Source organism: Mesoplodon bidens (genome assembly GCF_964165515.1).
Source record: "Mesoplodon bidens genome assembly, chromosome: 13".
Classification (NCBI taxonomy): Eukaryota; Metazoa; Chordata; class Mammalia; order Artiodactyla; family Ziphiidae; genus Mesoplodon; species Mesoplodon bidens.
Window position 1 is genome coordinate 1,158,539 of NC_138169.1, and position 139,546 is coordinate 1,298,084.

Consider the following 139,546-nt stretch of genomic DNA (forward strand, 5'->3'; position numbering starts at 1 on the left):
AAAACCAGGTAGTAATGCTGAAGAGACTGGTTACCCCCTAAAATCAGAAACGGTCAGTGCCCCTGCCTGGCCAGGGGCAGGCTCGCCAGGACCTCCTTGGGGGACAGATGTGGTCACAGATGAACGCAACATCCTCAGAAAGATGTCGGCAAGGTTGCCAGGCAACGCGTTAAACAGCCACGGAGACACAGGAAACTAAACCTCAACTTCCTCCTCAGAACTCAGAGAAGCAGAATAAAATCTGGTCACCAAAGAGCTGTTGAGGGACTTCCCTGGTGGCGCAGTGGTTAAGAATCCGCCTGTCAATGCAGGGGACACGGGTTCGAGCCCTTGTCCGGGAAGATCCCACATGCCGCAGAGCAACTGAGCCCACGAGCCACAACTACTGAAGCCCGGGCGCCTAGAGCCCGTGCTCCCCAACAAGAGAAGCCACCACAATGAGAAGCCTGCGCACCGCAACAAAGACCCAACGCAGCCAAAAAAAAAAGACCTGTTGGGTTAAAGCGGTCAAGTGTGCAACTTACAAAACCATTTTAAAATTGAGTGCCTGGCTCAAGGCAGCGATGGTCATGCAGGAGAGCATGGGGTTTGCTTGGTCAGACTTGGCCATTTCACAAGAACTTGAGTGCGTAAGCACAAAGGCGGTTCAGCGTCAGGACAGCTGTTTGTGCGATGTGTGACGTTATCCGACTCAAGGAGAAAACCCACACGGCCAGCTAATAGATACTGAACACCTGTGTCTGATTTAAAAATTAAAAAGTGAGCTAACGAAGAAGAAAACCTGGTGACTGAACATCAAACTACCCACTATATACGTACAGCACGTAAGTGCCAGCCCCTGGGCGGCACGAGGGGACAGCGAGAAGATGCTGGAGGACAGCCAGACTGTTCATGCCTGAAGACGACCTCCCAGTCTACCTGGAAAGTAAGAGAACCAACAGAAAGGCCATTGGAACTGGTAGGAGGTTTGGTTAGCACCTCGGTCGGGAGAGGTCCGGTTGTGTTGCCTTGATGAACAGCCCCCCGTCTCAGGGCTCTGCTCTGTGCTTTCCCACCACGAGCCCCACAGAGCAGCCCCCTTGGGAACAGTCCTGGTTGCTGAGGCCCTGGGGGACGCCACACCAGCGATCGAGCGCCCCTGCTCAGAAGCAGCTTATGCCCTTCCACTGGTGACGATGACCAGGGCGAGTCCCACAGCTCCGTCCACCCACGGGGGCCAGTGGTACGGCCCTCCTGTGCACTTGGAGGCTGGGGGGTGCTCGGCAAGCAGCACTGATGCCACAGGAAGGGAGAGAGACCCACGGCAGACACGCGAACCAGGAGCTACTCGGCACTGTCGTAATGACCAGTGCGACACGCAGCTTTACCGAAAGCATGAAACACCTAGGAGTACACACGAGAAGCTGCGAGACAGCTGAAGAGAATTAAAACCTTTACCAAGAGACAGAAAAGGAAACTTAAATACATTAGTGAAAGTCCTGGATGGATCAGGAAGGATCAACATTGTAAAAGCGTCAATTCCTCCCAAATCTGTCTATAAATCCAATGCTATCCCAATATAAAAGTGACAGGAGGGCTTCCCTGGTGGCGCAGTGGTTGAGAGTCCGCCTGCCGATGCAGGGGACACGGGTTCGTGCCCCGGTCTGGGAAGATCCCACATGCCGCAGAGCGGCTAGGCCCGTGAGCCATGGCCGCTGAGCCTGCGTGTCCGGAGCCTGTGCTCCGCAAGGGGGGAGGCCACAACAGTGAGAGGCCCGCCTACCGCAAAAAAAAAAAAAAAAAAAAGTGACAGGAAAAAACTAACAAAATTTGACAAGCTAACCCTAAAGTTCACATAGAGAAACTGTCTGCAAGAACAGCAGCACACTTTGTGCTCACAGCCTCCCCCAAGGCTTCCCACCTCCTTCCTGGGTCAGGAGGGCGTCCTCCTGGGCCCCTCTCTTTCTCTTTCACTTGGTTTACACCCTTGTTTTACTGGAATATTTCTTCCCAGTGGCTTGCAAAGAAGAGATGCAGGGAATGAATGAATGTCTGAATCCTTGCGTGTCTGATATGTCTTTTTCTTGACTGGTATTTGGCCAGGATGTTTTAAAATCGCTCCTTTAAAATGTCCCACTGCACTTAGCTTTCTCCCCCCCGCTCCCCCGCCCCAATTCTATTAGTTGGATGATGGACATCCTGGAAAGGCCGTCTAAGTCGTTCACCTTTTCTCACATTTTCAACTCACTGTCTTTTTGTTTTATCTTCTAGGGGATTTTATAAACTATAAATTCTATCTTTTAACCCTTTTATTTAAAAATTTTGACAATCATTTAACTTCACAGATGCTTCATAGGGGGTGGCACTCCAGCGTGGACTGTGGGTCCCTGGAGGTTGGTGCTGCCTTACAGACAACGGTCCCTATGGGCCACTTTCATAGACTACGGCCGTTGCTGGGTGATGTACCAGCCCGGAGGGCGCTCCCCAGTGGGCAAATTCCATTACTGATTTTGCTCCATCAAAAATCATGCCCTTCTGGGTGACACTCCACTAGAGAACACGATCCCTTGAAAAGGATGTCCCTTAGGCATGGCCTGCCCCAGAGCAGATACCAGCACTACCGTGCAGGTGACATGCCTCTAGGGGCCCTCGTCTGGGAAAAGGCAAGCAGCACAGGCCTACTCCCCTGGTCCCTATGGTTCAGTGCAACTGTGTCCTTTAGCTTTAACTCAAATGTTTTATTCCTTCACGTGACATCCCTGGACTCCCAAGTGATCTCGGTCAAGGGCAGACCCTGAATTGCACTCACCCTGCAACTACACCAGTGGGTGGGGTCCCAGAGCCCTGGGTGCCGGCCGGCTGGGCCCCTGCTTCTCACTGCCTGCTCCGCAGGGACCCTGCAGTGGGGTGGGGTGCAGCCCAGGCCACTGGGTGGAGCGGCCCAGGGTGGGCGTGGCCATGAGCCTCCCCAGTCCATCACAGAACTCGGTGAAGCTCTGCTGTGTAGGCTACAACTGAGACGAGGCAAAACCAAGATGTGCAAGAGGAAGGCACTGCGGCCCGGTGGGGCTGGTCCCCGGGAACCAAACCCCTTTGGAGAAGCCCCTGGCTGGTGCTCCAGGGCGCAATGGTGACCAGGAGCTTCTCCCTGGGGATAAAGGGCACCCCCAACTCTCCGTGGGGACCGTCATGGGCTCAGACGCCCTGCTTAGGCCCTGGCTGCTCACCCAAGGAGGCCAAACCACTTGGGGTACAGTGCCGGGGCCCCATTTCTAAACCACGGCCAGGGCAGGAGTAAGGGCCCAGTGCTCAAGTACCTGTGGTCCCTACAGGGCAGGCGCCCCCTTGCGCCTCTCCTCCAGCGGGTGGAGGCAGCCAGCTGTGCCCCTGCTCTCCTCCTTCCTGAGCTCTCCCCTCTCTGACAGCCACCACCTGCTCTGCTGGGGCAGCGGGGGGCAAGGCCCGCCCCGCCCAGGACGTGCACCCCGACAGCCAGTGCACAGAGAAGACCAACCCAGCGGACAAGTTCCATACAGGGGTGGTGTGGCAGATGACAAGGGTGGGGACCACGTGACCAAAGCAGAGTTGAAGGCCAAGCTGGAGGTGCCAGGCAAAGGTCAGAGGGAAGAGCCTGAACGGCCTGGGGGAGCGGAGCGAGGCGAGGCCGACCGACTTCGAGGACGGCGCTCCGCAGCCCTGGTGGTGGAAGCAAGGGTGCGGGAAGGAACTGAGGGTGGGTGTGCGACCCCCAGCTGTCACAAAGCCCCACAAAACACTCAACCACCTGTCCATCCAAAATCAAGGCTGTATTTACCTTCACTGGTTGATGTGAGAACAGAATGTTTAAAATAACCGGAGTCTACAGTGGAAACACAGGGTCGAAGGTACAGAACGGAATAAAGCAAACAGCTACAGACGGCCGAACCACGGCGCCCACGCCGAGGACACAGGTGTGGACGCCAGGGAACAAGGGACGCCGACGACAGGGCATGGTGACAGTCACGGGGTTATGAAAGTAAGACTGAAACCAAACGGAAATCATGCCAAGGCCTTGGCCGGTGGGAAAACATGAGACAACCGTCTGCTGCTGTCCTCCGTGAGAAGAGACCGCAGTTCTTTCTTTTGTGCCTTTAGCCTTTTCCCCTCCCAAACCCTACTCGTCTGCGGTGGATCCCGCGGGCACTGCACAGTCAGCACAAGGTGCGCACACGTCCCAGGGCCGCTCCGTGGTCCCCCCCGCGGCCCGGCCGCCCTGAGCGCTTGCATAGTTGAAGGACGGTGCTGCAGTTAAACGTCCAAAGGCATTTCCAACTGACAGCGGGTGGGTTTTTGTGACCATGTTAAACAGATAACCAGAGGAGTTTCTAGAAACCGTTTTTATAAAGTCTACCTATAGGTTAAGAATTTAATAACATCATATGTTTATATTAACAGGCTATTTACACTGTTTGTGTTTTTTTTAAAAAAACAAACCGAAAAAGAAACCCTTCTACACTTCTGCATAATAAGGCAAATAAAGTTTTGTACATTATTAATTATCTTAATATATATCTGTAACTCCGGTTCCAAGTACCAAGGGAGGGCCAGGGCCGGGCCTGAGTGGGGACCTCACAGTGCGCTGGACAAAATGACCGTTTTCTTCTCCATAAATAAGACAAAAAAACCCCCTGGGGCTCTGAGGCCATTAAATCGCAGAAGCAAACTAAAAGTTAAAAAGCAAAAGTCTTTTTTGTTTCATTTAAATGTCTAAAGAGCATAAAGTTGAAAAAAATACAAATCTATTAAAAACGCTTCTCACCTGTGGGAAAAAAGGTACAAACTTGAATTTTTTTTTCCAGTAGCCTCATCTCAAGCTCGGAAAACAAAAGATCACCCCCAGAAAAGCTGTGTATGACACCCCCAACTCCGCAGGCTGCGAGTGGAAGAGCGAGCATCGCCCCAGGGCCGATGGAACTGTGCTTAAGTTCTAGAAACAGACGCTTAGGTTAGTCGACAGCAGTGCGTGCGTTCGTGGAGGGGCCTCCGCACACGCGGCGGCCGCGGCCCCGCGGCCACTACCGCGCCTCCACCTCCTGGGGGTTGCGCGACGGGGAGTAGTCGCGGGCCTCGCCGGGCGCGCGGGCCCCGAGCGGCGTAGTCCTGCTCCGCGGCGGCCCCGGGGGCGTGGGGGGCCCAGCCGCGGCCACCAGCGGGGGCGGCGCGCCGAGCGAGGCGGCGGCGGCCGGCGGGGTCCGCGCCAAGAGCCCGTTGTGCAGCGCGGCGGCGGCGGGCGTGAGGCGCGGGAAGTGCAGGGCGCCCAGCGCGGGCAGCAGCGCCGCGCCGTCCAGGTGCGCGGCCCGGGCGCGCTCCAGCTCGTCACGGCGCGCTTCCCGCAAGCGCTCGGGGCTGTAGTCGTGCGGCTCGCGGTCGCGGTAGGGTCGCTCGGGAGGCTCGAGGAGGGCGGCAGGGCCCGGGGCGAGCGGGGCGCGGCGGGCTGGCTCCGGGCCGCGGTAGGCCTCCCGCGGCGGCTCCCAGACGAAAGCTGGGCGCTCGCGGCCCGCGGGGCCCGGGCCGGGCTGTGGGGGCGCGTCGCCGTCCTCCCCGCGCTCCTCCTTGACCTTCACGTCGCTCTGGGGCCGCTCGGCCACCGCCTCGAGCGGCTTCGCCGGCTCACGGCCCAGGAGGCCTGCCAGGCGCAGGCCGTCCCCCAGGGCCGCCTTGCTGGGCTTGGCGCTGTCCTCCCGGGCCGGGGAGTGGCTCTCCTTGACGCGAGGCTCAGCCTCGCGCTCGGCAGGAACCCCGGGCCGGCCCGGCTCGCCCTGGCCGCGGAGCAGGAGGCCACTGCCCGGGTGGCCCACGGCGGCCACGGGCGAGGTCCGGCTCAGCAGGCGCGTCTTCTCCAGGAGGTCCCTGGGAGCAACAAGACAGCCCCCCTCAGCCTGGCGGGACACCCTGCAGCGAGCTCCCCTGACACCAAGCTCCCACCTCAACGCCGCGAGGCCACTACCCACCGTAGTGACCTCAAGGTCCTTGCGTGCGCGTGTGTGGGGTCCGCTTAGCACCCCAGTCTCCCGTGGAATCACTGCTAGTGGCACCCCGTCAACACGTGGTGACCACAACCCACATCCCCACGAGGGTTACCCCACACGTCTCCCCTCCACAAGCACCATGGAGACCGACTTTGCAGCAGAACCGCAGAGTGCTCCACGGGGAGCCAGGCCGCTGAGCCCCTGAGCCAGGACAAGTCCTTCAGTGAAGAGCTTAGGGCAGTTCCACCCAGGCCCCAGACCCGCTGCACGGACAGGGGCCTGCGAACCCTTCCTCACGCGCAGTGTGGCCTGTGGCTGCGGTCACCACAGTTCCACCCGCCCCATCGCAGTCTGGTTCTCATCCGAGGCGCCACCCTGTACTTTTTAAAGTCCTTTGCCCCTGAGCTGGGAGCACGGTGGGCATGGCCCCCACCTTGATGAGGCGCTGGGAGGGCAGCTGGGCTTGAGTGGCCCAGCTCCGAAGCTCCCTTTTCCCCTGGGAGTCCCCAGGTCCCACAGCCCCTGACCAACCCTCAGTGCTGCACCTGGCCCCCATCACTCTACTTGAGCCCCACCCGCTCGACCCTGAGGCCCCCACGGGGGACCTGCAATTCCCCGGGCTCCTGACCCGCCGTGGTGACAGCGCTGGCTGGGCAGGCCCTGGGCTGCTCCCTGGCACCCTCCCTGGGTCCTGTGACACACGTTCCCACCGTCTCCCAGGCTGATTCTAGGTCGTCTCCTCTCTCCTTGCTGTCTCAAGCTCCAACCTGTGCACCCAGTGCCTGGCACGCAGCACTGCCCGTGAGTGAAATGCCCCACGTTCAGGGTGGGGGGACAGGACCTGCGTGGAAGGGCCGGACCGGGAGCCCCCTGCTCCCGTCCACGTGGCGGGCCGCAACTCCTCAAGAACACTCAAGTCCCAGCCTCTGCCGCCGACGTGAGAACGTGCTACCACCTTCCCTGCCCTGGCCTAGCTCCGCAGCCCATGGGGCTGGGGGCGGGGGGGGCACGCCCAAGCTCAGCCCCCATCCACCTGCTCACAGGTGTACCTCCCAGACTCGGTCCCCCTGGTGGCTCAGTAGCCCCCTGCAGCGTGCAACGGCATTCTCTGCCCTGCTGATCTGAGCTCCCTCGAGGCCCCGCTGTGGTCTACAAGCCCACGGTCCCCGCCAGGGCCTCGGAGGGAGTGAACCCCCGCCCTGGATGGCGTCTGGCCAGACCCTGCGCCCGCAAGGATCCTCTGTGCGGGCAGAATGGAGGGTGCTTGGCTGTGGGGTCCCCTTCCCCGGGGTCCCCTTCCCCTAGTCTTTCCTGGCCCTGCGGGTATAGACTTCACACCCTCCCAACCAAGGAGTCTGAAGGCAGAGCTCAGCGTGCCCCGCGGGCGGGTACCCGGGGCTCAGCGGAGCTGCCTAGGGGGTGCGGGGGCGGAAAGCCGGCAGGATGGGAGAGCGGAGGGTCCTCACTCACCGTTCCTCCCTGCTCTTGTCCAGTTCTCGGTCGTGGTTGGTCAGGGCTGAGACCCGCTCGACGTCTACAGGCTTAGGCCACGGGGGTGGCGTGGGGAACGAGGGCGGCGCCCGGTGCAGCCGGTTCCAGGGCTCGCGGGGGCTGGGCAGGCCGTGCAGCGTGGGGCCCTCCTTGGGGGCAAAGAGGCCGCCACCGGGAGCTGGGGGATGGGTGGCGGTGGGAGCGTGAGGCCGGGTTGCGAGGGAGGCGCACACACGCACACGGAGAGTCCCGACCTCAGACCCGCACGTTCCCCAAGGAGGCGGCGAAGAGGGTCCGTGCGCCCGGCGTCAGGGCGGCCCCGACCCGCGCAGGCGTGGGCGGAGGACGCATGCGCAAAGTGAGGGTGAGGGCGCGTGCGCGGAGGACGCATGCGCGAACTGAGGGCGCATGCGCGGGGAGAGACGGGGCGCGGTCACTCACTCAGCGCGTGGCTGCCCAAGCCTCCGAAGGCGTTGCTGCCCAGGCTCCCCAGGCCCCCGAAGGTGCTTGATCTGCTGAAAGGGTCTGTGGGGGCAACGAGGACTCAGGGGTCTCCACGTGCGCACCAGACCCTCCCCCCACCCCGCGGCTCCCGAACCTGGCAGGTGCCACCTCTGCAATCGGAGGGCTACCCGGGTTCTTGGGGTCATCTCCCCACCCACCTGCATCCCCCCAGCCCTGAGGCCAGCACAGGCCAGCCAGACCGCATGGACCTCAAGGGGCACCTACCCATCAAGTGACCAGTGGGCAGGAAGCTGCCAGGATGGGCTGAGGGTCCGAACGGGTTGGTGGTGGGATGGGCAGCACCTGGGAAAGGGGGGACAGGTTGATGGAGGCCGTAGCGCACCTGGGGCCGCGGCGCTCCTTCCAAGGGTGGGCGCGCCCTTCGCGGCTGCTCCTCCCACTGCAAGCACGTGACCAGGTAGGAGGTGGGCCTTCCTCTCCCTGGAGCCTGGGGGACCCCGAGGGGGTGGAGCAGGGAGGCAGGTGCTGACAGCAGTGGAGCCCCCAGAGGAAAGAGGGCAGAGACAAGGCCTGCGATCGAGCCTTCAGGGGGCTCTCCCGAAGCCAGCGGCCCTGGAGTTTCCGACCAGAGCTACCGTCCCGGTCACCTAACAGTGGGTGCGGCCTGGGTGCTGACGGGCACTGGCCCGAGTCACGGCTGCCAGAGGCCGCAGCTCCTCCTGCAGCGTCCCCCTGGCTGCAGGCCACAGCCCACAAACGTCACGGTGGCAACAGCCCCGGCTCCCCCGACGCCCCCCAGGACCGAACCTGGAGGACAGCCGGTGGACCCAGTCTGGAGACGGAGCTGTTGAGTCAGGGGCCAACTCTGCTGCTCAGGGTGCCCCACCCCATAGCCTAGAAGTGAGCGCCGGGCGAGACCAGTGACGTGGGCGCCCCCTCGTGTCCCTCCACCTGTGGGGACCCCAACAGTGGCGTGCTGTGTGCGTCAGAGGTGGGCTCCTCCACCCAGACACAGGCAGGTTCCAGTCCCCAGAGAGCTCCCAGCTAGAAACTTGACCTCGCCTCCAAGTGACCTTAAGTCAAAGTTAGGAAGACAGCTGGCCCCAGGGCTAAAGAGGATGGTGTATCGACGGGGCCATGGGTGGGTGTGGAGCACAGAGGGGTCCAGGCCACAGCCTGTGGGCTCTGGCCCAGCTGGGAGGCCCTCTGCTTTCTGAGGGGCCCTGACGCCTGGCTGAGGTCTGGAGGCCATCAGGGCGGTGGAGTTGGGGCTGGGAAGAGGCGCCATGCTCACCAAGCCAGCCAGCGTGACCCCATCCACACCCGTCATGCCAGTGTGCCAACGGGCTGCCCGCAGGGACCACGTGTCCATGTGCAAGGGGCAGTGGGTGGGTGTGAGCGTACATGAGCTTGGAGGAAGGCGCGGGGGGGGTGGTGGTCCGAGGAACAGTCAGGGAGGGCTCTCTGAGGAGGTGACGTCCTTTGAGGGCCTGACAGCTGGGAGGAAGCAGCAGCAGCCCCAGAGCGAGGGCTCAAGGCCGCTGACCTCGGAAAGGCCTGCTGCACGGCTGCCCTCGGCCAGCGCCTGGGAACTCAGGTTCCAGCAGGTTTCTCGCCTCCCTCTGATAGGAAGGCCTCACGGACGCTCAGGTTGCTTGCGCAAACAAGGTGGTCTGTGCTGAGCACCTGCTTTCCTTCTGGGAGTCCGGGTTTGGTCCATGCAGGCAGAGCTGCCTACGTGAACGGCCCCCAGCAAGAACCCTGGGCGCTGGGTCTCCGCGAGCTTCCCTGGGAGACAGCGCCTCGCCCTGCTGTCATGGCTCCTCGGGGGAATGAAGTGCATCCTGGGGCCCTCGGGGCAGGGCTCAGGAGGCCCCGCCCATTTCCACCCTCCCGCTCTTCCTTGCCGACTGCTCTGTGTCCCTCGGCTGCAATGCATACGGCCACGGCTGGAGCGTGACTTGTGCTGAGTCCTGGGAGCACTGCGAGCCTGGGGGTAGTCCCAGGGACCCCGACACAGCAAGGCCGTGGCGCGGCTGCTGGCGGGGGCAAGCACACGGGTTCCGGGAGCTGTTTCCCGCCTTTCGGAGAAAAGCCAGACCCTTCCTGGGAAGGACATCGGAAGGACGCCCCAGAGAGGAGGGCGTACTGGACAGAGTCCATGCGGGGCTCAGGTCAGGGGCCGGGGGTGGGGGGGGAGTCTCCGCAGGGGGAGACGCTCGAGGAGGGCAGGGCTGCCAGACTCCACCAGCTACGGCCGGAGAAACAAGAACGCTGCCCGAGCAGCCGGAGCCCTCTGGCACCCGCACCAGCCAGAGGGAAAAGGCGAGAACGCCTCCGCCCCGCTGCCCCCTGGCCTGCATGGTGGCCGAGCCCCCAGCGCCCACGGGCCAGGCCGCCTTACCTGAGCTGGAGAGGAGGGGCCGGGCCAGGTCCTGCGGGTAGTGGAATCCGGCGAACACACCCGGGGCGGGGGGTCTGCTGAACAAGTCCAGCTTGGCGCCCGCGTCCAGTTTGTGAGGGCCCAGCTGCACCTGCAGGACAGTGTGTGCACAGGGGCTGCCAGTGAGCTGGCAGCGAGGTGGGGCGTCACCTGCTCCGCTGGCCTTGCCCAGCGAGCGGAGAGACAGGTGAGATGGATCCTGACGTCTCGGCAGAGGCAGGATAACTGAACGCCACGTGTGACTGGCACATGACAGTCCCGATTGAGGTGTTTCACTCCTTTTCATGCGCTGTTCGAAAGCTGGTGTGTTTTACACTTAAAACACATCTCAATTTAGATGCTACATTTTCACTGGAAATAGTCTGTCTGTTTAGATTTTGTAAAATCGAGCTGGAGAAGTACATTCCCATACCCAAGTCGTTCCAGTTTTCCGATGACTAAATTTAGCTTCAGTATTAAGATTCAAATTTATGAGAGCTAAACAAAACTAAGAAGCCGGTCCCTGGGTCACAAGGGCCGCAGGAGGCATGGGGCTAGGTGAGTTCTACCTGCCGAGATGGTAGCGACAGAGCGGGTGCTTGGGCCCTAGCTGGGGACCCTGCCCCACCTCCTTCACTGTGCCTTCTAGGTGGCCCTGTCTGAGCAGCTGCATGTTGAAACGCACAATAATCTGTCGTAAATCCCTTTCTGTGACTGGTCTTTTGTAGCATATTTAGGACGTGATGAGTTAAAAATATTGTGCATGGGGTAACGTGTCATCTGAGACGGCAGACGAGACCATGGAGACCCTTCTGCAATACGAGGGCCCCCGTCCCAGCACCCTCAGTGCCCCGGCCCATTGCCCCAGCCGTGGGTCCCCAGGTCTCCCACTTCCCTGCGTCACTCGGCCAGGGCGCCTGGCACCACCTGCCAGGAGGGGGACGGCCTCGAGCTGGGTTCCTGTTCACCACCTGTCCGCCCCCCCAAGGAACACGCAGGCTCCATGAGCACTTTTGGTCGTCTTTGCCCCTGGCTAAAAACCCAGGCACGCAGCAGGCCCAAGTGCTAATAGACACCTGGGGGGAAGAAGGGGGCAGGGCCGAAGGCCCACTGGGAGGACTCGACTGAGGGTGGGGAGGCCTGCAGAGTCAGCTCCTCCCAAACCCCTGCCTGCGTCACCCTGGGTGACCAGGTGGGAAGTGGCCTTGAGTTCCCCACACACTGCTGTCCTGTCCCCTCCCCACCTCCAACCCCTCACAGCCCGGCACAGCGCCTGGGCAAGGGGCACCCTCTGAACCGCAGGCCTGGCCGGCAGGATGAGCAGTCAGGCTCACCTTTATCTTCTGCTGATGGTGGTAGATCTGCCAGGCGATCTGCACGTGCACAGCACACCACTTCCCGGGCTTCTGCGACAGGGCGGGCGACGGGCTCAGCTTTGAGGCCAGGACCTCCTCACTCCCCCCACCAACTCCAGATTCCTGCTGTCACGGCGCACCCCCTGTGGCCACTCAAGAGGCACCCAGAGTCCTCCCTGGCCGTGGACCTTCCCTGAGGTCCCGCCAGGCCCCTTCCTCCCAAGGTGAGGCAAGCAGGCATACACACACTCACCCTGACTGCTGTCCGGTATGGGTCTGACACCTGCCATCGACAGAGGAAGAAGCATTAGACCTGGGCTCTGCAAGCAGCCCAGCCCCGGGGGGTCGGGGGAGAGGACCATGTGGCCTCCACGAGGAGCCACGCTGGCTGGAATGCCCACCAGAGAAGGAGGGAGGCACGGGCACCGCTGCCACCTACCCCGGGGGCTCTCTGTATGAGGGCGTGAACAGCACTGGCCTGGCCTGTTAGCTCAAGTGGGTTTGAAGTCTGAGGGGGAGAGACGGACAGGGCACGAGACGACTTTGCAGGTCCCATGCCCAGGCGGCACGAGACCCCCCAGGCGCCACCCAGGGGCGGCCTGGCCTCCCACCATATCCTGTCCGGAGGTTTCTGAAAAGGCTCTTGATCGACGTGCCTGGGCCAGGGTCTTCCCCAAGGGCCAAGGCAGCCCTGCTTCAGGGAAGGTGAGCAGAGCAAGGCCAGTCCCTGGTCCTGGGGCCTCAGGGGGCGCTTCCTGCCTGGGCCTCCTGCAGCGAGGATGACCATGTGCTGCCGCCATCCAGACCCCAACCCCGAGCGCTGCCAGCGGGAGAGGTGAGAACGAGCGAAGCCAGGCTCTCCCGGCCCCATGGGGCACAGAGGGCCCCACCAAGGGTCAGGATATTCTGCACTGAGGTGAAGACCCCTTGGGGGCCACCCGGGAGCACGACACACACAACCACGTGTGAGGCGGCTGGAGCTGCCCCAGGACGGGAAGGGCTGGCTGGGGGGGGGGGCGGTCCAGCAGACCCCACCCACAGTGCCCACCCCCCTCCTGGGAGCAGCTGGTACCTTGGGCTGAAAAGCACCCTGCAGGGATCCAAAGGGACCTGGGTGTGGGAGCAGGGCGGGCAGTCCTGGGACGGCTGGAGGGAAGGGCGGGAAAAACTGCAAGAGAAGGCGGGGGGGGGGCAGGGGGGGCGTTCCAGGGGCCTCGCAGGAAGCCTGGACGCCCAGGGCAGGGACGCTGGGCCCAGCCCTCCGGTCCCCGCCCCATCACCCCTGCACTGGGTGGGAGGCTACACGGACATGGCACAGCCCTGCCACCCTCCACACCCCTCACCCTGCCTGGAAAGCCCAGAGCGCGCAGGGACACTCACGTTGGAATGTCGGAAGTAGGGACTGTCCAGCTTGGGCGTGTACTTGTCAAACTGGAAGGGAAGGAGGCAGAGAGTGAGGCCTCCGGCCACGCTGACGCCCTCTGCTGGCCAAACACCCACCCACGCCCTCGGGCCAGGCAGTGGCCAGAACGAGGCTGGTGGCCTCCAGCCAGCTGTCCCCTAGGCTCCCCGAGGGTGCTACCCCCTGGCCTTCCCTGTTCTAGTGGTCCCAGCACGGGAGGCGCCGACTCGCCCATCTGGTGTCTGTGGCCATGACTGGGGCGGGGGGAGGGCATGGAGCCCAAGGCTGGTGCTTAGGCTGCAGGACACACCTAGGCCACTGGCAGACTAGTCAGTGACAAAGCAAAGCTGGGTGGGAGCAGAGGGAACTCTGCCCACAGCAGCTGGCTCAGGGCATGAGACCTCAAGGACAAGGAACATGAGAAGAGTCCTGGCTCCCGTGGCCCCTCAGTCCTGTGAGGCCTCCGGACCTGCCGCCCTGCTGCCAGCGGACACTGAGGACCCCACGTGGGTGGAACTGGCCCCACGGCCGTGTGGACACGCGGTGCTCCTCAAGCCCGAAACAACGGCTCAGGATGGGGAACCTCATGGCATGACCCGGGGCGGGGGCGGGGGGACGAGAGAAGGAGCTGGACGGACCGCCGGACGGAAGGGGATGGTGTCAGCCTGCATGCGTGCAGAGAGCGTCTGCGTGTGCCTGCTGCGTGTCCCGCGCCCGGGCCGCCCCCGCCCGCCCGCCCGCCGGCACGCAGCCTACGCACCGGCGGGGGTGCGGCGGGCGGCAGGAGCGGCGTCGGGGGCGGCCCGGCAGGGAAGGGGGCGAATGTGTGTTGGTGCTGGTGTGTGTGCTGGTGTGTGTGTTGGTGCTGGTGGAACTCCGCCCGCAGCAGAGCTCCCGGGCCCAGGGGGGCGCTCTGGACCAGAAAACGCGCGTTCAGCTCTTGCCTGAGCAGCTCGTGATCTACAAGAGAAAAAGAGAGAGACAGAGAGGCACGTCGGCCGCGGGCTCCCGGCGGGGCGAGGCGGATAGTCACCTGCTGGCACTCCCGGTTTCGGCAGGCCAAGCCGTGGTGGCCGCTCGCTACGTGCGGGCCCCAGGGTGGAGATAAGAGAGGTGCCTGTGACCAAGTACCAATCAGAATCCCCGAATGAGGCTGGCAATACATGATTGGCTGGCTGAATGAGATCAACAGGCTGGCATCTAAAGGCAAGAGAGAACACCATGAGCCACCCTGGGCGCCCCCGGAGACAGCCCTGAAGGGGAGCCCTGCCCGTCCCAGCACCCCCAGACCAGGGTCCTGGTCCCATCCTGGGGCGCTGAGCTGCCCCCAACCCAAGGTAGGCTGATGAGATTTAGAAAAAAATTGGAGACCCACAGAGAAATCCTTAGTGACCTAAGATTTGGCCGTGAGGGGGCCCCTGCTGGAATCAGGCAGGGAGGGAGAGGCCAGGCTGGGCCAGGCCAGCTGCTGTTCACCTGGGGCCCCTCTCCTCCACAATTCAACCCTCCTCCCCTCCCCCGCCCCCCCAGCAGCCCAGGGACGGTGGATGGGAAGAGCCACGGCAGGCCTGGGAGCCCTCACTGCCATGACCACGGAGCAGCTCCAGGTTTCGCCCACTCCCCGCCTCAGACTGCCCGACCAGGCCTGGCAAGGGCTCAGAATGGAGCAAGGGATGTCTGTGTCCGCGTACGCGTGTGTGAGCACCTGTATCTCTGTGTGTGTGTGCGTGTGCACACAACCGAGGCCCGGGCAGGAAGCTTTCTCTGCCCTGGGCAAGGTGGCCTGCTAGCGCTATGGGCTGCTGGGGGACTGCCATCCAGCTGGGTGGGGTCTGGAGAGCCAGATGATCACTAAGGATAGACGTCCAGGGCTGGCCCCCTCCCCAGGGGCCGCGTCCCTCCCCGCGGGGGTTAGGATCCCAGGGTGCAGGGGAACAGTGACCCTGCTGCCCCACCTACGGCGCGCGGACCTACCGGCGGGGTGTCCTGGGATGACCAGGCTGTTGGCCGGCAGCGCCGGGGGCGGGGGCAGTGTCGGGGGCGCGGCGAACATGGCCGCCGCGTGGTGCTGGTGCTGGGCCTGCGAGCGGAGCGCCAAGTGTGAGGTAGAGAGGTGGGGGCCCGGCCCGTGAGGCGACAGGGACGCGTGCTTCGCGAGCCCCAGGCTGGCGCCGCTGCTGGCGCTGCTGCTCCTGCTGCGGGGAGGGGCGCTCAGTGCCCGGCCGGCGGCTGCGCGGCCCCGCCCCGCGCCCACCTGAGGCTTGCAGGCCCCGCCCCGCGCCCACCTGAGGCTGTGCAGGCCGTTGTGCGCTGCCGCGCCGGGGCCCGGGAAGGCGCCCGGGGGGAGAGGCACGTGCGTCGAGAGGGAAGCCCGGGTCTGCAGGGGCGCGGGCGGCGGCTGCGGCGTGAGGCGGGGCAGGGCCGGGGCTTCCTTCTTGACGGGTGGGCTGGACGGGGCGCCGGGCGCGGGGCCGGCGGAGGGCAGGACCGGCGCGGGGCTGCGCACAGGGGGCAGGAAGGGCGGCTCGGTGCTCAGCTCGCGGCTGCGCTCCAGGCCCGAGACTTTGGGCGCCGCCCCGGCCTTGGCCTCAGACTTCTCGCCCAGCGTGGGTCCTGCGGAGAGAGGGGCCGGAGTGAGCCCGGGTCCCGGCTCACTGAATGCTGTCCAGGGCTGTTTCTGACGGGGAGACACGCGGCGCGGAGCTCCCGCCCAGAACACCTCGGTATCCCGCCCCCCAGGCTGCCTGCGCCGAGGGCCGACCCGCAGGGAGTGTCCTGCACCTCCTGCCCACGGAGATCCCAGCGCAGGGGCTGTCCCGGCCCCATTTTACAGAGGGAGACGGAGGTGCACGAGGCAGCCGGGCCAGGCGGGGCTCTGGGCTCCCAGCTCATTCCGCTGCCCCTCCTTCCTCTGGCAGGAACTTCACCTGTGCTAATGGCTGCTCCTTCGGGTCCCACCCGGGTGACCCCTGACCTAAGCCCTCTGTGGGCCCTTGCCCTGGGGGAGACTCCCGGATGGCCAGCCTTGCCTGGTCTGTCGGGAGGAAGCGGCTGCGGGCCAACACTGCCCCCACTTCGCCGCCCAGAGCCTCCGCTCCCCTCCGAGCTGCGGGCCTGCCCTTGGGCCGTGAGCTCCAGCCAGCCGCCGGCTCACTTCAGACCCTCCTTTTGAAACTGCTACAAGGGAGGCCTCAGGTCACAGCCCCAGCAGCCAGGCGGAGGGCAGCACCACCCATGCGAGCTGCTTTGCCCGCAGGGGCAGCATCCCAGTCCCCAGGAGTGGAAATTCAGGTCGCTGGGCTGTGGGCTGACCCCGCGGCTGCCACGCTCGCTGAGTGAAGAACTGGCCACAGCCTGTCCTGCGGCTGCAGGGCAGTGTGACCCAGGCTGGTAGAGAGGTGAGAGGTCTGGACCCTCTGGGAAGTCTGCTTCCCTAGGGCAACACCTCCCTCTGCCTTGGGTCTGTTTGCTTAGGGACGCACCTACAGAGGAGGCCGTTGCCACCACTCCTGCAACGAGGACAGGAACAGAGGGCCGCTGGCTTCAGCCCACTTGCTGCTCACAGCTGCCCAGGGACGCTAGCCCTCTCTCCCCTCCTGTCTCTCTCACATCTCCACACGAGGCCCTCACAAAGCAAGAGCAGCCATCAGAATGGAAAGAGGCAGGCATGGACCATGCAGACCTGGACGTGACCCCACGTGTGCCACCAGTGCCCCAGCCCTTCTGGAGACGCCTGGAACCTTCTAGAGCCTCCTGCCACTGGAAAAGCATGAGCACTGCTACTCATCACCCCCCACCCACCGCCACTAGGCACCTCTCTGGGCACCTCAAAGCCCAGAGCTCCCTGAACTCGGCTGAACCATAACCTCCAAACCCGTGACCGTGACCTTATCTGGAGAAAGGGCCTCTGTGGCCGTGATCAAGCCGAGAATCTCAAGGTGAGATCAGCCTGGACTCGGGTGGGCCCCAAATCCAGTGACGGCGTCCTTGTAAGGGACAGAGAGGAAGAGACCTCGTGAAGACGGAGGCAGAGATGGGAAGGATGCAGCCAGAAGCCCAGGGATGCCCAGGTTTGCAGGCAATACCAGGAGCTGGAAGAGGCAGGAGGGACCCCTCCCCTGGAGCCTCCGGAGGGAGCACAACCCTGCGCACACTTGACTCCAGATTTCTGATCTCCAGAACCATGAGCGGGTGAACGTCTGGTGTTTCAAGCTGTGCGGTTTGTGGTCATTTGTTGAAACTGATACGCCCTACATTAATTCCGTCTGAAATGCCAGCTGAGTGTGCCTGGCTCCCCGGAGCCTCTGGTGGGCCGCCTTACCCAGACTCCCCAGCAGGCTGCAATCTGCTCGGCTGCAATGCTCCGACTTGAGGAAGGGGCTTCTCGAGTTCAAGGCACGTAGAGGCCGTGCCTGGCTACCAGGCCAGCAGGACCCACGGGGCTGCGGGTGCCCGAAGGCCTGTCCTGTGTGGTCATATCCTGAGGGAGCCCTCCGAGCAAAAGGGCCCCTTCCCTGCGCTGGGTCCAGTGAAACCCCCTTCCCGGCCACAGCCCACAGCCGACAGGCTGGGTCACAAAGGCCTATCCTGGCCTTGATGGAACCGTGGCCAGGCATCCACCCTCCAGAGCAGTGCCGGCCAGAAGAGCTTTGTGGGACAGTGAAATGCTGGGTATGTGTGCCATGCCACTCAGGGGTCACTGGCCAGGGCCTGGGTGTGCTGGCGGGGCCGCATCCCGAGCCAGGAGCTGCTGGCCACCCTAGAGCACCTGAGCCCGGGAGCCCAGGGAAGTGCGTTCCTCATGGTCCTGAGTGGTGCAGGGATCCCACTTTGGGAACCGCCGCTCCAGCACTGCCCAGCTCTGGCCGAGACACGGGCCCCGTTCCCAGCTTCCCTTGTTTCCTTGTGGTTTTCCCAGGGGGTTGGCGGGGGGGCGGGCTGCATCCCTCAGTAAATGACAGCACCCAACTCCTGCCTGAGGCTCTGCACCTGAAACCCAAGACAGAGCCTAACTTGGGGGCCGCCACGGACTTCAGGAATGTGTCCTGTCCCTTCCTAGAGGCCAGGAGCCCAGGGACACACTTACCTTTATCGGCTGCCGGGGCAAAGAGCTTCTCGGAGCCCACAGACGCCTGGAAGAAAGAGAGGAGGGTCAGGGGCCAGAGAGACCTACAGGGCTGGGGTGAACCTGGCCCTCAGCCCCTGCCCCCGGCACCCAGGAAACAGGTCTGCACACACAAGGGCCGCCCAGCCTGGCAGAACACATCCTTCTGTGCCCACAGCCCGCATGGAGGATGGTGACCACGCCCAGGCCCAGCTGCAAGTACTCGGACACAGGTCATTCGGCCTGTGATCAGGGAACCAAGGACGCCCCACTCAGCAGGGGTGCAGGGGCTCAGCGTGGCCCTGCTGGGTGGGGAGCTAGGACTTGGTAATTGGGGCGCCAGGAACCTGAGGGCTCCGCTGGGCCTGGCACTGGAGGTGGCAGGGTGGGGGGAGCAGAGTTGGGATGCCCCCGGCCCCCAGCCCCAGGCTGCAGGACATCACCTGCCACGCCCCAGACATGCTGAGTCACAGGTCTGGGGACCCCGGCCACCATGATGCACAGAGTGTCCAGGGTGGAGTGGGGTCAACCCACTGCAGGAGGGAACGTGGCAGTTTCTGATGGGCCCCTGGGCCGCTCAGCCTCTCCCCTCCTGGGGAGACGCCGCCGTGTGTGCAGGGCCTTGGTGAGGACAGTCAGGATGAGGATGTGGCCCACCCACTGGTTCACAGCCGCAAGCCCGTAAGGCTGTTCTCAGCAGACCTTGTCTCCCTAGCTGGTGTTGTTTTAAAACAGTTCCGCTGAGATGCGACTCACATACCATACAACACGCCCACCGCTGTGAGGAACCATCACCTCAACCTGTTTTAGAACATTTTCAGCACCCCAAAAAGAAACCACATGCCCTTCAGCTATCACCCCCGTCCTCGCATCTCCCCCCACCCTGGGCACCATTACTCTGCTTCCAGTGTCTCCCGATGCCCCCATCGTGGACTTCCTCGGGGAGAAAGCAGACAGTGGTTGCTGTTGGCGTGGGGTGACTGAGTACCAAAGGGCATGAGGCCTCCCCCCAGGACGGCCACGATCAAGAAAGACAGAAAACAGCCGGGGCTGGCGAGGACAGTGTGGAGAAACTGGAACCCTTGTGCATTGCTGGTAGGAATGGAAAACGGTGCAGCCGCTGTGGAAAACGGTACGGAGGTTCCTCAAAAAATCTTATCACAGAACTACCGTATGATGCGGCAATCCCACTGGTGAGCGTGTGTCCAGAGGACTGAAAGCAGAAACTCACACGTGTATCTGTCCACCCACGATCACAGCAGCATTGTTCACAATAGCCAAAACGTGGGAGCAGGGACCTCCCTGGTGGTCCAGTGGCTAAGACTCCGCGCTGCCAATGCAGAGGGCCTGGGTTCGACCCCTGGTCAGGGAACTAGATCCCACATGCCAGCAACTAAGAACCCGCCCGCCGCAACTAAAAAGATCCCACACGTGGCAACGAAGATCCCAAGTGCCGCAACTAAGACCCGGCGCGGGTCAAATAAATAAATATTTAAAAAACCCCCAAAAACAAAAAAAAAACAACAAACGTGGAAGCAACCCAAGTGTCCATAAACAGATGGCTGGATAAATAAAATGTGGTGTATACACACAATGAAATATTATTCAGCCTTAAAAAGGGAGGAAACTTCGACACAGGCTGCAACGTGGATGACCTTGAGGACACTATGCTCAGTGAAGTAAGCCAGTCACAAAAAGACAAATCCTGTGTGATTCCACTATATGAAGTCCCTAGAGCAGGCAAATCCATGGAGACAGAAAGCAGGCTGGTGGGTGCCGGGGGAGTGGAGGGGGCATTAGTGTTTAATGGGGACAGTTTCAGTCTGGGAAGATGAAGAAATTCTGGAGCTGGATGGTGGTGGTGGTTGCACAACGATATGAATGTGTTTAATGCCCCGAGCTGTACACTTCAAACGGTCAAGATGGTCGTTTTGTTATGTGTATCTCACCGTGATAAATAAAAAACTTAAAGAAAAAAGCATGAAAGAGCTCTGGGGTGAGGAAAACATTCTCTGTCGGACTCTGGTGGGGGGTATGTAGTGGTATGTATTTGTCGAAACACACCAAACTGTATACTCAAAACAGGCGCATTTTGTTGCATGTAAATTGTGGTGCAAGAAAGTCAATCACGAGAAGGGGACTGAGGCGAGAACAGACTGACAGGTGAACAGAACAGGAACAAGAGTCCCAGACAGTGACGCACACGGGACGCCCGGCACAGGCCGGGCCCGGGCCTGTGGGAAAGGGCAGGAGCTGCGCGCGGACCGAGGCTCCCCGGGCCCGCGTCGCTCCAGGCCTGCTGACGGCAACGTGCAGAGCGAACCGTGAACAGACCGCTGTGCCCCTGACACTCGTGCTGGGCTGGAGCCTCCTGCCTAGCCACGCCCCGAAACCCCGCACTGGGAAGAAAACAGGTGGCAAACGCAGCCCGAAAACACAGGCCCACGCTCCCCGGGCTGGACTCGGACCCGCACCAGAGGGGAGTCTGCTAACGCGCGGGAGTCCCCAGCGGAGGGTCCCCCCGCCCAGGGGAGCAGGGAGCTGAGGCCGGGAGTGCCCTCTGCGGGGAGGCTGTGGCTTGACCTCTTCCTAAGGATGTTCCCGAGGCATCCTGCGTGGTGAGCAGCCTGGATCGTGGCCTCGCCCGAGGAGACCCCGGGCGGGGGGCGGGGATGGGGGGGTGAGGGGTCCACCTGAGCTGGGGGTCCGCGGGGTCAGGACGGCAGAGTCAGCAGCGCCGGCCCGCCCACCGCTCAGGGCCAGGATGGGGACACTTCACGCCTGCTCACCCTGCACCAGGCAGGGCCCCAGCTCTTCTGGGAGCTCCGGCCAGGGGCCCCCAGAGCCCTGTATCCTCCCGCAGAGGCCCATGAGTCACCGGTCCTCCCACCCAAAGACCCCCAGGCCTAACAGGACTGGACCCTGGCCATGACCCCAGGAGGGGGTCCTGCTGACACTCCCACTTGAGGCCACACAGCCCGAGTGACAGCTGCTTAATTACCAGCTGGTCTCGTTAACACTCTCACAAATTAATTCTCCATACAGCAGCCAAGAGTCTCTTTAAAAACCAAACCAGAACAAGTCACCCTGGACTGAAAACACTCCAGTGCCTTCCCACTGCCCCAAACTACAGTGTGAGCTTCTCCCCCAGCCCCCACAAGGGTGTGGCCGGCCGGCCTGTCTGGGCCCTTGACCCAGTGGCTTCGGCCAAGTCCCCACAGGCCTTCCCAGACCCCGTCAGTCTGCGGGTGCCCCGCCCCCACTGGCGCACGTTGAAATCCTCTTCGCCTGCTGCCCTGCACCAGCGGGAGAAGGGCATGACTGGGCAGGGTTGGCGCCTCCCGACATGAGATGGGCCAGAGCAGGGGCAGCCACTCTGGTCTCCGGAGGCCGCCCCCTTAAGGTCTCCATTACCTGAGGCACCGACAGCCCCTCTGGGCCTGGGGGTGGTGCTGACCGTGCCAGCAGCCCACCCCAGTGCCTTATCGCGTGCCATCAGCAGGTGCAATGAATGAGCTCAGCCTGCAAGCTGTCATTAGCTCCCAGGGGTGTGGTCGCTGGGCCACTGGGAGGGGGAGGGGGCTACTCCATGGCAGGTCGGCCTCGAGCACCTGCCTCAGCTGCACCGTGTGTGCCAGCCCTCACCGGAGCCCTCCTCTGATACAGCAGGGCACCCCGACCCACCAAGGCTGGTGTCGCAAAGGAACGTGGTAGAGGCGTCACTGTGAGAAAGTGCGTTTGCTCCTGTGGGGCAGGGCTGCTCTCGGTCCGAGACTGGGGGCGGGGGGAAGAGCAGTCAAGTCCAATTAAAGCTGCAGGCGCCCCTGCCCTGCCCGGGAGGCCCAGCCAGGCCCAGCCAGGCCCGTTCTGCTTCACTTCAAGGCCCCAGGCTGGAGCACCGGACCCCAGAGCCAGGAGGTGGCGCCCCAGACACTGGGAAAGTGAAAGGCGAGCAGAGCAGGGAGTGGAGGGGGGCGAGGAGCAGCGACGGGGAGCGTCTTCCCTGGCCCTGCCGAGCCCCGGGATGCCGCCCGGGCAAAGGAGGGAGGCAGGTGGGAAGGGCACTGTCCCCGTCCGTCCGGTCCTCACAGCCACACTGCCCAAGTTAAAGTTTGCTCAGGGAAGCTGAGGGATCCAAGTCCCCACAGGGGTCGTGGGCAGGGACCTGGCAGGCTTCCACCGCACGGCAAGGGCCGGGACACCGGGCCAGGCACAGCCAGGCCCACTGGACAAGGCTCTCAACCAACACCCACAGGCACCCTTAGCTCCCAGGTCCCCCGGGGCCGTGGCTCAGGTTCCAGCCCTTCCCAGCACAGGCACAAAGCCACCCCTGCTGGGACTTGGCCCAGGTCGAGGTCCCTCGGTTCTTTCCCTTCCAGGACAAGGGGTCCGGAGCCGGCCAGCAGACCCAAGGCGGGTGGGCAGCCCTAGCGCAACCACCAGATCTGTGCTAATAACTTCCCGAGGATTATCCACTGGGACTTGACCCAGGCAGCGCCGGCACCCTCCAATCCTGGCACTGAACCAGTGTGGGTGGGAAACGAAAGGGTCACTTCAGGCCAAAGTCCAGGTTGGAGGTCCCCGGGCTGCAAGTTCAGGGTCCCCGTGGAAGGGGCCCGCTCCGTACGGAGAATGTCAGGGTCAGCACTCTTTCCCCGGAGATACGCAATCCCGGCTGCGGGCGGAGGTCAAGGCGCGCTTTGTTTGCGAGGACCCAACCTACGGGGCAGCCTCGGCCCAGACACGCGGCACAGACTCCGCCGGCCGCGCCCCGCCCCAGACAAAGAGCTCCAACTCCGGGCAGGTGAGCGCGGCGGCGGCCGGGAACCCGGGCGGCCGAGCCCGCGCCAGGGCGCAGACAAAGGCGCGCGTCCCCCAGCGCCCTGCCCCGCCTCCGCCGCGGGCCCCCCAGCGCCCTGGCCGAGGCCCAGGACTCTCTGCGGGTCTGCCGCCACGTGCGCCCCAGGGGCGCAGGCGGAGGTACGTGGGGTCTCCGCGCGCCCGGCTCCCGTGAGAGACGGAGTGAGCAGAGCGCCGGGGGCCTCTCCCGCTCCCCGTTCCTCTAGAGGGGGCGGCTGCTCTCTCAACCCCGGCCCCCAAAGTCCCGAGTTCCTCCCCGGAGCCACCAGCGCTCACTCACCGCGCGGGCGCCCCGGGTCCGGCGCGCTCTGCAGGCGACCGCCGCTAGTCCTCGTACCGGAGCCGGAGTCGAAGCTGGGCGGCATGGACGCGGGCCACCGCCAGCCTCGGCCCGTCGAGGTGGCCCCTCTCCCGTGGCGCCCTGCCTAGCCGGAACCCAGGCCGGGGGCGCGCGGGGCACGCATGTCCGCCGCGCCGACTCGGCGCGCTCCGGGCGGCTCTCGGCGCACTGGGCTGCCGGACGCCGTCGGGCGCGGCGAAGGGCCCACGAGCGGCGGGGACGGCGGCGGCAGGCGAACTGCTGGCGGGCGCGCAGGCGGCGGCCAGGGAGCGCGGCGGGGCGGGGCGGGGGCGGGGCGCGGGCAGGCCCGATTAATCCAGCCCCGAGACGCGGATCTGCCCGCACGGGGCCGCAGACCTGGGTTCGAGCGTTCGCCGTCCCATCCCAGTCACCAGGTCAGAGCGTGCGGTGTCAGCTGTACCGAACGCTGTATGGGCCGGCTCCTCCGACGCTCACAGCAACGAATATGGATGGCTCCTACGCCCAGTTTACAGAGGGGAAAACTGAATCACGGAGCAGCGAGGTCGAGGAGCTGGGACTTGAAGGAAGGACAACAGAGCCCCCACATCTGTCCGATGTAAGCTCCGCCCTCAGTTTCACTATCTGCGAAATGGGGATGCAAAGTGGGAGAAGGGGTCCAAGTAGTTACTGTAATTGCGAATTGCGCAGTACACGCCAACCCTGACACTACTCCGGAGCCACCTGGCCGCTCCGTGGGCCCAAACCGAGTTCAGATCCAGGGGGAACAACCGCCCCTTGAGAAGGCCGAGTATATGCCCCACACCGATCCAGGCCCACGGGGTGGCACCTAACATTCCAGAGCGCGCAGGTGCAACACCAGGACGCCATCAGCGCAACTCCCAATCATGAAACTTGCTGTAAAACAATCCACGGAGGGTAAGGGGGCCTAGGGGCTCCTGGAAGGAGTTTGAGAGCCCACCTCTAAGCTGCTGTGGAGCTAGGGGCAGCAGGAGGTCAGCTCTGGTGAGGCATCCAGGGACCCACAGCTTAGAGCCCAGGTTCAGGGCCTGCATACGCCTGCCCTAAGCTGGGTGATCAGAGGCGGGTCCATTCAGCGGGGAAGCGCGCAGCCATTCAAACGGGACCCTGGGACACAGCTCCAGAGCCGCGGGCACTGGGCCAGCGCTCCCTTTTCAAAAGGCGGCAAAACACAGGCAGACACATGCACTTACACAGCCCACAGTTAATCTCCAACCGTAAAAAAGAAGTGGCCAACGGTGCCAGCCTCTAGGTGGGGCTTTTAAGTCCTTTTGTTCTGTTTGAATTATTTACCAATTACATATATTACCCTTACCCCGCCCCCATAAACGTTATACCACGACACCCTGTTTCCTGCCATAAAAACAGCACGTATGTGGCACCGTGCTGAATGGCTTCTAACCATGAAATCACTGGGCCCTCACGCCTATCCTCTGAGGACATACTATTGTCATCTCCATTTTGTTGATGAGGAAGCTGAGACAGAGAAGTGAGGTGACATGCTGGAGGCCATGGAGCTGGTATGGGGCAGGGCTGGGATTGGAAACCCGGCAGTGTGACCCTGGGGTCCGCGGACTTAGCCGAGACGTGCTCTTCCTCTAGGAGAGTAGCAGAGACTGGTCCTGGGACGGGGGATTCTGGTGGGAAAACCCTGACTCCCAGGCTGGGGGGTGGCTTTACCTCAGGGGTGGGTGTCTGCGGGCCCTTGTGCCCCCGTGCCCATTGCACCGTGCCCCAGCAGGGCGTGAGCTCTTGCACTTGGCCCAGCTCCAAGGCCTCTGGCAGCGAAGGGGAAAGGTGTTCATGCAGTGGGGTGTCCTGTTCTACCCCTCTGGGGTCAGCAGCAAAGGTGCCCTAAGCCCAGAAGTCTGTGAACCTTACATAGCAAAGCGGAATTAAAGTTGGTCAGTTGACCTGGAGATGGGGAGACGATGCTATGGGCACAGCTTAATCTCAGGGTCCTTACTAGTGGGAGGAGAGATGGGAAGACGCTGCCCTCTGGCTGTGAAGATGGAGGAAGGGGCCGGGAACCCAGGCATGTGGGCGCCTCTACAAGCTCAGAAAGGCCAGGAAGGGATTCTCCCTGGAGCCGCAGAGGGGCCGGCCCAGCCCACAGCTTGACTCCCGCGGGGACACTCCTGTGGGACTTCTGGCCTCCAGACTGAGAGATAATAGTGTAGTACTCAGCCGCCGAGTTGGTGACAACTTGTCACCGCAGCCACACTCAACTACACTCACAGCCAGGACCCTGATTAGGGGATGGAATGCAGAAGAACAAGCCGCCCCATCGGCAGGCCTGAGTCAAGCTCACAGCCTAGTGGGAGAGGAGGGCCATACACAGGGAGACAGGTAATACGAGTGCAGATGGGGTGGACAGACTGTAAGGGCAGTGTGAAAAGCAGTGCCGGGCACTGATCTGAATGGCAGCTGGGGGAGCTTCCCAGGAGGGGCGTCTGAGCTGAGACCTGAAAGGTGAGAAGGACCAGGCGAAGCTGAGGGGAGCTCAAGGAAGAGTCTTCTGGGGCGGCCACAGCCAGTGCAAAGGCCCTGAGGCAGGAACAACCTGGCAGGGCCAGCCAGGGAGGTGGGGTGGGGCACAGGGCCTTGAGGGCCATGAGGGAGCTTGGGCATTTGTGTTGAGCAACAGGAGGAGATGTGTGTGGGATCTGAGGAGACAGGTGATGAGGTCTTTAAAAAGACCCCTCTGTAGGATCCGCCACAGGGCTGGGTGGGGCACAAGGAGCTGGGCTAGGCGCTGCAGTGACAAGCAGGCGTGGGGATGAAAGGGGGTAGGTGGTGGGGCCCCTCCAGAGGTGGGGACAGGGACTCTCCCATTGGAGATGTCAGCTGGCAGCTGGTTACGGAGCTTGGAGCTCTGGGGGCGGTGACCCTGGTGCACCAGGTCAGGCAACCTCCCCCAGTTGAGCTGCTGAATCCTCGGGGCCCCAAAGGTACGCTCCATAATCACGTCTCCTCCAGATGAGCAGCCGGGCTGCACCCAGTCTCTCCCAGCTACCTGGAGATCCCACCCCTGGCAGTAAAAGGTTCCTGGAGCCAGTGGCAGTGGGGAGAGCAGGTGCCAAATGAGGGCTGGGCCAGCGCCGGGAGCCAGCGGGAGCAGCTAGGAGCTTCTCTAGCCCCAGCCCGGCCTCGTCACTCTGGTCCAGACCAAGCCCCTGAGTCTGACCATCAGGTCACGGTCAAGGTCTCAATGTGCCCCCTGGCTCCTCTCCCACCACAGCCTGACCTTGGAGGAGCCTGTCTTCCTGTAATGACACGGCTTCACTTCAAACATCATTCTTAAGACCACCTTGGGCACTCATGGTCCTTGCAGAGGCCGCAGTCCTTGCCATGCCACCTCTGAGCCACGGTCCCGCCCTCCGGTTTGGGGGTAAAATCAGACTTTGGGCAGGACTGGCTTTAATTCTGTTTAGAAAGGAAAGTGGCTGTGATATGAAAGATTTAATGAGGTTAGAGATCTAGAAGGAAGTGGAGCGGGACTAGATTACCGGGTTGAACGAAGGCCGCCATCAGAGAGTGCAGGGACGTCCCTGAGCGACTTCCAGGCCAGACAGAGGTAATGCACTCAGTGCCCGCACGTGGTGGGCAGGGCCGACAACCAATCTTAGAACCACATCTGTCATCCTTATGCAGAGCAAGGGGTAGGTGTCGTCACGGGCCATGGAGGGGGCCCCACCCACAGCCGGGGGGCACTGGGAGTGCCCACCGCACTGCCAATCAGCCACGTCAATCGCTGGGCTCCCCTCGGCTGGGCTAAGGCGCTGACAGCTGGCCCCCTCCCTCGTGGCTGCCTCTCTGGGGGGCAAGTGGATGCAGGGGCTGCAGACGAAGGCCCGTGGGCCGTGTGACAAGGACACCTGCCAAGACAGGGCCCCATGCGTGTGAGAAGGCCAGTGTGGCTGGGGGGATGGGGGCCAGGCTTCCTGGGCTGGGCTCCCCAGCCTCGGTTCATCCTTGCCGAGCTGCGACTGTGGCCTCACACAGAGGGACCCCGTGGCTGTGGACCAGAGTGCAGACCCTCTCGGCCAGGCTGGCGGGCTCAGCGGAGGGGAGCGCATGGGGGGCGGGGCGGGGTCCAGAGGGTCCTCGCTAGCTGGGCATGTCCATCATTGGTGTCCAGTGTTGGGAAAGAAGCAAAGGCCAGAAAAATCTACAAATGCTCAGTAACGGGCCGACCAAGGGTAAACACAGGGCCCGCTCAACGCTGGCTCGCCCTCCAGGCTGTCCAGAAAATGCAAGTTCAGTGCAAAACGGCAGAGGGGTGACTGCAGACTGTGCCAGAGATGTGAGAGATTGTGCACTTGAGAAGACCCTCTGGAAAGCCTTGGAGGAGGGAGGATCTGAGGGGCTTGGGAGGACAGCCGCGTGGGTGCAGAGTGAGGCTGAGCGGGGCTTCTAGGGCGCAGGAGGCCCCGGGGCCTCTGCAGCCCTCAGCGCTGCGGCCACGACAACCCTCTGCGGTTTGCGCTGTCCGTGAGGCCGCTGCGAGCAGGAGGACAGGGCAGCGTGCTGCAGCGGCTGAGTGTGGCCCCCAAAGACATGCACACCCAGAACCTCAGGATGTGACCGTATTTGGAATTAGGGCCTTTGCGGCTGTGATTCAGGATCTCGGGGTGAGTGCACCCTGGACTGGGGGCCCAAGTTCTATGACTGCATCCTTCTGCACAGAGGAGACACAGACACGGGGGTGGGGGAGGGAGGCCACGTGACCACGGAGGTGGAGATGGCAGCGATTCCACGAGCTACGGAAGCCTGAGGCCACCGGGGGCAGGAAGCCTCCTCTAGGGGAGTGCGGCCCTGCCCACACCTGGATGCCAGGCTCCCGGTCTCTGGGACACAGGAGAACAACTTCCTATGGTTTAAGCTGCCCAGTGTGTGGTACTGGGGTCCGCTGAGTGTGCGGTGGGCACCCTGACCAGCCCATCCCTGAGGGGAGTGGGTTCTTAGCCGGTGTCAAAAGCAGAAGCCACGAGCTCCAGGTATCAGGAGGGGAGTGTGGGCATTGAGCACACCCGTGTATGTGCACACGTGAGTGCCCGCGGACTGCACGTGTGTGTGACACTGTGGGCAAACGCGCACGTGTGCGGGTGTGAAGGCGTGCGTGTGCGCGCGTGGGAGCACGCGTGCGTGCGACGCAGGGCAGGGGCGTGCGGCGGCTGCCTGTCCCCAACCGCGTCTGCATCTGCACGAAGGCCACGGAGGCCTGGCTCACTTCAGCCAGAACAACGGCAAAGCCCTTCCTCTCGGGGCGGCGCCTCTGGTCCTGCTGGGGACCTGGGGGCACAGCGCCATTGTGGCGCTAACCCAGCTCTCCGCTGTGGCAGGGCCGGGGCGTGCAGGGACAGGGTGGGGGTCTCAGCCGCCCTCTAACCCCTGCCCCGTCTACCTGACTGGTCCTCAAGCTCTGACCATTTCTGAAAAAGCATCTGCTTGTTTTGCGCGCTTGGCCTCTGCCTGTGCCCTGACCGATCCCGTGGTTCCCACCTGCCTCCTCACCTGCCCCCAGATAAGGACCACCCACCTCGGAAGCCTGCACCAGGCCCCTGGCGTCCCCGCCCAGTGGGGCCCCCTCCCAGGCTAGCAGGGCAGGTGTGGTCTGAAGGCGCTACGACCCCTCCGGGCACAGAGGGGTATGGACACCCCAGGGCCAGAGGACAACCCCCATGTAAGCGCCCAGGCAGCCCGGTGCATCCCTGCGGGAGCCCGGGGAGACCTAGAGGTGGATGTGGGAGCTGCCCGGGGTCCTGCTCAGCTAGTTCCGGAAAGGCCAGGGTGGGGGAGGCGGGAGGGGCAGACGGCCCCCACCGTGGAGGTCTTCCACCTTCTCTTCCAGCCTCCTGGCTGCTCCTCCGCCTCAGCTTGCCCATTCAGCTGGAAGGTGCAGGTTCAAGTCCCGCCTGGCACTTAGGTCTGTGTGACCCCAGCAGGAAGTTAAACTCTCCGCACCCAGCTTTCTGCTGAGCACAGCGGGCACTCCCACCTTCGCTGCTGTGCTGGGCCTCGAGCTACACGGCGCTCGTGGACGGGGCCCCTGGGGTCAGTGCCCGCCCCCCATTCTCTGTCCCTGGCGGCCATCACACCTGTCTCACCTATGCTGGGACACCCCTCAGGCTCCTCAGACCCAGCACCTCCCAGACTGAGACCCTCCCCTACCTCTATCCCGTGGCGTCCTGCGGGCCCCCACGCACCCAGGGCCGTCCCAGGTGAGCAGTGGGGTCCTGAAAGCATCAGCGGGCTCTAGCGTCCCAGCCAACAGGCCCTAATGGGCCTGGATGGCCCCAATGTGATCACAAGGGTCCTCATAAGAGGGAGGCAGGAGAGTCAGAGAAGAAGACGTGACCTCAGAAGCAGAGCTCAGAGTGACGAGGGGAGGAAGCTCCAAGCCCAGGAACATGGCAGCCTCCAGAAGCCGGCCAGGCAAGGAACCACGTTCTTCCTGGAGCCTCCGGAAGGAACCAGCCCTGATGACACCTTGGTTTTGGCTTAGGGAGACCCATTTTGGACTTCTGACCTCCTGAACTATAAACTTGAGCTGTTTTAGGCCACCCAGTCTGTGGTAATTTGTTAGAGCAGCCGTAGGACACAAGTGCCTCTCCCACCCCTGCATCCACAGCCCAGGCCTCCGCCCTCGCCTGCTGGGACTCTTACAGTAGCCTGACGGTGCCTGACTCCCCTGAGGCCTCCGGTCGTGGCAGATCCTCACGCTGTCTCTCGGGTTCCTCGCTGAGGGTGGGGCTGGAGGACAGATGCCACTTCAGAGGGTTATCTGGAGCTGACTGAGCTGACGCGTGCAGGGCCCAGGAGGCGCGGGCTACGTTTCAGTCATCAGATCGTGGTCCTTGCTGGGACCTATGTGCCGCCCCAGTGCCTGCCTGGGACCCTCAGTGAGCAAACTGCCAAGGCCCTTCCTCTTCCTCGGGCAGACCCGTGGGAAGACACGCTCTGGGTGGAGCAGCCCTAGGTCACGGTGCACAGCCCTGAGCCCTTGTGAGGACACCCCGGTGAGGTCGCCTGTGTAGGACCCCCTGCACCGGGGAGCACCAGCTCCCTGCACCTCTGTCCCCCCAGCACCCGGCCTTGGAGGGGTGCCCGCGGCTGGGAGACAGGAGGACGGGTGAGCCTCCTACAGACTACGGGAAGGTGTTCTCAGGAGTGGGGCTGGGCCGGCACACGGAGGAAACCTCTGTGAGCAGGGACGCTCCGAGGGCAAGCAGGGGCGTCCCGCGGGAACTGGGTGCGGCGGCGGTGGCATGGAAGGCAAGTGCCAGCGGGGTCCGGGATGCAGAGGGGAGCTGCCCCGAGACGGGCGGCAGGGACGCACGCCGGGCACTGCTCGGAGCTGCTGTCGGGCTGTCGTGCCCTTTCCTTGCTGCCACAGGGACCTAAGGGGTGGGCCCGGCGAGCCTCGTGTCAGAGGCGAGAAGGCGGGGTCTCAGAGGAGGCCCCCCTCAGACATCGGGCGGAGGCGCCTGGACCGGCGTCTGTGCTCACTGCAGACCGAGGGCCCCGAGCAGCGAGGCTGACCCGGGGCCTGGGGGGCGGATGCCCGCCCGGACATCTCAGCAGCCAGCGCCGACCCCCCGAGCCCCGGCCTCCACCCCGGGCCGCAGGCACCGCCACGACCCCCCGTTCGCAATGCTTAGCAAAGAGGAGACCAAGGCTCGGGGCTGGAGGGCTGCCCTCCGAGGACGCCCGGCCCCCCGCCAGCCGCCTGACGGCCCCATCGACAGCCCCATCCCCAGCCCTGCCAGTTCCCGCAGCCCAGTGCGGGGAGCACGTCCTGGCAGGCTGGAGGGGCGAGCCTGGCAGGCAGGCCAGACAGACACCCCTCAAGAGAAGCCTGGGTGCTGGCCGGGCCGCTCAGGCAGGCGGCAGCCGGCCCGGACCAGCAGGCTGCCTGACGAGCCCCACACAATTTTTCACCCCGTATTTTTCCAATAAAACAGCAGTTAGACACCAACCGCAGCCATCTGGCCGCCCGGCTCCGGAGCCTCCTGGCAGCTCAGGCCGCCTTCCCCGCCAGCACTGAGCGCCCGGAGCAGGGCCGGGGTGGGGCGTGGGGAAGCACGTAGGGGTTCTATGGCGAGGGGAGCATGTCAGCGGGCGGGGGGCCTGCATCCCAGGGCAGGGCCTGGTCCCACAGAAGGGGAGGCGGTGGAGAGGTTTTCCATCTGTCTGTCTGTCTGCGTGTCAGCCTCCGGGGCTGGGCTGGTTGGAGAGGCCTCGCGGGTTTCCGACTGTCTATCCGTGTCTGGGAGGCACACTGTCCTCAGCGTGTCCGCACCTCAAGCCAAGAGGCAGAGCCCGAAGCCGGCGGGCAAGGGGCGGGCGGGCCGGCAGGAGCCCGGGGCCGGGGAGGCAAGCAGGGCAGGAGGAGGTGCAGCTGCCCTCAGACCTGGACCTCAGACGCTGGCGGGTGCGGGGGGAGCAAACTGGCCGGGAGACACGGAGCCCTGGTCTTCCTGCCGCCCTGCCCAGGAGGAGGCCTCCTTGGGGCTGCCTGCCTGGCATGCCATCCCCAGCGCCCAGCACGGGTGTGGAGTCAGCGCCCACAGACCCCGCACACGGGGCTCCGCCCTCACTCTCCCACCCCACCTGCACACCCAGCTGCGTCTCCTTCGCCAACCCGAGCAGCCCGGGGGGCTTCTGACCGCTGCTTCCAGTCTGCTGTGCACCGAGGAGCGTGACAAGTCAAGCCTGTCCCAGCTTCGTTCAGCCTGTTCGCGGCCAGGCTCCAGGGAGGCCAGGGCACTGCTGTCGGTGGACAGTGTTTTCCTTGCCACCTGTGTTCTCGCGGCCTCGGAAAGGCAGGGCTCTGCCCCTGAGCGCCGCAGAGGGCGGATGCCTCTCTCTGCTTTCCCCGCCCTATGGGGTGGGGAAGGCGGGGGATGGTAACTTTGGCCAAGGTCCCAGGCAAGTGTCCACCCTGGCCCTCTGACCTGTGCCTGCTTTTGGACGGGCCCAGAGGAAGTTACTCATTGCCCAGAAACCCAGCTCGGGTAAAGGACAGAAGGAACTCCAAAGGTCTCTCCATACCCACCACCCCAACTCAGACCCAAACAGCCTCGAGTAACCGGGTGTCCCTGCCATGGAGGAAACAGAGAGGTCTGGACCGCAGGTGATAGCCTTGGTGCATAATTAGTGTCCCTGGGGAGCACTGCCAGGGTGAGGCTGTGTGCCAGGAACCTCCCAGGATGGTGGCTCCCCACCGCACTTGGATCAAAAGCTGAATTTCTGGCCATGACTGTTTACAATGTGGCCTCTATGAGCTCATCCCCTCCCTCCCTCCCTCCTTCTGCTTTGGCCCCACTGGACAGTTTACATCAACATCATCCCTGCCTCACCACGCAGGAGGTGATCAGTCAGGTTGTAAGATCAATGATGTGGGAAAGGGGAGTGCAGATAAGATGGCTGGTGCTACAGCTGCTTCTGTGGATTAAGAGGTGACTATGAGGAAGGGAGCCATATGCCAAGAACGGCCAAAAGCAGAGAGACAGGAGCCTGATGACCACACACAGGCCATGCCAGCCGGGAGGGTCCACATCCGGGCCTTTAGGTGAGAAGTGCAAACTCCTTCTTTAGTCCAGTTCCATTACAGCTTCCTCCCTGACCCGGGGCCATGCGGTAGACAGCTGGTGTCTGCACCTTGAAAGCCAGGACAGGGGTAGGGAGTTTATCATGTAGGCAGCAGAGGTCTCTGCATCTTTCTGGTAAGGGCAGAGATGTGAGCTGGCGAGCAAGGAAACTGTGCCACGCCCAGAGGAGAGCTGCTGAGGGCAGGGTGAGGGCAGCTGCAGCCTCCAGACCTACAGCCCAGGCAGCCACGCAGGGCCTGGCGAGTCACAACAGCCCAGCCAGTGCTGACCACACACATCCCCGTCCCGGCGGCAGAAATACCAAGATTTGTCCATGCTGGTTGGTGAATAGCCCTGGGGCCCTAGAGGGGGGCCCTATCCCAGGGGGCTGCTCTGGGAAGCCCCAAGACCTCCCCACCACCAGGCAAATCTTGGGCTCCGTCCAGGCCCCCTTCTCCGAGCGGCACCATGGTCAGCTGCATGGAATCTCGGCCCTGGCCTCTGGCCTGCATCTCAAGCTGTCTGGAACACACCCTAGTGTCCCAGAAGCCCCATGTGCTCATGAAGAAGGCAAACTCGGGTGACGGGGAGGAATCCTGTACCTTTCCCTGGCTCATCAGCCAAGAGGCTTTCTGCAGCATGGCCCGGCTCTGCCCACTTCAGGGGGCCCATCGCCCCACAAATGGCAGGCTCAGTCACCCTGTGCTAGCCCACTCAGAGCTCACCATAGCCCAGGAAAGGCACCCCATCACTCACGGAGCAGGTGGCGACAGTGGGAGGCTTCTCTCTCCCTCCCCTGCCTGGGCCCCACTAAGGCCTGCCCGCGACGGAGCCAGGGGCGGTCACATGCCCATATCGCCTGTGCAGCCCACTGGGGGCCCACCGCCATGGCCACGCCGGGGCCCAGTCACCATGGGGAAGACCGGGGTCTGCCCCTCCTCCTGAGGCCCCCCGGCCGCCGAGGCCCGGTGAAAGTGCCACGGGGTCAGCCCCAGCGCAGAACCCAGTCTCTCCCAGCAGAGGCCTCTGGAACTCGGACCCTGGCCTTCCCAAAGACCCCCAGAGTAGGGTTCTTCCCTCACACTGCACAGGGAATCGCCAGAAGGAACTGCTGGCTCCAGACCCCACCCCAGGCTCGACCAGAGCGAGCTCCCGGGCCACCCAGGCCACCCCCAGTGACCGTGCCTGCTGTGCTCGTCAGTCCTTGGCTAGGCTGAGCTCGGGGCCACTGCCAGTGCGCGGGTGGGCGTGAATGCAGAGGAGGCCAAAGCCACAGCCTCCGGCTAGCCCTCGGTCACAGCCTGCCGGCCTCGGTGCCCGGGGTTGACGGCCCTGGGCAGAAGTTCTCGGCGTGCCTGGTCGGAGCTGCCATGTGGGGCTGTGCCTTGGCTCGGGCCCTTCCAGCGCCTGGTCTCCACTCCAGGGTCCTCGCTCCGGCAGGAGGGGTGGACTGAGGGGTGGAGGGAGAAACATGCCAAGACCAGTGCTGACCAAGGGGCCCCTGGACAGAGCAGTCAGCAACCTCAGGGTCTCAGAAGCCCCTCCCCACACCCCCTTCAAAGCAGCCCGTGGCCTCAGAGAGCGTTTCCTGCAGATTTGCAATTAAAGGAGGTGCTGAAGGTGATGGCCCAGTGCAGCACTTTCCCAGGTGCTGCGATCTAGTACATTAAAGACATCAGGAGTGGGGCTTCCCTGGTGGTGCAGTGGTTAAGAAACCGCCTGCCAAGGCAGGGGACACGGGTTCGAGCCCTGGCCCAGGAAGATCCCACATGCCGTGGAGCAACTAGGCCTGCGAGCCACAACTACTGAGCCCGCGAGCCACAACGACCGAAGCCCGTGCATCTAGAGCCCGTGCTCCACAACAAGAGAAGCCACCGCAATGAGAAGCCCGCACACCACAACGAAGAGTAGCCCCCGCTCGCCACAACTAGAGAAAGCCCGCGCACAGCAACGGAGACCCAACGCAGCAAAAAATAAATACATAAATTTATATTAAAAAAAAAGACATCAGGAGTGACAGCTCCTGCAGAAACGTGGCACCTGTCCCAGTGCCCACCGGCTGCCCAACACCCTGCCCACTCACAGGACGGCTGAGGGGGGAGCACTCGGGACCACAGACACTTCCTAGCTGCCCTGCCCTCTGGCCACCTTCCCAGGACAGTCTAGACCGCAGCAAGGACTCCACACAGGGCTTCTGGGCCAGCTCACCTTGGACGGCGCACCCGCACCCCCACCCCCACCTCACCCGTCCACACCTGCTCCTCCTCCAGTCACCGCGCGACTCCAGTCCCCCTCCCGGCCCTTGGGATAACCGCTCGCCCAGCCCAGACCAGTGCCCTACCTCATGAGGCTGGTCATCCGGACCCCAGGCATCCTCTGCAGGCCTGCCCTGACCCTGAGCACCCTGCTAGCCAGCCTCTGGGTTCCTTCCACACTTGCTCACGTGCTCATAGGCTACTCTGTGCTTGAGCGTGAAGCCTATACGAGGGGGGCTGGCCGTCTGGCTGTCCACAGCTCCTGCCCACGCAGGCCAGGACACACCAGAGAGGCAGCAACTGAGGCTCTCCCACTGCACAGACCCCCTGACGGGACCACGTTCCAGTTCACAGAAACTTGCCTAGACGCCAGTCGGTATTCAGTGCCCTTCCACCCGCCTCACACGAAGAGCCCTCGGGCACACTGGCCCCACCGCTGGACACCTGTCCTCCTTGGTGCCCAGCGCCACCCCCGGGGGGCCCCACCCCGAGGACGAGGGGCTCCACCACGGCGGCGCGGCCACCTCCTGCCAGTCTCACCACTGAAGGCTCTTCAGGTGGCCTGCTGGCTCGTTCACCAAGGACGGCGTGCCCAGCCTGCCCGGGTTCCAGCTGTGTGACCTCGGGCAGGTTCCTCACCCTCTCTGTGCCTTGGTCTCCACTTCTACATCAGGTAGTGACAGTTCCTGCCCCACAGGGCTTTGGGAAAGTGAGTGCCCGGCGCCTGCACCCGCTGGGTCTCAGGCCTGTTGCTGCTGCTTCTGGTCGCTGCCCCCGAGAGCCAGTCCCCAGTGGTGCCCCCAGCTGTGTCCCTGCCCACACACAGCTCAGCACACAGTAGGTACTCTGCGAATAACTTCTGAGCCAAGAGCTCTTCCCCTTCCCCCAGGACACACAGGGCCCTGCAGAGGGCCAGGACCAAGGTCTCCTGCACCCCAAGGGCCAAGGCAGGAGCTGCGGAAAGGAACGCAGAAGGATGCCGGCACCCCTGGAGGCCCCTTGGCTGTCCCTGTGCTAACTCTCCCACTGCGTAAATCCCGAGTTAGCAGAAACTTCATTGTTCCTGAAAAGCGGGGGGTAGGAGGGAATTGCGAGGGGCCAGGCGCTGTTGCTATTAGCGGAAGTCTCCGTTTTGGGGTGATGTTTACGGCCCCCAGCATGGAAATGCAACAGAGTGTGGCCCCCGCTCTGCCCACGGCTCCCCCATCCCAGGGAACCCTGGACTGAGACAGCTGCTGACAGGCCAGGAGCTGAGGCTCGGTCCTGCAGTCCCAAGGGGCCCGGGCAGCGTCCCAGGTCCCAGCGTGGACGTCTACCGCATCTTGTCCTCAGCCAGGTCGGGGAGGTGACCGTCACCCGCACACCCCACAGGAGAACCACGACCTTTCTGCCTGCGGTCCAGGTCAGCAGGAGGGGCAGGTGAGGGGGGGAAGGCTTACCTTGTCATCCCCGTCGCTCTCGCTGTCGCACTGCAGTGGGGGGAAGAGAGAGAGAGAGGTGAGTCAGCGCCCCACAGGCGGTGTCGGGTGCTAGGGGCTGAGAAGGTGAGAGTGTGGGAGGGGCCTGGGCTGGGGGGGAGGGCCAGAGGAGGCGACTCGGGGCCTCAGGTGTGGGATGGGGGTGTCCCGAGCCAGCAGGACCAGGGGCCCAGGCGCCGGGAGCTGGGAGGGATCTGGGGGCCTAGGCAAGCCCTGGTGGGAGCTCCACTGAGGACCTGGGCAGGGGGCCGGTCGTGGGGGTAGGCGAGGCAGAGGTGAGACCGAGGAGTGCACGTGCCCAGGCAGATGCAGACCAGCACCCGCACGCCCCAGCAGGCCGGAGCTACCCGGTTACCCCAGGAAACACACGGAGCAGCCCCCGCCCCCTCAGGCTCCCCACCAGGTGCTGAGCTCTCCAGGCAGTGGGGGGGGCCGCGGTGGGATGCGAGGGGCCCTTGGCTGCTTATGAGGCCGACGGACCAGGGCTCAGGGCAGGGACTCTGGGCACCGCCTGGGCAGGGAGACAGAGAGGCCCAGCCTCGGGTGGCCTGAAAGGGCCGCAGGGAGGGCAGGGGGCCGTGAGGGCTGGGACCGTGGAAGACAAGCAGTCAGGACAGCCTGTGCCGCAGGTGCTGCCTGCCGGGGTGTGGGCCACCTGCTCCCCCCGCCCGCCCCTGCAGATGCCCCAGCAGAAACCGCTCCACGTGTTAGCGCAGCTGGTTAAGGGAAGATTGTGAAAATCGTGCAAACAAATCCTTGTTTTCCATTTTCAGTGAGCAGAGCTTTAAAAAGAAAGCCTGCTCTAGAAACCACAGCAATTTCCCCCCTAAAAGAATATAAACCATAAAGAATCTCTTCCCAGCAACTGTAATTGTGACACGTTTATGTCAAGTGAATTATATTGCTGAAAATAAATCTCCCCGGGACGCACAGGAGGGTGATGGGCCCCAGGCAGACATGTGGAGGTGCTCCACAGACACGTGCTGTGTCTGTGGGGTCCTCCACCAGACCCGCCCTGGGGCGAGGGCCGGGGTGGGTTCAACGACAGAGTTTACCGAGTTGTGGCCACCTGCCTCGTGCTTTATCAGCCACTCACCGCAGGCGGAGAGTGACCTGGGGACAGGGGGAATGGGCATCTGGGGGGATCTTCCTGAGGCTCACAGCAGCCCCGTGGACCCTCTGCCCCCCAGCCTCACACTGCACCCTGCAGGGCCTGGCCCAAGACCTCCAGGGCGGGTGTCCCTTCACAAATGGCAGAAGGGGCCACGGGCCCAGTCTCCTGGCTGTACAACCACGGTGAGAGGCCAGGTCCGCCCCTCATGGCTGGCTGGCTCTAGCAGGGTGGCCGAAACCCAGAGACAGAGCAGGAAGGCGAGGAGGGGACGTGGGAGACGAGGCTGGAAAGGCGAGTGGCCGGAACATGCAAAGCTTCACTGCGCAGCAAGCTGGGACTGAGCTTTGTCGTGCGGCCACATGACCGGCACTTCCGGACGTTCTCTGTGCCAGGAGGGAGGGGTGGGGGGAACCGGGGGTCGTGGCCTGTGGGAGCGCGGCCTGGAGGGGGGCTGCGGGGGACAGGAGCCCCTCTGACGCTGCGGAATTAGCCGAGCTGCCAGACACCCCCAATCAGACCTCTTTATGCCTAAGTAGCCCTTGAGGTGGAGACTGCAATTCCATGAAACCGTCAGGGGGCCGGGCCTTGGGCGCAGCACACCTGTCCCTTGGGCAGCCTGGAAGCACCCCTAGGCCTGGCCCTGCTCCACCCCAGGCCCGGTTTCATCGCTTCCATGCTTTCGGACGGTGCCACTGGTGACAGCTAAGTGATCTGACATGAAGGAGGGGGTGAGGGTGCTTTCCAGCGAGTCCATGGAGCCTATAATTAACCAAACAGCTCACCGTTTTCAGCCAGCACAGGCTTCACATTATTAAGTCCTACTGAATTAATGTTTAACTGCAATAGAGTCGGAATGGAATGAGGCAATTAATCAGGACAAAGAGGGAAAAAGAGCCCCATCTGGGAGCTGCCTGAGCGAGGCGACCTTCACGGGGTTGGGCTGGGCTGGGCGGTCCTGGAGAGCGTCATCCTGGAATGGGTGGGGGTCCAGGAGGGGAGTCCACAGAGCAGGGGACAGACCCTAGGCCCCAAGGGGTGTGCTAGGTATGGTGGGAGCCCAAGACGTGGGCTCTGGAGCAGACGCCTGCTCTGACGCTGTGCTGCCGCCTATGCTGTGCAGCCCTGGGCAAGTGCCATGACCTCTCTGCCTCAGTTATGCTTCTGTAAAACAGAGCCAACAGCCCACCTACAGGATTGTTGTACAGCTTATATGAGTGAATACATGCAAAGCACTAGGACAGCGCTGGGTGTGTACTCATCACGATATACCGTGTGGTTGTATTTTCACCACCACCACCACTACCATCATCACCACCACCATCATCACCACTATCACCACCATCATCACCACCACCATCACTACCATCACCATCACCACCACCGTCATCACCATCACTGTCATCACCATCACCACCATCACCACCACCATCATCACCACTATCACCACCATCATCACCACCACCATCACTACCATCACCATCACCACCACCGTCATCACCATCACTGTCATCACCATCACCACCATCACCACCACCATCATCACCACCACCATCATCACCACTATCACCACCATCATCACCACCACCATCATCACCACCACCATCACTACCATCACCATCACCACCACCGTCATCACCATCACTGTCATCACCATCACCACCATCACCACCACCATCATCACCACTATCACCACCATCATCACCACCACCATAACCACCACCACCATCACTACCATCACCACCACCATAACCACCACCACCATCACTACCATCACCATCACCACCACCATCACCACCACCATCATCACCATCACCACCATAACCATAACCATCACCACAACCATCACCACCATCAACACTCAATATTATTATTGTCTTCCAACTAGGCCGAGAATGAGGGGTTCCCCTTTGGAATGGCTGAAGGCCCAAACCTGAGAGTTTCGGGGGGATGTCTCTCAGCCCTGGAAGTGCCGGCTCTTGCCCCTGACCCTGATGGCTGGTGGCCAGAAAGGGAGCGCTCCTTGGCCCAGATGAGAGCCCAGTATCAACTCTATCCTCCCCTGCTTGCCCCCAGCCCCAATCCCACTCAGGAGGTAGCACCAGTTGCTACCTTGCCTACCAGTTCCTCCCAGCCTGGTCGAGACAGCAAACAATGAACCAGTAGGACCACTCATCCAGGACCATCTCCTCTGCCCATCCTTCAGTCAGCCCAGAGGGTTACAGTCCTGAGTGCACCTCAGCTCACCCGAGGGACCTCAGACCCCGTCAGCCTGAAGCCTGGGCCAGGTGACTCTAATGAGTGGCTGAGGAGAGGCACCCCGCTGGGAGCTCAAGACCACCCAGTGTAGGTCAGAGGCAGATGTCAGCTCAGGGTCCCGCATCCCAAAGCCCCAAAGCTCAGCTCTTCCACGTCCCAGGCCACCGTGTCACTCACGCTAATAGATGTGACGTGGGGATGCCCAAGGGTTAGCTGCGTGTCGCCCACGTTCATGGACGTGACGTGATGAGGCACCCATCCACGGGTGGACATGGCCTTGAGACACAGCTTGAGAAGCCATAAGCTGGATGAGGCTTTGTTTGGCCTAACTGGCCTAACTTTAAAAAAAAAATTCGCTGCCGGCTTCCCTGGTGGCACAGTGGTTGAGAGTCCGTCTGCCGATGCAGGGGACACGGGTTCGTGCCCCGGTCCGGGAGGATCCCACATGCCGCAGAGCAGCTGGGCCCGTGAGCCATGGCTGCTGGGCCTGCGTGTCCGGAGCCTGTGCTCCGCAACGGGAGAGGCCACAACAGTGAGAGGCATGCGTACTGCAAAAAAATAAAAAATAAAAAAATAAAAATTCGCTGCCAACATTTAAAACTCTGGAGATTTCTCATGAGACCCTGCGTCTTACTGAGAACGCGGAGCCACATGCCCACGTACAGCCCTGCCCAGTGCCAGGCAGGACTCCACTGGGCCCCCTCCGCACCCTCCTGACGTCCAGGGCCCGAGTGCTGGCCCTCGTCGCATGCTGGGGACATAGCCCCACGGTGGGTCCTGGAGCCCGGGGCTCCGTCGTGCCTTCACTCTCGGTAATGGTGGCTGCTCGTTTTACCTCTCTGAGCCTCAGTTCCTCGTCTGCCGAGACGGGGGGCCTCCGTGCTGCGGTGGCTTGGGGTTCAATTAGTCGGTGTGGGTGGAGAGCTCAGAGCAGCAGCTGGTTGGCAGTCTGGGCTCCATAAATGTGAGCCGCTGTCGTCGTCATCTCCACCTTCCTCAGTGTCGCCCCCATCATCATCGTCACCATCACCATCACCGCATCTTCATCATCACCACTGTCACCTTCGCTGTCACCGTGATCTGCCGCAGCTCCTTCTTCCATATCACCCGACCAGCCCTTGGAGGCACCTGAGCCATCCATGGCCCTGGGCACAGACACTGTCGCCGGACAGTGCCTGCTTCCCTGGGGGCACCACCTGCACAGCAGGTCTGGAGAGCTTGGCCTCCGTCACCGAGACCCTTCCAGAAACCTGGGCAGCTACTTGCTTGGGGCGAGGGCTGCTCAGTGGCCTCCACAGATGACGCGGCTGTTCAGCAGCCGCAGAGACGGGCCTTGTCCTGCCCTCAGAGCGAACGTTAATTACTGCGCGGCACAGCAGCGCTGAGGACGGCTGCCGCTCCCACTCCCCAAACAAAGGCGTGAAAAATTCATGGGCAGGGAGCCCTGCGCTGAGCCTGTGCCCCCAGCAGACGTGCCAGCACCCAGGGCTGGGCCAAAGTCACCCATGGGGGCGGGGGTGTCCCTCCTGATCGCTGCGGAGTCTCCACTGTGCAATGGAGACACAGGTCGAGGGGCGGCCGGGCGGCTGCTGGAAGGAGGGTGTGAAACCGCCCCGGCCCTTCTCAGGCGGCCCCACCTCCATCCAGGGGCCCAGCAGGCTCAGGGCCAGTGTGGCCTGGCGCCTGGAGACGGGGGTGGGCCGGGCCCGTGCCCAGCAGCAGGGCCTGAGCTGCACAAGGGCCCGCGGAGGCCCTGACTGCAGAGCTGCTGGGGGCCAAGGAGGGCCGGCCCTTCCCCCTGGCTGGGCCGGGCTCCCAGCGGGCAGCGTCACCTGCAAAGGCCTGAGCAGCTGCGAACTGAAAAAGTAGGCAGGATCCGTGGTCTGTGCGTGAGCGGAAGGTGACAGGACGTTCTGTTCAGGCCACCTGAGCGTGGTGGAGAGGAAGGGCTGAGCTGCTGGGCAGCTGGTGCTGACTCCCGCCCTGGGTCATAGCCATGTGGCCGGAGGTGTGCCAGGGGACGCCCTGGGAAGCCCAGGTGGCACCAGTCCTCGGCGCGGGCAGCGCTCGCTGGGCGTGTCCTCATGGCTCATGTGCGCCTTGTGCACACCTGAGCGCCAAGACATGGGAGTCGTGCTCCGAGGCATCTCACACATGAGCACCCGGCACCCTGTCCAGGGCTGCTCTACCCTAGCGTGTCCTGCCAGATGTCCCACGAGTGTGTGGCCCCTGAAGAGTCAGACGACCTGCCACGGGGCCACGCAGGCCCAGGAGCGGTGGCTGTGTGGACAGTCTGTGTCTGCGCACGGGACTCCCGCCCTTGGCCCACACGTCAGCTCCAGCTTATTAAACACTCTGCTTTTTGGAGCCGCTTTGGAAGAACTGGGGGAGAAGAGAGGGGCGTTGCTGTCTGGAGAGCAGAGGGACCCCAGCCCGGGCGGAAATGTCACCTTCGTTTCTGCTGCAAACGCTCTATGGGGATGTACGACACATGCCAATTAAGCGATTCAGCTAAAATACGGAGCCAAACGAGGAGCTGTGGACCCCGGCTGGGCAGGGGGCAGCTGGGAAGAGGCAGCAGTGCTTGGTCACGCTCTGGAGTGGGAAGGCCACTTCTCCTCCTTGTATGTGCACCTCCATCACGTAAAGGAGCACCGCGGCTGAGGGTTTCAGCCAGGCGTCCCCTCCCTGTCAGAAGTAGACCCTGGGGGCCCTCGGGGGCGGGGGTGCGAGGAGGGCAGTGCTGGGGCCTCCGCTGTCTCATCTGCGGAATGGAGTGCCCGTGGGGTTGTCGGGTGACCGGGTCTGAAGTGCTGGGAGTTGGGCACATGGCTGGAGAAGGCTGGCACCACCCTCCTTTCAAGGGCGGCTGCAGCCACCAGTGCTCACTGTGGCATAAGCCCACTTCACAGATGAGAAAGCAGAGGCTCAAAGGGTAAAGGGATTTATTTGTGGCCATATGCCCACTGAGCAGGGGCCGTGAGCTGGGTCCAGGCCCCAAATGGCCCTGTGCCACGGTCCACCTGCCCTAGAACCCCAGGCAAGCCCTGGGACCGTAGGGCTGGCAGGAGTGGGGGCAGAAGAGAGGCAGAGGCCCAGAAAACCGCAGGGCGTGGGGCTGCCGCTGCGTTTGCTCACTGGGCTTTTGCTTCCACACACTTCACTAGTCCCCACCACAGACCTACCTGCTTAGGGACGGGGAAACTGGGGCAGAGTGGTTGGGAGTCCTCCCAGGGCACGGATGGAGGGAGGGTGAGCAGGGCTCTGGAACCTACAGTCTCAACCTGGCCCATGGCGTCAGGGCCCCACGCCAGCGACTCCCTCGTGGTGGCCAAGACTGGACTGAGGTCCCAGTACTGCCCCTCAAAGAGCCCCTGGCCCCCTCGGCCCAGGAAGTCACAGTCGGCCCTGATTAATGAGGCATGATGCCTGGATGGTGGATCCTGAAAATCCCATTCTTGTTTACTCAGCTAAGTCACTTTTTGTGAGTGTTTAGGCTTTAAAGCAAGACAAAGCACTAATGACTCGATTAACGAGCAATTAAGTTACTGCCTCTGTGAGCAGAGAGAAGGTGGGGAGGAGACCACCGAGCAGGGATGCGCTGTGGGGACGCCATCCGTCACGGGGTGGGCGCAGCGGGGACAGAGGGGCCCGAGTCCGCCTTGGCCAGGTGCTCAGCCCACACGGCCCACCTGCCTGCCCCAGGCCCCTCCGGTCCAGGAGGGCTGAGCCCCGCTGCCCGTTCCCCTTTCCCCGCTCCTGCCTGCGCGCCTGTGCCTCGCTGGCAGGGAGCCAGAGGTGGCAGTGGGTGGAGCTCTGAGGGCCACAGCGGCCACCAAGCCTGGCTGAGAAGAGACGGCCCTGCAGCCGGGCCGAGAGTTTCGCGGGGCCTGAGAGACGGGGTGGGGGTGAGGGGGGCTGGGGCCCCTCCTGCACTTTCAGACGCGGCTGAGAGCTACCTCTGAGGGAAGCCACCGGGGACACAGTGCGGGGCTTGCTGGCAGCCGGGCGTCATCCCAGGCCCCAAGCCTGAGCTGTCGCTGTGGACGCTGCGGCTTCCGAGCGGCCAGCGCGTGGTCTGTCTTCAGTGGGGAGAGTCTGGGGTGGAGCCGGTGCCCAGTGAGAGGGGAGGCGGGCACAGCAAAAGCCGCCCCTCCCAACCCGCCAACCTCAGGAGGACCTGGAACAGAATTCCAGGCCTTCCCACGCCTGGCCTGTGCGACTGGCCTGTGCCCCGCCCCCCATACCCCTGCCAGGCTGGCCTTCCCCGCCCTTCCCTGAGCTGAGCTCGGGCGCAGTGCTCCACAGCCGCCTATGCAGCCCTGACCTCACCCTGCAGCCATCTTCAGTTAGTTGCTAATTTGTTTATCATCAGCGTCCTTCCAGTGAAACCCAAGTTCCCTGAGAACAAAGATCTCATTCCAGGACTTCCCTGGTGGTCCAGTGGTTAAGACACCGTGCTCCCAATGCAAGGGGTGCGAGTTCAATTCCTGGTCAGGGAAATAAGATCCCACATGCCACGCGGCAAGGCCAAAAAAAAAAAAAAAGAAAAGTACAAAGATCTCATTCCTGCAGTCCAGCGTGGGCAGGGAATGAGTGGCTGAATGGATGACTCGGGGGTGCACAGACCCCGGACAGCACAGGCAGGGAACGAGTGAATGAGCAGGTGGATGACTTCGGCCCTGACAACTGACCGGTCCACCCTCCTCCTCCTCCCCTCACGGGGTCTCGAGGGTGGGCATCCAGAGGGTCCTTTGGGTGTCACACAGAGAGGGGTTCTGCCTGTGCTGGGGGCCGTCCCCACAGCATTGCCTAGCACCTCACATAATTCTGGAATGTTCTGTCAGACAAAGTTCACGAAGCCGACAACCTGCTCAGTATCACCAGAGCCTTGACCCTGTTAGGAAAAACACAAAGTTACGTTTCATTTTCTCCCGGTGCAGCTCCCACAGATACCAAGGAGAACTGGGGCATCTCCTTGTGGGTAGCTTTTCCAAGAGCGACGAGGATGCGCTGTGGGCGCCCCATGGCCTCTGCTCTGCGCCTCCACGCCGGGACCCAGGCCTGGCACTCACATCGTGAACCAGTCGTTTTCCCCCAGCAACTTCTCTTCCCATCAGCTTCACCAAGGGCCGAACCCTCTGCTTTCTAATTCTATGCTGGGGTTTTGTGGTCCCCCGTGAGGGGCGACGCAGGATGTTGTGACAGTGGGCGCAGAGGGCAGCCCCGTCCTTGCGGGGAGCGCTCCCTGAGCCCTCCACGCAGGCTCCGCCAGCCGATTCGCAAACCTGCTGCCCCCAGCTGGGCCAAACGTGTCTGTCCCTGCAGCCCCCATCCTCCGCTCTATGCCTCATCTGTCCCCACCAGCAGCTCCTGGCAACAGAGCAGCAGCCACATCATTGCTCAGGACCAAGAGTGGCATCCGCCTCATTCCCGGGGCAAACGTGACGGCCCCAACTCTCCACAGGCCTCACGGGCCACCAGCTCACCTGACATCCCCCCGCCGCTGGCTGGCCACATCGTGACTGTAATTACACCTGCATGCATGCACGTGCACTCGCGCTGTTGTGTGCATGCACACACCTGTACACATACGTGCACACATGCCCAAGCACACACACACTGACACACAAGCGCTCACGTGATGGCTAGGGTCCCAGGCACTGTTCCCCTTAGGAGCGCCCATGCCGCAGGTACCCGGAGCGGCAGGGCCCCTCCCCCGAGCCTCTCCTCGGATGGCACCCTTGGACCCCGAGCCTCAGGGCGCCCTCCACACCCTCTCCCCCTCCTGCGTCACACGCTCCGTGCACCTCTGCTGACACGACCGACACTCCTCTGACTCGCTTACCCCCTGTGCCCCTCCCTCCATGGCCTCCACGACAGCGGGGACTTCTGGGTTCTCTTCGACCCTCTGACCTTGGGGCCTGGAGTGGTACCTGGCCCACAGCGAGGGCGCCACAAATACTTGGGGACGGCCAGCAGTCGCCGCGTTAGGACCCACTTCCCGCCCACCCCCAGCCCCGCCTGAGCTGCAGGGGAACAGGCGGGGCCTCACTGCAGCTTTCGGCTCCATCTCAGGGGCCTTGCTGGGGCCTGGGGCCAGTCCCTCCTCCACACCCAGGACGGTGGGTCGCGCCAAACCCGCTCCCCCTTTTCTCATCAGCGGCTCTCCCCGCAGCCCGCGCTGGGCTGGAATGATGAACGATCCCACGTCAGGAATGAATAGAAGATGGCCCCCGGCCCCGCCGCCCGCCGCTGACCTTTCTGGAGTCGACTGTATTAATATATTCTCCTGTTGTCAGAGTCAAAGCGCTAACTGCCTTATGAATTATTTATCAACACAAGAAGTCTTAACCAGAACAGTGTTAACATTAATTCCTAACCTTCTGGGTCCCGGCAGCCCCGCCTGTTCCACATAATTGAATTTCACTCCCAGCGGCCTGCCCGTCACCCACCCGCTCCCCAGAATGACCGTCCCTCCAGCCATGGCTCCTGGCACACGTGGCCGTGGCCTTGAGGGGCTCCCTAGAGCCTCGGCGTCCAGCCTCTAGGGACAGGACCAGACTGGACGAGAGTCCTTGGCTTGTGCTGCCTGCAGGTGCGAGGGGGGCGGGGCCTCCAGGGGCCTGAATTGCTCAGGGTCTGCCCGCACCCCAGGTTGGGCCAGGAGGGGCGGCTGCCTGCTGCATCTCCGCCTCTGCAGCCGCCCTGAGGTGGGAGCAGGCAGAGAGGGGAGGGAGGCGTGGGGCCGGGGGCAGAAGCTGCCGCCTGCCCGGAGGGGCGGGGGAGGAACTTGGGGAGGGGGCTGTGGTGGCCCCCACGAGCCCTCCCAGAGCGCACTGCAGAGTGACCACGCTGTCCAGAGCTGGGCCTCACCCCCCCACCCCGCAGGCTGCGCTCTGGAGAGGTCCGCAGCCAAGCGCCCCTGAATGCCCGCCCTCAGAAACGGTCATGGTAAATGCTGCTGCCCTAAGCAACTAAGTCAGGGCAACTGGTTACTTAGCAACCGATGACAAACACACGAGTGAGAAGAAGCTCGCTGGCCTGGCGAGGGGTGTCCTGAGGTGGCAGGGCCACATCGCGGCAGGCATGGTCCCAGTCGCCCTCCCATCGAGGGCCGAGGCCCATCCCCTCCCCTCGGACCTGGGCTGGCGTGGCTGAGCCGACCAACGGAAAGCGGCACATGTGCCACCAGGCCAGCCCCAGGGCTGCCTTGCCCCCTGAGAGCCCCGAGCCGCCCCACTATCCCACAGGGAGACCCCCGTGGAGGGCCTCGAGCTGCCACGGAGAGGGTGGGTCCATGCCCACCCAGGAGCCAGGGGTGTGAGTGAGGCCACCTTTTGGCCTGCCACCCAGCTACGGGGGCAGAACGTCCAGAGCTGAGTGCACAAAGCAGTGGGATATGACAAGACAGCTAGAACACATGCAGCTCTGGGGGCCAGTGGTTTCTGGAATGTCCCAGAGCCTTCCACATGGAGAGCCGGGGAGGGGAGGGACCTCGTATGGAGGCCAGGGGCTCGGCATCGGGATGGAGGAGCCTGCAGGGCAGGGGCTGGTAGGGTGTCCGGGGTAGCTTCTCCTGGCAGTGCCTGCAAAGTGCCCAAGGGGGGCCCAGATCCAAGGCCCACTGAAGGCCTGACCCCGCAAGTGCCGGCTGCGGGTGTTCTCCCGTCCGCGGCTCCATAACGCTGGGCGGGCTGGTGCGTGTGTCTCAGCTCCTACCTCTGCAGCGGGCTGATGCCTCTTTGTGGGTCTGCTGCCGGTTTGAAATAAAATAATGGGGGGTGGGGGGGAGCCTTTTAAAGATGGCTGCAAAGTGCCATGGAGACTCGAGGTTTTCTCACGGATGAATGCGCTCTCTTGCCACTAAATCCGACCCTTGCTCAGATGACAGCACGAGATACACACGGGTGACACCCATGTCAACCCCGAGGCCCGGACAACCCGGCCTGAAGCTTCAGGCCCCCAGCGAGCAGAGGGCCTCGCAGCTTCCAGTCCGCCTTGCTGACCAGTCCCCAGAGCTCCCATGGAGCCACCCACCCAGAGGAGCGCCAACGTCTGATGTGTTTGGGCAGCTGGGACGAGCCTTGCTGAAGCCATGGGCTGGCGGGCCCCTCCCTTCCTCCTTTCGGGCCCCTGGCGCACCTGCACCCCAGCTTGCATTTGCCCTTGGCCCGACCTCCCTGCTGGCTCTTCCTGGGACGCTGCCCCTGACCGCTGGCACAGTTGCCCCCAGATGCCCTCCGCAGCAGCCAGCACTCTCTGGAAGCACCTGCCGCTGATGTATCTGCCTTCTCCCACCATCTCCCCACCAGGGCAGGGACCCCAAGACTCGCTCTGCTGTGCCCCCAGTGGAGCACGGCCCCAAGGGCAGGCGGCGCAGAGGCCACAGGCCTCAGGGATGCCCTCGGCAGACACGTGGAGTGTGACAGCGACCCGCCGCGCAGCGCACAGAGTAACAGCAGGTGCCTGGCGGGCTCGTGGATTCTCCCCGCAGCCCTGTGGGGCGGGTTCCGGGACTCCACTGTCTTACAGATGAGAAGGCTGGGGCACCGGGTGGCACCCTGCCCGGCGTCTTCACCTCCTCTCCCGACCTGAGACCCTGCTAGGCCCTGCCCAGTGGGCCACTCAACTGGCAGTGCAGCCTCCAGGCGGGCAGGGGCTAGTGGCCTCAGCTCTGCCATCCCTGCTCCTCCCCTGATCGACACCTGGGGGCCACACGTGACCTTCCCGGAGGTGGCTCCAGCGTGTTCCTGATAGAGCAGAGCTAGGAGCCAGAACATTCACCAACCCGGAGGGCCAAGCCGTCCTGCTGGGTCAAGCACCCAAAGGCCAAGGGGCCTGGAGGCCCAGGACTCCCAGAGGCAGGTGGCTGTCCAGGTCTGTGCCACCCCAACCTGACTGTGACCCGTGGGCCTCCCCACAGCACACGCTGGGGCGCTGCTTCATGAGAGGGCGAGCAGCATCCAGCAGTGGGGCAGAGGGAGTGACGCGGGCCCAGGGCCAGGGACCCCCGGGGAGCACGGGACGCCTCCTTCTCCCACCCCAGCGTCTGGCCGGACAGAGGGTGGCTGCAGGAGGTTTCCTGGCCGGGAGGCCAGGTCCCCAGGACCCCAGAGGGGCCCAGATGCTGGAGCCTGCCTGCTGCACACCCCGCCCTGGCAGGCTGACCTCTGTGCGGGACAGCAGAGTCAGGGGCCAAGGACCCAGCTGCCTGCAGAGGATGGCCACAGACAGAGGGGCCCAGAGCGCACCCACGGGAAGCCCCGGCAGGCAGACCTGTCAGGTGCGCACGGCTCCACTCGAGGCCGCCCGTGCCGGTAAAATCCCGAGCCCTTGACGGCTCCTCCGTCTACACCAGCAACCCCTCTAAAGCTAGCACCCGCCCCCCCTACCAGCAGCACCTAGGCCTACAGCACCGCGCACGTCACCTGCTTCTCTTCATCACTTACTCTGTCCCTGCTCTATCTGGGGCCTAGTCCCCTTCTAGGAAGAACCTGCTGCCCCCCTGCCTAGGGAGGCCCCCCACCCAGTGCCCGCTCACAGGAAGCTGAGCAGAGGCCCTGAGGGCCACGCCCTTCCTGGTGCCACATCCACTGACCCAGGTCAGCGACGAACGGTCCGGCTGTCCTGGGCGCTCTCCCCTCCTGGCCCTCCTCCCAAAGGCGAAGGCCCCCAAGGCGAACACATCACGGTCTGCTTCCCTGGGAATAACAACCGCGGATGTACCCACATGCCACGTTCAGAAACCCTCACAACTGGCCGAGGAGGCGGTGCTGAGCCCCCTGCCCCAAGCCAGGCCAGGAGAGGTGCCGGATGACAGGGGCAGCGGGACACAGGCTCTCTATCAACCCACAGGGAAGGACTTCCGTGTCCTCCACCTGGTCGAATGTGGGGCACAGCTGCACCCCAGGACCCTGAGAGGTGGGCTAAGTGAAGGACAGACGATGGAAGAATGGACGAACAGACGGATGGATGTATGGGCAGACGGTGCCTCCTGACAGAAGGCTGGCTGGGCACAGGCTGGGGTTGCATCCCAGGTGAGGACACTGCCCACCGCACACCCGCCGTCCCTGGCGACCCCTTCCCAGCGGCCGGCTGAGGACTGTCCTGTGCTCAGAGGTGGGACGAGGATGCAGTTCCCGGCTCCAGGGAGAGCCTGACAGGCTTTTATTGCTTTTGTACAAATTACGGCTGCTCGGAAGTGGCCCAAGGAGCAGGGTAACGGATGTCGTAAACCCGCCTCATGAAGACGGAGCCTGCCGCAGGCTGCGAGTGGGGGCAGTGGGGCAGGTTAGACGAGGCCAGGCCGCCAGAGCGTGCAGGGGGCGCCGCGGGGGCTGAGGGCGCCGAGCCGCTCCCGCGGTGGGCGCGGGGACAGGCAGGCAGGCCTCAGGACGGCCCAGGGGCACCCCGGGCGCCTCTGCCAGCCTGCAGGGCTCCGCCGCGCGCATCCAGCAGCCCTCCCGCCCCGAAGGCTCATGAGAGCCGAGTCCCCCACCACATGCTGCACCTCATCTCAGCCACGATCGCCCCTGGCTTACGGGCAAAGCGGGCAAGTGACCTGCAGGTGGCCAACCAGGTACCCCGTTCCCAGGGGCCACCCGCTCTGCCCTCCCGAGCCCCAGACCGGGGCTCCCAGAAGGCAGGGCTGTGCCGCTCGCTCCTGCCAGAGAGGGTGGCGGGGCAGAAACCCGAGTGTGGAGCCGGGAGCCCCGAGAAGCCCGTCTGGGAGGGAAGGCAGGAGCCGCAGGGCGGCGGGCACGTGCACACGCGAGGCACGGGACATGGCCCTGCCGTCATGGCTACAGCACAGCTGGCCTCGGCCACCGCCACACCTCACAGGGCTGCGCGCGGGCTGATGCTACCTGTCACACACGCATGCACGGCTGACTTCCCGGGCAGAAGCCGCTGTGCCCCGAGTGTGAGAGGCCTCGTCAGAGTGGGTAGGGGCTCCGGTTGGTGAGCAGCCTGTGCCTCCCCAGGCTGCCCAGGTGCCTGCACCCCTCTCATGAGGTGTTGACACTCCGACCAGAGAGGGGGGGCATCCACAGTCCCTCCCCACGAGCCCAAGGGGTGCTCATGACAACAGAGCCTCGGGAAGCCATGTCGTGCCACCCGGAGCTGAGGGCACACCACTGCTACTGCTTCCTCCTAGCTCTCGGGACCCCGGTAACCAGCCACCACGCTGGAGGAAGCCCAACCAGCCTGCCGGGGGAGGCCCACGTCAGAGGAACTGAGGCCACCAACCACGAGCTGGCACCAAGCCCCAGACGGGGGAGGAAAGGAGCCTCCCGTGACCCCCAGATGTCGAGGTGTTTCCTCGACAATGAGCCCCGGCGCCCCGCCTCCCCACCCCTCCAGACAGACGTCCTCGGCAACAGCTGGCTGGGCACAGCGCCAGCCTGGGCCCTGCCAGCCCTCGTGTCGGCTCTGTCTGGGCCACTCCAGCTGCTAGTTTTAACTCCGCCCTATTGCCCAGGCTCCGAGGGGAAGGGACCAGCCAGGGGCGCGCCACAGGCCGCAGCAGCCCCCTCTGTGGCCCCGGGAGAGGGCGCCAGCTGGGCCTTGACATGTCTTATTCACCCACTTGTGCCAGGAACGCGAGGTGTGGAGGTCCCTGAGACCCGGGGCTGGTGCTGCAGTGCAGGTGCTGTGAGATTGGCAGGCTCTCTGCAGCCCGGCCAACAGCTCAGAGTTCATTTCCAGAAACCCCCTTGAGGCAGTCACGCCCATCAGCTAACGATGCCTCGTGTGTATGTGTGTATGGGGGCCACCCCGGCAGGTTTGGCAGGTAGGGCCCCGCCCGACCCAGGCGGGCCTGGGCATCCTGGAGGCCGGGGTGCAGGCAGGTGCCCCTTCCTCGCAGCCTTCCGCCACTCTACTGGGAACCAGAGTTAGAGGCTCACTGGCCGCCCCCGCACTGTTCCCGACACACGACACACGTGGGCCCCCCGGCCCAAGGCCTACGCAAGGGCCGCTCCCTGTGTGTGCCTGTGCGTGTCGGGGCCGCTCCGGTGTCAGGGCGAGGTGGGGAGGCCTTCCCGCCACGCCAAGCAAACTCCTCCGCAGCGCTCACCACCTCCACGGGGGACACTACTTATCCCCAGGGCAGGGGCGTTGGCTGTTTGATTCCTTTCCAGCCCCGTGAAGGGCGCTCGCTGACCGGTGCAGAGCAGACGCTCCACCCAGGTGTGTTGAGGGGAGGAGGGAAGAAACAAATGCACCCAAGCCCAGGGGAGGGCGGGAGGACGGCGGCTCCGCTGAGACTGGCCAGTGAGGGCGGGAGAGGTGCCAAAGGCAGCCAGCTGGGTGCTGTGCCTCGGGCACAGGTGGGCGAGGTGGCGGGCAGGCTTCCTCCCATCGGTGACAACCAGGGGCCAGGGCGGGGGCAGGGCTGGGTGGGAGGGGACGGCAGGGACGCCGGGGTGTGGCCAGGGCCGGGGGTCCCTTAGCAGAGACCCTTCATGACAGTGGGCGCTGCAGCGGGTTCTCTGCCCCCGTGCCTCCGCGTCCTCATCTACAGGGTGGGCAGTCATCGCCAGGACAACAACGTCCACCCCGGAGGGTGGCCGTGGGACACCTGCCCGGGTCACCGCGGCGTCACTGCTGCTCAGCGTCCTCCGCTCCCGTCCCCGGGCAGCACACTCGGGGTGGGGGCAGGGCCGGCCTCCCGCCTCGGCAGGAGTCTAGATACTCATTTCTCTTTAATAGAGGAAAGCCCCAAGTCCCCTGCTTCGGCGGGAGACGAATCCTCATGTCCTTGGTTGCAAGCAGCCAAATTAGGAAAATTACTTTCTAAGTAATTTTATGGCACTAACGAACCTCTGACGGCGGGCAGGGGAGGCTGCACGCTTTCAGGACAGATGCTGTTGAGGATGAACGATAATTGGGATTTGCTGGGGATAAATCTCGGCAAATTAAACTTTTTAAAGTATGGTCTATAAACCAGGTCAGATGACAAATGCCCCCCCCCACCGCCGCCCTGTCACCTAGTATGGGGGTGGGGGGACGCTGTCGGGGAGAGGCAAGGACAAGCGTGACCCTGCTGGGCCTGAGGCCCCAACTACAGACATGCACAGACGGCAAGGGACACAGGCCAAGGTACACACCTACACGCAATGCCACGTGGCCAGACACACACACACGTACTGCAGAATCACAGTTGTACATGTACAGATGCACCCATGCCACATCCAGACACAGGCTCCCAGATGGACACTTACATGCAGATACACACGTGTGGCACACACCCACCTGCTACATACACAGACACATCCGGGCACCTCCAGACAGACATTCGAGAGGACAAGACCCAGACACACTCGCAGATGGCCAGAGAGAAACACGTAACGCTTCTAGGCGTAGGCGTGCAGCCGCATGGCCACACAGAGACACTGCCTCAAGGCACGTGCATGTGACCGACATATGTCAACACACAGGGGTACACAACACACACTCCCCTTTCACTGAGAGCCACACACAGACACGGCCCCCAACCTGAGTGGCACCCTCAGGTGTGTCTGAGGCCTCCACAGTGAAATCTGGATCTAGAGGCAGGACTGCAGCCGCCCTGAGCTCAGCCCAGCTGGCCTCCAAACCCCAGCCCCCTGGCTCCTGGCAGAGCTGCCTTCCTGCCCCCAGCCCCGAGCCGCTGCCTGCTGGGCAAGGGTCCTCTGGGCCCGTTTCCATTCCTCCAGCTCCAGGGGCAGCCCCACCTGCTACCATGCCAACTAGGCAAGAGGGCCACCAGGGCCGGGTTGACCATGCATGCCCTGCAGTGCTGGCCGGCACACATCAGGGACCTGTGGACACATCTGCTCACACCAGGGCCTGGTGCGCACACACAGGCGTCTGCAGACATGGTTCAGGAACCCCACGGCTGAGCAGCAGGCTGGGCCCCTGCCCGCCACCATCTGTCACTCCCGTGCAGCGGCGGTACGGAGCTAAGCTGCAAGCAGCTGGCATGTTAATTACAGGTTCTTCTCCAGGAAACATTCAAAGCAGCGTTCTGGGGAGAAACCACGAATGGCACATGGTGATTTGGAAGCAGAAGGGCCGCCCAGCAGCTCTGGCAAGGAGACCTGGGGCAGGGAGACCCCAGCTGCCCTGGGCATCTCAGACCCAGCGGGAGGCTCCACACAAGGCGTCCCTGGGCCCAGCCTCTCGGGACTCCTGGACCCTCTGGGGCCGATGCAGGCCGGTGGGCGTTCTGGCCCCCACTGTCCCCATTACCGTGCCAGCTCGCCCCCATGCCGACCTGCACCACACTGCCCACCATCTCCCACAGCCCTGGTCCTGGCCCAGCTCCTGGCCTGAATGTCACTGCCAACACAGTCAGCTCCAGGGGAGGCTGGTGTGTCAGGACCGCCCAGGCCCACGGGAGGAAGGAGCAGCACAGGCCACCAGCCATGACCGTGACCACGGATGAGAGCACCAAGGCTGCCCCAGGAGGGCAGAGGCCTCCCCGGGAAGACACCCCTCGGCGGCACCCGGGACCGCCACCCAGCAGTGTCCAGCCCCCCAGGTCAAAGGCTCGAAGAAGCTATGGCCTGGCCCGGGGCTACAGGCGGAAGGCAGAGCTGCCTGGGCCAGTGGACCCTGGGGGTCGGGGAGCTGGGGGCGAGTACAGGAGGGATCCATGGCTGTCCCTGCCACCCGGGGAATTAATGGGTTAATTACACACCCTATGAAAAGCCCCTGTGACTTAGAGAGGCTGCCTGTCAAACCCTGGAACTCTGCAACTCGCAGTAAATCAGGGGATGTGGGGATGAGGCGGGCGGAGCCCAGGACCCTGCCCTCCAATGAGCCGAAACGGCTGTAAATCTGCAGAAATGGCTTTTATGGAGCTCTGGGATTTATGGTGTCATTAACAGTCCTCCTGATACTTAAGAGGAAATGAAATAAAGTCGTGAGGAGGGGGCTGGGGGACAGGGATGGGGCCCCCCCTTGGCTGGAGTATCAGGCAGCAGCAGGCCGTCCCCCTCCTGCCCTTGGGCCCCAGACGACAGCTAAGGGGCTGGGGCCTCACACCTCGGTCCAGACTCTCCGGCCCAGCCGAGTATGGTCCGGGAGATGGTGTCAGGGCGCTGGGGGGCAGCTGCTCCACGGGTGGGACCCCTGACACCAAGCGCTGCCCCACAGGACCCAGAGGCAGAGTGTCCGGCCCACCCACACTCCTCGCAGGCCAGGGCTGCAGGGCAGGACCCCAGGAGGGACGCTCCCTTGGAGCCTCTGCCCACTCTGGCCCCACCCCCAACCTGCACCAACCCCCCCTCCAGCCTGGGGGCAGCGCCTGGCACAGTCGGAGCTCCTGAGGGCCGGGGTGGGGGGAGCAGACAGCAGAAGCAGGGCGGGAGACTTACGGAGTAACCTCTGCCTGAGACCGCCTGCGCCGAGCTCTGCAGGGAAGGAAGAAGGACAGTCAGGCACCGCTGGCCACCCCTGATGGCCACCCTCTCCTCCGAGGACCTGAGCCGGCAGAGCCCGGCAGCCCCCTCCGGGGTCTTTGCTGGAACTCTGGCCTGGGGCCATGCCAAACACCATGGAGCCCAGATCGGCCTGGGGCCTGGCTTGAAGACCCGCACCAGGAGCCTCCGACCCCCAGACCTGGAGATGTGGTCCAGCCCAGCGGGGTCTCCCCACGTTCCTCGGGGATGGGCTCAGCCCTTGGCCAGATCTTAGTCCCTCCCAGAGGACCAACCCCACCTTTCCACATGGGGTTCTGGGTCAGGGGTCGACCCCCTCTCTGTGCTCAGGTCGACCTTGCCCTCACCACCCACGAGACTCCCAGGTCACAGGGTCCAGCAGGAAACCTCGGGAAGCCTTCCTGGAGGAGGAGCTGGGCAACTGGGGCCTCAGATGTCAAGATGTGCGGGTCAGCTGTGGCCTGGAGGCTGGCAGCCACCCCAGAGGTCCTGTGAGGGTGATCCCAACAATGCTTGATGGAGCTCCCTCTGGTTCAAAAGGGCATTTCGGATCCAATGGGAGAGACCAGTCAAGTGCATTTCACCAGCTCCCCAGGGCTGGCGGTGGTCACCAGGGCTGAGCCCTGAGGTCCAGGCGGACAGGACATGGTGACCGGGCAGGTGTGTGTGCGGGGGACACTGGCGCAGTCAGCGAGGGCGGGCTTGTCTGAGGTGTGTGGGACCCACAGACCAGGGTCCAGACCGCACTGAGGTCCAGATGCCAAGATTCTTCTGGGAGGGTGACCACTGCAGCCTGCACCACTCTGCTCTGCTCAGCTGAGGCCAGGCCACCCCTCCCCTCCCCAGGCAGACCCTGGCCGCCCGGGCCAGCCCCTGGGGGTCTGCCAGGCCAAGCTCACTGCAGTGGGGGTCCCTCACCACCAGGGGTGGCCCAGTCCCAGGCCCTGCTGCTGGGGGTGGGGGTGGGGGTGGGTAGGGTGCCATAATTGCCCCCAAGCTTGCGCCCTCACGCCGCTGGCGCTGTGCTCAGAATCGGTCTCCGCTCATTTACCCCGGTTGGCAATTAGAGGAGCTCGAAGTAGGGCGGCCCCCGCGGCCCCAGACAATTACCAGCCTATTTTCCCATCTTGTGGCAACAAGATTGGAGCCGGGCAATTAGGCCCTCCTCCTGGCCTCCCGTGCCGCCCTCCCCAGCCCCCATTTAAATGATAATGAGAGACGACTCGTTCCATTTAGCCCTGCAGAAAACCCACCTCTGCTCTGCGACCACTTCTGCAGCTGGGGGTCAAGAAGACAAAGGCCTCTTCCAGGAGCAGTGCCCCCTCCTGGGGACCCTTCTGCCTGAGCCCTCCCTCCCCCTGGGGCCCCTCTGTCCCCACCCCTAGCCCTTACATCACCTGCCCATCCCCTTCTCCACGGTCCAGGGAGACCCGGGGGCCCTGGAGGGCTACCCAGCACCCCCACTGTGGGCCAAATCCCAGCGGGAGCTCCTGTGTGTTGTCTGCCTGGGTCATCCCCACACTGGGCCCCAAGAACACCCACCCCGGGACCTGAGCTCAGGGACCCGTCTTTTAGGCAGGACACCTAAGGGTCTCCCCAGACCCAGGCCAGCTTGCGCCTCAGCGGGGCACCCTCCCCTCCGTGTGGCCCCCAGCGGCTGCCTCAGCATCCAGGCAGAGAGCTGGACTGCTGGACACCCATGCCACTGCCAGCCTGAGCTGACAGGCTGGTCCGCCTGGGCGGGTGGGAGTGCTTCCAGCTTGTTCCCTGCAGTTCCAGACCTACTCACCGGGCCAGAGACGCTCCCCCTGCCCTTCTTAATAAACACATCTGTGGGAGTCATTCCCCATCCACATCCCTGCCGGCTGCGAGCCTGGCACCAACCCAGAGCCTGCCCCCAGCGGGACACAGGACCTGCACCCCAGCACGGTCGCCTCCACGGGCCCCTGCCAGTGCCTCATGGTTTCTCCTCATTTAAATCTCTCCTAACGGGGAAGCCCTAATTAGTGAAAAATCATGTTTTAATGAAGGCAGATGCTAATTGTGAGCACAGAACCCTCAGTTGAGACTCTGGGGCCCTAAGCAAACGGCTTGCAGTGTCTGAAGGTTGGGGGCTGGTCTGGCAGTCACCCCAGGGACCCAGAAATGCTCCGGTGAGCGGCTGGGCTACTCACATCACTGAGCTGGTCCCGAGAACTGCTCCTCCGGGAGCTGGTGGCTTCTCGGACGCTGTCGCCGTCACTGTTGTGGTCGCCCCCTCTGGACACCGTGACCTTCATCTGGGGAACGGGAGAGACGGGCTCAGCAAACACCCTGCAGGGTGGGGCCGGGGCACAGCCAGGCTCGGCCTCCTCCCCCCTCCTCGACACGGTCCCTCTGGGCTGAAACCTGGGGAGGGGGCGGCACGGGCGGAGTCGAACGTGTACAACCCACCACCGCCCACTCCTACCCAGAAGGGGAAAGACACGCCTCAGAGAGCAAAGGGTGAGCACTCAGCAGCCTAAACTGCTGCCCACTCTGTCTGTCCTCTCCTCCCGCTGGCCCAGTGGACGACCGTGAAGAGTCCTGGATGGGGAGCGGGCCAGTGGGCCGCCCTGCCCTCTTCCACTCCAGCAGGGCCGGTCATGGGGCGTCAAGACAGGCCGGCGGCGATTCACCCCCGCTCCCGGCATGCACATCGCTCCGGGGCCCCTTCAGTCCGCACCACAACCCAAGGTGGGCAGTCAGGGCTGCCAGGCCTGCAGAGCCGCTGCCCGCTCTGTGTCCTGGGCCATGACTCAACCTCTCTGCGCCTCAGTTCTCTCATCTGCAGAACGAAGCAAGTAGTACTCACTAGGACGGGCGCTGCTGTGTCATATACCTGCCGGAATTTCTGTAGACCTGGCGGGCCCTCAGCTCTTTGCTCCTCACACAAAAGCCCTGTTAGATGCTTTGTGCCCACTTTACAGAGGAGGAAACCAAGGCCTAGAGAGGTTAAGTGACAGCGTGGAAAGTGGACCCAGCATCCTGCTTGCATCTTTCTTTTTACTCGGAAATAGTTTCAAACCTCACAAAACTGCGGGGCAGGGATGCACATCACAGCCCCAGACCTCCACCCTCCCAGGCCCAGGAAGTCACCACCCCTGAACCAGGCCAGCCTCCACCCATGTCTTGCCAGCTCCTGGTGCCCTCCTGGCAGGACCCACTGAGCTCGGCCATCCCACCACCTCCCGGTCTCTCCAGCCTCCCCGTGTTGGAACATTCCTACAGCTTCGTCTGGACACACACTGACAGCCCAAACCTTTGTCTGCGTGTCTGACGCCTCCTAGCAGCACACCGAGGCTGTGCTTTTTGGCCTGCACGCTGCCTAGCACCCGATGACCCCTGCTCCAGGGGCTGCCACTGTCCCTGTGGGGCACCTTGGGGGGCGTGCGAACGTCCTGCCCTCCTCTCCACCCACAGGCCTCCCAGCCCAGTGCACAAGCTCGTTTAGCTCAGGGGTGCTCAGAACCTGTGCCACGACCAGGGTCAGGCAGGCCCAGTCCTCCACACCCAGCCGTTTTGTCATAAGCATCCTTCAGCCCCAGAGACCCCAGCCGGGGCGGAAGGTCAGGACGGGTCAGCAAGGTGCACCAGCTATGCTCTGGAATATTCTCGAGTCCCCAGGAAATCCCCTTATGGCCTGAGCCCTTCTTCCTGCAGACCCCAGGGTGGGCTCAGCCAGAAGCCTCTCTCGAGGCAGCCCCTCAGAGCCCCTGCTCCCCAGGGCCAACCTAAGCCCTGAGATGGGGTACAACTCCCCAGAGCCACAGGCCCCTACATGTGTGGCCCGCAGAGTGTAATGACAAAACACAGAGCCAGTGTCCATCCACAGCCCGGGCCCTGGGTGCAAGGACCCAGGAGAGGGCAACCTCTCTTGGGAAGCTGGAACAGCCACCCCCGGGCAGGCCCCAAGGCAGGCCCAGGGTGGGATTCCAGTCCTACCCCAGGCAGGAGCACCCCCATCGTGAGTCCGTGGCACCCCAGCCTCACTAGCTCCATTGTGCTCAGCCAAGCGGTGAATGTGCAGCCCCTGGGCCAACGCTGCCTCTTCTGACTGTGCTTGAGCTTGTTTTCTCATCTGTGAAATGGGGGTGCCGACAGAGCCCTTCACAGGCACTATGGGGGTAAGAGGTTCTGTGTGTGAGCCGGAACCCTTCTCCAGCACCGAGAAGCCACCAGCTGTCCCTGTTGCCCCCAGTGGGCTCTAACTGCCCTGCAGGGATGGGCCTTTCTTGCCTCTGGACCCCGTGACAGGTCTCACCAAAAGGAGGGAATATGGGAACCTGGGGGACCTTGCTCACTGCCTTGCTGGCAGGAGCCTCTGCAAGAAAACAAATGACCTCGTCCAGTGGCTTTCAAAGTGGGGTCCCTGAACCAGCAGCAGCAGCAGCAGCAGGAGCCGGGAGCTTGTTAGCAGAGCGAATGCGCACCTTCAGGCCCCACCTCAGACTTGCTGTGTCCTCAGGCCCTCTGGGGGGGTTCTGCTGCAGCTCCAGTTGAGACTCACAGCTCTGATCATTAGTAAGCACCCCCATAAGCCCCACACTCACTGCTGGGGGACAGTATTTTGGGTTGGGCTCGGAGCAGGGTCCCTGCCCAAGAAGAAGAAGGCTGGACCCAGAGACACTGCAAGGACAGGAAAGGCCTGGCGCAGGGCCGCTGTGTATAGTTGTGCAGGTTGCTCACTGCACAAGGACACCCAGCGAAGCAGGAGCGGAAGCAGAGGCTGAAGAACAACCCCCACACAGCTGAAATGTGAGGAGGGAGGATGCCACATTCCACTTCATACATTCACACAAGTTGTCTCCTCTCTAAGCTGGGCCTCAGAGAGGATGCCTTATCCTGACTCCTCGGAGGTGCCCTGCAGAGGCGGGCAGGCTGGGGTCTGTCATCCTTCCTCAGGCAGTCGGTTTTAGCTCTGAAAGCCCCATTTCCCAGAAAATCCTGTAAAACTGAGTCCTGTGCCCTGGGAACCACCCCAACCCTGGACTGGGATGGCTGGTCACCTTCTCTTCCTAGGCCAGGACCCCAAACAGCCCAAGCTGGGGTCTGGCTGTCCTGTAGCCCTGTCCGCTTCCTAGCGGCTCAGAAATGCTGCTAGCCAGCTATGCCAGAAGGCCAGGGATGCCATGCCTCCATTTCTAGCTGGAGCTGGAGAGATAAGCTCAGATTCCCTGGGCACTGATTGTCCTGGGAGGGCAGCTGGGAGCCCCTGAGCCTGTGCCCACCCCTGGGCCCTGTGCTCTATCCATCTGCCCATCCATCCCTCCTCCCTTCCACCTACCCACCCATCTAGCCATCCACTCACCCGTCCATCCACCCATCCACCTATCATCCACCATCTACCTATCCACCCAGTCATCCATCCATTCATCCATCCATCCATCCATCCACCCATCTACCTGTCCACCCATCCATCCATCCACCCACCCAAGGCTTACTGAGTGCCTATGAACTGGCTCTATTCTGGGCGATGAACACAAACAGACACAAGCCCCTGCCCTCCTGAAGCCCACAGAGAGGCCAGCACACGGTCGGCAGATGGCCACAGGTGCTTTGGAAGGACAACAGCAGAGAAGAGTAAAGAAGGGTCGCCAGGGAGGGCCTCACTGAGCAGGTGACACTTCTGAAAGGTGAGGAGGTGGGTCACGAGGCTATTGGGGAGGGCAGGGGGGTGGCACTCCTGGGAGCAGTGCGGCTCCCTGGGGGAGAGGAGAGCCCTAACGGGGAGCACTGGTGGCTTCCGCGAGGTGTGCAAAATTCCTGAACACGTAACAGTCGGCTCGTGCAAGGTGGCACACCACCAGAACATGTCCTCAGGCTGGCGGGGCCAGGACTCCCCTTTAGACGGGTGGATATGTGGAAGCAGGGCATTGCTCTCCAGCTGGCAGGGTCAGGGCACGGCCCTCAGAAGGGTGGGGAGAGGACACTTCCCTCAGACCAGCAGGGTTAGGGACACCACCCTCAGACTGAGGCACCCCAGGAGCACCTGGGGCCCTGGGTTCTGTGGCACATCCCAGGAGGAAGCGTCTGTCTCCCGGGCCGGCCGCCAAACGCACTTGGCCACAGAGAGGCAGCATGTGGTTCCACTTGGTGATCAGACCCACAGAGTGTGGGGAGTAGGCGGCCAGTCCAGGGGGTGCGGCTGAGAAGGGGCTCAAGAGGTGGGACCCAGCGGTGTCCCCAGGCTGCCCCTCAAGCTGCACATCAGGTGGCTTCCCCCCTGGTGGGGAGAGGAAACGCCCTGGGCCTGGGATGCCCTGGGGCTGGCTGGGGGTACCCGGCACCCCTCTCTCCAGCAGTGAGCAGGCTCACCGGGACTCTAGACCCTTCACAGACCAGCACCCACCAGAGCACACAGATACGAGGGCTACTGAGAACCCCTGGACGGCCCTGCGTGAACCCACCCAGGCCTCTCCTGCCCACATCCCGACCATCGCCCACCTGCTCCTGACACCTGCCCGGTGCCCCGCATGCACACCACCCTGCCGAGACCCTTGGCTGAAGCAGGGCGCACACGGGGCCCCCGCGACCCCTAGAGCCGTGCCGCGCAGACGGGGCAGAGGCACCCTCCCTCCGCACACCCGACTGCTGCGCGCGTGCAGGTGCACACGCCCCCTCTGGAGACAGTGGGGTGGCGGCCCTGGAGCTGTGCAGTGCACAACCCAGACAGCCGCACGCGACAGCCCCTGCAGGAGCCCACGCCCCACCAGACGGCTCTGCCCGCAGACGAGCATCAGCCCATGGAGCTCTCAGGAGTGCACACGAGCACACACACCCTCTCAGGGGCTCTGCGTTCTGCCCCACGCCTCTCCCCCCGCCCCCAGGGGTGGGAGGTGCCCTCTGACCCACGGCTGGTCTGCACTGGCCTCCAGGATAAGGAGAGACCCACTTGGCCTCCACACCTGCAGGCCTGGGAGGGGAAGGGGTGGAGGATGGCCTAGGGCAGACCCTGGGGGACCCTGAGAAGGGGGCCGCGGCGGAGGCCACCCAGAGTCTCCTTCAAACCAGTCAGGGGACAGGCTCTGGGGGGTGGGGCAAGGGTCAGGCACATCCCAGCGAGAAGGGAGTCAGGAACAGTGCCGCCGTGGCCAACTCCACGACGCCCCTGCAGAAACAGGCTCCCGACAGCCCAGGCACCCCACCCTGTGTCCACTCAGCGAACACACACAAACACGCGTGTGCACACACCGGGCCTCTCCGTGCCGGGGCCACATGGCAACCCAGGCCTGCGGCGGAGGCCCCTCCTCCTTCACTCCCCACTCCTCCCAGCACCCCAATTTCCTCTCAGGGACCACCCCCCGTGCAAACCAAGGGCTTCTGGGCCTCCTCAGGGATTGGACACCGTGGGTCTGGGTCTCAGAGACCTTCCTGGGCGCCCCAGGTGACTGCCCTGGGCACCTCAAGGACGAGTGGGCAGCCATAGGTCAAGCCCATGGCCCTGACTGGCCCCCGCGGGCTGGACTGGGGGGCCGAGCTGCGCTCACCCATGAGAACCCATCTGCCTTCTCGCCCCTCACTCATGGTCCCTGCTCGTTCCAGCCGATCCCCAGTGCCCAGTGCGTTCTGTGGGCTCCGAAGCCTTCCATGAGCCCCCGGAGCAGGTGCCCGGCACGGCTAAGTGGGGGGCGACAGCCTGTCCGGTCCACCTGAAGCCTGGACTGCAGCAGGGTCCGAGGCCCAGGCTGTGCCGGGGATGGGGCCCCCTGCCCCATGGTGCCCCGCCCCCTAGCCCCTCTGTCACCCCCGCTACATCAGTGCCCCAGGGCTGTAAACCCAAAGCTCTGCCCAGGAAGCCCCTTGCCGCCCCGACTACTTGCTCTGTAACCCGTTCCCTGTCGCTCAGGGGGCCGCCTGACCCCAGTGAACCTGCACCCCGCCGCACCTGGCATGTGGCAGCAGTGAGGACATCACATCCTTTACTCTGTTCAGCGCCCCGCCCCCCGGCCCCGCCCTCCGAGCTCCGCGTCTGTGCTCTACCTCCCACTCTGGGGAGCCCGGGCTTCGGGCAGGGCCACAGAGCAAGGCTGGCCCAGGGAGGGGCCCTGCTCACAGACCGTGCCAACACACCCACGAGGGGGCTGGTGGGAGGGTCCGACGCTGGGGTGGGCGAGGAAGGCCAGGGCCCCCGCCCCACCCGACAAGGCGGCCTGCACGGCCTCTCCTCCGCATGCGCACAGCACACCCCCCAGCTCCGCGAGGAGGACGGTCACCCCGAGTGCAGCATTGCAGGCTGGCGTCCGCGACTGACAGCAGCGCCTGCTGGTGAAGTGTGGTACTGCAGCTGCCGGGTGACCCGGGGAAGCGGGAGGGAGGGGGGCGGTTCTCCGGGCTGCGAAGGGGTGGAGGCTCCAGAGCCATGGAGTCAGCCGTAAGGAGCCCCGGCTCCGGGCGGGCGTGGGCCCTGCTTCTCCCAGGAATCCTTCCCGACGCTCCCTCCACTCCTGCGTCACCAGGTGTCCCTCTGAGAGCGAAGCAGGGTCGCTGGACCGCGAGTGCCCAATCGGCAGGGGCCGTCCTAAGTCCCCACTACCTGGCATGGGGCCCGGCACAGTGGGGAGAGTCCCACGGCCAGCACAGGGTCAGGGGGCGAGCTGCTGCCCTCGGAGGCCGGCCACCCCTCCCGCTGCTCCACGTCCTTCCCCTGGGACTCGGCCGGATGGACAGATGGACAGATGGGTGACTGATGGATGGATGGACAGATGGGGGATGGAGACGTACAACAGACTGTGTACGGGATGCTGGCTGAGTTGAGGCTACAACCCGAGGAGCCAGCAGGCTCTGGGAGCTCTATGTAAGCAAGTGCATGTGAGTGTCCGCGACACCCTGCCTGTGCCTGAGTGTGGCCCCTCTTGCTGGGGGACCGGGATGGTGTGCCGTGTCCTGCCCCCAGTCGTGCCAGTGGACTCTGGGTGCGTGTGCCACCAGAGCAGGGTCCTCTGGGCTCCATCTCACCTCCACTCTTTGGCTGAGCAACTCAGCCTGCTCCACTGCTGTCCCCATCTGTCTGCTGAGTCAAGCCACAAGCACCTCCCTGCAGCTGCCCAGCCCTCCTCCAGTGTGAATTTTGAAAAACATAACTCAGCTCACGTCACTGCGCAGCTTAAACCCCCCCAGTGGCCCCTCTGTGGGCGAGTGGCATTCACACTTGCCCAGGCCCTGTGCCACCCCTATCCCAGGGTACTGGCCAGCTGGCTCCTTGTCACTCGGGCCTCAGCTCGGGTCACCTCCTGGGTGAGGCCGCCCCGATCCCCTGGTCTAAAGCAGCCCCCTTCCATTTCCAGGCAGGCCTCTTGTCACCCCCAAATCTCCCCACTCCTGTCATGCCTGTCTGGAACTCCAACGGGTGTCGTAGTCACCGAGGCATTCCCGGACCCAGACAGGGACTGACAACAGAGCCCAAAGAAGTACACGCCGAACGGGCTGTGAGAGCACGGCGGGCCGGGGATGTGGGGTGGGTGCCGGCCGCGCCCCAGGCGTCCACTCCCCTCCGCCCTCCTCCCAACAGCGCCCCTCAGCAAGTCCCCCATGCTCCGTCCACGTGAGGGTCCTGTCTGGGGTGGGGGCCCGTGTTGCAGGCCGCCTCAGCACCCAGCCTACTGCTCCCTAGGCTGCAGGCCCCGGGCCCAGGCGCCAAAGCCACGGAAAGGCCGAGCACTCTGCCCTTAGGCCCTGCCAGGCCGTCGGACTTCCCCCGCAGGATGGGGCCAGGTGAGCCTGCCAAGGAGGCCAAAGCTGAGCCTCGCCCGGCCAGGCCTCACCCAGGAGGCAGGAGGAACCCTTCCACAGGGAATAACGATAAAGCAGTAACCACAATAAGAGCAGCAAACAAGCGTGTCTAGCATGGACCGTGCACGCCAACTCCGTTTTTCATCTCAGCAACCTGAGGTGCATGTAGCATTGACAGCCCCACTTTACACGAGGACACAGGCCATCTAAAGGAAGGAGTCCTTGCCTGGGGCCACTGCAGAGCCCGGGCCCCTAACCCTGGAACTGCACCTCCGCATGCGTGGTCCCAGCCAGGCTGGCGCAGAGCTGAGGATGACGATGACGGCATGATTGGGGGGGGGGAGGATGAGGAATGACCCAGGAAAGCCCCCCGCGGCTGCCCCTCCCCACAAGCTGCAGCCCAGGCCTCAGAACAGGTGGAGGTGGGAGAAACCATCCACATTAAAGGAGCCAGGCATTTACAGCAGCTAGCCAGGACCCAGAATGGTTCTGACTTTAAATTGACTCACCGAAAACCCTTACGGAGGGGTGTCATTACCCCACTGTACAGATGAGAAAACTGAGGCACCGAGGGGCAGTCACCTGCCCAAGGCCACACCGCTAGTAGGTGTCAGAGCTTATTCCCCACCACGATGCTCATCTGCCAGAGGCCAAGTGTGAATCTTCTGGAAGGACTCTACCCGGCCCAGTCTGGAAACTGTCTTGTAAGTGATTAGAAAACCCCTAAACAAACTGGCAAACAAATATGGGCCCAGCCGACAGGTGTGATGGTGAGGAGGACGGACGGGCCAGCGTGGAGTGCACCCAGAACTCTGCGACTCTCTGTCTCACTCTCGGCGTTTACTGAGGCTCCAGGGGCCCAGCCCTCTACTAGCCTCGGGGTTTCCAGGCCTGGTGGAGGGGTGCAGATGAGAGACGGGTCATCACCACACCGCAGAAGGGTGAGCTGAAAGAGAGGGGAATGGGGGACTTCCCTGGTGGTCCAGCGGTTGAGAATCTGCCTTCCAATGCAGGGGACGCGGGCTGGATCACCGTTCAGGGAACTAAGATCTCACATGCCGCGGGGCAACTAAGCCCACGCACCGCAACTAGAGAAGCCCACGTGCTGCAGCGAAGGCCCAGCACAGTCAAAATAAAAATTAAAAAAAAAAAAAAAAAGGCGGGAGAGGGGCACAGGCACAGGGGAGGGAGGGCGCGCGCGGAGGGGTGGGCGGTGCGGGAGCTGAGCCACAGGGTGAGTGAGCTGGGAGGCAGGCTGTGGGGGGAGGGGGAGCTCAGGCCATAGCCAGGAGCCAGGACTTCCCGAGGGTGGAGGGGACCTTCCAGAACGCTTTCAGCAAGGGAAGGGCATGCTCAAGTGAGCTCCTGAGAGGAACCTCGCTGCCTGCAGACAGGCAGGGAGACGGAGCCGGCCAGCTGCAGCTGTCTTCCACGGAAAGGTCAGGGTCAAGGGCAGAGACTCTGGAGCCGAGCCACCTGGTTTGAATTCTGGCTCAGCCACTTTTCCCGCTTGTCTTGGGCAAGTTACAGAGATGCTTCCTCGTGTTGTTATTGCTGTTGCTGCTTGTCTTTTGCTTCAGTGCCCTCATCTGAAAATGGCACTAGCAACATGCTGCCTCACAGGCGTGGTCGCTGGACACAGTCCCTGGGCCGACTGTGAGGTCAGCTTCTCTTTGCTGGTGAGATGGTGGTGGGCTGGCCGTGACAGGCAGGCACGGCATCCGGTGACAAAATCAGTTTCTTTAACAGGTACAGGACTATTCAGATCACCTATTTCATCTTATGTCGGTTTTGGCAAGTTGTATTTTTCAAAAAATCTGTTCATTTCACCTAAGTTGTTCAATTACTGGAATAAAATCGTTCCTGTGCCAGCCTTTCCGTGTCTGTAGCGCCTGCGGGGGAATTACCTTTTTCGTTCCTAACACTGGTAATCTGTGTTCTTTTTTGCTTGATCTAACCTGGCAGCAAATCACAAGCACCACTGCCCTTGCCCATCACAGGTTTAACAGGGACCAGGCGCTGAGTCAGGGGCTCCTGCCCAGAAGGTGCCTGTCCCCTCCCCACGGCCCAGTCTGCAGAAGGGGGGGTGGGCTGCAGGGCCGGAGGAGAGGTCCCAGTAGAGCACTGTGCCCAGGCTCTGGTCTCCGTCCGAGGGCTCCCTGGGGCAGCATGGGGCCTCCCCCAGAGCTCCATGACACCCCCAAAGACTCACCCCAGCCCCACCCACCAGGCTGGGCTGCCCTACTCTCCCTGTGACGGGGTGGGCCACACCCCACACCCCGACCTCGGGGCCAGGTCAGTTGCCAGGGCCCCAACCTCTGCCACCAGGCCATGCAGAACCCACACAGCTGTGTCCTTTGGCCAACAAGGTGAGTCATCAAATTAGAATTAGCCACCAAAGTTTCAAAAATCCCTGAATCCACAGAAAAACCCAGGTTTCCAGTTGTTTGCAGAAACAAAGATCTGGCCACACTGGACCTACATTTTCTCATGGCAACACGGGTCCCCCAGGACACAACACACGCAGCCCAGTCCCCTCCGTGGCCAGCGGGCGCCTTGCCAAAGTGCACATCCCTCAGGGTCTCAGTACTTTGAACCTGAGGCCAGCCGCGGCCGTGCGGAGCCCCGTAGGGGTTAGAGGGCCCCTGCAGGTTCAGGCGGAAGCCAAGCCCCTTCCTCAGCAGCGATCACACAGGGAACAGCCCCACCCCAGTCACCTCAGAGCTCCGGAGGGGAGGAAGGAGGGCGGCCCCAGCCGTGGTGTCCCTGTGGACTCAGCCCTCTTCCCCACTCCCCTTCTGCCATCAGAGAGGGTGCCCCGACAGTCCTGTCTCCTCCACTAAGTGGCACCCAAGCACTGCAGCCAACATGCCCAGAGCAGAAAGGCCTAGAAAGGCAGCAGCTGCACCCATCCAGTTCTGGCCTGCCCGTGCCACGCCCAGACAAGAGCACGGGGCCAGGGGCGTGGGCGGGGCAGAGATGCTCACGCTGCCCCTCGGGTTGGGAGTTCAGGGCACTGGGAGGGAGGGGGTGGCCTGAAGCCTTGCCACCCTCAGCGCATGACGACAGGGAACAGTGGGAACAAACGTGAAGGGTCAACAAGACCTCAGAAGCGCCTTCAGTGGCATCTAGAAAAAGACCCCTTCCAGAGCCGGGGCTCCAGAACAGGTCAGGTGGAGCTGGTCCATCAAGGAGGCTGCCAGGGAGGCCTGGAGGGTGATCATGGCAAGCCGAGTGCCCCCAAGCCCACACCACGTGACGCAGTGAGCCAGGTCCCGGCCAGGCACCGCCCCCCCCACCCCCCCACCACCGGCGGCTCTCCTGCAGCTCAGCCGGAATGAACGACAGGCAAGTCCAGGTGTGCAGAAAACCCCTTGTCAGAGCAAAGCGCGTCCAGCACGACACATACTGTGTTAAAGTACAAACACTGATGCTGTTATAAAAATAATGGCACAGCACTTTTTATTTTCTTTAATCATAAAAATAAGCCCCATGTTTCTGGGAGGGAGACCAGGGATCTGTAGGCTCTGCTCTGGGTGTCAGGACCCCCGGAGGGCCAGGGTCCTCATGACCAAGCAGGGAGGAAGGCTGGGGTCTGGAAACCGGGGGGCACCCCCGTGGCCTCCATGAGCCGGGTCGGTATTAGAGGTGGCTGTCGCAGCCGGATGAGACTGGGCACAGAGCACTGCGTGGGAGCCTGGCCAGGGCACCCCTGGGGGCCGACGCTGCTCTCCCACCTTGGGCCCAGGACTCCAGGAGCACTAGGTGCGGGGCTGCCCTGAGCCAGAGGTCAGGGGCAAGGGGTGGTGACCCTTGAGCACAGGTGCGGGTCGGGTGGGAGTGGGGGGGAAGCAGAGAAAGTTTTGTAGTGTGAGGTCTGTCCTGACTGGGGACGTCCTAGGGGTCCCGGAGCAGGAAAGCTGTAGGGGACGAGTGGGATGCTGGGAGGGGACGTTCTGGGAGTGGCCTCAGGCCCTGCAGGCTTTCTTGGTCCAAAGCTGGGGGGGTGGACAGGAGACTGCCCCTGGCTTCAGTGCTCAGTCACTGGGGTGGAAGAAGAGTCCTGAGGGGGAGCCTCTTGTCTCACCAGCAGTTGCTGCTCAACCACAGACAGCCCTGAGCATCCATCGTGTCCCCTCTCCACAGTCACAGGACTCTAGAGCTGGACAAACATCACCCTTGGCAGAGGGAAGCAGCAGGACCTCAGGCCTGGCTCTGGGTGTGCCCACATTCTGCCTGGTGGGGGACGGGAATGCACACTGGCCAGATGGGGTGGGGCCCAAGGAGGGCAAGGCCTATAGCTGGCACGCCCCCCAAAATCACACACGCACACACTCCACGCACAGGCAGACACGTGCAGACCACACGCCGTGTATATGCACACACAAACTCACACGCTGGCTGGGCAGCACACCTGGGCACGGAAGTCCAACATTCAAGGACATGTGGGCACTTTAGAGGCACAGAGAGATGCTAAAGGACCCCCCACCCCACAAGCCTGAGCCCCTGGGGGTGGCTGTGTGCTCTCTCCCGGGGGCGTGCACGTCACAAAGCAGTGGGCACGGCGGGGGCCAGCCTGGCGGGAGGTGGGAAGGCGCTGCGGTCCTCTCCTCTCTTCCCGGCGTGGGGGGCCTCGGCTCGGTGGTGGCCCTGCAGGGGCTCCTGTCTCTGCTGAGCCCGAGCCTCCAGCCGCAAACGGCCCGGCCTGTCCGGAGAAGGCCTCCGGCCAGTCTGACAACACACCTCGGGCCACAGGCTGAGGGGGCCTTGGCCCAGCCCAGCACAGCCACACCTGGGGTGGTCTGGGAAAACGGGCGTCAGGCTCCAGGGCTCACAGATGGGGCCTGGCGGGCCACTGCAGGGGTGGAGGATCGAGTCCGTCGTGACCTCAGGGGCCGGCAGGGTTGGCCTGGGGCCAGGAGGGAGAGCTGGGGCTGATGGACCCGGACCAGGTCCAGCAGGGACTGCCGTGGCTGGCTCGGGGGCCCCAGGAGAGGCCGGCGGGGTGGGGCTGGCCGGCCCAGGAGTGACGGGCGCTCAGGTATGGGGAGTAACGGCTGGGGCTGGCAGGGCTGGCTCGGACCCAGAAGTGACCGCAGGGGCTGGCAGGGCTGTTTCGGGCCCAGAAGTGGCCGCTTTCGTCGGCACGGCTGTTCTGGGCCCAAGAGTGGCCGCTTGGGTGGGTGAGGCTGTTCTGGGTCCATGAGTGGCCGCTTTTGTTGGCACGGCTGTCCAGGGACCAGCAGTGAAGGCTTGGGGGGGCCAGGCTGCTCTGGGGTTTCGACTAATTGCTGGGGCTGACTGAGGCCCAGGAGGGACCGCCGGGGGCGGCTGGGCTGGCCCAGGAGGGACCTTCGGGGCTGGCATGGGGCTAGGAACCCCCGCCGGGGGCAGCAGCACTGGCCTGAGAGCGAGCTGGTGGGCCGGCGGCGTGGACGCAGCATGAGGAGTGACTGTGGGGGCTGGCACCGCTGGCACTGGGCTAGCAGTGACCGAAGCGGCCGGCACCGCTGTCCTGAGGATGCCCTGCTGGGCTGGCCACGGAGACACGGGCCCATCCACGACCGCGTGGGCCAGCAGCGGTGCCAGAGGGCCAGCAGGGACCGACAGAGGTGGCATGGGGCCAGGACAGACCGCAGGGGCCGGCAGCGGTGCCACGGGGCCAGGATGGACCGCAGGGGTCGACAGAGGTGACACGGGGCCAGGATGGACCGCAGGGGCCGGCAGCGCTGCCACGGGGCCAGGAGGGAGCGCAGGCGCCGGCAGCGCTGCCTGGGGGCTAGGAGTGCCCAACGAGGCTGGCGGGGCTGAGCCGGGAGTGACCGCTGGGGCCGGCAGGGCTGATCTGGGGCTGGAAGCAGCTGCTGGGGCCGGCAGGGCTGACCTGGACCCAGAAGTGACCGCCGGGGCTGGCTGGGCTGTCTTGGGCCCAGAAGTGACCGCTGGGGCCAGCTGCGCTGACCCGGGAGTGGCCGCTGGGGCTGGAAGGGCTGCCCAGGGTCCGGGAGAGCCCGACGGGGCTGGCAGCGCTGACACGGGGCTGGGAGTGACCCCTGGGGCTGGCTGGGCTGGAGCTGCTGCTGGCGCTGGGCCGGGCCGTTCTGGTCCCAGTGGTTGGCTGGGAGCGGCCCCCCTTCTGGGGAGCACACCTGCATGGAAGAAAGAGCACGTGTCCACCTGGGCAGGTGTGCCTGTAGACCCCCCATCCAGCCCAGGCCCCTGAGACATGCTGCCCCCTCACCAGCATTCCAATCCCCAAGGGAGTTGAAAGTGGAGTGTGAAACACCAAGAAGAACCCCTCTCTGAAAAGAAGGCGCAAATCAGTGAGTCCCTGGAGAGGAAAACAGCTGTAGTGCTGAGCCGACACCTAGGACAGAACCCTATACCCTGGGAGAAAGCCCCTGGCCCCAGTCTCCCTGCCCCATGCCAGCTGGGCTCTGGGTGACAGTAAGGACGGCCCCTCCCAACGGGGCTGCTCCTTGCACCTGGTCCACCAACCACAACTGACGTGACTCCCTCCCTGTCTCGCAGACCCACCGCGTTTCGCATAAGTTGTAGCACATGGAGAGCACCCAGCAATGAGCCTGGTCCCCACACGTTACAGACACACTGGACACCCCATAGTCGGCGGAGCCTGACAGACGCAATGGGGAAACGGGGCCAGCCTATCAGCGGGTGCACCCACCAGTCCCGCCTGAGCCAAGCACCCCCTGCCCCCAGTTCCTGGGTTCCTGGCCTGGTTTGCCTTTCTCTGGCTGTGACCACCCCCACCCCGGGGTGTCTCCTGCCTCCGCTCAGAACCCTCAGGCAGGCGGCTGCCCCCGGCCCCAATCCACGTGTGCCCCTAATCCCACACCCAACAACGATGGAGCACGTTGCCAGGCAGGCCCAGATGCCGATGGGTGGTGTCCAGGTGCTGCTGTGGCCCCCAGGCCGCCCGGGGGCCCTTGATTCGGAGTGGGAGGGCCCAGCGCTCACCTGCTTGGTGGGCTGCAGCGGGGCCTTCTTCTCCCCTCGGTCGCAGGTGGGCTCCAGGTCCTGCTCGGAGCTGCCTGCCTCCAGGGGCCGCCCGTTCTCACCAGGCTCTGCAGACGGGCAGTTTTCTGACTCACGGGGCTTCTTGACAAGGCGACGTTCCCACTTCTCCTTCCGCTCGTGTGGCTTCAGGGCCATGTCCTTCTGTGGGGTGAGGATGGACAAAGCCAGTTAATCGGCGGTGACACGATTGCAAGTGTTATCCCACCAGTGACACCATGAGCGACCACGTTGTGCCGACGGTGGGGCCCTGGGCTTGTGACTGCACCTACCTGGGGGTGCCGCTCCCCACCCACCCCCCCGCAGTGGGCCGTCAGGCTGCCACACCTCGGGAAGGAGCCTCCCATCCTGGGAGGGCCACAGGAAGGGGAATGAAGGGAGGTGGATGAATGGGGAGGCGGGAGACGGGTCTGATGAGCGTGGGCGGGCCTGTCAGGACTGGGGGTTTGGGGAGGGTGACTGGGGTGACTTTCCCAAGGAGCCCAGCCAGTAACGTGGGGCCCTGATCCTTGGCCCAGTGTGAGGCCTCACCTAAGCTCAGCAGGAAGCAGCTGCTGAGACTGGCAGCTGTGCTGGCCTTCAGGAGGCATGGCCCATCCTGGGGGTGCCCTCTGGATTCCTGGTCTGAGACCGGGGCGAGCCCTGGGCTGAGGGCCATCACCGCAGTGGCTGGCTGTAGGCAGAGATGCTGCAACTCCAGCTGCCTCATCTCCTGGTCCTGAGCCACCCGTGGGTTTATCAGCCCAACTCCAGGATGCCCAACTGGCATCCTGACCCAATGGGAACCTGTCTTGGGAAAGCAGTCTCCATGTCAGCCAGGTGTGCAGAGCTTCAGCGACCCCAGATGTCATCCCTAGAGAAGGGACCTGGGCCTGCCTTGCTCACAGCTGTGCCCAGTGCCTGGAGCCGGGCCTGACACACAGTGGGTGTTTAATAAGCACGTGCTAAAACGATGCCGACAATGGCAGCATGGTCTCCCATCCCCATGGGCGGCTAGGCCTCTGCACTGCCTGCACAGCTCCTACTGTGCAAAGGGGGCCTGGACCCACCCCACCTGCAGCTCTGCCAATGTGCCCAGAGATGCCTGGCATTCACTGGTGGTGAAGAGGCAAGGTGCACCCACCGGCCTCTTGCTTGGGTCCATGGGGGAACCAGGGGCAGCGCCAGCGCCACTGGGCTGCTGAAGAGAGAGCTAAGGAAATGCCAACAAGGGACCCAGAAGGTTCCGAAAGCACCTGCCCAAGGAGGGGAAGAGGAAAGCCTGAATGAGGGCAATGGTGACTCATCCCAGGTGACACCCTCACGGCCCCCCAGGAAACGTCCCTAAGCCACTTAAGCAGGTGGCAGGAAGGACCAACGTCCCAGCCTGTTGTGGTCCCCTGGACGGGCAGCAGGGGAAGGGATGTGCTGTGCTTCCCGCGTGGGGTCCTCTGACCTGGAGCCAGCAGCTACCTCCAGATGACTCCCCACGTCCCTCCTCCCGTCCAGTGAAGGGGGCCCACAATTCCCAGAATTCGAGAGGAGTGCCAATGAGGTCAGCCAGACGGGCTGTCCCTCCAGGCACGGAAGCCCCCCAGCTGCCCCGCCTGGTGTGGCCCGTGGCCCGGCCTGGGAGCAGCCACGTCCAGTCGCAGGCTGACTGACCCTCCCCTCGGCGGCTGCACACAACTGTGGCTGCACAGGCGGTGGCAGCAGATCCCTCCCCCCTCCCAGGCCCAAATCCACTGGCACACAGACCTGCGGCTCAAGCAGGACCTGGGGAGGGAAGGGCCATCCACGGCCTCTCAAGAGGGGGCATGTGGCACCCCTTGACCTCTGACCCCACACCAAGGGCTGGCGTACTCACCTTCCTGCACGCCCTGCATCCCTGCCCTGTCCCCAGTGTCAACTCAGGAGTTGACTCAGCGTCAACCAGGAAGAGAGAGAGGGATGCTGTGCCAGTGGGGTTGGGGGCTCCTAAAGGTCAGCTGAACCGTGAGGCCGTGGGCAGGACGCTCGTCCTGGTGCATCTGTGAGGTCAGACACCCTTCCACACAGAAGCACTCCCACCACACATGGATCGGCCCAAAGTTCCACAGGCTTCCACTTGGGCAGCAGGTGGGACCCCAACGTCCTGGATGCAGGATTGACCCTTCCCCATGCTCACACTCTGGGCTATCAGACCCCAGGGACACCCACAGGTCATCTGCACTTCCGTGGCCACTGCCAGAACACCCAAGGGCACCAGCTCATCTTAGCCCGAGGGGGTCACTCTCCCTCACGCCCTGCCGACAGAGCCCCTGCTGACCCCAGGACTTCCCAGCGCCTGCCCGGCCCACAGGCCAACTCATTAAACTGGCAGTGAGCGCTGACTCTATGCTAACTTGGCTCCAGGCACCTGGGACCAGATCAGGAGGGAGCTGGCCCAACAGGCGAGTTGTCACGACACCCAAAAAGGTGGGAGGGTAACACAGGCAGGGAGGCGGAAAGGAAGGAGCCACTTGAGAATTGCTCGGGGAGGACCCCTGGTCAGAGCCCAGGTAGCCTCCCTCAGGGAGCAGCCAGTGCAAAGTCCCTGAGGCAACGAGGAGTTCCATGCTCCCTCTTTGGTGCCCGTCTCCTCAGGACGGTGATGCCAGGAGGGAGGTTCTACTGGTCAGCAGCTGGCCCAGCATATGGCCACGGGCTTCCCTGGAGAAGAACGCTGAGGCTGTCCCTCCGGTGATGAGGAAGCACTGGTGAAGACGGCTCACGTTCCACATGCAGAGTACTTAATACGTATTGACTCCTGGTGTGCCCATGACACATGACTGTCATCCCCCTTATAGACAGAGGCCAAGGCCCAGAGAGGTCCAGCAATATTCCTGGTCACCCAGCCCACAAGGTCTCACTGTTAACAGGCTGCTCCCACACAGGCCCTGGAGAGCAGCGAGGCCCCCAGAGTCCCCACCTGTCCACCCTGAATGTCACCTCCTGACCACGGGGCGCCAGCCTGCAGATCAGTTACCTCAGAGCCTCACTGCCCACCTGTGGGTGCCCACCTCCCCCCAGCCCTATCGTGGTGCAAAGGGTGGGCCCAGCAGGCTGCGCTCAGAGGCCCCAGGGAAGACACAAGGAAAGTCCCCAGGCACCACGCTGTAAGGGGTGCGTCAGTCAGGGCCCTCCAGAGAAAGAGACCCACAGCGTGCGCTCGCCGGCGAAGCTCGATTAGGAGGCGGCGGCACGACCGTGCAGGCCGGCGTCCTGAGACCCGCTGCAGGCGGCCTCGTGAGCCCAGAGGGCCGCGGGAGTAGCTCCAGTCCGAAGGTGGAGGAAAGGCCGTCAGACAGGAGGACTCCCCTCTTCCTCGGGGCAGCCGGCGGGCCTTTCGGTTCCACACAGGCCTTCAGCAGACAGGACAAGGCCCGCCCGCAGGCAGGGGACGCCTGCCGCACTCAGTCTGCGGTGGAAATGAAGCCCCGTCCACACGGCCTCCCGTCTGGGGCCAGGCTGGCACGGGCAGGCGCCACCTGAGGGGCCCCGCGGGCGTCGGCGGGCGTCGGGAGGCGGGGCTTTGAGGCAACCCCGCCCCGCACACCCGGGACCCTGGAGACCCTGGGGCCCCGGGCAGGACGTGAGTCTCTGGGCTGTGGCCATGCTGGTCAGGCCCTGGGCCCAAGCCTGCCCTGACAACGGGCCTCTCGACTCCCCACCTCGGAGCCCCCCCACCGTGGGCCACCTTGACCTTCTCATCACCACAGAAAGTGGCAAGTTATCTCTCCCCACCTCCCCATGGGCCACCTCCTTCCGGAAAGAGTAACTAGCCATCCTGCCGCCGTGTGACCTGGTCCCAAGATGCGCACGTCCCGCGGCACTGCAGGGTGAGCCTCGCCTTTACAGGGCAGGAAGGGAGCAAGAACCCTCCTCGGTCTTTCTAGGGCCACCCGAGGCCACTTTTGACCTACCTGGCTAAAGTCACGAAGACTGCTTCTAGCCCGGGGGATAACCTCTGGGCTCTCATGTCTGAGCCCTGGAACAGAACAGGGCTGCCCGTGGTGCGTCTGAGCAAACACAGAAAACGTGTCCACTACTAACCATGAATCTACAGGGGCAGCCTGCCCCGGGGGGACACACGGGACCTTTCTAACAAGCATTTGTGAACAAAGAAGAAGGACAGGGCAGACGTGCAGCGAAGCAAGCGTGGTGCTGACTCGCGTGGTGAGCGCCTCAGACAGACCTGCCCCCGCCGCGCTCCGGGACCCACCTCGGCCCCTCCACAGGTTCTGGAAGGGCCTCAGGAAAATTTTAGGTCATCTCTCCAGACACATCCGGCCACCGCATCGTTCATGTGGTTAAAAAGGACACATCTGTCAACCAGAGACTGTTTTAACTCGTCACATCTTCTGTAAACCTGGCATTCTGTTGTTTTTCGTTAAAAACAACTAGATTGTCAGAATCTTTGAAACACCAGTGCCTCTCCCCTGGCCTGGACTCAGTCCAGCTCCATCCTGGCCACAGCCCACAGTGGCAGGTGGGGCCCAGGGCAGGACCTTCTGCATCTGGAAGAATGGGGGGAGCAGGAAAGCCACCTGCCTTGGCCGGGCTGAGGTGCACCAGGCACGGGCCTGTGCAGACGGAGGGGACGGCAGGACTGCGGGCTCTCTCCTGGCTTCCGCAGGCAGGAGGCCTCGTGCTGCACACGTCCCGGCTCCAAGAGAGGCCCATAGTGTTTCCCGCCTGAAGGTTCGAGAGGATGAACTCTAAGCCAACGGCCCTGCCAGTTTCCTCTCCTGGAAGGAGGATTTCTCTGGAGCAGGGCTTACCAGGGTCCAGATGCAGCCACTCCCACCCCAAGCCGCTGCCGTGAGAATGAGCGCAGGGCTCCCTGGGCTTCTGTTCAGTCCACACTGCTGGTGAGCGCGAGCCAGGCCTGAGCTTGGGGCCCAAGGCTGGGGCTGCCCTCGCCTGTGACGCCAGCCCCGTGGTGGGGGGGTGTCTGGGCCCGTTTTGAAGGCTCAGCCGTGCTTGGGCACACGCAGTGCCAGAGTTCTGCCCTCACTGGCCTCAGTTTCCTCATCTGTAGACTGGCGCGGCAGCTGTGCCCAGGCCTGCAGGGAGAAGCGAGGCTGAGGCGTGCGGGGGTTTTACCCACAGCCACACTTCTGAGCCACACTGCGGGCCCTCACTGACTTGAGGCAATGGCCCTGCAGCGAAGCCCCTGGCAGTAGCCAGGCCCTCTGACCCTCCCGGACCACGGGGGCGGGGGTGGGCATGTTGCTGTGAAATCAGACTAGATCTTCCCGCAGCGATTTTACGTGACCACCTGTAGCTCCCCTCAACACGATTGCTATGCAGCACCGATACAGTTTCTCACTCGCTTCTGTAAACCGACCGTGGAGAGATAAAAGCAATTACAACTAGTAAACACAGACTCGGAACGATTCCCCTCATTGGGGGCTGAGGCTGCCTGCTCCCACCTGGATCAGGCCCTTTCAGGTCCCCAGACCCTGCAGGCAAAGGCGCGGCCACACCCCTCCGACCAGGCGAGGCCCCTCTACTCTGCGAACCACGCTGGGGTCTGCTCCCCAGTCCCTGGGCCCCAGCCCATAGAGCTCACCCCTCGTCACCAAACTTGGGCAACTCTCGCCGCCAGGGGCAAGAAGGCAGAGGGCCCACCTGAGCCCTCACCACTGTCCCTCCACCTCCTGGAGGAAGGCTTTGTGGGATGTCCATGTCACCCTGGGCCTGGAGACCCGTCCCCATAAGGGGCCAGGAGGCTGCGGGTGGCGGAGGTTGCCTTCTCCCAGAAGCTCTGGACCTGAGGGCCCCAGCAGCCCTCCCGACTCATGGTTCAGGCCCCTGCTCTCCATGGTTCCAGGAGCTCATGCCACATCCCACCCACGTCCAGTCTGAGTGCAGCCCCACCCATTCTACCTTCAGAGCCTCACCCATGGCTCACTGGGCAGGCTGTCATGCCCCGACCCGGATGCCCTTCAGAGCACGTCTGCCTCAGGGCCTTGGCGCGGCTGTTCCCTCTGCCCTGACACCCACATGGCTCACTCCCCCTCACCTGCAAGTTTTGGCTCAAACTCCCCCTACCCCACCCAGGGTAAAACCGCAGCCCCCATGCCCCGCCCCCCCTTCCCCATGCCTCAGAGATGCAATGTGCAGGTGCTCCTTTCCTGTGGTCGGGGCAGCAGGTGGCTTAGCGCAGGGTCTCTCCCGAAGCGGGAACCCCTCCCCTTCGCCCTAGCCAGATAGGAGGCAGCTTCTGCACCACCCGCCAGCAACTGGTGCCCGACACCCCCAAGTGACCAACCCTCCATGCCTGCCTGGGACTAAGAAAGTTCTGGCGACCACGTGGGACTTCAGTGCCAAAATCAGGGAAGTCCTAGAGAAACTGGGGAGGCCCCGTGAACCACGACGACAGCATCTTCCTTCATTTAGACAGCCTTCGCCAGAGCCCCTCTCTGCCCACATTGTGGGCTGGGGGCCAGGATGGAGGGGTGAGAAGGCCCCTCTGCCTGGCCTGACCCCCACCCTGGGCCCTGCTCCAGGCACAGGAAGGCCAGGGACACCTCCGGCACCTGCGGCTGACCTCTCTCCGGGCTTGAACGCTGAACTGGGAGCTGGCCCGGCTGTCCCCACCCTGGCGTGGGGACCAGGTCCAGTCGCCCCCTCCAGCTATGCTGCTGGGACAGAACTGTCCTCCCTGACCCGTCCATCGCCTAAGTCACACTCACACCGCACAGGCACCGTTGCCCGTCTTCTCCTCAACCCCACGCCCAGTGTGCCAACCCCGCAGGTAAGTCATCCTGCCTGAGAGTCACCTGGCCCTTGAGGACCATTTCCTGAAGGCCTCACTGACACCTCAGCTGCTCCAGAAGCTTCCGGAACCTGCCTCGTTGCACCCTGGTCCCTCTGGGTCCGTTTCCCGCTGGCCCGCTAAACACCTGGTGAGGCCAGCATGGCTGGATGGCAGATGGTCAGGGAGCTGGGAGTCGGGAGCCGGGCCTCCAGCGGGACGACCACGGCATCTGGAGTGCTTCCCGAGCACCAGCCCCCTGCATGCAAGTGGGGAGCCCCTCCAGGAGGGAGGCGCCTCCCAGGCACTGTACCCACCCCTTCACATATCCAGTGAGCCCCCGCAGTGTGCCGGGACAAAGAAGAGTCACCTGGAAACAAAACACAGACCTACCCCATTGCTGAAGACAAGCCAGACGACGCCTGGTGGAAGAAGGCGGCCGGCCTGCCCAGGTCTGCGCCCTGTGGATCCGCTTGAGCCGCCACCCAAGACCACGTCCACGTGTCGGTCTCCCACCGTGACCCTGGCCGATGGCCTGGGCCACCCTCTGCCCCACACTCGCCTGGGATTTACGGTCACAGCCGCTGTCCTGACGGTGGCGTTGCGAGGTCAGGCTGTCCAGGCCCCTCTCGGCCTGACCGCCAGCTCCTCCGCGCCCAGACAGCATATCCCACACTCGCCCACGACTGCCACAGCCGCTCTCACGCTCGTGGCCCTGGGAGCTCCCCCTCGGCCCCGGAACCTGCACAGCTGCTGCCGAGGCCTGCCTGGCCCGGCAGGGGAAGCTGCGGGGGCCGGGGCCGCTGCTGCTGAAGCATCTCGTGCCTGCCTTCCGTCCGGGCGGGGCACAAAGAGAAACAAGCTCAGAGAAGGGCCTCGAGGGGGAGGTGGGGAGGGCGCAGGACCACGCGGCAGGTACTTCCACCTTGTCACTCCCTAGACGAGGAAATTGCGACCCGGAGCAGGCACAGGGCTGCCAGGGGCCACACGTGAGGAGAGGGAGACACTCACTAGCTTCACTGGCCACCTCAGCTGGCTGGTAGGGCCTCGGAAGAAGCATCCTAAACTTGCTCCTGGGTGATGGCGAGAGCTGGGCCAAGGCCCCAAGGCAGGCGTTCCTGGGTGCAGGGACTGAGGTGAGGGGATGGGTAGGGCCAGGCCTCGAGGGGAACATGGGTTCATTCCACAGATGACAGACAGGGACCCCTAGGGGATCTGGGCCAGGCAGAGATGTGATCTCCGGAGCCAGGGGCCCCTGGCTGTATCCAGACGAGTCTATGAGCATTCCTGTCTGACAAATCCTCACTGGGGCCGCGGGCGGAGCCAGGGCTGAGGGCAGGCCAGGCAGCACGTGGGAAAAGCATCGGCCAGGGTCCTGCCAGGGTCTGAGGACCAGCATGTGGGTCCAGGGCTGGGGGGCAGAAGGGACAGCTGTGGTGTGTAAGGTCAGCTGAGTGATGGGGTCGTGGCAGACCCACGGTCCCTGTGGGGACTGGCTCGTACAGAGACAGGAGCCCTGGGGCCACAAGAACACCCCACCCAAGGCTGCAGAATTTGCAGGGAGGGTGGCAGCTGCCAGGCACCCGAGGTGGCACAATATGTCAGATTGGGGCGACCAGTGGGACAGGGCCAGGGGAGAGGATTCAGGACGTGGCTGATGGCCACGCAGGGCTGGAGCTCCCATGGAAGCTGGTCTGGAGGACCCACCAGGAACCTGATCCTCACAGGGTCAACTCTTGACTCAGCGTGAAACTGTGAGGCCCCTCCCTCGCAAGGACAGGAAAGGCAGGGTGGCCAGACACGCAGCCCTAGGCCAGAAAGGTGAAGCCCAGGCTGGACAGGTGGGAGCCCTGCCGCTCTCTGGTCACATGGCCTCCACCCCCAGCCCCCAAGGCGCAGCACAGACCTACGCCCTGTGCCTGGTTCCCATCCCGCTCTGCCACTTGCCAGCCATGTAGACTCAAAAAGTGACTTAACCCCCATGCCTCAGTTTTCTCGTCTATACAATGGAACAGCAAGCACCCACTGCAAGGGCTGCTCGGAGGATGAAGTGAGCCGAGGCCCCGAAGGCCGGCGCTCCTATTTCCGTGACTTGGCATCACCGCGGCCGGGGCCGGACTCGGGCCGCCCACTCCTCCCTGGCAGTGGCGTGTGAGCGGCGGCCCCCTGCCAGGGCCACACGTGTGCCTCCACAGATGGCGGCTCCGCTCACCAGTCTCTGGCTGACGCTAAGCTCTCACCAGAGAACCCCCCCTTGTCTGGGACCTGCAGGCACCCGCGGCCGGTCAGCGTGTGCTGCTCCGTGCGGTGTCCAGAGGGCAGCGACCGCCCCAGACGGCTGCTCCAAGGAGGGAGCAGCGCCTGGGCCACTGAGACGCTTCCCCAGGCCAGGGGGTGACCCGGCAGTCCCCGCCCTCACGTGCCTGCCGTGCCCACCGGGATCCCATCAGCTCGCCTGCCACATTCCCACAGAGGCCTGGGGAGCTGAACGAAGGGAGCAGCGCAGTGCAGCGTGTTTTCCTTCCAGGACTACTGTGGGAAACCAGGGCACTGGAAGCTTCTCCACACCCAGCTGGAGCCAAGTACATCTGCCCAAGTCCCCAAAGCACTTGACTCCATGAAGGTTTCAGATTCCAGCTCCCGAGGGAGAAAGCGCCTCAGGTGACCCCAGTGACCACCCATGTCCCCACCCTCACCCCAGCTGCCGAGCGCCTCACCCACCTTCCCCAGGCGTCTCCACCTGAGAGCCCCACCCGTGCCGGCTCCCGCCCAGCAGCCGCCTGGCCTGCACTGCGGACGCTGTCACGACAGCCCGTGACCTCCCCCCAGCCTCCGGCGAGTCTAGTCACCTATCTGCCTGGAGCCAAGCCTGCAGCCAGCACAGCACGGGCACTGCTTATCGATGCTCAGTGAGTCAGGAGAGAAGGACGGGTCAGAGCCCTCCCTGGTGGCCGGCGGTCGCTGCCAGAGGCCCGGCAGACTCATGCGAGCCTGCCTTCGCCTGCCTCGGGGCCACCACTGCCTGGGCCGCAAGGAGCAAGAGCGACGAGACCGTCCAGAGCAGGCGTCCAGGAGTGGGGGGGCCGCCAGGGCTGCCTGAGGCGGGCCGCGGCTCGGCTATGCAACCCACGGTGCTGAAAACCTCTGACTGGGAGGCGGCCCGGCTGCCCAGGGGCCTCGCGAGACTGCACCCGGGGACACGTCCTCAGGGGCACCAGGGCCAGCAGGTACGCCGGTCACCAAGGAGGTAGAAAGGGACTCTCGGCAGAGGAGTGCGGGCCGCACGGCCTGGGCAGCGAGACCGCAGCAGGCACCTGGGCCCTGCCCCGGGTGAGTGGCAGAGGCCAGGCCAACGCTGCAGTCTCCCCATCTGCACAGGGCCCCCGTGACCACGGCTCCCTGCTCCCAGGGCCCCGCGCAGAGCGCGGGAACCACACGGGTCGAGGCCAGGATGGGGTGTGTCCCCAGCAGGTGCCTCACGGAGCGCCACTGCTGCCACTGTGGTGGCCCCCAGCTCACAGGGACCCCACGCCCACGGCAGGGGTGGTTTCCAGGCGCCAGCATCCCTCCTGCAGAAGGCCGACTCTGCCCGCCTGACACACGCACCCGGGTCCCCAGCCCTCCGCGGCGCAGACGTGCGCACACTGCCCAGAAGCCAGGGTGGGGCAAAGGGAAAGCGGGGCGCAGCTGCCCCCGGGCCGCACCGCCGGGGCAAACGCAGCTTGTGGGAAGGGGAGGCTGCTGGCCGCGGGGGGCCCACGGCGCTCTGCCGCAGGCGCAGCACAGCCTCCAGGCGCCTGGGAGAGGGCGGCCGTGGGGAGACAGACGTCCGCCACCTTTCCTGTCATCAGCCCCCCGCCGGCCTTCACAGTGTGGGTGGGACACACAGGGGAACCAAGGCCCAGGGGCCACAAGTGCTGTGCGCGCAAGCCCCAGCCATGGGAGCAGGGGAGTGGGCCAGCGTGCCGGAGCGCAGGAGATGGCCCTGGCCCCCTGCACGGGGCTCAAGACCCTCACCTGTGCTCAGGGGCAGGCAAGGGTAACGAGCTGACCGTCCGTCAGGACTGTGGCTGCCTCCACGCTGGGTGTCACCTCTGCGTGTTCACTCTGTGATCCTACTGCCCGTGATGGATACGTGGCAACGCGGGGGACGCAGCTGAGCCCTCCTAGCCTGGTGCAGCCTCAGGCTCTGCAGTCTGGCGTCGATGCCCACGGTGCTCAGAAGGGACGGCCCTTCCCTAGAGGTGGGACAGCCGGCCCGGGCCACAGCGGTGCTCCTGCGGCACAGGACAAGGCCGCCCCTTCGATGTCACGCAGGACCACCCCCTGCCTCTTCCCATCTGTGGACTGGGACTGTGGCAGGCAGACCCTGGGCAAGGACTTGTCCCCCCACCCAGCATCAGTTTCCCCATCTGAAGACTAGAAGGCAGCCTGGAGGAGGTGCTCTGGCCTGGAGGCTCGGACGCTCTCCAAGCTGAAGGCTTCTCTGGCTGCTGGCTCTCCTCACAGAGCCCAATCATCTGCGTGGTCTCAGCCCTGCTTCCCCGTCAGAGGGCTGGGCTGGACACGTGGCCCCCCAGGCAAACCAACAGCATGGGCTTCTGTCCATGGGCCACGGGGGCTACACCCCAGCTCCCTGAGCACCCAGAGCCGGCACAGACCACGCACTCTCCGCCCCCGTGGGCCGCTGAACCCGGCCCAAAGACAGACCGCCACCACTGAGCCTCCTGATGTAGCCGGGGGTAGGGGGCGTCTTGGCACCCCTCACCGACTCCCCGACCCCCCACGGGGCCAGGTCCAGACCGGACCCCACTGCTCAGCGGGCGTGAGGCTCGCCTCCCAAGCTGGAAAAGCGCCATTAATTTTAGGGGAAATGCACAGCAAGCCCCTGGGCAGCCCCCGCGTGGTGTGCGGCAGCGACAGGGCTCCGTAGGCACGACTCCACGTGCAGCAGCTCACGTGCAGCCTCGGGGTGTGCTCTGTGCTCATAAGAGTAACACGTGTTGGTCAGCGTGTAGGAAACAGAATTAGAGGAAGGCAGTCACCTGTGACCACAGCTAAAATGTGGGGTCTTTTCCTTTCCATCTCTATTCCCGGGTACACACCTCCCAGACATGTGTACAGATGTGGTAAATAACCTTTTCCTGCTGCAAAAAAGGAGACACCAGACTGAAAGCGTGGTTACAGCTGCACAACATGCTCTGGAAAAGCCAGGGGCTGGCGAGAGTAGTCACTGAAGGAGGCTGAGTTGGGAGCTGACTTTTTTCAAAATACACCTTGTCATAAAGCTTGACTTTTGAAGCACGTAAAAGTGTTTTGCTGTTCGAAAAGCAAATTAACAAAGAATCATATGGGTGCCCAACCAGAAGAGTGGTTCTAGCGGCAAATGCTTTCTCTCCAGACCTGCAGAGATGGTGCTGAGGGCAAGGGCTGGCGGCCCTGAGGGAAAGCCCCAGGAGGTGCACAGTAGGTCTGCTGGGCACGTCCTGACTGCCCGTAAGGCGACCTCCCGGGAGACCTCGGGGCCCGCACAACCTGCCCTGCGGTCGGAGGGCAGATCTGCCATAGGGAAGAAAGGTTGAGAGGACCTGGGGAGAGAACCACAGTGCTGCTCTGGCCTGCCCTCAAGGGCCTTCCCATCGCTTCTGGTCAACACACCGGGAGGTGGTGACATCTCAGGAATCAGAGGGACAGCAAAGGCTGTCCATCAGTCTGTCCCAAATGTCCCTGGTCAGTGAGAACAGAAGAAAGAGCCCCTGTCCTGCCCAAACCACAAGACTGCTGTCCCGCTGCCACCTGCTCACTGCCCCCACACGGACAGACAGAGACTCAGAAAGCCGATGGGGATGAGGGCTCAGGTGTGTGACCCCCTGTCCAGACTGTGGCCTCTGAACACCCTCAGCTCAGACGCTGGACTCCAGCCGCCCGACCCAGGATTCCAGGAGACAACTCTATCCCCAGGACTGTGGACACATCCTGAGCCAGGCCAAATCAGGTGCTGCCCTCAGTCGACATCACCGCCACACTGTGGAGCTCCTGCTGTGTCCACAGCACCTAACAGAGGTGGCGGTGATCCTCTCAGCTACCCCAGAGGCAGGGATCGGTCTCATCCTCCCCCAGGGGCAGACTCAGGTACACAGGGTAGAGGGTGAGGGTGCCTGGGACCTGCCCAGGACGCAAGGGGCAGGAAGGCCTTACCCGGGCAGAGGTGAGGGGGCCTGCATCCTCAGGACAGAGGTAAGGAGGACTTGAGGGACACTGGCACCACGCACAGGTCCCACCTCCTGAGCAGGGCCACACCTAACATTAGGCTATGCTCCAGAGGTGGTAGCCCGTGTCCGCATGGAGGCCAAGATGGACTCCCAAGGGCCTGGCAGAGCTCTGAGACCAGGCAGGCTGAGGCCTCAACGCTCATGGTGCCGGGCCTCAGTGTCCCCATCTGTGCCGTGGGGACAAGCAGGCCTCAGAACAGCACCTGGTAGAGCGCACTCATTTGCTGAGTGCTAGCTGTCACTATCAGCCTCATTATCAACTATCTGAACTCTGGGGGAAAACCACTACACTTTAGCAAGAAATGAGGCCAAACAAGCGGGGCTGATCTAGAAGTTATGACTCGTCCAGAAGCCCCGTACTTTCCAAGGCAGGCAGACTCCTCCCTGGCTCAGAAGGGCAGAGAAAGGTGCATGGAGTGGCCCTGCGGTGATGCGGCTGTGTGAATGCCAAGCAGAAAGCAAGCTCAGTCTCACTATGACCCGGCTGGGACTGGTCTGAGCCTGCAGAAGTCCCCTAAAGCCGAGGCTGCACTTTCTGGCCCCTGATGCAGAAGGGGTGCAGCCAGAGCCACTGCAGGCAGCGTGTGGACCCAACAGGTGCACTGAGTGACCCTGGGTGCAGCTTTCCTGAACCTCAGTTTCTCCTCTCACTGGTTCACTCCACAAACACGTATGGGGCACTAGGACCCCGCAGGGGACACATACACACACACACAGACACGGTGCCTGCTCTCTTTCAGCTACAAGTTCTGGCGGGGAGGGCTTCACAACAGAGCAGACAGCTTCGGAAAGAGTGGTAACTGACAGCAAAGAAAGGTTGTGAAATAAAACGGGGAGATGGACACTGGGGGGAAAGGCATGCTGCTTCAGGCCATGCCTGGAGAGGGCCTCTCAGAGTGACATTTGCGTCGGAGACATGAAGGCGCCAAACCACCCAGGCAGAGGGAACAGCAAGTACGGAGGCCCTGAGGCAAAACCTGAAAGGGGCTGATATGCTGGTGGGAGAGGATGTCAGGTGGCAGAGGCCAGCTGATGGGACGCAGGGCCTTGGAGGCCGCAGTAGGGGTTTTGTCTTTTCCCCACGGGGCAGAGCGGTGACACTTCTGGAAGGTGGGTGGTGTATCCCCTCTCAGACGCCGCAGGGCAGGACCTGGCTTGTACAAAGGCAGAAAACAGCCCTGGGACCTCCCCTGCCCAGTACGGAGCCAAGGCACGTGCCACCACGCCCCACCAAAGCGCATTCGCTGAGGACCCCTAGGCCAGGAGCCATCTCAGGCCCCCCAGATGTGCACAACAGACGATCCTGGGGCTGTGTGTTCGCACAAGCTCTGACACAGGTGCCCCACCTCTGTGTATCCATGTGCCCAGACAAGAAGGGGCAAACCTGTCCCTGGGCCACCTCTCCCTGGCTGCCAGCACCTGACCCTGAGGCTCTCTACGGACCCGGGGCACCCCTGGGAGGGGGCTCACTGCAGAGACCGGCACTGTGGGGACTTCCCTTCCCCCAAAGCTCAGCTTCTGCGACTGGTGAGTCCTAGGCCACTGGCCCCCAACCCCCAGGAAAAGGGGAGCTGTTAACTGAGCGGTCCCTGGGGCCCCAAACCCAGCGGGTGCCGGTCCCCCAAAATAAGTGCTGCCTGGGGCCCCTGGAGGGGGGGAGGGGCTGGCCAGCTGGCTGGGGCCCACGGGACTCCGCAGCCAGGCGGCATTCCTCCCCAGGCCGGTTCTAGGAGACCGCAGCCCCCAGCCAGTCCACTTGCCAACTCTGACAGCATCCATTTCCTTCTCCACTCACTTGGTTCCAGGCGAGAACGGAAGCATTTGCTCAACAAATATTGTCCATGATAACTCAACCAGACAAACAATAGTTTTCTGCCCTCCTATTAACCACGCAGCAAACAGCGGTCGCAGAGAGGGGGATAAAACATGACCCTCCCTCTCCCCGTCTGAACAGAAACCTCCAGGAGGAGGAGGGGAACAGGAGGAATTCCCCATGTATCCATTTTATCACGGCCTCCACCAAGTCCAGCAGTGTCCACCTCCCTAGCACATCCTGAGCCGAATCAAGTGATATTTTGGCAACAGAAACACAACTGAAAAAAGACCGGCTGAGTAGCCAGACAGCCCCCAGCTCGGACAGTGTAATTTAGAGACTTTTCTCCCCAGCACCTCAAGACACAAACACACCTGCACCCAACGCAGGGTGCCGGGTCCTCCGGGAGCAACCCGCAGGGCGCGCGGGGCCCACGCAGCCCGGGGAGCCCTAAGGGGTGGGTGTGCCCATGCCCCAGGGGCTTCCCGTTCGCGACCCCGCGGCAGCATGCTCGCGGGGGGCCCACCTACCTCCAAGGCCTCCAGCGTGCTGAAGCTGGCGATGGCGAAGCCATCGATGACCTCTTCCTCCTGCGAGCTGGACTCGCGGCGGCGGCGGCGCGGGGGACGCGCGGCGGCGGCGCGGGGCGGGGGCGCGCGGGGCAGGCCCGTGTTCTCCTTGCCGGGCCCGGGCTCGGGCTCGTCCCCCGACGACGCGCTCTGATCGCGGGCGTCGCGGGCCGCCTCCCGGCGCCGGCCGCGGTCCCGCTGCGCGCGCGATCGCCGGCTCTGGCGGACCTTGGCCTCCATGGCGCGCGGTGACCTTGCGACCGCGCCGTCGGGCTCCCGCTCCGCTGCCGCTGCGCTACGCGGCACCGCCGGGCTCGGTGCGGATCGCGCCGACTCCGGCCGTGGGCGGCGGCGGGCGGCGGGTCGGGCCAGACATGCCGCGCGGGTGGCCTCAGCCCCGGGCCCGGCGCGGCCTGGGCGCCTCGGCTCGGGAGGCCGCGCGCATCGGCGGGGAGGCCGGCGCTCAGCGGCCCTCGGCCGCGGCCCCGGGGGCACGCCCCATGCGCGACTGGCGGCGGGCAGCTGGCGGCGGGCGAAGGCTGGGCGGAGGCCCGGTGGGCGGGCGGGGCGCAGACCGGGGATGAGGCGCCTGGGCTCGTGAGGCGGCGGTGGCAGCGGCGCCCCGAGCGGATAACAACTGACGTACTTCCGCCAGGCAGCCGGCGCCAGAGGAAATGGGCGCTTCAGCAGGGCCGACGCGAGCCCCGCCCCGCCCTGGCCCCGTCCTGGCCCCGCCCCTTCTGGCCCCGCCCAGGCCGCGCTCTGCCCCTCGGTTTTGCCTCACCGCCCCGCCTCCGGCCCCGCCCCGCCCGAGCCGCGCTCCGCCCAGCCCTCACCCCGCCCCTCAGGGGAGGGAGCTGGGAGGCCGCCCCTCTTCCCGCCCCTCCGCTCTCACCTGGGCCAGCGTCCCTGAAAGTGGGAGGTGTGGGGAGGTGGATCGCTGCCCGCTGTTTCAGTTGCGGGGTGGGGGGGGGGCGTCTTTGCGCCTCCCCAGGCGCAGCTTCGTTCCGAAGAATCTTTAAATGGGAGCGCATGAGCAGAAAAGTGGGGGCCTCTCCACGCTCACCGTCACCCCCCTCCGCCCCCGCCCCCGCAGGGTGAGCATGGATGAGGCGTCCTCGTCCCAGCCCTGATGCGAGGGCCGAGGGTGGGGCGTCCTCGCCGCCAATTCCTGATACAGGGGAGGGTAAGGGTCTTACTCTGCTTGTGGAGGGGCACAGACCACCTCCGCCCATAGTGGGGGCGTGTGAAAGTCGGGTGAGAGTTTCTAGGCCCCTCACTACCCTGCACCCCAGTCCAGGACTTCTTCACGTGTCTCCTGCCCCTCTTCCCCCGGCGTCTTCCTGCAGGCTGGTCTTGCCCCTCCACGGCTTCCCCGTGCTCTCCACCGGCCCCTGCCCAGGCACCCCGACCTCTGGGTTCTAGTCTGGGAAGGGGGAGTTCTACACGAAGTGCAGCCCCTCTCCCTTCTCCCGGGTCAAGTTCCCCACCTCACCCCTCTGGGTGGGAGGCCCCGGGCGTGCCTGGTTGGCACAGAGACAGCAATTTGGGGTGCAGGGGCTGCTCCCCATCCAGGGCTGCATCATGGCAGGAACGGATGAGAAAGGGCAGCCTGAGAGTTGAAAGCTAGGTATAAGAGGACCTTCCTCTTTCACCGGTGGAGACTGTGGTGAGGACCGACTGCAGGTGGGGAGGGGCCAGCTGTCTTCCTCAAATCTTGAGGTCATCAATTCATTTAGCACATATTTACCAAATGCCCTACATCCCAGCACTGTTGGTGGTGCAGTAGTCGACGAGACAGATGGCTCTTTTAGAAGTGAGAGAGAACATGAACACAGCGCCAAGTAACGTAATATGGAAGGGTGACTTGAAGAAAACCGAACAGGGAAGTGTCATAGGAAGTGGGCATGGTGTGGTCCCGGAAGGCCTCTGAGGAGTGGCAATCGGAGCTGAGACCCACCAGATGAGAAGGGGCCAGCCAGCAGCCAGACCAGGGCCCCAGCGTGCACAGGGCAGGGAGCTGTGTGGTCCGGGCTGTCACAGGCTGTTGGCAGGGTTGTCCCTGGGGGTGGCTGGGAAGGCTGCTCTACAAACTTCTGGATACAGGGGGTGGGGAGCTCAGGCCTCCAGACCATCCTCCAGTCCTCCCAGGCCCATCCTGCCAGGCTCCCTCTGCTCTGGGCCCTCCCCCCAGCCTCTCCTAGCCTCTCTGGGGTGGGGGCAGGGTCCCCCTCCCCCTCTTCCCATTCCAGATTTTGTTATAACTCTGACTTCCCCCAGCAGCATCCCTTTTGATTTTTAAGAGCCTTGTCATGAACACAGAAAACTTGCTTTGCATTCGTCCTCCCGTAATTCCCCTCTGAGGACAGACGGCCAGAAAACCTGTGTTGGGGGGTGGTCCCAGGGGAAATGCTTTCGGGTTTCATTTGGATCTAGGCCCTTGGGCCTGCCTGCCCATCCCCAGAGGGGCCTCCAGGCCCCATACCTGCTCCGGAGGCCTCAGAGACCTGCAGCCTGGGCTGCTGAACTGACCTTGGGGACTGTAGGGGCTTCCTATGGGCCCTTCCTTGTCACCCCTTCCCCACCCTCCTAGAGCAATGCTTGGGAAGGTCCAGGTTCTAGTGTTGAAATTTTCAAGTGTAGAAATGACTGTGTCTGCTCATCTGTTCTTGAAGACGCTTGGATGTGCGTTCAGGGTGAAGGATGGGGTCTCTGTAGACCCCTGTGGGAACCCCTCTCTGAGTTTCTTAGCTCTCCTGGGGAGCAACCCCCCTCCTTCGATTCATTTCCAGGTGGCTAGCCAGCGCCTTAGGGACCAGCTGCCGCCATCTCCTCAGGATTCTGGGCCCAGGGAACCTCCCCTCTGGAGAGGGGCAGGGTGGGGCGATCTGAGGCCGAAGCCTGCTGCCTGCCTTGTGCTCATTTTTCCCCCAGCTATGCACATCGTAACAGAATGACTGGGTACCCTTCCCAGGGCTCTAAACCTGCTCCTCAGGGTTCGCAGAAGCCCTGCAGAGCTGAGCGCCTGACTCCTCCACTCTCTGCTGGTGTAACGGGTGGCAGGGCCCCTGTGCCTCTCGTTTTGACCTGTTTGCTTGCACACACATTTGCCCTCTTCTTCCTGGAGAGACATGGCAGGGCTTTGGAGTGCGGACACCAACAGTGGCTAAGGGATAGCTTCTAGACCATGCTAGTGATGGGAACTTTCTGGACCTATGCTGTCCAGTCCAGTGGCCACCAGCCATACAAGGCTCTTGAGCCCTTGAGATGTGGCTCATGCAACTAAAGAAGTGAATTGTACATTTTATTTATTAACTTTAATCTGAAATGAAATAGCCCCTTGTGGCTGGTGGCTACTCTGCTGGGCAGGGCACATCTGGGACCTGGGCTCCAACCTCAGCTTCTGTCATCGGACTGTGGGCAGGTGGTCTAACTGCTCTGCATCAGCTGTCCCTTCCATGAACCCTGGGTGGGGGCGTGATGACGATGCTCCCTGTGGTGGGTGGTCTGAGCTTCACCTCGAGTGACACAGGGGCAGGAGGCTTGTTAACCTACCAGAGACTCATCCGGTCCTGGAGATTTGCCTTTCCAACAAGCTGGGCTGAGGGTCCGGGGATCACAGGTTGTGCGGGACCTGGCTCTTGATGACCTGGATTTCCTCCCTCTTCTCTGCCTTCCCACGAGCTCCCTCCAGGCCCCTGGGGCTCAGCTTTCTGGCCTGCAGCCAGGCCAGGTCTCTCCTGCCTCATCCCATCCCTGAGGACTCATCCCTCCCAGTCCAACAGGGGAAAGGGGACCCTCCCCAAGGGCAGGACAATGCCAGAGAGAAGCCCCCCATCCCACCCCCAGCCTGCTGGCCCATTGCTGTGAGGCCAGAAGCCCAGCCTTCCCCTGGTCTCATCCCCAGAGCCAGGCCCTCGCCTGGTCACCACACACAGCAGAGTGCCCTCCCTAGCAGAGCTCTGAGAGGCATCGCTGCAAGTTATTTGCTTCCAGGGTGGCCTGTCAGCCCCATCAGTCTCCGCTGTTTGGCTTTGCGTTAGAGTCACCGCTTTTCTGTCAGGCTCTGAGCAGAGTTAATTGGTGTGGAATTGTATTCAGAATGCAGTTTGCCCTCACAGAGCCGCTTCAGGCCCTATAAATCATCAGAGTCGGCTGCTCCTTTGGGGTTCAAACATACTTTTCGCTTGTAGGGTGACAGCCAGAAAATGAGTTCCTGCTAACAGGCCAGCTCCTGCTGCCCCATCTGTGAACAGCTGTTTGCTCCAGCACGGTGAGAGATGATGTTGGTTTCCACCTTCCCGGCATCCGTTCCACCTCCTTCTGGCCAGAGCGCCTCAATGTACTTGGACACTTAGCCTACCTCCATGGGCGCAGGCTGGGAGGGGTGGACAGCTCACTGCATGCTCCCCCCTCTCCTAGCCCAGGAACGGGCAGGTGTCCTAGTTCCTGCCATAGTACTGCTGCGTGACAAACAGCCCCTGGAATCTCTGTGACTTGGAACATAACTCTTTCTTTCTTGCCGGTGGGGCTGCAGGTTCCTGGAGGGGCTCAGCTTCAGACTGTGGGCCAAGTTCAGGCCTGTCTCAAGGGACTCTCTCTGGGACCCAGGCTGCAAGAGGTGAGCTACCTGAGGCATTTTCTTTGCAAAACTCATGGGGCCAAGCCACACCGCACAGGCACTTTGAAAGTCTGTTTGAGCCTCATCATGTCTGCTCACATCCCGTCCAAAGCAAGTCTCTCTGCCAAGACTGCCACCCGTGGGGCAGGAAGTTGAGGCCTGCCGCTCCAGTGTGGGGAGGGGAGGGTGGCACTGTATTCTCATGGCGGGTGTGTGTGTGTGTGTGTGTGTGTGTGTGTGTGTGGCCCTGCTACAGGAAGGAAGTAGAGATTTGGAGACCATATTCCCATTTGTCACAGCAGGGGCCCAGGCTACGCCAATCCAATGGCCTCTGCCTGAAATTAGACTCTGTCTTTTTTTTTTGCCCACGCCGCAAGGCTTGTGGGTTCCTAGTTCCCACCAGGGATGGAACCTGCGTCCCTTGTAGTGGAAGCGCAGAGTCCTAACCACTGGACCACCAGGGGAGTCCCTAGAATCTGTTTTGAGCAGGGTATCCAGGGGATTGGGATTTGGATGTGCTTATCCCAAGCGTGCCCCCCCACTCATTCCTGCTGCTCGGGACCTGCTCTGTGCTTGGGCTCTGAGCCACTGCTGCTCGGCGGCTTCCCAGCTGTCCTGACCCCCTACTGCCCCCCCACCCCCGTCCACAACCTCCCTCTTCATCAGCCCTAACTCAGATGTCACTCCTTCCCGAAGTGCAGTTGGGCGCTTCGTGCTGGGTCGGCCCAGCTGAGTGGGAACATTTCTCAGAATTCCCCTCCCCGAGTGGCCGGTCAGGGCTGCCCACGTGAGAAGTCCGTGCACTCTGGCAGGCAGAAGTGAGAGCGAGAGCTGTCAGTTCACCTCCGGGGGCCCTGCAAGGCGCCCGGCCTGCCAGCGTCACCCACGGAGTCAGGATCCACCAGCCCCCGTCCCTGAGAGGCTCAGGCAGCTCTGGGCTGCAGCCCCGGGGGCTTCCTCCATCTCCTGCCCCTCCTGGAGCCCCGAGGAAGGGCTTGGCTCCCTGGGACGGCTGTGAGAGGTCCCTCTGGAGCTCGGGTTTGTCCAGGCTCTATCTTGACAGCTGCTGCCCAGCCTCCTGGCCATGCTAGAGACACACAGGCAACACCCCGTAGCGCTCTCCCCGCCACCCCTATCCACCCATCGCGGAAGGCCAGGCTTCGGTGCCCAGTCCCACAGGCAGTGCACCTCCCTGGCCCCGAGGCCTCTCCAGGCACAGGCTCCCTCCTGCCATCTTGGTATCCTCTCCTTCGTGGGTGCGTCAGTTCCAGAAGAGCAGCTGTGGGCCTGACTCCGTGCCGGCACATACTGGGGGCCCTGAGTATCCTTTGTCTGGGGTGCCCCAGGAGTCCCGGCTTCCTGATTCTCCTTGGAAGGTGTCTTCCAGCAGGTCCAGCCTTGGAGGAGTGGAAGGCTCATGCAAGAAACGGGTGTTTGGGGACTTCTCTGGTGGCGCAGTGGTTAAGAATCCGCCCGCCAATGCAGGGGACACAGGTTCAAGCCCTGGTCCGGGAAGATCCCACATGCCGCAGAGCAACTAAGACCGTGCGCCACAACTACTGAGCCTGCGCTCTGGAGCCCGCGAGCCACAACTACGGAGCCCACGTGCCTAGAGCCCATGCTCCACAACAAGACAAGCTACTGCAATGAGAAGCACACACACTGCTATGAAGAGTAGCCCCAGCTCGCCACAGCTAGAGAAAGCCCGCATGCAGCAACGAAGACCCAACACAGCTAAAAATAAATAAATAAATAAATTTATTAAAAAAAGAAAGAAAGGGGTGTTTGCAAGGCAGGGAGATCCTGTCTGTACTGTCCCTGTGTCCCCAACATGGCCCTGAGTGGTATGCACAGCAGGTTGGGGGTGGCAGCCTGTGGGAGGGAGGACGGGGCCACGGGGACCCCTGGGGCTTTTCCACTTGAAGTGGACAGAAGCCCAAACCCAGCCTGGCTTCTTCTGCTGTGGAGCTTCAGATGTGCACCTGGGCCTCAGGTCGGGCTGGACTCAGACTGGCTTCACCTGGGCAGGTGAGGGTTGCAGCAGTCTCATCCTGCTAAGTTCAGGTCAACAGTAAAGAGGCAGTCTTTTCAGAGCCTTCAGAGGGAGCACAGTCCCGCTGGCACCTTGATCTAAGACCTCTGGCCCCCAGAACTCGGAGAGAGTGAGTTTCTGTTGCTTTAAGCTGCCCATTTTGTGGCCACAAGAAATGACTACAGGCTGCTACCCTGAGGGGGGTTTGTTGCTTCCCCTACCAGCACCCCCTCCTTGAGCCCCCTACAACCTCGCCTTGGTCCATGGAAGGGATGGAAGTGCCCATGGGCCCATTCTGAGCCTAGACTCAGGAGACCCTGTGTGTTTCCACTTGCTCTCTTACGCCACTGCCAGGGCCGTGAGAAGGCTGTGCCCAGGCTAGCCCACTGGACCCAGGAGGATAGGAAGGGTGAGACACACCCAGGACTGAGTGCCCTGGCTACAGTGCTGGGCATGCCCATCGTAGAGTGAGTCCAGCTGAAATGAGCAGTCCAGCCAATGTCCAAACACATGAACCATAAACACTTGTCCAAAGAAGCTGGGATCTTGGGGCTGTTTGTTACTCAGCATGTTGTGGACTAGCTGACTGATGCAGATGGGGATGAGGAGGGTAGAGGGGATGTGCAGCCAGGCTCAGAAAAGACCTCACATAGCTCCTCAGCTACAGCTTGGTGCCTCAGGCATGGACTGTGATGAGACCAGCGGTCAGGGACTGAAACGTTTCTGCTCTGCCAGCCTGTGGGAGCCAGCTGTTGGTTCTGCAGTGACTTTCAGGACACCTATGTGTGCAGCAAAGGCAGTGTGACCTCGAGGGGCACAGACCTGGCCCGCGGGGGCCTGCGGTCAGCACTGGAGGTGGGTAGTTAGCAAGTCATTACACTCGAAGTTACCAGGTTCTGCCGTGGCTGGTTGGCTGTGGGTGTGAGGTTAGGAAGCACAGGCACCTCTTTCAGTGAGTGTGACAGTGAAGGGGAACATGGTGTGGGACGGTACCTGGAGAGAAAGGTGGGGCCGGGAGAAGCTCCCCATGGAGGGAGCACCGTGCGGTGGCGCAGCAGTGGTGATGGTGACAAGGACACTAATAGCCATCGCTTTTTGAGAATGTACCTATCAGATGTGGTTCCAAGTCCTTTTCCTGCATTAACTCATTTAATCTCTTAGTTGAGCTAACACAAGGCTCTTTGTAGGTGTTCTTATTACAGGTTGCCATTCTTAATTGCAATTCTTAATTGTCTCCAGCTGGAAAAGTGCAGGGCTCAACACATTCTCATAAAATGTTATGTGTTCCGTGTTACCCATGTAACAATCAAGAAATAGAACGCTACTTACAGCATTGGCTTTTATTTATCTTACTTGATGTTTTATTGATACAACATGATTGCTGCAGTTCCAGCCATCATGGCCTCACTCCAGCACCCCATGAGGAGAGGAAAGCAACAGTGATGCCAAGTCCCAGGAGTTCTCATCACCAGAATAGTGTGTCTCATGGCCATTAATTGTTGTAAAGGAAGCTGGGAAAGTGAAAATCTGGCAAAGCGGGGTGGATTTACTAATGACAGTCTTCAACCAAATATGATTTGTCATAAAGCTGGGGGTGGGGGTCAGACTGTCCTGTGGTCCTGGGGTTTCTGCCTCTAAAGGAACAAAATGGGGCTCTGTGAGCCAGGAGGAGGGGCATGGATGGCTATCTGGTGGACAGTGAGCATTGTCCATCACACATTGTGCAGCATGTCTATGGTGCTGGCACCCTGATTTTCCTCTGGGGAATCCCTCCTCTCCTGTACTCAGTCCATGAAATTAAGGAGGTGTTAACTTCATCTCTGGCTCCAGGTGTGAGTGTGTCACTCAAGCCTTGCCAGTTGGAACATCTCACTTATGTGCCCAGTGATTGGTCCAGGGGTGGGCACATGACCCAGGGCCTTGGTGATGACCATGGAAGGGAGGTTCCCTCCTTCCCTCAGGCCTTGGGGGCAGGCAGGTGTCAGCTGGGGTCTTGCCGTCACAAGGGGAGTGCCTGCCAGAGACTGGATCCCACATGGAGGACAACTGAGCAAGGAGACTGAGGGGACTGAGATCTAACGACATTTTTAACTTCGGATCCAGCTGTACCTGAAGCCAGTGCTATGCATGGACTTCACATACACATGATGCAATATATTCCCTTTTGGCTTAATCCAGTTTGAGTCTTCTGTCACAAGCACATCTTACTGAAAGAGTGCATCTGAAACGACCCCGTTACCTGTCAAAAGCGCATGAAAACCCCAGCCAAGGGGATGGGGCCCGGGTTCTCTGGTTCCCTGTGCCTTGGAGCTTGATACTCCCTCCCAGGCTCCTGGCTGCCCCTCAGTCAGGGCTGATGCCACCCACCACCTCCTCAGGCAGGAAGTGGCCCCTGAGGAGTCCGGCCCCGGCAGCTCTCAGGCACCCCGTGCCACGCTCGGTTTCTTTGTTTGTCCAGCAAACGTTTCCTGAGCTCCTTGGAACTCCAGAACTTACCTTCGGTTATGGAGAATCCAGAGAAGAGCAGGATTTGGATTTGTCGGGTTTTCTTTGGCTGTTCTTGCAAATGGCAGACACCCAAGTTCCGGTTCCACTGACTCGGGCCGGAGGAGCACATCGAGGACACGGGAGGGAGGTTGGGCAAATAACCCCTGGAGGGCGGGGCGGGGGCACTCAGGAGCCACCGGGATGGGGGCTCAGGCGCACGTCCACGCGCGCTCCGAGGGCCGGCGGCTGCTCTTGGCGCTGTTTCCCTCTCCATTGCCTTGAACTGTTGGTGAACACCTAGGCCTTAGCCACGACAGGCTAGCTTACGGTGCGAGTGGAGCTGGAAGTGCAGTGCTTCTCACAGGCTCATTCTACTCCTATCCACGTGGGCATTCAGGGACCCAGGCCAGTGGAGGGTCTACTGTCTGGAACGGTATCAGTTGCCCGAGCCGTGTAAGAGGGTGCTGGGAGGGAAGGCCCCAACCCGTCGTGCGGTGGCCCTGAAGTGACACAGGGCAGAGCAGCCACATGGGTCCCCAAAACACGAGAGGGCTGGGAAGTGAGAGGAGCTCACAGGTATCTGTAAGCAGTAGATGTCTCTCCAACAGCGTTTACGAGTCCTGGAGCGTAGACAGGGCTCGATACGCACCAGCTGTTGCGCTTATAACTCTCTGGACTCGTATGCAGAAGCCCTATTTTCTGGTCCTTCAGAGATCGCACGAGGTCTCGAGTCTCAGGTTACCCCAGGTCCGTGTTATCACCGAGCACCTGCTCTGCTGGGCTCTCTGAGGGACAAGGTAAGACTCCATCCTTGCTTAAGGCATAGCATCTTTATTTCAAAGATTCTGAACTTGATCTGAATTCTGCTGTGGGCTCACTTTTTGGGCAGGTGGAAGGTCAAGGCATTTGAACACCTTTAGGCAGAGTCCGTGCTTCCCTGCCACAATCCTCACCACTCCCTATTCCCTTCCACCAGATGCTTCGCTCATCTGGTTCCTGCCTGTCTCCGCAGATATCTGTTGCCCCTGGATTTCCTTATCTGCTTGTCCAGGTTACTCTTTAAGCCTTGTTTCAGGTGGATCCAGAGAATTGATGATTAACCTGACCTGAGCTGACCTTTAGAGATTTGGGCTGAAAATTGTCACTCCAAATACAGGCTGGAAAGCCTAAGTGCTGAAGGTTGGCGTCTCCTGAAGTTGTGCAGTGTACAACCTGTGTGGGTGTACACGACGACCCTTTTCTGGAAGGGAATGAGAGATGGGCCAGTTCTGGAACCTGGCCACCACGGTGTGAGGAAGCTCAAGCTGCTGCCCATGGCCATGTCCTCTTCTCCCTCCTTCCCTCACCCTTCAGACCTCACATGGCTCATCCTTCACTCATCACCTGTCCTCAAGGCTCAGCAGAGGCTCACAAGGATCCATTGGGACCCCTGCTGTTGTGAAGAACCTAAACCCAACTCAACTGGTGTACGTAGAACAAAAGGACTTTATTCATGTTGCTGAAAAGGGCAGACCCAGCTTGACCTAGGGTTTCAGATAATCCGCCAAGACCCTGTCTCCCTCCATCAGCTCCGGTGTCCCCTATGTTGGCCCTGTTCTTGGCCAGGCTCACACCCTGGGGTGCAGGTTGGGGAAAAATGGCCCGGAACTGAAGCTGCCCGATCACACTCTACCAGGGCAGTGACCCCAGTGAGACGGTCCTAGTAAAATCCCAGGGTTCACTGTGATTGGACTCACGTGGGGATCCTTGATCAAACACTGTGACTGGGGGCATGATGACAATGACACTAATAGTTAGCAGTTAGAGTGCTCATCAATGGCCAGAGTTCCATCTTCCTACCTAGACATTTAATTGTCATAGCAACCCAGTGAGATCAATCCTTTTTTATCCTCATTTTATCACTGAGGACACTGAAGCACACAGAGGTTGAATAACTTGACCTAGAAGTCACATAGCTTTTAGTCATGAGCCAGGCATCATGGGTCCCAAATTACCTCACCTTCCTCATCACCACCATCACCTTCTTCATCACCTGTTTCACCATCTTCCTCCTCCTCATCGTCTCCACCACCATCATCAGCATCCTGAGAGTGAAAGTGGAGATGGAGGTGGTGATAGTGGTGAGGGTCGCAGGGAAGACCTCTCTGGCACTGGGGTCTCCAGCCCAGATGTCAGGCAAGAGTGCTTTGCCTGCATGGGGAGGGTCAGGGAAGCACGTTGGGAATATCAAGCCTTTGCTGAAGGACCAATATATTGGCTTCAGGCTCCCTTTCTTTGCAGTGTCACTACTCATAGATGTGAGGTGCTGGGGGGGACATGAGGACTTGCTCACAGCTGGGGAAAGTTGTGGAATTTTCCTCCAAGAAGGCAGAGTTGGATGTGGAGTGACTCCTTCCCAGTCCCTCAAGCCCCACCTGGAACACCCACACCAGGTCTTGCAGGAAGTGCTGAGGGCCATGTGTTCCTATCCAGGGTGATGGACACACAGTCTCCCACCAAAGGCTCCTGGCTGAGCCCAGGCAGAAGCCAGCCTGGGAGGCTCCACCTGCAGGGTCAGGAATGGGCAAGGAATGAGTCCCAGGGCAAAGAGCTGGGCACAAGTTGGAACACAAGGGTGGAAACAAGAAAGAACCTCCTGGCTGGCTATGCACAGACAAGTCTCTTCTTGCTGCAGTGAGGCAGGCAGCTCAAACCTCTGTTAAAGAGATAACGCTCAGCCCTTCTTGCTTCCCTGGGTGCCCTGACATTTTTCTGAAGATGGGGAAAGGCTGACGTCACAGGAGATTCTTTTGACGTTCTCCGGATGGCACAGAGTGGAGGATGCTCAGCGTGAGAGGCCATTGTGAGCACCCAGTCCCCATGACATAGAGACCAAAGCCCTTGGGGGGTGATTTGTTTAAAGGCACACAAGGTGGGTCAGGGTGGAGCCAGGACACAGCCTACCTGTAGGGATCTTTTTAGGACCCAAAGAGTGTTAGTGAGGGCTCTCCCCAAAATGACAAAAACCCAGCTCAATCAGGCATGAGTACAAATGGAACTGTGCTACCTCAGGCAATTGGAGATGCCAGGGATACTGGTTTCAGGTATGGCTTGAACCAGAGGTCAACCCAGGCCGACACATCTGAGTCTCTCTGGCTCGGTGCTCAGCCATTCACCTTTGCTAGGTGTTTGCACGTATCCAGGAGTATCACTGGTCTGACTAAGGTTACCTGCCCAGACCTGGACCAACCTGTGTGACACGGCCAGAGGTAGGGGGAGTGACACCTGCTGACTGGCCAGACCTGGGTTCGACCAAGGTGAGGGTGGGGCCCCTGAGTCTGTACTCACAGGGGGAGGCTGCTCCTCAAAGCAGGCTGGGGTGCCATTAGCAAAAAGGGGGGAGGGAGGTAGGCAGGCAGAAAGAGCCCTGTCCCCTGCAGTGGGGCTCCCCTGGCCCTGACGGATGCAGAGGGGCCCAGCATCGCCTGTCCCTTCTAGGGAAAGCCCCTGGCTCTCCTCAGTGAGGCCCGCTGGGAGCAGGTCCCCAGCCACATGTGTGCTCTGGGCACTGGGCCAGCAGCCTGGCCGGGGGGTCCCAGGGGAGCGGGTGTCGGGCTGCCAGGCGGCCCACACGCTCTGGGCTTTTCCATGGCAACAACTGGGCCAGCTGGCAGCTGGGCAGGCACTTCACGAGCCTCTCAGAGGACATGAGGCCGTGTCCTGCATCCTGATGAGGGAAGAAGCTAGGCTTGAGGGTGTGGCCCACAGCGGCGTTAGCGACACGGCTGGCAGGAGGTGGAAGGAGGCTGGGGGCTCCCAGGAGGGCCAGGCAGGGCTGGACCAACCGAAGCTCACCTCTCACCCATCCTGCAGTCTCCTGGGCGCAGGTGCAGTGGTTCAGAGCCTGACTTTAAAGTCATCGTGTGGGTGAATGACCTCCAACGCTGTGCACACAGCAATCTGGGCCTCAGTTCCCTCACCTGTAGGACACGAAAAATCATGCCCATGTCATAGGGTTGTTGAAAATCGTAGGTTTAAATGAAATGGAACGAGTCAGGCACCCTCCACCGGGGCCCTTTGAGGAAGGTATAGAAAAGAGACAGGCGCCAGGAACCTGCCTCGAAAGGAATGGTGGACGACGGCCTTCAGGCAGACGGAGAACGATTTAGGCCAGAACTCAGGTCTGCAGAAGAGAAGAGAGCTGGGGAAGGAATAAATGAAGGCAGAATAAAATCTTCGCTTTTTCTCATTCTAATTGTCCTAGCACGTAACAGTTTCTTCAAAATGATACCGGCACAATGTATCGGGTGATTATAGCTTATGGGGATGTGAACAGAGCAGTGTTCCATGAAGGTGCTGACATGCCTGTGGAGCCCGGCAGTGTTATTGGAAGTGGACTTGGATTGGTTGTGAATGTACATTGCAAAGTCTAGGGCAACTACCAAACATTTTTTTTTTTACAGGAAGTACAGTTGCCGTGTTGCAAAGGGACACAGGTGTGTTTGGGGCGTGGGCGTCCACAGGTGCGGCTGGCACAGGAGGAGCCGTCCCACCTGGGGCTGAAGGGCGGAGGGGAGGGGACAGACGTGGGAACCGAGGGAGTGAGACAGACACACGGGGAGGGAGAGAGGAGGGGACCCTACGTGGGCAGGATGCCCACAGGAGCTGTGGTCCGGGTAGGTGAAGGGCGGCAGCCAGGGGCCCTCCCTCTCTTGCCCCTGGCCCTGCTCTCCTGCGGACGTTCCCTGGGCTGGGCTCAGTGGTGGCCGGAGGGCAGGGAGCCCGTGACTTGCCCTCTCCGGGCCCACGGCAGGATGGGGAAGTGTGGGGCAGGGAAATTCCAGGAAAGGCACAGATGGTGACCTGCCCCCGTTCCCAGTAGCCGGGAGCTGCTAGACGCCTGTTTCTGTTCCTGGGCTTCGCTTCCCCGCCCCACCCTGGGGGGTCTGGAGCCTAAGTGACGGGGCCAGGGTTTTGTCCTTGGGAGCTGTGCTCTCTCAGGGCTGGACCTAGTCCTCAGGATGTTTCAATCACCGTCTTTTTAACGACCTCAAACAGATGCTCTGCCCACCAGGGAGGGACGGCGTGGTGTGCCAGGAGCCTGCCCAGCAAATTTAATCAGCCACGTTACTCATCTAACAAATGCAAGCCTTCTCCACCCCACAGCCTCCAGGCGACCACAAGCGAGTAGAAGCAGGGATGTAGCCAGAGGGTGGGGACGGCCCAGGGCCATTCTGGGGCTGTGGGGAGGCCCTGGGGGAGGCTCCTGGCACCCACCAGCTGTTGGTGACAGCTGCTTCCGTCTGTCCCCCTACCCCAGGGCTCTGTCAGAGGGTTCTTGTTCAAACAGATTGATTTTGGCAAAGCCCGTGGGATGAATGTGCTTTCACAACTGTCACCGGGCGTGCGGGTTCCTGGCTGCCAGAGGGAGGGCCACGCCAGAGGCGCTCCCTGGTCTGGAGGCCAGGAGCCCGACGCAGGTCTCACGGGGGCCAAGGGGTTGAGGAGTCGGCAGGCGCCCCAGGCAGCCGGCTGGCCCTGCTCTTGAGGGCTGCCTGCAGTCAGGCCCCAATCCTCACCCCAGTGAGACACAATAAGTGAGTCAGATGGGTGACAGTCGGTGGTGAGGGCTGGCAAAGACCGGGCCCAGGGGGCTTAGGTCACAGTTAAAAAGGAGGCTGGGGCGGGGGTGGCATCAAATAGAGGCCTGGGTGAAGGCCTGAGGAGCGGCCCCTGCTGTGGCAGTGGGGATAGCGTGTGAACACGCGGCCACAACTGGGTGAGGGACAGAGGCTGTGAGTACAAGGGGACGACGGCCCAGCGCCCAGTGGGCTCAGCATATGTGACCTGGGTGTGAACTGCAGCCTAGGTCAAGGTCAGACCGTGCACTGAGGGACCCTTGGCTCATCAAAGGCCACCTGGCGCTCCCAGGACTGGGACGGAGCCCTCGGAGCAGGAAGCCCCTGCAGCCTGGGAGGACCCGCCGTCCACATAGATGCGACGGAAGGTCATCTCCGACTCTCACAGGGCCAACGCTTTCCCGGGGAAGCAGCAAGGGGCCAGGTGCTAGCAGAGGGGTCAGCCTGACCCCTGGCCTTTCTCTCTGTCGCTGTGACCCAGTGCCTGGGTCCTCAGGCCCAGACAGCACTCCTGGAATCTGGAAGGCACCCCTGCTTGTCCCCCACCCTCACATCCAACCGGGCAATTGACTGATTCCAACCGATACTGATTAAGCCCCTGCTCTGTGTCAGGCCCTCTTCTCATTACTGGGATGCAGCGCGACAGAGCACAGAAGGTGCCCCCGTGTGAGTTTTGGAAGCAGCTGTGCTGGCTATTGTGTGAGCGTTAGCCACCCTCAAAGTTAGGGGGAGCCCAGTGCACACAAGAGCCCTGCTTCTGACACCGACGACAAGTCCAAGGCCCCTGAGATCCCCTCGGGTTGGACAACCCCCCGGGAGGACTACCCGAGCCCCCTCAGGGCTCTGTTCTCACGGCCCTGCTTCACCGCAGGGAGGGGGCGTGAAGTAGCCTCAGCCAAGGGAAGGGCGCAGGACAGACCCAGGAGACCCCCGACCCCGAGCGTCCGGTGTCTCCCCCGTGGGCCCTGACGTGTGACAGTGCACGCACGGGGTGCTGCCCGCCGGGGGCTCCCCGCCTCGGCGTCCCGTTTTTACCGGGGCCGTGGGACCCACGTGGCTGCCCCCAGTGTCCAGCCCCTCCGGAGGGGGAGCGGATGCCACTCAGCCCAAAGCCCCGCCGTGACCCCCATCGGGGACTCTGACAGGCCGCGGCCCCGCAGACGGCACTCCCATCAGGACGCCCGGGGCCTCGGGTCCCTCCTGGAGCCGGACAAAGTCCAGCCCTCAATTTGGGGGGTGGTTAGCTCTACAGTCTCTGCAAAGCGCCTCTGGTTGGAGCAGACTGAGGTTGGAGCCGACGGAGACTCCCCGAGGCGGGGTCAGAAGGTGCCACCTGCCACGCAAAGTCCTTCCGTGAGGCACAGCCTCACGGCTACAACTGCCAACAGTGCCCTCTGGGTCCCGTCCCCGTGCTCTGGGCCAGGGTGGGGGCAGGGGGCACACCAAGTGGCCACATGGTGTGGGGCTTCCGCGCTGCCCCAGCGCTGTGCCTCGGGCTCCAGCTGTCACTCCCTCGGGTGGCACGGCTTGGGTGCCCTCTGTGTGCTGATGTTCTGGGCCCAGGACGCAGCTGGCCTGCTGTGTGTCCTGTCCAGTGTCACACAGAGAAATAGAGCAGGAAGAGGGTAGGGAATGAGGGTACTCAAAGGGCAGAGCAGGGCCAGCTGAGAAGGTGCCTTATCTGGAGGGGGTGAGGGAGCCAGCCACGTGAGGCCCGGGGAAGGTCAGCGGGGGCCAGCGGGCTGCCCAGCGGGGAAGCAGCGGGGCGTGTGCACAGGCCCGTCCCCTATCGCTGCTGTGACGCGGCCTCTGAGCCAAAGGGGCGCCGGGGAGGGCGTGAGACCCGGGAGGCAGGAGAGGCGGAGACAGCGCCTCGTGTGTCAGCCCGCCTGGCCCTGGAGCCCACACCCAACACCGCTCAGGGTCAGTGATGAGCCTCTGAGGGCGGGCCCCTGCCGCAGAGGCCTCGCGGGTGTAGGGCCTCTCCAATCCGGAAGGGCCTGAAGAGCACCCAAGGTGCAGGCAGGAGCACGCGGCCCTTCTGCCCGCCTCACTGGCGATCAGGGACACCTCATCTCACCTCCTCCTGCCCTCGGACCGGGCTTCACCCCATTGGCTCCTCTGGTTCTCAGGCCTTAGAACGCGGGCTGATCTACCCCACCGGCTGTCCTGAGCCGCCGGCTTGCAGGCGGCAGGTTGTGGGACTTCCCAGCCTCCATAATCACGTGAGCTCATTCCTAGAATGAATGAATGAATGAATACAAGCAGGGGGCCGGCTAACGCCACTGTAAACCTAGGCAGAAGAGGCGGGGCTGGGGACGTGCGTCTGGATACGAGTCCTTCTCATCCTGGTCGGATGCACTTGCTCCGAGACCATGTCCCTGGACCACTGTGCGCACCGGCAATGCGCCGGCACCGTGCCAATGTCCTGGACGTGGCCGGGAGGACAGGAATATGGGAAGGCGTGAAGGTCCTCCTATCGACCTAAGAAACCAGGACGGAGCAGTCGTCTCTCAAGGTGGGGGGGCGCTGTGTGAGGGGCAGGTTCAGGGTGTCGTGCTTGCTTCCTGGGGCTGCTGTAACAAAGCACCACAAACCAGAAACAACAGGAGTGCATTCTCTGACCATTCTGGAAGCCCGAAGTCTGAAGTCAAGGTGTGTGCAGGGCCACGCTCCTTCCAGAGGCTCCAGGGGAGGATCCTTCCTGCCTCTTCCAGCTTCTGGGGGCCCCAGGTGCCCCGGGCTTGTGGCCCCATCACTCCTGTCTCTGACCTGCACCCACCTGGACTTCTTCCTCTGCCCAGCCCTCCTCCCGCCCTTTTCCTCTCCGGGGTGCAGGCCCCTCCCAGGCATCTTGCTTACTTACCCAGGGCTCGGGAATAAGACCTGGATCTGTCTGTGGGGGTGTGGCCTGTCTCTCGACAGGGATTTCCCCTCCTTCACCCCAACATGGACTTCGTTCCAGGAGAAAACGTCTAACGCCAGGTGGCCATCCGAGCACCTGCAACAGCAACGCTGCTCAGCTAGTTGCAGGCTCTCTATGGCACTTCACCTGCATTACACCCCTGGCTCTCAGGTCGCCTCCGAGGCTGGTGGCGCTGTACCCATTTCATGACGAATATGGGGGCCAGAGAGGCAAAGCGACTTGCCTGAGATTGCTCAGCAAGAGGTTGTGGTGCTGAGGTCCAAACAGAGGCTTGTGTCCTGCTTCCAGGCCGTATCGCAAAGGGGAGGGGACAGGACCAGAGCCGCTCTTGGTGGAGGCCCACCGGCTCCTTGGGGCGGCAGGAGGCCAGCCTCCAGCTGGTGGCTGGTCATATTTATTCTGCTTGAATAACAACAGCAATGACATGAAAAGAGCTAAGAGATATTTTCTCCGCCCGAGACAAGGACTCACCTAAATGGCTGTGAGAGCCCTCGTGTCCACCACGGCATCCCCAGGCCAGGCAACGGCGGGGTGGTGGCTGACACTCTCATTCACTTGTCACTTGAATGGGCAAGTGCTGACTGTGGCCTGTGGGTCAGGCCCTGGTCTGGGCGCTGGCAGCAGGCAGAGCCCAGGCACGGAGAGGCCCTGCTCCCATGGGGTTGTCCTGCTCCAGGGCTCTCGGGGTGGCCGCCATGGGCAGAGCAGGACGTGGCCCCACCCTCCGTCCCTAGAATGTCCAGCCTCACACGTTGGCGAGAAATAGGGTCCTCCTGCTAAGGCCCCACCAGGACGGGTGACCCGATGGAGGTCAGGCAGGCTGGGGTGCAGGAGTGGGAGGCCAAGCTGAGGTGGAGCCGGGGAGGGGAAGGCCTCTGCACAGGTAGCACAGGGACGTCCGGGTGGCCTGGATCCGCTGGCCAGAGTTCAGCTGTCCTTCAGACTGCTAGTCTTTAAACATTTGTTCAGATTTTGTTAAGCGGTGGTGGGGAGAGACAGCTTTTTACTTTGCTAACATTTCATTTCTTCCCCAGCACTTTGTCATGAAAAATTTTTGATCACACGGGGAAGCCGAAAGGACGTTCCAGTGCAGACGCACAGCCCATCGTCCAGACGCGGCTGCACCACTTACTGTACCTGCTCTCCACCCAGCTCACACCCGCCATCCAGCTGGGCAGGTCACCTTGGGCAGCGGCAACAAGTAACCACAAACTGCGGGCTGGATCCAGCAGACTTTGTCCTCTCACAGCCCGGAGGCCAGAACTCTGGGATCAGGGGTTGCAGGGCTGGGCCCTCCCTCCTGCGGGTTCCGAGGCGAATCTGGGCCGGGCCTCCTCCAGCTCCTGGAGTTGCCAGCATCCTCGTTGTCCTGGGCTGGTGGCTGCGTTGCCCCCGTCTCTGCCTGCGTCATCACGTCACCTCCACCTCTCTGTGTCCCCTCCCTTTCTCATCTGACGACCTTTGGGGGCCACCAAATGGTAAGTGAGAGAGCTGGAATTCAGGAGGACGGGAGTCCCCCAGCCCAGGAATAAATGAATTCGTAAATGCAGGCGTGATACGGGTAGCACCAGGTGGAGGCTGCTTTCACTGTAAATCAAGAGCCACCTCTGTTAGGGCCTCTCAGGGATGGGACGAGAGATGGGGATGCCGGAGGTCGGGGGGATGACCCCGATTTTCATCTTGTTCCATCTTAGACTTCATTTCTGAGCATATAATATCTGGACAATGATGGCAATTAAATGCAGATTAAAAATTAAATTTGAAGTGTGACCTACAAATAGGAGAGAAAGGTGCAAACACCAGCACCTCGATGTCCCCCAAAGCCAATCCTGGTCTGGGGGCTGGGGTGTGGCTGCTGGCCGCCAGGTGGCCTGGCTGCAGGTGCAGGAGGCTGCTGGCCTGGGAGAGCTGGCGGCACGGGAGAGGAAGTCCTCTTCATGGGGGTCCCAGGCTTGCCGCATTGGGGCCCTGAGGAGGGCTGGCTCCCTGCCCCTGCCTCCTGATTCCTGCCCACTACCCCCAGCCTGTGACCATCAGACCATGGGATGCAAGCCCGGCCCTCCAGCCCTCCCAGCAAACATCGGACTGACGCGGTTTGATGGCCAGAGACACCTGACCCCTCCACGAAGCCCTCCCCAGGGGCACCTCTGGCCTGGCGGTGTTGACTGCGCCCCAGCCAGCAGCTCAGGGAGAGACCTCGCGGCCAGGGGAGGAGGCTGGGGACCAAACAAAGTGAGATTTCAGTTTCCAAAAGGGTGGAGAGGATGGGGGCCAAGCCCTCGGGCCTCTGAGGTGGATGTGGTCTTGGGCACAATTCCAGGGCAGACCTTGAGTGGACACTGGAGGTCCTGGGAGAGGGGACAGTGACCGGGTGGCAGGCTCCCCTGCTGCATGACAATCACACGAGCTCGTGGCTCACAGCCACCCGCCCTTCTTCTCCCCACGAATCCCAGTCTGGGGGGTCAGGTCTGGGCAGGTGATTCCTTTCGGAGGTTCTGGGGAGAGTCCTTTCCTTGCCTTTTCCAGTTTCTAGAAGCTGTCCTCACCCTTGGCTCCGCCCCTCTGCAACTTCAGAGCCAATCCTTCCAACCTCTGCTTCCGCCGTCATGTCACCTTCTCTGACTGACCCCCCACCTCCCCTTATAAGGACCCTTGTGATGACACTGGGCCCACCCTCATCACCCAGGACAATCTCCCCATTTGAGGACCTTAATTCATAATCTCTTCCAAGGCCCTTTTGCCTTATAAGGTAACTATTCACAGATCCCACAGTTTGGGACCTGGCATCTCTGGGGGCTGTGACTCTGCCCCCCACCCCCGTGCTAGACCAGCGAGGAATAAGGCGGCTGGGGAAACGTGTGTGAATTTTAGCTTTTGGCCAGACTTCCAACCTGTTCTGTGGCGAACAGCAAACAAGGCTGGATGCTGAAGGAGACAGTGACCGCTGGACCGCGGGTTGCCGCCTGGGGACGGACGGGGTGTGCCGACCAGGCCGCCCCTTCGCCGGTCCTGAAGGTGGACGAGGATCCTTAGGGGACACTCATCAACCTCGTGGCTGTAATCGTGCTGATGGTCCAAAAGATTCCACTCAGCTGCACCAAGGGAATGTCCACCCCCTGGGGACGGATGGTCTGGGTGTCAATCCCAGCTCCGCTGTCCTTGTGCGTGGCCCTGGGCAACTTACTGACCGCGCTGCATCCTCGGTGGCTCACCAGGAGCACACATCTGCCTCAGATGGGGGTGTGAGGGTTACAGTGATTTGATCCATGTGTAGCCGGCGAGTCTCTAAAGATGCCAGCATAGCATCTCCCACTTGCATGTCCTCCTCTGGTCCTGGTGGGGCCTGCTCCCTGCCCTGGAACCGGGCCGGCCTTTGTGATTGCCTTGGCTGACACAGCACAGTGCACGTCGGGCCGTGTGCTGGGCTGTGTGACGCTGGATGTTTGCACTTGGAACCAGCCGCCATGCTGTGAGGAAGCCCCAGCAGCTCACGTGGGGAGAGGCCACGTGGGGAGGAACAAAGGCCCTTGGCCCCCAGACATGCAACGGCGCTATCTTGGAAGTGGGTCCTCCCGCCCAGCTGAGCCGCCCAGGTGTGGAGCAGAGGGAAGTGTGGTCACTGAGCCCTGCCCATCTGGCAGGCGCATGAGCAGAAGAACTGAGTGCAGTTGGGTTGAGCCACCGAGTTTGGGCGACTTGTCAGCTGGCGACAGAGAACTGAGGGCCCGCATGAAGCACTTAGCTCAGTGGGAAAGTGCTCAGTAAGTGCAAGGCGCGCAGGGGTGGGTGCGGGGCGCCTGGCCTGCGCCTCCTCTGTGTTCGGGCCCTCACCTCCAGCAGCTGAGCCCCACGTGGCTCCGGGTGTGTGGGTCGTGGGGACCCCAGCCGGCACGTCAGGCGGGGCAGGGGTCTCACTGGGGTGACGTTGCCCCCGGGGCCTGTCTAGAGACATTTCCGACTTACGCACGGCGGCAGGAGTGACACCCGCTCTACATACAGCCCCTCCCTTCCTCCCTTCCCACTTACGGGCTCGGGGGTGGCGCTGGGCCCGCCTGATCACCAGGATCATCTTATTCTGAGGTCAGCCGATGAGCAGCCTTCGTGCCCTGCCGCGTCTGGTCCTGGGGATTTAGTGCGGCAGGAAGACCTCATTTTAACTTGAGCACGTTGGAAAGATGTTTTCCAAGTGAGGTCTCATCCACAGGGGCTGGGCACGTCCTTTTGGAAGAGGCCATTCAAGCCTCCGACCCGTAACAAGTCCTTAGATGAGTGCTGACGCCCGCCGGTGCTCTGCTATGTTGGCCGCAAGCTCGTGCAGCAGGAGGCCTGGGGTCGGCCTTCTCATCCTCTCGGGGCTTCCCGCACACCCCCTCAGTCTCCAGAGGGCCCGGCCTCAGCTGCTCAGCTGTGCTGGGAAGGAAACCCCTTCCACGTGCTGCTCCAGGTCTGTCAGGGCTCTGTTGGGGCACGGGGGGTGTGGAGCGGTGGCCTCTCGCCTCGGCTTCCTAGCCCAGGTCTTCTGTCTTCCCCGGAAACCTCCCCAGGGGCTCCCCGGAAGCGGGGGCCTCCTGAGGCCTGGGTCCGGGGCTCGAGCGATGACAATCCCTGATCTGACCATCCGGGTGGGACACGGGCCAGCCCTGATTCCCGGGGAGGGGAAGTATACCTCCCCCCACCACCTTGATGGGAAGACGGTCACAAGTCACGGGACGTGGGTGCAGGGGTCCGGAGCACCCTGGCCGCCTTTGCCACGTCTGCCGGCACACAGGCGGCCTCGCCCCACAGCCCAGGGGGGCACTCGATTGTTCTTTTGTTCTGAACTTCAGGAAGGGTGTGTCACACACGTCACCTTAGGCCACCCCAGTCAGGCAGCACATTCACACACTACACCCACCATTCAATGCTCACACACTCATTCACACACATGCCCACACACTCCCGCACATATGCACACACATTCACACATGCTCACATACAGACCCAGAATCTTCTTTATAAAGCCGTAACCTGTAAAACCACACACACCCCTATTGATTCCAAATTAATGGCTCCCTTCCCCCGCGTCGCCTGTCGGAGTGCCGGTGCAGGGCGGGGGGCAGCAAGCCCTTCAGGTTCATCCTGGTGCCCCCTGGCTGACCCCCAAGCACATCCCTGCCCTCTGCCCTGGGCCTTTGAGCAGATAAAAGGCGAGACCCTGCACTGCTCAGCACCCCTCCCTCTTCTCCGAGCGGTCCCCCGACTTGAATAAAAGCCAGTCTTTATAAATGGCCTGGGTGGCCCTGCTCTCTCGCGGCCTCCTTGGCCCCCACCTTCCTGTGTCCCGGCCAGGTGGCCTCCTCAGGGCTTCTGTGCTGACAGCTCTCTCTGCTGGCACTCTTTCCTGGGTGGCAGGAGGCCCCCCTGGGCCTAGGAACAGGGACAGAGCCTTCCGAACACTGGGCGCTGGCCTCACAGCTGCCTTGTGGTCTCACGTGGGGCTCTGACGTGTCCATCTGGGGACGCCGGTTACTCTGTGGACTGAGCCTTAGTCTGGTCCTGCCCTGCCAGCTGGCAGGTGTGTCCCCGCTTGGTCCCTTGGATGACACTGGCACAACTGAGTAGCTGGACAGATGTTCCCTTAACCCCTTCTCACGCAGGCCAGGGAGCAGACCGGAGAGAACTGCCCAGACTGGCTGGGAGCTCGTCCTGACTCCCCAAGGCCTGCTGGGCAGGGCTGGGCGGGTGCCCCTAAACCTGCCACTCAGCCACCCAGAGCGAGCTGGTGGGCTGGAGCCGAGCCAGGCTGCAGTGACTTTGGCCCCAGTAAATCCTCCCATGGGATGCGTAACAAGGCCTGAGGCGTCTGCCTGCTCAGCTCGGCCCCACAAATTGCAGGTATAAATTTCCTAGCTTATTGCAGGGATTCTGGAATTCAATTAAATCAGCCATCTTCCTGATGCTGGGCATGCTGAGAGGCCTGCTCTGGGGGACCTGCCAGCTGCCGGCTCTGCCTGGGACCCTTACCCCCTCCACACAGGTCACGTGCCTGATGCTGCTCAGGCACCTGGGGTGCCTCTGTGAGCAGAGATAGAGCCCTGCCCTGGGGGCGCCATCCAGTTAGAGGGACATGTGGCCTCCTGAAGCCACACTGTGTGCCATACGGAGGTTAGTGCCTCGCAATGGGGCTCAGGAGGCCCAGGACGGCTGGTTTGCTTTGGATGTCCAGGAAGGTGATATTAGAATTCAGTGAGGAACGAGCCCCGGGACCATGGGGGCAGAGGGCAGAGGGAGCAGCCCATGCAAAGGCCCTAGGACATGAAGCCGGAATGCTGGCCACACCCTGAGGGGACGCGAGGCGAGGCCGGAGCACAGCGCACAGCGTGGGGAGCCGGTGGCTGAGGGAGCAGGCCTCCAAAGCCTGTATACGGACTGTGGTTCCATAATGTGCTGCGTGGGAGAGTGACCCCCCAAATTCATGTCCACCTCAGAATGTGGCCTTATTGGGAAATGGGGTCTTTGCAGATGTAACTAAGAGGGGGTTATATGGGATTAGGGTGGGCCCTGAATCCAAAGGCTGGGGTCTTTATAAGAGGAGAGAGAGACGGAGACACAGAGAGGAGAAGGCCCCCTGAAGACGGAGCAGAGATTGCAGGAGCCGCGGGACGCTGGAAGAGTCAGCAGGGTGACTAAACACGCATATAGATATACGAATAGGGCTTCCCTGGTGGCGCAGTGGTTAAGAACCCGCCTGCCAATGCAGGGGACACGGGTTCCAGCCCTGGTCCGGGAAGATCCCACAGGCCGCGGAGCAACGAAGCCCGTGCGCCACAACTACTGAGCCCACGTGCCACAACTACTGAGCCCATGTGCCATAATTACTGAAGCCCACTCATCCTAGAGCCCACGTTCCTCAACAAAGAGTAGCCCCCACTCGCGGCAACTAGAGAAAGCCCACACACAGCAACAAAGACCCAATGCAGCCAAAAATAAGTTAAGAAATAAGTAAAGTTATTAAAAAAAAAAATACAAGCAGGTACCGGGTGCGGCCATGGGGGGACAAGTAGGGCTCCCTGATTGGGAGAGATATGGGCGCCCTGATGGGTGGTCACTGTGGGTTTCTGTCTCTTAGCACAGGAGCTCAGTATGGAAGTGAGCAGACAAATTACACGGACCCGGCCCTTCTTGAGGGCAGTTTTATAGTGGTTCAGACCCTTCTGACCTAGTGGTTTCACTTTCAGAAATTATCTCCTTGTGGGTATATGTGTCCATATTCTAGAACTTTCTGGAAAAGGGAGGACCTGCGTGGGCTCTGGGCTGAGAAAGGGGAGCCGGCAGCCCTGATAGAGAGGGCGTAGGAGCTAAGCCGCCCTGACAGCAACCTGACCGGGGCTCTGGGGTCAGCCTGGGGGAAGGCGGCTGGGGATGGGGCCCATCACACCCGCACACACCCCCTCATACACCTGCACGAGCCCCCGTGGTGGGACCCGCTTGGGGTGAGGCTGGGCCTGGCCCTGCCCCCCCCACCCCCCTGCTCCACACCTGCCCCTAATGGCTCTGCAGCCCTGGATGCCCTTCCCAGGGACCTGAGGGCTGCGAGGAGGGGCCGGAGGAGCCGCAGGAGAGCACAGCCCCGCTGCGGGTGCTGCAATAGCCTCTTCCAGGCCTGGCCACTCCTCGCCAGCGGTGGACATCCTGCCCTGTGACTCGTGGGCCTGACCTCTGGGGCCACCACCCATCCAGCCTCCGTGCACTTCAGCCTGTGGGGACCCCGGCCTGGCCTCTGAGCCTGCCCTTGGGGGGGCCTGTGTCCTCAGAGCCGCGACACGAGCCCGCCTGGCTGGTCCCCTGGGCCGCTGCACATCCAGTGGAAGGAGGGATGGGTGTGCCCCACAAGCGCCCCTCCCCGCCTCCCCTGCCCAGCCTCTCCTGTTTAAGAGGGCGTTCAGATCACTCTTGACGCTGCAGAAGGAAAACCAGTGAAATCCTCAGCGAATCCTCCAGAGAGCGAGCCCTGGGAACTCTTTACTCAGACACTTCTGACCAGTGGCAGGAGGCACCAGAGAGGATGTGGTCCTGGCATGGGGGCGGTGCGGGCAGGCCCTGGAGGCTCCCGGGCGGTGCCGGGTGGCCCTCACTGCCCCCTGCCATCCCGAGCCGGTTGGGCTCACCCTCCTCCCATTGGCCTCTTGAGCGGGGACCGCTCAGTCCTGCCTGGCCTCCTGGGGACCCTTTATTCCGTTGGGCGAGGGCTGCGCAGCGGCCTCCTCTCTGCTGGGCTCTGCGTGGCTCTTCTCACAGGCCAGGGGGCGTCTCCCAGGGGCAGTCAGGCCTGGCCCTGGCTCCTGGGGGCCCTCCCATGGGGGTCACTCGGGTGTCTGGGATTGTACTGGCAGTGCCTGCCTTGAGAGCCCTCCCTGACAGGGTGTGTCCACACACCGGGGCGGGGGAAGTCTGACCCCCAGACCCAGATATCTATACCCCTTACGTCAGCCCAGGGGTCCCCGGGACACCCTCCCGTTCAAGTGGTCCTGCTGGGAGATCCAGTTCCTGGGTGGTGAGCTCAGAGGAAGTCACTTGTCACCGCCCGGAGATCTCTGGTCGCCAGTCCAAGCTGAGCGGAAGCATGTTACACTTGAACTTTGGAGAATTTACCGGGAGGTTGACTCTGCGCAGGACCTCTGGCCCAGCTCGGCCACACTCAGCACCTGTGGCCTCCGCCTGAGGGTCCTCTGGCCTCTCAGTCCCCTGCGGCCCCGGGGCTACAGCGTGAGCAGCGGGTGCCAGGATGCAGCTGGAAAGCTCGCCTGGTAGATGGGGGCCACGGCTTCCGGCGGGTGCTCTGAGCAGCGGCCAGTGGGTTAACACTGGATTCTCTTGGCAGAGCTGGTGGAGTAGCACTTCTCCTGGGGGCTCAGGACTGAGCCGTCCTCTGCAGAACACTTACGGGCTGTGTTCCCAGGACCCGAGGGGGTGGCCCCGGGGGCGGGTGGACGGGTGCCAACAGCACAGAGAGGGAGCTGCTGTGACCTTGGACTCAGGGCAGGCGTCGGGACTCCTCGTGGGAGCTGTGGCTGCAATCTGTCAGTCAGGAGCCTCTGGGGGGTCCAAACAGAGCAGTGGGATGCAGGGGGCAGCCAGCAGAGTGCTGGCAGGGCCAAGGGCAGCAGCGGGGAGGGAGAGGTGCCCTGGTGACCAGAGGCTGCACGGGGGAAGGACAGAGGGCGTTGGCCCTGCCGGCGTGGAGGGTCCTGAAAGAGGAAGCCCTTGTCCCAGCAGCCTCCCAAGTCCTGCGGTTCACTCGTCACACTGGCTCCCATAGTGTCCATCCCAGAACTGGTCACGCGGCCAGGGAGTGTCACGAGCCAACACCTTAGGCCTGGGTTAGCGCCCGAGGTGCCCCACTCAGACAGCACGGCTGACGGGGGTATCTGGGGCATCCTCCTCCCGGGGCGTGGTGATGCTGAGCGGGAACATGTGCCCATGACCATGTGTTGGCAAAGCAGACCCAGCCCTGCCCCACACCTGCCGGTCAAGAGGGCCTTCAGCGAGTTCCTGGTGATGGAGGGCACCTTCCAGGCCTTTTCTCTGGCCGTGGCCTGGGCCTGTCACCCCTGGTAAGTCCTCCCTACCAGGCTGGAGTGGGGGTGGTCTTGAGCCCCGGGAACTTGGCGTCCCCACCCCTCCTTCCCCGAGTCCTCGCCAGGCGCTCAGGACCCAGCAGTGCATAAACCAGGGACGCCTCCACCCTCAGTGGCTGCCCCTGTGCAGGAGACAGACCATAAGTAAACAAATGCACATTATGCACGATTGCTGGAGAGAATCAGGGTTAGGGCGAGGGTGGTCTCGGGGACCCCCAAACTGCAGGTGACAAGGAAGGAATTAGATAAAATAGCTTAGCCGACCTTGAATGAAGCTGCCCCGCTGAGCCCTCATCCGAGCGTGTCCCTGACTCCGTCATGGGCCTGGAAGGCTCCCGGTGTCTCAGTGAGAAACCCCATTCTGGACTTCATGTCTGTCCCTCCTTCTGTCTCAAAGAGCATGACCAGCCATCTCACCTGCGGCTGATTGCTGACGTGGCACACCTGTTCCCACTCAGGGCTGCACACCTGCTCCTTCCTGGTCTCCAGGTGGATTTGCCGTTGGCATGACGACCTTTCTCAGTGGTCCCGTCTCAGGTCCTGGCGAGACTGCATCCTTTGGATCAGTCAGCATTCTGGATCTGGAGCAGCAGAAATCGACTCGGTAATCTACGCAGGAAACGAGTTTAGTACAGAGGATGCTGGTTACCTCTCAGGTGCAGAAGACACACGGGGAGGTCAGAGGCCAGAGCATGACAGGTTCCCTGTGCCGGGGCTCAGGCACCTGGAAACACCTGCACATTTCCTGCTTGTGTGGGGTCCTCAAGACAACCTCACTTCTGACACCCACTGCAAGTCTGGGGATCCCTAAGACCACCCTCAGTTTCAATGATTTGCTAAGTCTCGCAGGACTCAGAAAAGCTGTAACGCTCAGGGCTACAGTTTATTACAGCAAATGGTACAGGTTAGAACGTGCAAAGTGAAGAAACACACAGGACCAAGTCCCAGAGAAGCCAGGCGTGGGCTCCCGGTCCTGCCCTCTCCGGGGAGTCGCGTGGGCAACGCTGGATTCTCCCAGCTGTGATGAGTGACCACACGTGCAGTGCTGCCGACCAGGGAGGGTCACCGAGACTTGGGGTCCAGGGTTCTCGCTGGGTTTGATCACATAGACATAGCTGCCTGCCCATGTGGTTGCTCTTAGCCTCCCGCCCCTCTGGAAGTCGAGCTGATGCTGTGTGGCCAAAGGCCTGACCATAAATCACATTGCAGCAGAGACAGTGTGGTGTGGCTCAAGGCCCCAGGTAAACAAAGACACTTTTATCAGGCAGGACCTCCCCAGGGCTCAGAGGTCACTGCCCTGAAACTGGCGAGGGCCAGTCCTAAGGACCTTGGGAGCTTGCAGAGTATGGACAAGCGGGACCTTCTGAGTTAACCCTTTCCTGCCCACGGCTACTATGAGCACAACTTCTGCTCTGCATCAAAGACGGGCATAGGAGTGTCTGGGTGGCCAGAGCTGGGTCCCGTGCCGCGGGGGCTGAGAGGCGGCGTCTGGACTTGTCAGCATAGACAGTGGGAGACAGGGTCCGCCCCTCACCACCCCTGCGCTTGTGGGGACTTGCCTGAACACAGGAGGGTGCTTCCGCCCCCACAAGTCACGGGAGGTCCATCCACTGTTAAATGATGGATCCAGAGTCTCACACGTGAAGGTACGAGGTCCTGGTCTGCCTCTGTGTGTGTAGGATCTGCCTTTGTCTTGTTCTGACCCCAGAGCAGCAGGCTTCGGGGACACTCCTGTTCCCCGCCGCCTCTCTGCTGGCCACGTAGGTAGCAGCGACATCAGATTCTTCCAGGCCGGGAGACCTGAGCCCATTGGAGCCTGGCGCCTTTGCCACGTGGGCTCTGGCGCCCTGCATGTGCCCACCTGTTGCTCTGGCATCGTGGGGTCTCCCTGGTGGAGCGGGCAGGAGCAGGACAGCATCCCGCGTCCCTGACAAGTCGACATAGTCAGACCGGCTGGTGTGACTGTGCAGCCTCCGTGGGCCCCTCCTGAACGGCCTCCCCGGGGCCTGGGCTGCCCTCCCGCTCTGCCCTCCCCGCCGGGGTCTGGGCTGCCCACTGCCGGGCGCCCCTCACTCCCTGAGGCGTTCAGGTCGGGCTCTCCCCACACCCATCCGCTGTACTTGGGTCGCCCCCCTGCTTATTTCAGGGTGCACAGAGGTGACCTTCTGGCATGTGCCGGGCCCCCTGACCTCCCCCCATGCTCAGCCTCGTCTGCAGCGCCCCGTCCTTCGGCACCTCGCTTTCCAGCCCCGTCTCCGGAGCCTCGTCCGGCCGTCCCGCTTCTTCCTCTGCTGCCCCAGGACCGCCGCCTTCTCGCTGCCCCTGCCTCTCCCGCCCACTGCTCCTCGGCGGGTAGCCCTCACGGTCCCTCCTGCACGGGTGTCCTGGCCCCGTCAGCTCTCTCTTCATCGCGCTTTGCTGAGAAGCTATCATCCTGGGCCGCTCTCTGCGTCGCTCAGCTGCAGTTGGCTGCGGGGGAGATAAGGACAGCGTGCCGGCCGTTCTCGCTTTAGATCCACAGCCACTGACCCCCGGGTGCGGCCGCAGCTGTCTGTCCTGCGTTTCCCAGCCCTGGTCTCTCTCCCGGCATCCGTCTCACCCCTTCTCCAACATCAGGTGCCCCCTCCCCATCCTCACTCTCGCCCCACCCCCTCGTCTCCTGCTTCAGCAGCTGGAAGAGGACTTCCCCAGCCCCGCACCCTGCGTCCGCCCGCTTCCTGATCTGCTGGGAGCCCGCCTGCCCGCCCGCAAGGGGCAGCTGCCAGGATCCTCTGGCTTCCTGCGCCCAGGCCCGCGTCCCTCACCTGGACCGCGTGGCCCCCCAGCAGCTGCCTCTTTCTTGCATTGTCCACAGTCTCTCTCTAGGCGCTCTTCCATCTACACACGTGACTCTCCCTCCATAGCCCCCAGCTTCTGTTTTCCTTCCCCTGGCCTGCTGTCTGTCCGCGGCTGAGCCCCTCCTCCCTGCATCTTGTCTGAGCTCATCCTCTACCCTGTTCATCTGTTCCGGCCACACTGTCCTCCCGCCTGTACCTGCTTGGCCACCCCGCTCCCTCCTCGGGGCCTCGGCCGGGAACCACCTTCCATCCAGGACTGAACAGCACAGCTCTCCCCCTGGGCTCCTCTGATCAAAACACCACCTCGGGTTGGCATCACAGAGTGTCACCCGAGCACCGCCTGGGCCCCCAATCCAAGGGACCACACTTAAGTTTAATGCTCTGCGGTCCCTGCCTTGAAACGTCTAATGATTTTGTCTTTGAGCTTGTTTTGTGAGTGGGGTTGGATGGGATGGAGGAGAGTGCCCCTCTCCCACCCCAGGGCCCCAGGCCCTGGCTCCCTGCCCTCCAAGGGGCCTGGTGTGGGCAGAGGGGTCAGATCAGGCTGGGAGCCCACCCTGCAGTGTCTCAGCGTTGGGTGGCGGCGGCCGCTCCACCCGGATGGCAGCACGGCAGCAAGCCTGGTGGACGCAAGCCCCTTGGGACCCTGATCAGGGAAGCACGTGCGTCCCAGCACGGAAGTCTAATTTCCTTGGGGGATCATCCGTCTGCGTGGTCTGTTGGGGTGCGGGCCTCTGGGAAGGGGAGACACCTGGCCCAACACCCTCAGACCCTGGCTGGCCGTCAGACCATCAGGAGGAGGCCCTTCAGTCGTCAGGTCCGAGCACACGCCCGTGTGGCAGGAACAGGCCCCACAGACATCCCCATGCCTGGTACCCTCCCTGGTATCAACCACGCCTTCCATCTTCTGTAATTATGAGTGTTTGGGGCCTCGCTGACCCGGAGGGACGGCCTCTCCCAGGTTCCCAATTCCAGGAGGCTGTAAACCACTCACCTGAGCGCCCCTGTCACGTGTAACCCAGCCAGCCTGAGCCCCACCCTGACCCCCCTCTGTGGGCTCTCACACCCAGGGCTGGGCCAGCCCCGCGCCCCAGAGCCCCGGGAATGGCTCAGCCAGCCACTGCTGGGCTCCCCTGAGGCATCTCCCCTGGGAAGCCCAGTAAAGGCTCTGACCCTGGTGCACCCCACCCTCTGCCTCCTGACCTCCTGACCTCCCCGTGGCCCCTCCTCCTGGGAGCTGGGAGTAACCCCCTCCCATCAAGTGGACGTGGTCTCCTGATCCACTGGCCTGATGGCACCTCACATTCCCATCAGTACACTGTGCTTTACAATGTCCCTCAGACAGGCTCCAAGCTTTGGGGGGTCCTCTCTTCCCCCTGTGACTTCCCTTGGTCTAGGTTGTGTTTTCTCTTGGGCCAGCTGAGGGAGGAGCCACACACATCATGTGAGTTTGGTGACGCTGCCCGTAGATTACATGCTCTGGCATGTGCGCTGCATGATGCAGAAATGAAGAGCAAAATTCGTGCTAATAGTGTCAATATTTTATTTAGTTAGAATGACATTAAATAGCAAGTGAAAAACACTATGACAGTTAGAGAAAGAGAAACAGCAGAAGAAAGAAAGAAGGAGAAAAAAGAAATAAGAGTTTAGTGCCTACGACCCTCTCCCCCTGTGTTTTGAGCAAGGGGCCTTGCTTTTCAGTTTTTACACCGGGCCCACATAGCCGGCCCACAAGTGCTGTGTATCTGCGTGGAGGTTTGTTCCTCTTCTGTCCCATGTCACTGGAATGCAAGCTACCTGAGGGTGTGGACCTTGGCTCCTGAATCCTGGGACGGTAGATGGATGATTGGTTCGTGGCGCTGTTGGCGGTGGGGCGGGGCCGGGGGGGATGCCAAAAGCGGTGTCGGCAATAGCGGTGCCGCTGTGTTTGGGGTGCTGTGGATAATGGCGTGGCTGTTGGTGACAGTGGGTGACAGTGGTGGTGGTGAGGGAATGCGGCTGTCCGCTTGGTTTGGGTTTTTTTAAAGATTTTTTTTGATGTGGACCATTTTTAAAGTCTTTATTGAATTTGTTACAATATTGCTTCTGTTTTCTGTTTTGTTTTTTTGGCTGCGAGGTGTGTGGGCATCTTAGCTCCCCGACCAGGGATGGAACCTGCACCTCCTGCATCGGAAGGTGAAGTCTTAGCCACTGGACCACCAGGGAAGTCCCTATCTGCTTGGTTTTTAGGAAAAGGACTCACATGAAGACCCTCGTCTCTGGTTCTCACGAGTCTAGGCTCATGGCTCTTTCCAGGCAGTGGTGGAGCCCTGCTGGGTTTCTGCCTGTAACATTCAGGCTGCCAGCAGGAAACAGAATTCAAACAAAGAAACCGTATAAATTGACGATTTGCAGACGTTCAGGCAAGGCTAAGGGATGCTGGGATACCCAGGGACTGACAAGAGTGGGAGGCATTGCCTCCAAAGTAACTGCGCAGCGAGCGCTGGTTACGTGAGTCCAGTGAGCGCTGGGGACCGGGAGGGGATGCCCACGGAGCTGACTGGCTGGCCAGTGCAGAAGCCAGTGGACAGGGAGCCTGGGAAGTGCAGCCGTCAAGGCATCTGTGGCATGGCAAGGCGACCCAGGACAGAGAATGGACTGGGCGGTAGGGAGGGTGTGTGCCACATTGACTGGCCGCATACCAACCCAGCCCAGGAAGGACCATCCCAGCATCCCGGCACGTTTGTGGGGAAAACCTGGAGCAAATTTGGGGACGGTGCTTTCGGAAAGTGATCTTGAACCTCGTTCAGGGGTTCCCATCCACCTTTGGGGGCATCGGGGTCGTGATGTGGAAAGAAGGTAGATAGGAGCATCCCCGTGATCTCACACCCGGCTTCCGAAGTCCCCCAGCTGAGGCCCTACTATTCTAGAGCGGGGCGCTCACCTCAGGCCTCAGGGAAGGCCCATCCGGCCCAGGCCTGGGCTCTCAGGACCCCACGACGCTGAGCACGGTTGGTCACATGGAGATCAGGAAGCAGCATTAAGGTTCCACCAATTCATTTGTTCTATTGTTTTCCCATAACCCTCACTCCCACCCTGGCCCTCCTGTTTTGTTTCACAGCAACCTCTCTGAGTCAGCCCACCAGGCCCCAGCTCCCAGCCAGCCCCGCCTCAAACGTGGCAAATTCCTCTTATTGATGATAAGCCCATCCCTGCAGTGACAGGATTAAGCCATCAAATTCCTCCAAAGGGAAGTTTGTAATGGGAAGGGTTTGGCGGTGAATAGGGTTGCTCTCCCCTCCATCCTGGGGCTGGGGCAGGACAAGGGCCCTGGAGGAAGAGACAGCCTGGACCAGCAGGGACTCGGGGACACTGGCAGAGCGGGGGCCCCTTGGAAGTTGTTCTCAGGCACCTGTGCTCCATTTCTCTGGAGGGTTTTTGGTTTTCTCTCCCTTTTCTGTACTTTGCTCCTCCTGCAGGTTGAGCTTCGGGCAGAGGGACAGATGCCTGGGAGGTCAGGGGACCTCTGCAGGGGGACCCGGGCGCTGGGGCAGGTGCCCCCTCCCCACCCCAACCTGTGCACCCACTGGAGAAACGCCCACCCTGGGTGGGCCGCGCAGCAGAGGAGAGGCCGTGCCCAGGACACTGCTGACCGCAGCTCCCCGACGGCAGCTAGGACAGACCCCCGACCGTGGAGGACCCGCCCCTGCAGGTGCGTCCTCTCTGTCCGCCCCCCCACCCACTGTCCCATCCTGCACATGCCTCAAGCACACACGTGCATTTGGACGGGAGGACACACATGGACCCACGAGTGTCCTTCAAATGTAGAAACCCCGCCAAGGTAGACACGAGCACGCCTGCACACACACACTCTCACACATGCGCACATGCACGTCACACACCCCGTGCACATGCAAACACCCCCCAAATACGCGCGTGCTCGCACACGCACACTCGCGCTCATGCCCATCCGGGCCCAGCTGCAGACCCGGACACAGATGGCCACGCACATTTCCGGACACTCACAAACACATGGGCGTCCAGATTCAGACTCACACGCCTGACTCACGCACGTGCCTCGTGGGCCTCCATGCATCCATAAGCAGAGGCACACATGTGTGCACCCACAGACACACCTGCATCTCCTTGTGCACGCGTGCTCATGTGGGCCCATGTGCTCACAGACAGATGGGCCCGAGGACGCAGGGCCGTGCACACCAGGGCCTGGCTCCCTGGCCTCTGGGGCGGTCTTTGCCTCCACTTGGATTGAACAACCGGCTCTGTTCTGGGACCTGGGTGTGGGGCGAGGGGCACGTTCCACGCTTAAATGCCTTTGGCAAAACTCCCCAAGGCAGGAGCGGAGGCAGGCCGTGCTTCGGAGGAAAAGCCCCGAGCAGCTGCAGCCCAGCCCTGCCCTGGGCCCGCGTGGCGACATCTCCCCGAGGTGGACAGCCTCTGAGCTGCCAGCCCTGGAAATGCAGGAGCGGGCTGCAGGGCTGCAAGTGCTGAGCACCCCCTCCACCAGGCGACCCAGGAGGCAGAGGCCTGGGCGCTGCGACGGGGTCTCCAGGGCTGCGCCCACCCCGTGGCTGAGCTTCCCAGCGGGGGACCTGGGCTCAGCGCGGGGCGGCAGCAGCGTGTGCCCGGGGCCGGCGGGGGCTGGTCTCCTGCCCTCGGCCCCGTGCCCGTGGACGCCGTGCTTGATGCCACCTGTCACGAGAACAGCCCCATCCACTGAGGAGCAGGTGCTCGCTAGAAGATTCCATCCCAGGAATCCCGTTAGGAGCCAGGGGGCCTGCGGCGAGGGGGATTCATTTTATTATTACTGTAAAGTTGGCATTTTCACCCCAGCTGGAATCCGGCAGCAGATCTGGGTGCAGGTTGAGTGACAGCGGATGCTTTCTTGGCGTCTCTCCAAGCGCGGCTGCCCTGGCTGCTGTGACGTCACCACAAACTGGGCGACTAGAAACAAGGGCAGTTTATCCTCTCCCAGTCTGGAGGCCACACGTCCCAGATCACTGTGCGGGCAGGGCAGCTCCCCCCGCAGGCTCCAGGAGGGTCCCTCCTGCCCTCTCCAGCTCTGGGGCCTGGGTGTTCCCTGTGCAGACACGTCCCTCCAGCCCAGCCTCCACCTGCACTCAGCCTTTTCCTCCCTGCATCTCTGCTGTGTTTCTGTTTTCTCTTCTTGGAAGGATACCAGTCACTGGATTTAGGCCCCACCTTAATCCAGGATGACCTCACCTTAACTAATTATATCTGCAAAGGCCCTACTGCCAAATAAGCCGCATTCTGAAATTCCGGGAGGGGCCTGCATGCTCAGGGGACACTATTCAACCCAGTGCATCACATATACATTCTTACTTAATCCTCATGATGCTCACGAGGGGTGGGCACCTTATTATCTGTAATTACACACGTGGAAACGTGCACAGAGGCCCTAAGCGACTTGTCCAAGGTCCCTGAGGGAGCAGACATTTTCAGCTCCCTGTTGTTGAGCTAACAAACCAGCCCGAGCTTAGTGGCATACAACTACGACAGCATTGATCTTGATCATGAATCTGCAGCTTGGGCAGGGCTTGGTGGGTGGGGACAGCTGGTCTCTGCTCCACTTGGCAGGAGCGGGGGTGAGGTCCTCTCCCAGGTCTGGTGGGTCAGCTGGCTGTCGGCTGAGACCTCAGCTGGACCCTGGCCTCACCATGTCACCTGGGCTTCCTTACAGCTTGGCGGCTGGTTCCAGGCACAAGCATCCCGAGCACAGAGAGAAAACCAGGTGGAGACTCTGGCTATAGACAACCAAGCCTCAGAAGGCTGCGGCATCCCTTCTGACAGCTCTGTTCAATGAGGCTGCCACTGGGGCCCATCCAGTTTCATTCAAAGGAGGGGACTAGGCTCCGCCTCATGGCGACGAGGGGTGTGGCAGTTTCTGGAAGAGTGTGGGGGACTGAAAAATACTGGGTTGGCCATTTGTGATGCAATCTACCTACAATCTGGGAATAGACGTGAGTTCCAAACCCAGGCCTTCTAGATCCAGGGCCCATGCTCTCAAACACAAATTGGTTTATTGAGCACCAGCTGTGTGCCAGGCCCTAGGGCAGGTGCAGGTGTTTTATTTGGACCTTCGCTGTCATCCTACAGCTGCCCGGTCAGGGGATGACATCTTTTGACACATGAGAAAACTGAGTGGAGGCCTGCTGGAGGCCTGGCCCTCCACGCAGGACGTGGTCAGTGCAGACGTGGAGTCCACATGCCACCTGGACTCTGAAACAGAAGTCACACTCCAGGGCCTGTCAGGTCACATCCAACTCACAGACACGTTTTGTTTGGCCAACAGGATGATTCTAAAAATGGGATCTTCACCCCCAGATCCAGGCTTGCAGTTTCTCTCGAAGGGCCAGATGTGGGCATGCTGGTCATTTCTACAGGGTGACGGTCAGCTGGTGTTGCGTGGAGCAGCTGCCCCCGCACGTGGGCTCCCGGTCTGACGTGTTCCGGTCCCCACCACTCCCTGTTGTGTCACAACTGGCTCTTCACCGCCTTGCAACTCCTTTCGCTTTCTCGTGCGGCCTCAGCTTTGGTGGCTTGCCTGGGAGGATGCCACAGCCAAATGAGAAGAGCATGGTGGTATGCAGGTGTACACAGGTGTGCTCAGGTGCAGATGTGCACCCAGGTGTGTGCAGGTGTGCTGGGTGCCAGGACCAGGAATCCAGGCACTTCAGCATGTCTTACCCTAGACTCCTGAGGCCCGAGGTCTAGTGTGGGAGGTCTGCTGATGCCTTATGACCACCTGCGCAGGAAGAAGATGGGACTTTTCCCCAATTCTCGGCCACGCCGCTCCAAGTCTCTTCTGGCCCAGCTAGGGCTGAGGGGCTGGACCCAGGCGGGATGTTCTCACACTGCCACCTGGTGGTCTCTGCCCCGAGCGGCGCAGGGACATTCCAGCCCTCCCAGGCTGGCCCCAGCACACCTGGGGCTCTTCCAGGACAGGATGCAGACTCAGCGGTGGTCCCTGCCCAGAGTCCTGCTGGCAGGGGCATGTCTCACGGGTCACAAGACTTGGCCTGGCCCAGACGCCTCATTCCCCAGCCTCCTTCACCTTCTGCTTCATCCTCTACTGGGCATCGTCCTGCAGGAGCTTTGGGAAGGATTTGGAGACTGAAGAAGGGCAGGACCCTCTGGAACACTTGGGCTGGAAGCACCCAGACCCTCTGCCTAACACAGTGACAAAGTGCCGCGGACGGGAGGACGTTTCCAGGAAGCCGATGTCCCTGCAGCCACCCCATCGAAGCCGCCACAGCCCAGGGAAGAGCCCCTCCACTCCAGGCAGCTCCCTCCGTCCCCTGGTGGGTGCCTGGGCTGACTCCTCATCGAGGGTGCAGGGGTCACCCAGCCAGCGTGGGACAGGGCGCTGGCAGGACAGGCTGAGGTGGTGACTGGGCTTGTGTCCTTGAAGAGGTGGGAGTGGCTTCAGCTGCCCCTGACCCCAGCACTGTTTGGCTGGGCTGCCTTTCGAGCGTGGTCTGCTAAGGTGCCGCCCATCCGTGCTGGGCCCATGCCCACTTCCGGCTGAGAGAAGACCCTGCCTCTCAACCTGCTCCTGTCCAACCCCACATGTCCTCCTGATTCATTCATTCATTCACCCACCCACTCATTCATCCAGGCCCTCCCTGGATCAGGGAGAACACCTGCGCAAGGCCAGTAAGCTTCTGGGACATCCATCCTGGGGAGGGAGCCGGGTGCTGGGCAAGGAATTTCACTACGAGTTAATTTCAGGAGGGGATGAGTGCCCTGAGATGGGCTCTAGAGTGCTGGCGGTGCATCAGGTGGGCATCCAGGAGGAAGAGACGGCGAGCTGAGACCTGCGGAGGGGCACCGGGCGTGTGAAAGGGGGAGGCGGGAATCGCCCAGCAAGCACAAAGGCCCCGAGGCAGAGGCCGGCATGGCTGATGCAGAGGACAGGAGGCATGTGGTCAGGGAAGTGGGGAGATGGAGCTGTGGAAGCCCCTGGGGGTCCCCTTCCCTGCGAGAGCCCTCAGAGACCAAGTTCTGGGGCAGGATTGTTTTCTCCAGCCTTGGGAAGACGGCCTTAACCTGCGTCCCCAGAGAACGGAGGCTGAGGTCTTGGATCGGTTTCCTTCAGAACCCGGTCTTCCCGGGGGAGGTGCTGAGCATCCCCTCCGCTGGCCGGGTCCTTGTCAGAGACAATCAGTTCAGGGAATATTTTGAACCGAAAGGTGCATGAGGAAGCCAGAACTGGCTGAGATGAATCCCTGTCGTCGGTCTGCATGTTTTCCCACGTACATTCTTTGCGTTCACGCGCTCTCATGACACAGCCACAGATCCCTTCTCGGCCTCAGGCAGAGCGGGATAAACTGTAAGGATGAATCCACAAGGCAAGTAATCCAATCTCAGGCCCCGTGCTCAGCCCCACACGGTTGCCCTGGGCAACCACCAGAGTGGGGATGCTGTCTGTAACCTTAAAAACTGATTACTGGTCCTCCCCTTGAGGCTTCAGTCTTAAAGCAGATTAAGTGGGAGGGTTAGCTGGCTTAGGGCCTCAGGGGGGCCTCCGAGGCTTCTGCAGCTCCCTTTTCACAGCGATTAACTCACTTAGTAACTGGGGGATGTGAGCGGGTGGGGTGATTGGAGCTGGGGCCTGGGTGGGCATCTGCTCTCAGGGGGCTTTGGGACTTGGGGTTTCCCACACATTCTTCTCACGTCCTTCTGCTGGGAGGAGGGTCGCAGAGTATGGGAGGGACCCCCGCCCAGAGTGGGACCCGGCTAGTCCCATCTTAGGTCAGGACAAAACCCCTTCAAGCTGAAAGACAATCAGACCAAGACGCCTCTCGTGGTCTCACAGCCCAAAGACCACTTTCAGCACCTTCCAAAAGTGGCCAAATCTGGCCACTTCCTACCATCTTCACTCTGCTCCATTCTGCTGCCATCCAGGCCTGCTTGACCCTGCCCCCTGCGCGGGCTTCCAGCTTGTCCAGGAGCCTCACCTGATGCTGGTCACACCCCGGCGTATCCCTGCCCCTGGAGTGTGGGTGGGGCCTGTGACTCGCCTCCAACGAATAGAAAGTGGCCAAAGTGATGGGAGGTCCCTTCTAAGTGGGGTTGTAGAAAGACTCTGGTTTCCACCTTCTCCCCCTCTCTTGCTCTTGCTTCTCAGTCTGATGAAGTCAGCAGCTGTCACGTTGAGAGCAGCCCTGTGGAGAGGCCCATGTGACAAGAGACCGAGGATGGCCCCGCTGAAAGCCAGCCAGGAGCCGAGCCCTCGGAGGACTGGTCCTGCTGAGAAGTTGTGAGTGAGCCTGAAAGTGGACCCTTCCCCAGTGAAGCCTTCGGATTAGACCTCAGCCCACCAACACCCAGCTGCAGCCTGCCAGGAACCCTGAGCTGGGGAGCCCGCTAAGCCACGCCAGGTTCCTGACCTGAGAAAATGTGAGGGCGTGAACTCGAGTTGTTTTAAGCTGCTAATTTTGGAGTCAATTGTTACGCAGCCACAGATAACTGGTACATGCCCCACACCCTGCTCTCGGCCAGCAGCCAGACTGCTCACATCACTTGTCTGCACACAGTCCCCAGGGCCCCCCTCACACTCCAAGCAAAGGCCCGAGTCCTTGAAGCAGCCCACAGGCCCCGCCTCATTCATCACCCCTCGATCTGAACTCTCCTCCACCTTGCTCCCTCTCCTCCAGCCCCGTGCATGTTGTGTTCTTCTTGGACAGTCCAAGCTGCCTCAGGGCCTTGGCACTGGCTGTCTCGTCTGCCTGGGATGCTTTTCCCTGAGTTATGCGACTAGGTCACCCTCTCACTTTTCGCACGACCCCCTACTTAAGCTTACCCCCCTCCCACCGCCCTGTCCCTTCCTGCACATTTGTCACCAGCATTCGGCACTCTGTTTCCTGGCTCCCCCTTTTGCTGCTAGGATGTGCACGCCATGAGAGCAGGGGTTTCTCTGTGTGTGCCTGTGTTTTCTCCCCTGCAGCATCCCTACGGTCTAGATCAATGTCTGACATAGAGCAGATCCTCAATAAGTATTTGTTGAATAAATGAATGAACAGAGGGAGCAGAGAGCGAATCCAGCAGCAAATCGCCCTTTCGTGCTCAGCAACAGCAGGTGCCCCACACATATGTACTGAGTGGATCTGTCCCACAGGACACAGGTGAGGATGTGAAACTCTGAGCCTATCAGAAGAAACTTAATCCTCAGACGGACACTACCTAGATCTGTTCTGATAAGGCTCTGATGAAGAAAGGCGGGCCTCAGAGCGCCAGCTCGCGGCGTCGGGAACCCCCAGAGCCCTCTGACCACGGGGCTGGTGGCAGCCGGCCGAGCTGTGCAGGGGGCCTCCACTGTTTTCTTTCCCTTTGCCGCGTTGTACAAATGTGTACTTTGCAACACCACTCCAATTTTTTTCTCCCAATTTTCTTCTTAAAAATCACAAGAAACACTTTTTAACCACACAAGTTTATGCCTGAATCATTCTTGTAAAAAATTCTATAACAGCAAGTAACTACCCACCAAACTCCCCTATTGATGTGTGTTAGGAAACTGCAGACACCATCAGGAGATGAGACGGGACCACAGGCCGGGCGGCAGAGGCCTCGAGCAGCCACCCTGTCACCATGTCCCCTTTTCCTGCCCACAGTCATGGCCGGATGGGTGGACGGGGTGCCCGTCAGCCTGGGCCCCTGAGTGAGTTCAAGGCGCAGGTGACCTGAGGTCCTGGGAGGGTAGTGATGTGAGTGAGAAGTGGGCCTTCGTCACTTTCCATCCGTGAGGACTGGGGATCATTTAGTAGGTGCAGCAGAACCTAACCAGCCCTGACTAACACTGAAAGTGACACCCAGAAACGGTGCTGCTGTAACGGAAAATCAACACTGGAAAGCGTGTGGACTGGCTTAGTCGGAAGATGGAGAGAGAGCTCCACGCTCTGCGGTGGGAAGTGACTTGGACCTCAGACCGTGAACCTGGTGAAACCATAGCTCTGGGGCGAGAGGCCAGTAGGGGTATCTGGTGGCAGCTGGCAGCTGCCAAACTCAGAGGAGACCTGGCCATCTTGAAGCAGGAGTGAAAGTGAAAAAAGGGCTTCCACCAAGTTGGAAAAGCAGACTGAATTTAAGACCCCCCAACTGAAACTCAATTAAAACACAGATATGACAAGAGCCGAGTTAAGGGTGTGGCATCGTGGCCTCTGTTAAAATCTCCCTGTGGCTAAAGGCGTATCAGACATGCTTTTTGGACATGGTGCGGGGGCGGGGAACGTGGCCACCCGCTGACAGAGGAGGGCGAGGCGCCCAACCATGCAAACCTGCGGGCGTTGGCAAAAGAACTGTGGGTGCTGTTGGCATCAGAGCTGACCAGGATTAGAAATAAGACACCTGCTAAGGTTCCGAGACAGCTGTGATGACAAAACAAGACCCGTTTAGGAGAAAAGAGGAATGGGAACGTTTGAGACAAACTTCCACTAACCGCCTGCGACCAGAGAACACGCTGAGAAAACTGCCGCTCCTGGGCGGCGTCCACCCGAGTCCCACGTCACACTGGCCCAGAGGCCAGAGGAAAGTCCGGAAGTTCCCAGCGGGCAGAGCTGGGGGGCGGCTTCCAGGCAGGCCCCAAATCTGGCCACCAGGAAGAAACAGGCCCACTGCAGGGGCTCAGAGTGTCCGCCAGGAGGGAGGGCTCCTCCTCTACGACAGCTGCACCTCCGTCCTTCCCCCGCTTACGGTGGTTTTCCTGTCTCTGTTCCATGCAACACTGAGTGTGTGGAAGGAAAGGATTTATCTTTCTAGTTTTGGGGTCTTCAGATGCAGTGGGGCCCATGTGGACAGGGTACAAAGCTTCGCCCAGAGGTCCTGGTTGTATGTGGCTGGAATTTTGGGGTCGTCTTGCTTGGGGAGATGAGGGAGAGTAGAATGAGCTGGCCCAGAGTCGTTTGAGCTGTTCACCAATCATTTGGCCTCCTTTTCCAGACACCTGGGGAGATTATGCTTCTCTGCTCGCTTGAAGTCTGGCCTGGCCATGTGACCTGCTTTGGACAATGAAACGTGAGCATTTATTTATTTTATTTTTTAAAAAATTATTTATTTATTTATTTTTGGCTGCATTGGGTCCTTCGCTGGTGCACATGGGCTTTCTCTAGTTGCGGCCAACGGGGGCTACTCTTTGTTGCGGTGCGCGGGCTTCTCGTTGCGGTGGCTTCTCTTGTGGAGCACGGGCTCTAGGTGCGCGGGTTTCAGTAGTTGTGGCACACGGGCTCAGTAGTTGTGGCTCGCGGGCTCTAGAGAGCAGATTCAGTAGTTGTGGCGCACGGGCTTAGTTGCTCCACGGCATGTGGGATCTTCCCGGACCAGGGCTCGAGCCCCTGTCCCCTGCATTGGCAGGCAGATTCTTAAACACTGAGCCACCAGGGAAACCCCATGTGAGCATTTAAAGGTCAGTTTATGGTGTTTCCTAGTTCCTGCTTTGGTGATTGTGGAAGCTTGTGTCAGCCTGGTTTCCTGATCCCATGTGATTACCCAGAGCAAAGGGCCCTGCTAACCCACATTGGACACATAGCATGAGCGAGAGGTGTACCTTTGATGTGTTCAGCCGCTGGTGTGGAGAGTGTTTGTTACACAGCAGACCCTGTTCCAGCCTGACTGATACACTCCCCCAAACATGTATAGGCAGCTGTCTCTCTGCTCCTGGTTCAGAGGGAGTGGGCACAGGTCTGCTTCTCAGTGAGGTTCAAAACACCTTACTTCTAGGGTGTCAGAGAGAATGAAAAGAAAGGCTCCAGGGGTGCTCTGTGTGGTGTGGGCAAGGCTGGGTGGAGGCACAGCTCTGGCTGTGGGGGGCAAGGGGTCTGGAGGACTGGTATTATGAGGGTCCCAGGGCTCCGTCACGAGGGAGGGGCAGGTCTGAGCCCTCTCATGAGCGTGTCCTAGACTGAGGCTGGTGGATGCACAGTGAATCTTGCCCTCCCCACCCTCAGCTGGGGGACCCCACAGTCCATCAACTGCCCGGGGCGATGGACCCAGAGCCTTCCTCAGTAGCCCGCAGAGTTCCCGAGTGACCACAGACATGGAGAAGTCGCCAGGAGCCTCAGCTTTGCTGTGCTTTGAGATGCTCTGATTAAATTCCACCCACAGTGCATCGTGTTTATCGTGTCGTTAATAATCATGATGCCGTCTTATGTACATCCCCACAGAAGAAGCCTGTTCCCCGGATGGAGCATGGGTCTATTCACACGCAATTTCCATACATCTCTAAAGATTACCACTTTAACAGCTCTTGGTACAGACACCAGGAGACAGTTACATCTGACAGGGCATAAATCTAATTCCCTCTGCGCTCAGCTTTCTCCGGCGGCAGAATCAATTTCAGTCTGTCAGGATTTTATCCCAAAGTCTATTCACACCCGGCTCTTTCCCTCCATGTCCCGGCTGTGTCTCTCTCAAGAGTCTCCCCCCTTTCAGGAACTCAATCCTGCAGAAAAAGATGCCTTGCTGATACAAAGTAAAGGCCTTTATCTCTTTACAACGGAATCCAATTAGGCATGAAGGAGACACAGTAAGGCCTGGGCCTGGAGGTCGTGTCCCGGGATGCCGCCGGCCTGAGGCCATCTCACCTCTCAGGGTCTGCCCTGGGCCCCTTCTCCCTGCACCCTGCTGGGGTATGGTGGGAGGAGCTCTTTCCAGTGTCTTTTCTGGGGCCGTCAGGAGTGTCCCAGTCCTGTGAGTTAGCCCCATCAGTTCCAGGTGAATTCTTCTCCCTGGTGGGATGAAGCTTCTGCTGTCCTAACGGTAACCTCAAGGCACACAGCTATGTCTGAGCGTATGCACACTTTCATCATTTAATGCACACTCATCCCTGAGATGTAGATATACTGCTATTCCCATTTTGCAGATGGGAAACAGACACAGAGAGGGTAACTTATCCAGGACAACACACCTATTAGGGGAACCACTGACCGAAACTGCCCGCCCTGGCCAGGCACGATAGTAACCGCTTGCGTGAGTTATCTTACAACAGGGGGTCCCGTTAAGGAGCACGGAACTAACAAGCTACCGCCAACCGGAAGAATTCGGGAAAGGTCCAAAAGAGAGGGGAAACACCAGTCCGTATGTCCTACCAACTTCCCAGAATCCTTCTCTCTGGAATGCATCTTGGCTGAGCGATGCGTGCACCACCAGCAAGGACCCTGAGTCAGAGTGATTGGCCAGAGACAACCCGGAAACTAACCCCCTCACATAAAACCCGAGACTGCGAGCCTCGTGGCAGAGCCGTTCTCCTGGGGTCCCTCACCCTGCTGCTCTCCGCCCGGGCGCCCCTTCCCAACAAAGTCTCTTGCTTTGTCAGCACGAGTGTCTCCTTGGGCAATTCATGTTTGCGTGTTAAACAAGAGCCCACTCTCGGGCCCTGGAAGGGTCCCCTTCCTGCAACACAGCCAGCGAGTGGCTGAGCAGGCCGTGCTCAACCAGAGCAGTTCAGACTCTCTCCCGCTAGGCTTTGGCAAAGGCAAGGCCCCACCCCATCGGGGGCAGATCGCGGTCCTGACTGTACCTCTGCCCCACCTGCTGCTAACAGCCCCAGTGTCTCCATTTAGAATCACCTCTGCCTCCTGAGCCCAGATGTCCTGGGGCCTGGACACACCCCCTGTCCAGCTCTGCTGATTGGCTCCTGCCCCAGGCCTGGTAACAGCACTCTCCTCAGAGCTCTGATTGGTGCGGGACAAGCCTGTGATCCGAGCTGCCTGGAGCCCTCGGTGGGGCTGACAAAGGAAGAGAGGCCTGGGGGCAGCAAGCAGGTGGGGTTGGGTCAGGACAGCTGCCAGAAGTCACCTGGGGGAGGTCCTGGCTGAGGATGGAGCTGACCATGGGACAAACAGGGCTGCGGGGGAGAGAGGAGGGCAAGAGGGAGAGCGGGAGGAGAGAGGCCGAAAGAGAGAGAGGATTATGCTCTGATGACATTATTTGAACCCCTCCCATTCATCCCATCCACTGGCCGAATGAGGTCCGGTCAGCCTGGGTTCACTGCTGCTCCTTTTGGCCTAGGAGAACCCAGGAAAAAGAGGATTTTTTGAGCTTTAGATTAATTTAATCTCTTTATCATGTGATGATCACTTAGTTCCCTGTGGCTGGGTTTCCTCAGCTATGGAACGATGTTAGTGGTGATGGTGATGATGTTGGTGGTGGTGCTGATGATGGTGGTGCTAATGGTGATGATGGTGGTGGTGAGGAAGATGGTGATAAAGATGATGATGATGGTGATGGTGCTGATGATGGTGATGATGATGGTGAAGATGGTGATGACAGTAATGATGGTATGATGATGGTGATGATGATGACAGTGGTGAGGATGGTGATGATGATGGTGAAGATGGTGATAGTGAGGATGATGATGATGATGGTGATGGTGCTGATGATGGTGAAGATGGTGATCGTGAGGATGATGGTGATGATGGTGGTGGTGAGGATGATGGTAATCATGAGATTGTGTGCCCTTAGTCTAGAGTAACAGCATGCTGAGGTGAATTTTCTCTTGTTGTCTTAGAGAAGTAACTAATACCCAAGGATTAGAACAAAGAAGCCAAATTCCCCCTATTTGAAAGCACCAAGGAGCTACCAAGAGATGGGACTGGCTCAAGAGTGGCATATCCTGTCCTACCATCACCATCCCCCTGCCCACTGAGTCTATGTAAAAGGGGCTGGGGAGGGAAGGGGGTCAGGGTCACGGGCGTTTGGGGCAGTGCAGGATCCCCTCCCCCAAAGTGAAGTCAGAGGGCTCTGAGAGAATATCTTGTGAGAAGTCGTCTCAAGAAGGGAAGGCTGCCATGCATTCCCTGGCTTCATGCTTTCGGAGTGAGGATACCTACCAGGCCACCCAGGTTGTGGCTAGAGAACCGTGTGGTGAGAATGTTCTCACCACATGCCATGTAAAGTTTGGGGACATGTATGAATATACTGGATTAAAGATGGCTGCAAAGCCTTTGTACTCCCGTGAAGAGGTAGGGTCTGTTTCTCCTCCCCTTGAATTTGGGCTGGCCCTATGGAGCTTGACCAACGAAATGTGATATAAGTGACCGCCTCAGGCTAGGTCCTAAGAGACCCACAGCTCCCACCTTCTCTACCAGGGATGCTGTCTCTTGGATGCTGGCTGCCATGTAAGAAACTCAACCTGATGGAGAGGAAGAAAGGCCCTGTAGGAAGACTCTGAGCCACCATGGACTTTCCAGCCCCAGCCGAGCTCCCAGCTGAATGCAGCCCAGTGAGTGACCCCAATCAATGCCCATGGAGTAAAAGAACTGTCCGGTTGAGACTTGCCAAATTCCCAATCCACAGGATTGGGAAATAAAATGATTGTTTTAAGCCATCAAGTTTTAAGGTATTTCTTATAGAGCAATGAATAATTGCAGCAGTAGACAGAGGCCAGAGCTCTTTTCTGGTCTGGAGTTGCCCAAAGGAGAGCCCTGTGCCATCAGAGCCTGGAGGAACCGTGACACACACATGTCCAGGAAGAAATGGGGTAATGCCTGCCCTGTCTCAGGCCTTGGGAGGTTGGGGCTGGGGAACCCTGTGCCTCCTGTGAAGGGGTCCACTCAGGTTAGAGGTGGGACAGGGGCCAAGAGGCTGTCATTCTGGGGTGGACTGTGCTGTTCTGGAATCTCCCCTGCTCCTTCCCATGAGAGGATGCCATTCCCCACCATGGACATCAGGTTTAGCCGTTGGACTTGCTTTGGTTATTGAAAAATGAGGAGGAGGGTGATGGACCACTTACAGGTAGAGGTTTGAGAACCATCACCTGGCTCCACTTCTGCTCTTTGCCGTGATAGTGAATGCTCCAGCCTGGCTGTTTCCCCTGCCTGAAGAATGAAGAATAAAAGGGAATGAAGAATAAATGGGAGCAAAACTGCAGCAAACCTTCAACCAACATAGGATGGAACTGAGAAATAAAGCTATAGATGTGAGGATCGTTTGTTACCGCAGCGCAACCTAGTATGAGCTGATCAATACACATCCAAAGAGATGGGCTAACTTACCCTAGTAAGGAGTTGGGAGGATGCACCATTAGGGTCCAGCGGAGCTATGGCTGCCCCTCTGAGTGGGTGCTCAGTGGCGGAGCGGTCAGGTATGGAGCTGACCACCACCCCGGCAAACACTGCCTCTCCTGGGCAAGGCTCCTTCTCTCCAGTCTCCTTAAAGCCCTCATCCTCAGGGAGTTCCTGCTTCTCTCATTTTCTAGGAAGCATTACCCCTTCCTTGGTAATTAAGGCCCGAGGCCCTTCTCTGATGTGATTTCTGCGCCTCCAGGGTCTGCTCAATCAATGGAGTTCCCTCTCCCTGTTTTCTCTGGCCGAGGAGGAGATGGAGTCTGTGGTGAGGAAGGATAGGAGTGGGGGGTGGGTGTGTGGTGGTGGCGGAGCCTGACTTTGCCCCTCCAGGTCATGGGTTTTTACATCCTCAGCAATTGTTCACAGAGTGAGCACACTCCAGCTACAGGAATCAATTTCTTTAGAAAACCTTCGTTTTGTCCAGAGAGACATTCCTCCTACTGCAGTCACCAGGGTTTGTTATCACCAGGGTTCGTTATGCCAGGGGAGCATCAGCCCCCTCCTCACTGTCAAGTTCTCTCCCACTCCCCTGACACAGAGGGCAGGTGGTATTTTTAATGTCTGTGGAATTGCTCACCTGCTCTGGGAACAGGGTCATCCCTCCATCTCTTTCCTAGAGTTTTCAGGTGGGCTCACGTCCAGGGTGGCCAATCAGAGCTCCCCTTCCTCTTGATTGACCCAAGAAGGACCAATCAGGGTCTACCCTGAGATTAGAGCACGGCTACCTAGGTCTCTTCATCTGGAATTAAAGGCTATAAGAAGGAGGTCAGTTGGAGTTTACAGCCATCTCCTAATGGTGTTACTGAGTCCAAGCTCGCTCTGCTCACCGCACGACAGGCCAATGAATCGGAGACAAGGTGCTGAGGCAAGGAATGCGACTTCTTTCAGAAAGCCGGCAGACTGAGAAGACGGCAGACGAGTGTCTCCAAAAAACCATCTTATCTGGGTCTGGATGACAGTTTCTTTTATAGAGTCAGAGAGGGAGAGGCGGTGAGGAAGTCAAGTAAAACGGCCACCAGTCTTGCAAAACATCTCCTGGAATGTCCAGCCTCGGGGAGGGGACGTGTTAGTTTTTTCTTTCTTGCAGCCATCCCCAGGTGGGCAGGGTTCCCCGAGGCAGGCCATTATATACGATTATAGTAGTAAAAGCAACGTAAAGCAAACGTTAAGGTCATAGAAATAGATCGAACATGGAGTCTGACTTAGCTCTTCCCTACTACAGTAGCACATAGGTATTGTTTTCAAAAGAGAAAAATGAAATAAAGAGAAGCAGAGACACACAGACGGGTCCTGATGTTTTTGCCCCTCATACAGGATGCAGATGATCTCTCCCTTGGCTTTTATTTGTGTGTTCGTTGAAGCCGTTTGAGTTGCGTTTCTGTCAGTTATAACCAATCCAAATCCCTACCAGCCAACCTTTGGGTTTTTTCACGGGCCGCCAAATGCAGGAGGCTCACGGAGCCCGGGCCACCTGTCAGTTCAGTGTTAACGGCAGACACGCAGGACCAAGCACGGGCTGAGTGCATCGCACACGTCACCCCATAGAGCCCAGGCACCGTGGGTGCCATGGCTCATCCTCTATGTTTAGATGAAGAAACAGGTACACGGCTAGAGAGACAGTGAGCCCAGGCATTCTGTTCCAGGCAGCTCCCCCCACCCAGCTCGCGCAGCTCGGCTTCGGGAAGGGAGACAATTGGTTCATCTGATAGCAACAGTGATGAAGGAACTAAACCAGGCCTGTCCAGGTTAGGGACGGGTTCCGGAGCTCTGGGTGGAAACCAGACGGAAGGCAGATCCCAGCTGCCTTGGTCGCGTGGAAGGTTTTCCATCTTTTTCCAAGAGAAGTTACGGTTTATCTCCCCTGTTCGGGGGAAACTCCTGTTTTCAAAATGGTAACAGTTTGGTTTCTGCGCCCGGTGCCCCTCCCGTGGTTCACTAGGCTCTGAACCTACAAATAGAAAAAAGATTTGCAGTGGATTCGAATTTACACTTCAGGTATGAGGAACCATGCAGTTTCTTTTTAAGTGTTGATTCTACCTTACAGCAAACGAGGTTTCCTCCCAGATGCCAGCATCCCGTTTTCCTCTTCTCTTTTGAATACAGTTACGTTACCCAAATCGCTCTTTGTTCCTTTCCATAAGCTGATACGAGGGTTTGGTTGCCTGCCGACAGCATACTTCACCCAGCAGGTCCCCGTTTGCCATATGGTGTAGATTCTGCTTAAAGTAACTTCTATTTTGCCTAAACATTTGCATGACTGTTAGTGCTTTGAAGTCAACATCTGTTCCTCTGCCTGTGTGCATGCAGGTGTGTAGGGGTGCAGGTGGGGCGGGGCGGGGGACTCCTGGTGGAACTTGCACGCACGATCACCAAGGCTGTTCACAGAGCCTGGAGAGAGAGGTGTTACCTGCCTGCCTGTCTGCCACATCACGGCTTCTCTTAATTAGCACCGGACAGAGAGGCTCAGGTAGGGGAGACCAGCGCAGCCATTTAGCTGCAACACCCTAATTCCCCGGCCCGAGCTCCCAAGGCGGTCTCATGAGTCTCGCCACTCAGGATTTGGCCGGAGCCAAACAGACGGGTGGTTGCTTAGGAGACCTGGTTGCGCTCTCCTCGCTGGGCCTGTTCATTTCCTCCTTCATGTGTGTTTAGAGAAAAGCTGAACCCCGAAGCACCTCCCTGGTGAAGGCAAGTGCCTGGGTGTGCTCCACCCAGGACAAAGTCCAGCCTAGGCTACAGCCACGTCCTGGGAGTGTTTGGAAAACCTGTGAGTCTGGGAGGGGAAGGGCCAGGAGTGGTTGAGGTGGGTCTGGGGGCCCCGACTCCTGGGATGTTCAGTCTGCCATGAAGAGGCTGTTCATCACTGGGCCCGTTACGGAACCAAACTTGGGTTTGCTCGCTGGTGCGCGGTCAAGCCAATCTGCTGACACCAGGTTGTGGAGAAGGAAAGGGCAGTGTTTACTGCAGGCGCCCAACAAGGAGTCCAGGGCAGCTAGTGCTCGAGACCCCTAAACTCACCTAAATGCTTTCAGGGGAGCAGTTCTTTTTATATATATAAGTTTATTTTTATTTATTTATTTTTGGCTGCATTGGGTCTTTGTTGCTGCGCACAGGCTTTCTCTAGTTGTGGCAAGCAGGGGCTACTCTTCATTGCGCTGCATGGGCTTCTCATTGCAGTGTCTTCTCTTGTTGCGGAGCATGGGCTCTAGGTGTGCGGGCTTCAGTAGTTGTGGCTCGCGGGCTCTAGTGTGCAGGCTCAGTAGTTGTGGCGCACGGGCTTAGTTGCTCTGCGGAATGTGGGATCTTCCCAGACCAGGGATTGAACCCATGTCCCCTGCCTTGGCAGGCGGGTTCTTAACCACTGCGCCACCAGGGAAGTCCCAGGTGAGTATCTTTAAAGGCCAGCTGAGGAACGGGGTCCCATGGTGTGTGATCAGCTTGTGCACGATTCTCTGATTGGTTGATGGTGAGGTAACAGGGAGGGGTCACAGGTGTTCACACCATCAATCCTCAGATGCCAGTAGGTCTGGGGGCTACGTGCTCATGGTCACCAAGCAGTTAACATCATCCATTTGGTGGGGGTTTTAGCATCTGTAAAACAACTCAGGAATGTGCATCAGATGCTGTTATCTGGGTACGTCAGAGAGGAGCTAATGCAGAGGATGTGGGGGAGGGTCTGTCCCAGGAAGGTACTGGAGAGTCCTACTAGGTTGCAGCCCTCCTCTAAGCAAAAGAAGGTGGAGGGAGCGACACCACGCCAGTTATGAAGCTCTGGTAGCTTCCACGCATACACTCTTGGGAGCCCTGAATTGCCATATAAGAAATTCAGCTACCCAGACCACGTGGAGAGACCAGGTGGAGAAGCTGAAGCCAAGTCCCCCTAAAACCGAGTACCTCTGTCGAGTTTATGATTAACCTCTCTATCCAAAGCTATTCCTTTTCTTGTCCTGTGCTTGTTCCCCCTCAAGACTGAGGAGTATCAAAGGAAAGGGGGAATTTTTACTGAGCAGGACCCTACGGGGCCTTCCCGGGACAGACCCTCCCATGCCCTCTACCTGCCTCTTGTTTGTAGAAAAACTTTAGCCTGCTAGGCCTTCCCCCCATTCCAAAGAACAAATTTAATCAGAGAAGTGAGAAAATGCAGAAAGAAAGGAAAACAGTCAAACAACATAAAATAATAATAGTTTAGCCATTAAACAAAGCCAAGGACCTCTAGTTCCTCCTCAAGGGCTATAGATACTATGCTGAGCCGTGTCCTTGAGCTGTTTTGCAGATACTGAGACCATCACCAGGTGGGAGAAGTTAACTGTCTGCTGCCCACAAGTACATAGACCCCAGACTGGCTGAAACCAGAAGGTTGATGATGCCGACTCCCGATGACTTCACCACCAGCCAATCAGAAGAGGTCCACAAAGTGATCATACACCCGGAAACCCCCCTCCCTCACTTTGTCCTTAAAAACCTTTCCCTGAAAGCCATCGGGGGTTGGTGTCTTTCGAGCACTAGCCAACCTTGCTCCTTGCTGGGCCCCACGTTGGGCGCCTGCAGTAAACACTGCCCTTTCCTTCACCACAA

The 139,546-nt window shown here is 61.5% G+C and overlaps 1 protein-coding gene across 10 annotated transcripts; it reads right to left on the bottom strand.

Annotated features, from left to right (window-relative positions):
- Positions 1-4,368: 4,368 nt before the first annotated feature.
- FBRSL1 (fibrosin like 1) lies at positions 4,369-88,401 on the bottom strand. Of its 10 annotated transcripts, none has more exons than XM_081253385.1 (20): positions 87,717-88,401; positions 72,282-72,482; positions 57,728-57,832; positions 55,491-55,526; positions 36,717-36,746; positions 18,209-18,254; positions 15,408-15,735; positions 15,097-15,314; positions 14,254-14,322; positions 13,883-14,082; positions 13,101-13,151; positions 12,793-12,888; positions 11,974-12,003; positions 11,700-11,771; positions 10,348-10,477; positions 8,751-8,894; positions 8,208-8,285; positions 7,920-8,003; positions 7,458-7,656; positions 4,369-5,868 (listed from the first exon to the last, which is right to left on the bottom strand). In XM_081253385.1, the coding sequence occupies exons 1-20, from the start codon at positions 87,993-87,995 to the stop codon at positions 5,034-5,036; spliced, it is 3,231 nt and encodes a 1,076-aa protein (XP_081109511.1). In that variant the 5' UTR covers positions 87,996-88,401; the 3' UTR covers positions 4,369-5,033. The 10 variants fall into 10 exon arrangements, with proteins under 10 accessions (XP_081109511.1, XP_081109512.1, XP_081109509.1 ...); XM_081253386.1 differs by having other exon boundaries at positions 11,700-11,768; positions 15,097-15,317; XM_081253383.1 differs by having other exon boundaries at positions 15,097-15,317.
- Positions 88,402-139,546: the final 51,145 nt, after the last annotated feature.

Coding starts and splice junctions, on each gene's coding strand:
- FBRSL1 (XM_081253383.1), bottom strand. CDS start 87,995: ATGGAGGCCAAGGTCCGCCAGAGCCGGCGATCGCGCGCGCAGCGGGAC. Junction 36,747..55,490: donor TCTCAGGCAGAGGTTACTCC/GTAAGTCTCCCG, acceptor CCCCCACTGCAG/TGCGACAGCGAGAGCGACGG. Junction 7,657..7,919: donor CTTGGGCAGCCACGCGCTGA/GTGAGTGACCGC, acceptor CCCATCCCCCAG/CTCCCGGTGGCGGCCTCTTT.